Below are 128,465 nucleotides of genomic sequence, written 5' to 3' on the forward strand. Positions count from 1 at the left end.
AATTGATGCTACTAAGCAAATGGGATTTAATATTTTTCCAAACAAGTCGAATGGCGGCCAATTCCGATAATGTAAAGTTCACTTTTATAAATGTGGCTATAAACATAGGTAAACAGATATAAGTGACAGTCAATTGTAGCTATTGATTTTAGTTAGTATTATAAAATAAAAGTGCTGGAAATAAATTAATAGTGCTGGAAATTATCAATGACGTCTAAGTTCCACGTTACTCAACCATGCCGGACAATTTGCCCTATGCAGAAAAGAAAAAAAATATCCCAGAAGTCCGAAACTAGGCTTATTTTATAAGAAAACACAATTTTTTGACAACACCTAAGAAAGTTCAACGTTTTACGAAGTGCAGAGGAGCCGTATCAATTGTAATTGTAACGTATATTTGGAAAGTACGCTTAACCGGGGGGAATCTCTTCAAGCAGTCCCTATAGCTCGTGATTCATACGCCTCCGCCACTCTCCGCTTTTAGTTTGTGCTCCGCCAAATATCGTCCGCAACACCTTCCGCTGGAACATAGCGAGGGCGTGTATGTCCTTCGTGAGCAGCGTCACAGCTTCATGCCCATCAAGAACTACCGGCCTGATAAGGGTTTTGTAGGGGAACTGGGGGTAAAATGAACACCCTTAGCTATTGCGCCATTTTCTCCCCCAGGAACCAACCAAAAGCTGAACGGACTATATGAATTGAAAGCTGGATTCATATTGCACTTAGCAATATATAAAGATATTTGAAAAAGGACGATTTGTCATGAAAAATTCTTTTTTTCGAAAGCGTCACATTTGAGCCTAATTTTTTTCGTGTGGGTAAAATGAACATGCAGTGAGGGCAAAATGAACATGTCTTAGAAAACTACAGTTAACATGTAGTTTTGATAAATTAAACATTATTTTACATTATCATTGTTCTACATAAGCCGTAGATATTCAACAGGGCTGTTGGAATTAAAATGGGACTCCAAAAAGTTAACATGATGTATCTTCGCCACGTTCATACAATGCTTGACTTTTAGCTCGCAGGACTTTTCCGGTCGGACTCGGTCATTTTCCGTCATTTTTCGAGAGACTCGATCATTTTTGTTGCTTGAATTGCAATTATTTCGTAGCTGCTGATAAATGGAAAGTAAAACATCATGATGCACACTGTTCATTTTGCCCCCATAGTGAGGTGTTCATTTTACCCCCAAAACACCAATTGTTTTCAAGTGTTTATTATAAACAAACAGTTGATAAAAATATTTGCAATTTTCGACAGATCCGCAGGATAGTGATAAGCAAACAACACTAAATGATACCAATAGTCGAAATTTAATTTGTTTCGCCAAAATAGCTTATTTACTAATATTGTAAATTAACATCGGCGTCAAATTTCAGCAAATATTTTTTACTTTTTCAATTGTTTTCACATTGAAAAGCTTATGATCACCACATATTGTCTCAAACAGTTTGAAATACTTCTAGGAGAAGATACCTACTGATCTGGAACAGATTTTAATCGGTTTACTGGGTATTTGGCTGCCTGTTCATTTTACCCCCCCCCCTGTTCATTTTACCCACAGTTCCCCTACATTGTCAGCTTCGTACGACTGCGTATGCTTCTTGATCGTAGCGTTTTGCGAAGGGCAAAGTAGGCCCGATTTCCAACTTGAATGCGTCGCTGAATTTCCTTACTAGTGTTGATGTCAACTGGTCACCAGCTATTCCAAATACATGAATTCATCTACCACTTCTAGTTCGTCGCCGTCAACGTTTACCGTTTTTTTTCCTTTGAGCCTCTTCTATTAATGTATTTGGTCTTCGACGCATTTATTTTTAGCGAAATCCTCCGCTCCGCTAGACTCCGCTTTCAGTTGCGCGTAGATTGCCTCCGAAGTCGCAAAGTTGGCTGTTGAACAGCATGCATGATAAGCCGTCACCTTGTCTCAACCCTCGCCGCGTCTCCAAGGGACTAGAGAGTGTCTCCGAGATGCTCAAGAAACAACCAACTATGTACACAACTAACTTGGTGTAGTAGTAGTAGTAGTAGTAGTAGCCCAGTAGTTTCCAGCTGGGAAACAGCCCCAGGTAACCAATAAGCATTTCCAATGCAATTTAAAAGCAAGCCAATAAGCATTTAAGTTGCCTTAAATGCTACTTAAATACTATTTTGGCAAAATATGCGGCTACTTTACTGCTAGCCCTCTTATAGTGCTGACAATGCTTATTTGCAGCTAGTTACCAACAAGAAGAATTTAAATAGAATTGTGGATGCCAATTTACAACAGTTATGCAGTCAAAAAGCTGATAAACAACAACCTGCAGTATAAAACTCCAGGGATGCTAATAAACGACTGATTTACTGCTTATTTTAATGCTTATTGGTTACCTGGGGCCTTCAGTTGATGTTTTTCGAATTATTGGTCAAAAAGATACGTTCAGGGCATCAACTTCAAGTTCAATCGAAACGAATAGACCCATCTTAATGGAAAAAACGAACATAAGATCATGATTGACTTCTCATAAAAACAAGCAATGTAACGTTTAAACTTAAACTGCTGTAAGCGAGATATGAGCCGCTCCGAATTATAGTGGTCTATTGACCATTTTTGTCAAAAATGAGATTTTTGCATAAATCGCATCTTTTTGCATAAATGTACTATATAAACATTAAAAATTTCAAAATAGTTGGTTTCCGACCTGCTTTTTTCATGTTAAATTTTTGGTCCGGAACAGAATGACCATTCTTAGTGTTCTATGAGCATGGGACCATTACAGTGTTCTATGAGCATGGGACTTACTTGTGATAGAGATTGATAAAAAAAACTCCCATAATTTGGACATTTGGTGAAAGTTAATAAGCGTAAGTCGACTATTGTTTTTTAAAACAATATTCAAATCCAAAATACTAAAAATTACCAAAAGTAATGAACAACGATGTAAAAATCGACAGTATTCGTAGTGAGTGAACGGAGGATTGAGAAGCGAAGGTCTAATAAATCTCAAGTGGACACACCATCTCCGATTTCAATTAAATTTAATGTAATTACTCCTTTCGTCCTCACATTCAATTTTCCAAAGTTTTATCCGAAAGAATCAATCCCCCTAGTAGTGATGCTTGTCCATTTTCTTAATATGTTCAAAAAATAAAACTTTTTCGCGTTCAAATCCTTTTATTTAATTTTTTGCCAGCATTGTTTTTGTTAAACGCGAAAATCTCACAACATCCCCAATTTTATTGTTGGAGTTCGTCACCGTGAATTTTATATATCAATTTTGTTGATTTTTTCGGTGAAAATAAAAACTATGATGCTTTCAGCGGACGTTTCGACTTACTATCCTTCAGTCATTGACTACGCATTAAACATCTATTCTCACTGCGTCGTCCTCTAGGACGTATCAAGAAACATGTACGCCAAATTTGCTGAAGAACAGTCAAGGCTTTGCGGAGTTATGGTGCAACTCGTTTACTTTTATATACTTAAATATGTTAAAACCACACATATTCAAAGTTGATTTATTTGAGATAGACAAAAATCCACTCTCCAATTTTTTGATATTATACACAAAAAATCACGATCTTTCAAACGCAATCAACCGATTTTAATTCTGCTTGCACCTTTCTGAGATACTAACATTTAAAAACGACCTATTTTTATCATAAAAATTAATATAAGTGTAGAAGTAAAGTAGATAGCCAATTTCTTTTTCCACCACAAGTTGCGTCTCATTGAGCCTCAAAAGTCATCTGAGGAAGTGTTTTGCGAGAATTGCAAAATAAAAAAGTTATGGAGAAAAATCGCAAAATAGCAGGGTCACCCTAACTTGACTCAGGAAAATCGCTCTAATATGGAAACGGTTCAAGATAGAAGGATTTCGCCTTCTGCAATATTACTCAAAATACTTTAAGCTATAAAATTGCTGAAGTAAATATCGCTCTATCTTGTTTCGTTTTGAAGATAATTTTTGGATCTTGGTTAATTTAAGTGTCACCCTAAAATAGCTCATGCCAAAAAAAGCGGCATCCTAAATCAGGATTTTGTTGCTAAGACGTAAATCAACGACTACTGAGTAAACAATTTTTTCCACCTAATTTGGCTTTCTGGACCATAGTGCAGTGTGATCGATCTTCTCGGATTTTTACCAAATTTGGTCACAGTGTTCGTTCTGGGTCAAAAAGCAAAAATTACAAGCTTGGTGCCGATTAGACTCCCCCTCCTTCTAAACACCCCTCCTTCTCTATGCCCTGTTGTGAAAGCATGTATACAGTATGTAGTAAACATTTTCTGAGCAATGTTGCCAGCTTTTCAGTTTAAATTTTGGAATTTGGCAACACTGTCAAAAATTTTTTTAAGTGATTTTTACATAAAAATAATCTGGGACATACGATGGAATTGGAATTTTTGAGATCAAATTGTATTCATTTCGAGAAAAATAGAAATTTAGTTTTTAAATCGAATCAAAAAATATTTGGCAGCACTGATACTAAAAAAATACTATTTTTTAGAATTCATTGGGCAATTTTCTTTGAAAATGTGAAAATAGTGCCTTCTTAGATTTAATGCTTTCGGAGATATTAGCAAAAGAAAATAAACGGATTTGACGAAAACAACCCAATTTTGGTCATAAAAACTACAATAAGAGTGCAATAAAACTAACACTGGTATTTTGGAAAACCTTCACTCAGTTTGTTTACATTTTGCAGATTGGCCCTTTTGAAAAGTTGGTACCGAATTTTCTTTGATTATACAATTTTTCATGAATCGTGCAAAATGATAAGAAAGTAACTAGGAATGTGTTCACGTGACTGAGACCAATAGATTAAGTGAGTTAGTGGGATTTTTCTGGCCTTCTTACTTACTTACTTAGGTGGCTTGCCGTCCTAAGACAAAGCCTGTTGAACAAAATTTCTCCATGTAACTCGGTTGAGGGCTACCGCTCTCCAATTCCTCGGACACCGAGTACTTTCCGCCAGATCTCGCTCCACCTGGTCTAACCATCTTGCTCGCTGCGCTCCTGGTCGTCTTGTTCCTACCGGATTTGAGGCAAACACCATCTTTGCAGGGTAGTTGTCCGGCATTCTTGCAACATGCGCTGCCCATCGTATCCGTCCAGCTTTAGCTACCTTCTGGGTTTGCCATAGAGCTGTGCAAGTTCATGGTTCATCCTCCGCCTCCATACTCCGTTCTCCTGTACGCCGCCGAAGATCGTTCTTAGCACTCGTCGTTCGAAGACTCTGAGCACTCGCAGGTCCTCCTCGAGCATTGTCCATGTTTCATGCCCGCAGAAAACAACCGGTCTAATAAGCGTCTTGTACAGGGTGCACTTTGTACGGGGACTTAGTCTGCTCGACCGCAATTGCTTGTGGAGCCCATAGTAAGCACGACTTCCGCTGATAATACGCCTCCGAATCTCACGGCTGGTATCATTGTCCGCCGTTACCAGTGAGCCAAGGTAGACAAATTCATCGACTACCTCAAACTCATCGCCGTCGATCAATATACTACTGCTCAAGCGGTGTCGTTCGGCCTCGGTTCCGCTGGCCAGCATGTACTTTGTTTTAGACGTATTTACCTTTAACCCAATCTTTTCTGCTTCGCGCTTCAGTCTGGTGTACTGTTCAGCCACCGCCACAGATGTTCTGCCGATAATATCCATGTCATCGGCAAAGCAGACGAATTGACTAGATTTGTTGAATATCGTGCCCCGCGTGTTAATATCCACTCGGTTCATAACACCTTGTAGCGCTATGTTGAACAGCAGGCATGAAAGACCATTACCATGACGAAGCCCTCTGTGTGATTCGAATGAACTTGACAATCCACCCGAAATCCGAACACAGCACTGTGTACCATCCATCGTAGATTTAATCAGTTTGATGAGCTTCCTGGGGAAGCTGTTCTCGTCCATGATTTTCCATAGCTCTTTCCGGTCGATGGTATCATATGCGGCTTTGAAGTCAACGAATAAATTGATGCGAATAAATGGCCTTCTTAGAAGTACCATTAATAGATGGTAGATGAATTTTTACAGGCAGTTAACGTAGCTATAGAAAAAAAATTGAGTGTTGAAGTTAACTATTTCTCATAGCCTTGTAGTAGTGAGACAATTCTGTACTATTTTGATATTGTCTTAAAGCTGGTAGTCATTGGAATAACCTTCCCGAAGACCACAACTTTCTAGATAGTTAGCAGCGCGAGATACAGCCTGTATATGATTATTACATATACACTAGCATCACGTAGTGAGATAATTCTGCGCTATTTTCCATACCACCCTAAAGCTGGTAGTCATTTGAATAACCTTCCCGAAGACCGCAACGTTCTAGATAGTCAGTAGCGCAAGGTACAGCCTGTATAAGAATATTACATATACACTAGCGCCACGTAGTGAGACAGTTCTGCGCTATTTTGCATACCACCTTGAAGCTGGCAGTCATTTGAATAACCTTCCCGAAGACCGCAACTTGCTAGACGGTCAGCAGCGCAAGATACAGCCATTTACAAATCCCATGGAGATAGACCACTATGTTGCGGAACGTTTTGGGGATTACGGTGAAAATATATATGAAATCATAGCGGTCTATGTACATTGGTGTGAATAAATCGTATATTTTGACAAAAGTTGGGATTTTTACGTATTCTCATGTTGAATCACTTTATACACTATGCATTAAAACACTTGGTTTGGATAAAATAATTGTATATAATTTATTACAAAGTTTTTTACACAATTGCATCTCCTGCAAAATTAACTTTAATTCGGAACGGCTCATATATCGGCCGATTCCCGTTACCAAACCGACCATACCAAACGAAACACATATATCAATAAAATAAATGGCTGTGCAAAATAAACTTATGATAAATACAACACCTTTCATGGACGCTCCTGCTTACTAAACTCAATGATTATAAATTTGTGGAGTCACACAGTTATGTACTCACATATCACTGGAAGTGTGAAATATAAGGTGACTCCATTAATTCCTAAGCAATTGGAGACGCATGGTTATATCTCCAAGCTGTAATACCGTTAGTTAAAATTTTTTAGCCTGTATTCATAATTTTCTACAATGTTTGTCTTAATAAAGGCATAATTTTCTTAAATTTTGATTTCTATAGTAATAATATTTAGTCTATTAGAGGCATAGATAATAATACCCTCCGAAGCACATTTCAAATTTAAATAACTTCAATTTAGCACTGCAATGCAAGCAAAGCATAATTGAAATAATCGAGAGCTGACAAAACTCTAAAAGTACTGCAGATATAGTTTGGTTGTGGAATTCACTCGGGAACTCTTCTAACAAAAATTGCACAAACCACCGTTTCGTTATCATGCACACAAAAACTTGAACAGACAGACAACTATGAACAACAATTGTTGTCAGTAAGTGGAATGCAGCCCAGTCATATCAAAGAGCTGTCGAAAGCAGCGACCAACATGACTCTACGAGATTGAATATTTATACGGCACCTGTGCGCGGCAAAGCAAAACACGTAGTAATAACAATATAATACTAGCACTAGCTGTAGGTATGTGAGTTTTCCCGACAGATCTAATATGAGTTTAATATGGAATGTGGAAATTCCAGCATGTTGAAGACACACAATGGTGCATTTCGACGAGTAATTGATGTTGGTACGGAATACCACTTCAAGCAGATCACTTGCTTAGCGATTTTCCTGCGAAAGGGCAGTGTAAAACCACTTTATGGAGGATACCAATGGAGTTAATAGGTACTTTTCAAAACTCTCATTCAAATATGGGCTGAAGGGTCACATTATTTTATCAACTTCCGCACACGGGCATAGTGCATCGGCTTATAAAAAAAAATAATGTTTCAAATAATTCGGGATCTGCTATTAAAGTTTTTCAGAAATATTGGAGCAATATGGTTTGAAAAAAAAAATCATAAATGTTTCACGATGGTGGGAAACTCAAAAAAAATGCGAAGAAACTATTTTATCCCTCATGTAATTTTTTTAATGGAATATTACGCTGTAAAACATATTGGGACGAAATGGAACTATGAAATAATTGCTTTTGAGTATAAAATGCATATTCTTTACGGCGGAAAATTAAAACTATGATACTAAGAATAGAACTTGGGCAATGTTTCCACTGGTTTCCTCAACAGGTAGTGCACGTAGTTCATAACAAGCTGCATTTTAAATAATCGGTTATTACAGATTGTTATCGCTTTCATTACTCTCTAGTGCTTATACAAAAGGCCTGCTTTCTCACAACAAATTGAAAAGGTTTATCCGCGTTAAAGCACAAAGGTATGAACTCGGTTATTTCAAAACATAGGTACACGTATCTGTTTATGCCGACGAAGTTGTTTTGCTTTTCTTTATCTTCAGTTCAGAGGAAATTGAGTTTTTCCATAGTGATAAGATAAACTGTGAACTGTAAGCGCTGGAAACAAAGCAAGGACATCCAAAGGTCGTCTCGTGTTCTTTTCCCCAGGGGTTGGCCTCAAATGAAAAATAATACAATAATTGAAATGAAGCTTATGCAAATATTGTTCGCAATGATTAAATCATGCATTAAAATGGTGTGAATTATTTTCGAAATTGAATGGAGCGTTTTGACGTACGCATAAAATAATGGCCGAAAGATATTTCAACTATCCAGTTCCTGGAAAGGTGTTGATTTATTGATCCATTTTATGAAATGGCGAGTTCAATACTGTCGTTAAATGGTGAATGGAAGTTATGATTGCGCCACAAAACAAATAATTCACGCGAATCATCATCGATACAAAAGCTTGAAAACTTTGCAATAAAAAAATCATTTCTTCCATCACATGCATGAACTGCATACTCGTTAATCTCGATATTTTCCCTTATTTTCCATCTCGTTTAGGTTCGATTCCTAGTGCACCGGAAAACATTACCATTACGTTCCTCTCGCCGACCTCGGTTCGCGTTTCATGGCAGACCTCGATGGATCCACACACGATGCCAGTTGACAAATACGATGTTACCTATAAACCGACTGATGCCAGGTAATCCCCGAGCTTCCGAACGGAAACCGACAGTTCATACAGTGGCAGTGACGCTTTTTATCCCGTTCCGTTGTGCTGTCATGTTGCTATGTTATGTCTTGCATATTACCGTGTTTCAGTGTGTGTACTTAGTATTAACAGAACGTACTGTCTACTGAAAATATTGGGTACTGAGCACACCGCCTGACTAGCATGCTACTTTACATGGTAATTCAAAAACGATTAAGTATATTTCGCTAAAGTGCCTGAAAGCTGAAATTCTTGCCTTTTGGGCGAATTTGCATATTTATTATTTCATTTATAAACATTGCTTAGGTGATTTCTAATATCCTTTGAGGTAATTGCTATGACTTGCGGTAAAATAATTTTAGATGAAATTCTTTGAACTGAACTTTGCACGAATGGCCGTTTGGGTCACGCTTCGGTTGTTTGCATTTTTAATTGTTTTTTATCTTACTCCTGTTTAATTTTACTTTAATCAAATAATGCAGGTCATATAGTCGCTTATTGGTTTTACTCATTCAGTTTAAACTTGTTAAATAGATGACGCAATTTTCAAAACCTGTTTAATTAGAGGCAATAGCTTAATCTAGAATAAACTGGCAACTACCGAAAACGTAGTACATATTTCTGGTTCAAACATCATTATCAAATCTGGCGAAGGATACGACTCTGTTCTTAACAGTTTTTACTTTTACTACTGTAACTCAACTAGGTATTCAATGGCTATGGTGAGTTTTTCTCTTAGTGAAATCATGGCACTTTCACTGTAAAACTTATGCACAACGTTTCAATCTATTTTTCTTCAATTAGCATCAGACATCTGCAATGTTTATTAACAACGCCGTTACAACGTTAAAATTAAATTTAAAGCACTTTTTAAAGACGCGGCATAATTTATAATTTTATGGAGTAAATTTATATTATCGAATTCAGAGTTTTCCCTCATTTAGGTCCTGTGTTGATGATTGAAACTTAGTATCCAATCAGGGATCAGTTGCAAATTAGAGGATTACAACGCATATATAATTACGTTGCTTGTGAACCTAAGTTTTGAGTATTCTGTATGCTTTATTTTTGAACTTGAAAAATGAACCAAGAGCAAATATCCAGTGTTAAACCGTTTAATGTCAAAGTACTATTTGAAACAAAGACCCAATCCATCGCGATTAGTTTCCTTGATAACGGAGCCGTAATAGTACACGACCACAGTCAATATAACTTATCGATTTCTCATTAGTGATAAAATATGGTTCGATAAGCGAACAAAATGTCTATGCAAAATACATAACTCTGCTACCGGCAATATTCTGCCATATTGTCTTTATCATGCACATATAAACAGTAACTGTTTCAGTTCATTGTTTCTATACTGTACATTGCGCTTGAAATAGCATGTACTAGAAACAAAAGCTAACCATGGTAACAGTGTGCAAGCGCTACTAGCGCTGAACATCTGAAAGTAACGAATGAACAAGTGAAGCAATGTCAATTTAACCTAAGTAAAAAAGGAAAATAATACTTTTATGAGTAGTTAACCAATTTATTTTACATCATACAATCAAATTAAAATCCAATCAGATTGCAAAAAATAATGGCGTACATTTATAAGATCAACATGAATAATAAAAACTGCTCCTGGCAATAAATAATGAATGACATATAAACTATCCAATAAACCGCTATTTTCAATCAGAAAAATTAATGATAATTAGTACCATTGCATTAATAAATAATGTTGCATGTTACACAGGAATTTTACACAATTGGTGTTAATATGCAGGGGTTAGACAAAATGATCGGGACAGGCAAAACTTTGACGAAATTCAAACGACCATAACTTCTACAAAATAGAACACTTATAGATGAAACTAATTGCATTCGACGAGGAATTTTGTCTAGTTTTTTCTAAAATATTCAAAAATTTGCAGTAGTCAGTGGACACCGGAGATACGGACGGCTTTTCGTTCTCTTTTCACCAATTGACTGGAAATGAAACTTAGTTTCGGAATAATATATGAATAATAGTAAATTTCTACGTCAGAAAAAGATACAAGCGATGAAAAAAATCAGTTTTTGACACACCCCTGGCAACGCGGAATATCTTCGGTGTCCATTGACTACTGCGAATCTTGAAATGATTTGTAAAAATTAGAAAACTTCCGCGTCGAATGCAACTGGTTTCATCTTAAAATGTCTTATTTTATAGAAGCTATGGCCGTTTGGATTTCGTTAAAATTTTGCTTGTCCCGATCATTTTGTCTAACTCCCGTAAAAGCTATTAGTGTAAAATCTATCACTCTATCATTATATACCCTTTCACTTCCCCGACGCGAATGCACTATTACAATGGTGTAAAGTGTCGGTAATAAAATAACAACAACAACTCAATTCTGATTCATTTGACAGTACAGTCAAACTTCACTTAGCTACCAATGGTGTAGCAGCATTGTAGAACTATAAATACAAAAGATATTGAAAATGTTATTCAGCAAAATTGTAGATAATAACAAATTCAACAAATGTCCCATATATCCCATCCCACATTGGATGAGACGGGACTGTCATATGAATCGAAGTTAAGTCAAAATGATCAAACCATCCCACAGTGATCCAAACAGCGAAATACGTGCTCGTGTGATATTGCGCCGAAACGTGAAGTTTTTCGCATGTAGTGTCTTTAGGAACATTTCTTGGTATAATAAGCCCCTTCTTGTGAGAGAAATCTTTGGGTGATTAATTCCCTTAAAAGTAAGATACGGAATTTATTTTCTCGTATATTCGAGATACAGGTTTGTTACTCTCGGCAAAATTGTAGTAAATATTATTACAAATAACTTTGTCAAAGACACCATACTTGTATCTCTTAATGGAAATTATCTATGAAGCGTTATTCGTGGGCAAACCCTTTAAAACAGTTTTTAAACCCTGACTTATTCTGGTCAATTTTTACGTGTTCATAGTGTTCTAGAAAGTTGTGTATCTTGCTAAAATTAACGTTTCTGTAGAACATTAATATATGTTATTTTCTAAAGTTTCGGAGATTTTGAGCTTTTATGGTGAAAAATAGTACTTTTTTGAGCTTATATATTTCCGAAGGTGGCAGATCAAACACCTCCTACTTAAAAGTACCACAAAAAAACCTGTAAAAGCTAGTGTCAATTGTCTGTATCTGGTTGTATCCTCAAATGTTATAGTTATTTTAAAAATCCATCTCAGTCATGTTTACAGAACAATTAAACTGTACTTCGGATGCAATAAACGCCATTCTGTTTACGTTGACAATCTCTTTCAAACATGTTAAGTTACCAGCAATTTCTTCTCCTATTTTTGAGTCGAAAATGAATGAAGACTTAAAATGATTTGACGCAATTAATAAGAGAAAAGCTTCCCAATAACTAACTTATGCCTATTTTGTTCAATTCCTTCGATTGATGTCTTTTCAAAAGAACACACCCATAATGGGCTGGTACCGAATGGTCGAAACACAAATGGTAAAATCACGAATGGTTTTCTGCCATCTAAAACTCCCACATGCCAAATTTGGTTCCATTTGATTGATTAGTTCTCGAGATAAGAGGAAATTTGCATTTCATTTGTATGGAAGCTCACCCTCTTAAAGGGGAGATGGGCCATAACTCGCTTTCTAAAGAAGAGAGGGGTCTCAATTCACCATAAAAAAAAATCTTGCGTCCAAAACCACTTACATGTCAAATTTGGTTCCATTTGCTTGATTAGTTCTCGAGTTATGAGGAAATTTGTTTTTCATTTGTATAGGAGCCCCCACCCCTCTTAAAGTGGAGAAATCCATAGAAAATATACCATAGAAAATATTCTTGCCTACAAAAACACCCACATAATAAATTTGGTTCCATTTGCTTGATTAGTTCTAGAGTTATGAGAAAATTTGTATTTCGTTTGTATGAGAGCCCCCCTCTTAAAAAGGTAAGGGGTCCTAATTCATCATAGAAAAAATGGTTGCCTCCAAAAACACCCACATGCCAAATATGGTTCCATTTGCTTGATTAGTTCTCGAATTATGAGGAAATTTGTATTTTATTTGTGTAGAAGCACCCCCTCTTAAAGTTGGGAGGGGTCCTAATTCACCAAAGAAAATATTTTTGCCTCCAGAAACCTCCACATGCCAAATTTGGTTCTATTTGCTTGATTAGTTCTCGAGTTATGAGGAAATTTGAATTTCATTTGTATAGGAGCCCCCCCTCCTAAAGTGGGTAGGGGTCCCAATTCATCATAGAAAAAATTTTTGTCTCCAAAAACACCCACATGCCAAATTTGGTTCCATTTGCTTAATTACTTCTCGAGTTATGAGGAAATTTGTATTTCGTTTGTATAGGAGCCCCCCCTCTTAAAGTTGGGAGGGGCCCAAATTCACCATAGAAAATATTCTTGCCCTCGAAAACTTTCACATGCCAAATTTGGTTTCATTTGCTTGATTAGCTCTCGAGTTATGAGGAAATTTGTATTTCATTTGTATAGGACCCCCCCCCCTCCTAAAGTGAGGAGGGGTCCCAGTTCATCATAGGAAAAAAATTTGTCTCCAAAAACACCCACGTGTCAAATTTGGTTCCATTTGCTTGATTAGTTCTCGAGTTATGAGGAAAATTGTGTTTCTTTGGTACAGGAGCCCCCCCTCTTAAAGTGTGGAGGGGTCCTAATTTACTATAGAAAATATTCTTGCCCTCGAAAACCTTTACATGCCAAATTTGGTTCCATTTGCTTGATTAGTTCTCGAGTTATGAGGAAATTTGTATGGAAGCCCCCCTTTTAAAGAGGAGAGGAGTTATAATTCCCCTTATAAAGAGGGGAGGGGTCTCAATTTACCATAGAATAAATTCTTGTCACCGGAAACACCCACATGCCAAATTTTGTTCTATTTGCTTGATTAGTTGTCGAGTTAAGCAGAAATTTGTGTTTTATTTGTATGGGAGCCCCCCCTCTTAGTGAGGGGAGGGGTTTCTAACCATCACTAAAACCTTTCCTGGCCCCAAAAAACCTCTACATGCATATTTTCATGCCGATTGGTTCAGTAGTTTTCGATTCTATAAGGAACATACGGACAGACAGACAGACAGACAGACAGACAGACAGACAGACAGACAGACAGACAGAAATCCTTCTTTATAGGTATAGATAATTGTTGCAAGCAACAAAGAAAGACAGTATTTCCAGTTTTTTAACTCGATTTATTTAAGAAAGATGAGATGTGGCGAGTTAAAAAATCCCTTAAAGATAAGAATAGATTTTTCATTAAGTACAATTTTAACCATGGCATAGCATAATAATCGTTATAATTTCGCTTTAGGTGTATCAATAGTAGTTTGTATGATTTTTAGAAGCAAGTATAATACCATGCATGATGTTCCTAACCCTAATCTTAGTTTAGTTGGTAAGTAGCATGTATTTTTCTGTAAGAGTCTCAATTTTTGCTTATTTATGTTTAATGTTAATATATGTTTTAGCTGCATGCTTCGTGCTTCGTGCTTGTGGTTTCACTTACGTTTAGTGTTCGTTTGTAATTTTCTGTCGATCTGCCAATTTTAATCTGCACCAGGTGGTACGTGGTACTATCTATAGATGTAAGTTTTAGGTTAGAAATGATATCGGCAGCACGATCTTCAATAGTTACCTTCACAATAGTATAAGCTTAATTTTAAGAATAACTTTAGTTGAGCACTCAATTTATATCCTAATTTTAAGTAGTTTTAAGTAGACTGATTTATGAAATTAATTAGATTCATTTTATATATAATGAAATCGATTTACGTTATAGAATATGATAAATCAACCGCACTGATCCTCACCTAGCGTCCTATTCGGTCTATCGCTATTCACTTTCTGCTATCGACTATCGTCCTATGATCGATTCAGATCGTTTCCGATCGGCAGTAGTCGCTGGCAGTACTGTGTAGAAACAAAGCGTCGCTTCGATCGGCCTTTGCTGAATTGGTAGCGCCGAGGGAACTCGCAGAAGGTGGTTCCGTCACAGACAACGTGATAATAATGTTAAATGAATGTGTAGGTGAGATGACTCATCATCAAATGTTGTTTTGGAAAAATACGGAAGGAGCGAGCAATGTAAAATTGAACAAAATAAACTTAAGTTAGTTATTTGGAAGCCTTTCTCTCATTAATTGCGCCAAATAATTTTAAGTCTACATTCATTTTCGAATCGGAAATAGGCGAAAAAATTGTTGTTAACTTTTCTTGTTAGAAAGCGATTGTCAACGTAAACAAAATGGCGTTTATTGCATCCGAAGTACAGTTTAATTGTTCTGTAAACAACCTACTATGGTTGTTTGATCTGCCACCGTTTGCCACCTTGGGAAATATATAAGCTCAAAAAAGTACTATTTTTCACCATAAAAGCTCAAAATCTTCGAAACTTTAGAAAATAACATATCATAATGTTCAACAGAAACGTTGATTTTAGCAAGATAAACAACTTTCTAGAACACTATAAACACGTAGAAATTGACCAGAATAAGTCAGGGTTTAAAAACTGTTTTAAAGGGTTGGTCCACGAATAACGCTTCATAGATAATTTCCATGAAGAGATACAAGTATGGTGTCTTTGACAAAGTTGTTTGTATTAATATTTACTACAACTTTGCCGAGAGTACCAAACCTGTATCTCGAATATACGAAGGGGGGATTAAGGGAATTAATCACCCAAAGATTTCTCTCACAAGAAGGGGCTTGTTATACCAAGAAATGTTCCTAAACACACTACATGCAAAAAATTTTACGTTTCGGCGCAATATCACACGATCACGTATTTCGCTGTTTGGACCACAGTGCATCCCAAACAACCACAATTACTCTGTGGTTTTTTCATAAGGTGCTAACAATATTTTTAACAGCAAAGTTAACAGCACTTAACAAAGTTAAGTGCGCGACGTTAGGCATACGGACGATGGGTATACGGACGTTTGGCATACGGACATTAGGTATAATGCACTTAAGCCGTAACGGACGATAGGCATAATGGATGATAGGCATAATAAACGTTAAGTATAATTTACAAAATTTCGCTTTCGTACGAATACGCACTTGAGTCAATCATCGCTGCGTCACAACACAATGAGAACCGGGGCCACCTATATAACAGAAATTCATAACAAATAAGCCTCCCTCCGCAGAAATCACATCTGCATAACTTTATTAGCTTTCCTCTAGATTTACCGACTCTTTGTAGTTACACTTGTTAGTTTTCCCTAGCATTGATAACATAAGATCACCCCAGATAACATATGATCGTAATAGAAAGACCACATTAAGTCGTATGCATGTCAATTTCACATTGGAATTACCTAATTATTAGAGTATGTGAAAGCAAAGTGAACCATAAGTTGGTTTGCAGTCGTGTGTGTCCTCATGTACAACTCATGAATGTAAATTATTAAGCAGTATAGATGATTGTAATATTAAGTTATATCTTAATCATAAATTGAGGAGTATTGATTTGGGTTTTTTTAAATCCACTGTATAAAATGCAATATATAATTACCAATGATTAACAAAATTTTCGTACGTATACTCTACTTATCTATTCTTATGTGGTGTAAATATAACTTTAATGTTCAGATATCACTTCGTATTTCTCAGTAGCAACCTAGATATACAAACCAAATTGTTTGCTGGGACCGAGTAGGTACCAAATGGCCGAATAACAAATAGCCGAAATCCAAATGGCCGAACTGATGGAATAGTAATTGACCGTGTCATGAAAGCCGAAACACGAAAGGCAGAGCCCCTACTTGGCAGAATCTGACCGAAAGCTATTTTATAGAATATAATATTGATTAAAATAATGTTTTTCGGACAGAGTCGCCATCTGTTGCTTTTGGAGATGCAGAGACATCTTTGCAAGATGTTGATGCTGCAGGTAGGTAGGTGCTTCGGAAGGTAGAATTTACTTCGGATAAAACTCACAATACACAAAGTTTCACGTTCATAACATTACTGCAGACTGTTCTTAATTAGGTATTCGAATTTATAGAGACATTATAATTAACATTAGTTGATTATACATAATATGAATGACTTGCTAGATCTTCCAAGAGCCGGGGTGGCTCTTACCGTATCAAGAATTCTTTTCCATTGACTCGGTCCTGGGCTACTCGTCGCCAATTCCTTGCGCGTCTCGACAAACACAAGTCGGATTCAACCTGGTCGAGCCATCTGGCACGTTGTGCCCCTCTATTCTTAGTGTCAGTGAGGTTCTTGAAAAGAACAGATGACACTGCGCAGTCGTCCGGCATCCTTGTGACGCGGACGTCCCACTCCTACGTCCACGCGTCTTCGCCACTCTCCGCTATCCGTTTGTACTCCGGCAAAATAGTCCGCAATACCTTTCGTACAAATACGGCAAGTGCACGTATGTCTTCCGTAAGCAAACTTGCTGACGAACTCATCAACCACTTCCAGTTCATCGCCGTTAATAATTACTGTTCGTGGGAGGCAAACGTTGCCGTTAATAGTTACTGGTCGTGGGAGTCTCTGAAGCCTCTTCCTACCATATATTTAGTTTTCGAGGCATTGATTTGTAGCCCTATCCTCCTAGTTTCCGTTTTTAGTATGACGTAGATTGCCTCCGCCGTCCCAAGGTTTCTAGTAATGATGTCGAGGTCGTCTGCGAAGGCTAGGAGTTAACTGCTCTTGCTAAAGATCGTTCCTCTCGTTTCAATGCCCGTTCGCCGGATCATAGAAGATGTGATCGATATTTAATAACATTCAGGACTTTCTATCCCATTGCCGCAACCCTCTGCGCGATGCGAAAGGACTCGAGAGTGTCCCCGAAATGCGCACATAGCACATCCCCGCAACTTTGGTCAGCCGCGTCAGTTTGTCCGGAAACCCGTTCTCGTGTATTACCTACCATATCTGTTCGAGTTCAATTGTATCGTATGCTACTCTGAAATCCAAGAAATTATGAAGCGTGGGCACGTTGTAATCCAAAAGTTTCTGGAGGATTTGCCGGAGATTACTCTAATTTGATCCGTACTAGCACGGACCCCCATAAATCCGCCTGATACTGCCTACGAAATCTCTTGCTGTTAGGGATAGACAACGCAACAAAATCTCCTTGAGCAACCTGTAAGCGGCATCAACTAGCGTAATGCCGAGATAATTACAGCCAATCGCCTTTTCTGTATACGGGACAGACTACACCTTCCATCTACTCCTCCACCTCCTCCCAAATCCTTGAAATTATCCTCCCAAATCCTGGAATTAAAGCACTGAAGTGCCGTTACTAGCGGTTCTTAGCCATTCCTGTTGAGTTCTGCCATGAGTAGATCCTTTCCGACGGGTCTATTATTCTTCAGCTGACCGATTTCTCACCGGATCTCTTCGAGATCGGGAGCCGGCTCATTGTTGTCGTTTGTAGGCACTCCTAGGTTAACTTCCGTTGCATCTACTTCTGTTATATCGCCGTTGAGAAGCTCATTGAAAAACTGCTTACACCTATCGACCATTAGATCCCCTCCCTCGTCCCTACACATGTCAGATTCAGGTGCGTAGCCCTCACGCGTTTGGTTCACCTTTTCGTAAACTTGCGCATCTCCTTAGCCCGGATTAACTGTTCCAGCTCCTCACGATCCCTGTTCTTCTTCTGGCGCTTTTTCCTCCTCAGGATCGTGGTCATTTTCGTGCGATAGAGGTTTCCTCACCTAGTAGTGGGATAGTGGCCTCTTTGGCGGCCAACCGTATCACACTCCATCCGTTTTAGAAGATCGAAGCATCTAGCTTCCCAGAGGAAGGCAGATCTTCATCCAGTACGTGCGCGTAGTTTTCGGCAATTCACGGGTTGTCTAGTTGCAGAATGTTTAACTGAGGAGGGCGGCTTTGTCGCGAGGTATAAACCGTCGATAGTTTTGAGCGCACATGTACTGCTACTAGGTATTGGCCCGAGTCGATATCCGGACCCCGTAGGGAGAGTACGGTGATGATGTTCGAGAAAAACCGGTCGATGAGAATATGGTCGATTTGGTTCAAGGTTCGTTGGTCACGGGATCTCCAGGTAGCTTTGTGGATATCTTCGTGGGGAAAGAAAGTGCTTGTGATCATCGGAAAGCTGCAAAGTTGATGCATCGCTGGCCGTTATCGTTCGTGTCAGTGTGCAGACTATGGAACCCGATTACCGGTCTATACATTGCTTCACTGCCGACCTGGGCGTTCATATCTCAGATTACGATCTTGATGTCCGGTGGTGAGTAGCTGTCGTACATTGCCTGCAGCTGCACATCCTCTGGTTGATCGCTCTGGTAAAATTGGGCTTTGCCGCCACGGATCCTCTTCACCTTCCCACGTTTGTGACAGATCTCCTGCAGTGCCACGACCCACGATGCCGAGCTTTCGGTTCAAAAGATACAAAATTTACGAAGAAAGAACATTTTTGAGACCACCCTAACTCACAAAGGGGCACCCTAAGCACCAAATAAAACCCACGGGCTTAAAATTATCTTAAAAGGAATAAGTACCCATAATTTGAACAAAAACGAAGCATGTTTGTATGTCTCTGTGTCTCTTTTCATCCATGGAGTTGGAGCAATGTATGTACGTACATTTAGTATTATAGGGATGCAAATTGGTGTCCAAAACTGACTAGTTTTGACGTAGGACTACGTCTTTGTTTACTATACTGGGACTGGGTAGCACTTTGTAAAAACGAAAAATAGAAGTGTAACGTTTGAATAAAATATTTCAAACGCTAATAGCTACTATACTACTGAACGAAACATAACAGTTAATATGTCGTTGGATAGATAAAAATGTCCAGCAATTTTATAGTAACATATTAATAATAATTTTTTAAACGCCAAATAGTGAAAATGTGTGTAAAGTATTAAGGTCGAATTTTCCCATACATTTCCCTTGTGATCGCCTAGCTTCACAGGCACGGACGACAATTAGATACACCAAAGGATTTGGATCCAAATGATAACCTTTGAGACCACTTTGTAAGCCACACCCCTTTTTCAATCCAATTGGCAACATCGATGGCTATTGACGTCAACACCGACCCCGAAGACAAGCGGAATCAGCGGGCAATGGCCAACGTGAATTCTACACGATGCACTTTACGTTACATTTTGCATTATCCCCATCGCAGACATGTGAAATTGTTCGATAGCTTGCTCAATCAGTGTCGGACAATCATTTAAGCAGCAGCAGCCGATATGGTTTCCTCCACCACCTACACTAGCTTACAAGTAGCAGCGGCAGTGCCAGTGACTATAAAATGGTACACTTGGTTCGCCGCCTGCTCATTTATCGCACGATCGCACTGACGGACGGTCAGTATTTTAATAAAACTAATCATTTCTACTTTACAGTGATGTGGTATTTCCTATCACTCCTGTATTAGCGGGCAACCATCATCCTAGAGTCTAAAGGACCGAATAGCGACATCCATCTATATATTGGCAACAGTAATTACAGTACTGATTTTTAAGAAGTGCTATCAGCTCAAACTTAGTTCTTTTCAGGGCCACCAAACAATTTCAAACGGTTTTTTTTTCAAAACCACCATTGATTCAATGAAGAATTAAATCAGAATATTTCGCTCTTCTTTTACAAGTAAACACTCAAACAATGATACTCACAGATACTCAAATATGCATATGCCATAAATGCAGTTTGCATTAGTCTTTGATCTAATGATCAGACATAAAGTTATATTTCATCGATTAAAACATGTTATCAATGTACTGAGTATTATATGACACAGTCCTACGTCACCCTTTCGTACAACCCTTAGGGCTGTATACCTTGTAGTTTTTATTTATTATTTGATTTGAAGTATATATTCAGTGTTCATTTTAGACACAGGATAACTATAAATGTTAGATAGATTTTTAGGCTTAGATTTTTAAGCTTGGTTTATGTAATCAAACATCATTCTGTGTATAGATAAAATTCTACGATTTAGAAATTTACCATTAATTTCGGGGACTTAGCACAACTTTCGCCTAATCTTTTTACTCCGTTGTAAATCACTTTTTCTCGTAACTGCCGACGGGGTTATCTTTTTCGCATCCTTCAAGAGATTTCCGTTTTCCGATAAAATCGACCATTCCACTTTTGAGCAGCTTCAAACAGGCAGTACAGTAGGTATCGTAAACAAATGCTAGAGATTCGGCCAAAATAATGGAAAAGATGCCGCTAGCTAAACAGATACGTAGAAGTCGTTTTCAAATGCGCTCTTTCTTTTAATCCTCGCCGTTGTTGATTGTATCCGTTGTGTTGCCATATCAATATCTTTTCCCAGGTCTATTTTTGTTTTAATCTGTCGTAGGTCATCAGAATCGTGAACTTTTCACAATTTGAAAAATAACAGATTGAATTTGAAAAATGAAAGTGGACTGATATATAACTTGACCCACTCTCTACTTATAAATAGACATTTAAATACATTTTGTTAAGTAAACATATATCAGTTCTGCAGACTTGGAAGACAATCTCAGATGATGAGAATTCAAAACAAAAACTATTGGCGAATAAATTTATTTTTTGGTGGCATTTCGTTTTAAAATGAATCTAAATATGTTTATAAATGCAATGATATTGTCTTTAACAAAGTTTCCACTGTAATTTTTCAATACAATATATCACTTTGTTTGTTAGATTGAGAAAATTGAATTTGACAGTTCCACTGTCATGAAAAACACATATATTCCCTAATATCGAAGGAAGTGCCAATTACTAATTTCAAAATTTGCAATTAAGATTTCCCTACAGTCTTTTGATTTACCAATTATCAAATTTGTATACAAAGCTGAGTAACTTTCTCCATGCCTTTCGAAAAATGATTCCAAACATCCAACTTCAAAAGTCAAAGTATTTGCATGCTCTTATTTTCGTAGCAGAAAGGCAACAGAAATACTTAAATTTCTCATTATTTGCTTGAAATCTCATCACTTCTCAAGGAAGTGGGTTGAAATCTCATCACCCGCCAAGTCAAGTGAAAAACAAAGTGAAAAAGTTTTCTAATTCCTGAATTCATTTAAATTACGTTTATTTTTCACGCAAGATAGCACTTCTCTGTGCCGCTGGAAGTGGTTTTCTTTTTCACGCAGTCAAAAGTCAGTCACCGTGCTTCCATTTATTAGATTGTCGCGTCGTTCCTAAGGGGCGGTTGCTGTTGCCACTTGAGCTGTTCTACTGATAATGATTCTGAAGTGCAAATTGAGCAACATAATTATGTTGCAGTTTTTTTTTCTCCACATTGAAGAGCTAAAACTTGGCAAAATAGTCATCTTCCAATCGGCAAATGAATCTGACAATCATACTTTTACTATTTTTTATATTTTGAATCTTAAAGTTGACGAACATTTGAATAATTAAAAAACTAAAAGCATAATAATTATATTATGCACTTTTTATGCCGGAATGGTAGCAATTAACTATTGATATGATAAATTTTGAGACATTGTTCTTTGGCAAATTTTGTGAAAGTGTTTACCCACGGTACCTACGGTAATTCTTTCGATACTGTTCATAATTTAATTTCTACGAAAACGGTTTATCTTACAGTACACCATAATCCTAGACCTTGTATCTCTCCATACTCACTAAAACAAAATTAATTTCTCAACATTTCTGCAAAACAATCATCCAATCAATCAATCTAACCGGCAGAAAAAAAAACTTTCGTACCGCAGTTCCTTCTGTGGCTGGCTATGAATAGAACAACCGCAGGACCGAACCTGCTGCTGGCCGCAAAAGGCAATGAATGCACCGGCGGAAAGCACAAGGTGCAAAACCACGGATCATATTCGCGGTACTCAAAGAGAACAAATGTTTCTGTGGTTTTATGGAGCCCCAAATGACCGTCCTCACTGTGTACAGGAATAGCAAATTTATGTATGAAGCACATTCGGGCCCTTCAAACCACAGAAGTACTTTCATGGTCTCCAAACAGGTTATCGCAGGCTTGCAGAGTAAGCAGAATTTGCCAACGCCGGGCACCAATTGTGTGCCCCCATAAGTAAAAAAAAATTCAGTAACTTATCCAAGGTACTAAATAAGAAATAACTAACGCTAGCGTTATTTTTTTGCATTTCGCTTTTGAATCAGTTTAATCTTGATATCCATGCCCTTACTGGCTAGCGCCATGCAATGCCCAAAAAACGTACGACTTTATGTGTCTAACAGCATTGCTGAACTCATTTATTACGTTGCAAAGAACGCCCGACACGGCTTCGACACGAATTATTCATAGGGTAAGGGATGTTGATTTTTTCGCCGGCAACAACGATGCTAATGTGTGTGGTAGGTGTGTTGATGAATAGAGCTATATGCTGTACCATCGTTACTATTATGGCTCCCAATAAACATGTGGAAATATACGCTTCTTCAGTAAACTCCAACTTTTTTTTTTTTGATCAATGGTGATAACAAAATTTAAATCTAGTTTTCATTAGTCAGGCTATACTTGACTGACTGTTACTGTTTAATTAATATAAATTAAGTAAAAGTTGGCGAACATACAAAATATATGCAAATATGTATAGAAAAGTGTATTAGAATGCAATACTCTTGACTTGACGTATGTACATCATGAGCATTTCAGAAGCATCGCAAACGAACTTCTCCCCTATATTGCTTTGCAGTAAACGTTGCACGATAGGTGCCTTCGGCACTACAAAGGTTGTGTTATATTAAAATCATGGATATGTTTTCGTTGCCGCACACCTGTTGGATGAATTTATTTTCCAAAAAACATAAAAACTCTCATTCATCCTACCAAAAATAAAACCCAATTCAATTTGTGAAGGCCTGAATATGGATGATATTTTTTCGCTTCGTCGTTTTCACTCCATATCATGTTTCAAAACATTTATAATCACTTTTCTTTTCGTATATTACGTTTCCACAATTTGCGAGAACTGCAAAATATAATTATCTACCCTAGACCTAGCTTCGTGTTATTAATGAATTCGACATTATTACAAATATTTTAATGGTGGTACAATCCCAACCAACAAAAATAGCGATAGGAGAAAGCAATTAAATTGTAGATTTGCCCTATGGAGAAAGCATGCTAAGAACGCTCAAATACAATAAATGTAAAGCGATGTTGTTTCACATGGCTGTATATATTTTTTGAGTTTAATCTCAGTTCGTTAATGATCTCAGCATTGTAATGCAATTTTGCGTAGGCTCAATTAAATTTGATTGCTATTTCCAATCAATAACATTGGCTGGAATGAAGAATATTTTCATTGCACATTTTTAACAAAAAAAAAACAAGGGAGTTGACATTGAATTATCGACTTATTTGACATTTCGGTTGTACTTTCATTTAAAATATATAGCTACTGCTTGCTTCAGTCTTTCGATAGCAGAACTACAATTTTATATAATGCATAGCCGATGGAAAAGCGCTACTTTCAGAAACGTTCAATGCCATGTGAATGATTGTCGAAATGGTCTCGAATTTAATGGTTCCACGTCAACCCTAACATTCCAATCAATGGCTCTGCCACTGTGCAAACGACCGAAGGCATAAATCATAATCATGTCAGTCTAGCAGTAGCCCACTGATTGAATTTAATGCTTCACTAGCGCGCAAGCTTCTGTCAACAATATTGGATTTGCGTTCAAACACGGAAGCGTAATATATATCCAGATGATGCCCTTTCGATGATGGTTATTAAAAGCTTCAGCTCATTGTTGCTTTTGTGGTCTAGCATCGTCTTGTTGGTAGAAAAAATTGGGACGCTCATTCCACGATTATAGTTTTTACACTGAGGCGCATGAAGCAAACTATCGCAATTTCAAACAACTAACTTAAAGTAGACAGAGTAACTATACCCTATTGTACGTATAATTCCTTGATCTTGAGTATTTCGAATTTTCAGCACTTTTGTTCCACCGTAATCTGAGAGTGTCAAAAGTTAGTCATGGCTTACCATGACAAAAATAAAATATAACCTTTTTGAGTTAGTAGTTAGAGACATGGTTTCTCCATCAAAGTTTTTTTTTGTTAGAATATAGTCACTTTAATAGCTTGGGTCATTCGTGACTTCTGCGGGGTTGGGATTTGAACCCGGGTCCTCGGCGTGAATGCTAACCACTACGCCAAGACAGACCCCTTGCTACAAAGTTTTAAAAAAGGTAAAAATTTGCTAAAAAATAACATTTCTATCTCTATCCAGCACAGAACTATAGAGCATTTTCTTAAAAAATTCTTCTAAACTTAGTTTGTCATACTTAACTTTTGTTGGTTGTATTTTACAAAAACATATTGTTCTAGATAATCATCGAAGAACTCAAAACAGACGTTTTTGCAGAAGACAGCAAATCTCTAGGACATTTGCTTGTTAAGTTATTCAAGCTTTATTTGTTTCTAACGATAAAATGGGGCAAGTGCCTCTTGGATAAAATGAGGTAAGTGGATATATCAAGTCAGTGCTTTAGCTTGAAGCTTAGGTCAAGTACTACAAACTTGCAGCGGTGCTTCTGTCCCCATCCACCCATATAAGAGTACGGCAAGCAAATGTTTTATGTGTGATTTACGTTCACCATAGACTCAATACACGTTTAATTTTTTGTGTTAGTAGATAGAGACATGGTTTATTCAAGATGAAGCTCTGGTTAAATATATCCATCTGCCCCGTCTTGGTTGGTGGTCCTTAGCCTCTTAAAAGGCCGTTTTTCAACTACACCATCATGAACGTGCATTGTCCACACGAAGGTAGACCCGACGACGAGAAGGAAGCGTTCTATGCGCAGCTGGAGCCAACGTACGGCAGCTGCTCACCACGAGACAACAAGATCATTGGAGATATGAATGCCCAGGTCGGCAGGGAAGCAATGTATAGACCGGCGACTGAACCCCATAGCCTGCACACCGACACGAACGATAACGGCTAGCGATGCATTAACTTTGCAGCTTCCCGAGGCATGGTGATCAGAAGCACTTTCTTTCCCCGCAAAGATATCCACAAAGCCACCTGGAGATCCCGTGACCAACGAACCTTGAACCAAATCGACCATATTCTCATTGATGGCCGGTTTTTCTGGAACATCACTAACGTGCGTTTCCTACGGGGCGCGTATATCGACTAGGACCATTACCTAGTAGCAGCACATGTGCGCTCAAAACTATCGACGATTCATACCTCGCCAAAAAGCCGCCCTCCTTAGTTAAACATTCGGCAATTCGACAAACTGCCAGCTGCCGGAAAATACGCGCGCGTACTGGATGAAGCTCTGTCTTCCTCTGTGGAGAGTATGAAAAGATCGGTGCTTAATGAGACTGCAACCGCCAGTTGAGGAAACCTCGAGCGCACGAAATGATTGCTTTGACGCGGAATGCCAACAAGTGATACAGACGAAAAAAGAGCTTGGAAAAACTATCTAAGCAAATCCACGTGAAAGAGTTTGGCCAAGTATCGACGAGTGCGAAATGAGCTGACCGCGATCCTGAAAAGGAAAAAACGCCAGAAGGAGGACAGAGATGGTGAGGAGCTGGAACAACTATTCCGGGTCAATGACACGCGCAAGTTTTACGATAAAGTGAACCAAACTCGTAAGGGCTACACACCCCTAAACCTGACATGTGTAGGGACGAGGGAGGGGATCTAATCACACACGAGCGCGAGGTGGTCGAGAGGTGGAAACAGTTTTACGATGAGCACCTCAATAGGAGAAGGAGACGCAACGGAAGTTAACCTAGAAGTGCCTACAAACAACAACAGCGTACCGACTCCCGATCACGAAGAGATCCGGCGAGAAATTCGTCAACTGAAGAATAATAGAGCCGCCGGAAAGGACCGATTCCCCGCAGAGCTCTGCAAAACAGAACCGCTAGCGACGCCACTTCATTGGATAATCTCTAGGATTTGTGGAGAGGAGAAACTATCGAAGGAGTGGATGGAAGATGTAGTCTGTCCCACCTACATAAAGGGCAACTAGCTAGATTGCTGGAATAACCGTGACATCACGTTGGTCAACGCCACCTACAAGGTGCTCTCCCAGATTTTGTTCGTCTATCCCCAACCCCAATAGCAAGAAAATTCGTAGGGCAGTATCAAGCAGGCTTTATCGGGCCCGTGGTACTACGGATCAAATTTTTGCTCTATCATATTTTCGTGGATTGCAAAGCAGCATACGATACAGATGAACGCGAACAGTTATGGCAGATAATGCACGAGTACAGTTTTCCGGACAAACTGACGCGCCTGATCAAAGCTAGGAGCGAGTGAGATACGTTCGTGGTTCGGGGGCACTCTCGAGTCTTTTCGAATCACGCAGAGTTTACCGGCAAGAAGATCGACTGTCCAGTATGTTATTCAACATCGCTATTGAAGGTGTGACCCGGTGAACGGGCATCGAAATGAGAGGAACGGTCTTCATCAAGAGTAGCTAACTCCAAACCTTCGCAGACGACCTCGGCATCATTACTAGAAACCTTGGGACGGCGGAGGCAATCTACGCCACACTAAAAACAGAGGCTAGGAGGATAGGGTTACAAATCAATGGACACATTATATATATACAGTAGGAAGAGGCTACACAGAAAGCAACGTTTGCCTCCCACGGACAGTGATTGACGGCGATGAATTGGAAGTGGATGACGAGTTCGTATGTTTGGGATTTCTGATCACCGCCGACAATAATACGTGTAAGGAGATTCAACAACGCATTCAAGCTGGAAATCGAGCCTACTTTTCTCTCCGCATGACGCATCAAGGAGCATTCGCCGCCGCACAAAGCTGACGATGTATAAACCGCTAATCAGAACCGTAGTCCATTGACTCTACGCGTTAGAGACAGTAAGTTTGCTTACGTAAGACATACGTGTACTTGCCATATTTTGAAGGAAAGGTGTTGCGCTCTATTTTTTGCACAGTACAAACGGAGAGCGGAGAGTGGCGTAAGCGTATGAACCACGAGTTGCAACACTACTTGGAGAGATTCCCATCGAACACCTAACGAAAGTTGGGATACTACGGTAGGTCGGCCACGTCGCAGGGACCCCGGACGGCTATTCAGTGAAATCCGTTCTCTTCAAAAACCCGTTCGGTATCAGGTATAAAGGGGCCCAACGTGCTAGATGGCTCGACCAGGTTGAAGCCGACTTGCGTGTCTCGTAACGAGCAAGGAATTGGCGACGAGTAGCACAGGACCGGTCTCTTTTTGTGGTGGGATGGAAACATTCTCTACCAATAACGGGACGAAAGAACTCTCCGCGTCCGACCAGTGCATTTGTATGCCCGACGACGATCTTTATGTCATGACCTGGGCAATCTCCATTTTGAGAAGATCATACAACTCCTCTTTTACGTCATCGGGTTAAAATATGTTTACCTATAAACCTGGAATATCATAATAATTCAGAAAACTAAATCGAAAAACGGAAAAAGTGCAATATGAATTTTAACAAAATTAGCAAAGTCGATGCCTGGAAAAGGTTAGAATTAAAGGTAAGAATCAAATAAATATCTACGGAAAGTTAGCATAACATATACACCCAACAATTGAACTGCATTTCAGCTCAAATAATATCAACGCTGAATTGAAGCAATAACGAACATACTTCATTTGTGGTCAGTATGCTAATGCAAAAGCTAAAACCAAGGCTTTAGCACTAAAGTATATCATAGACATATTTCATTTTAAGTAGCAATAAAAGTATGCTCGTATCATAATATCTTATATTTTATTTTCACGTTTGTGCGATGATGTACGTTTCACGATTGATTTAAATATTAAAAAATAATTACGGGAAACGATGTGTTGTGGTGCTTATTACCCACACATACAAAATGTGCCAATAAATAATATCAAACCGTCTCGAAACTGTCATGTTTAGTTGATCGAGACCGTAATTGGTTCCCGGCCTAAAACGCGCAATATTATTTTATTGTCTGGCTAGATGAATATATCTGTATGAATACATATGCATGAAAGACCTCGAGTCATTCGGAGAACGTGGTTCAGGCTGTCTGAATCAGGCATAAACGTTTTTCAATATTTCTATTGTTGGGACTACTAGATATTAATTACAAATTCATTGCAACATTCCTCGCTGAATGTTATGAATTAAAAGCATGATTCACGGTGCAGACTAACCATTTTGACAAGCTTTTTGAGGTAGACTATAAACTGAGAAATATAAACCTAATTTTTTATTGTGATTATGAAGAAACAATGACAAAAAAAATTTATAAACTCAAAATTTTTCTAACCAGATTACATTCACATCCTTATAAAGTAAATAGGGCTCGGATTAAATTAAAATCTCTTGCTTTTCATGTGACTCAAGCGTACACTTGAAATAAGTGGCACTCTTGTGGAAATAAAAAATACATAAAATCAAAATAACTGTGCTCATCAAGCATAAACTCACTCCGAATATGAAGGGGCATACCGTTGGCATAGACTGTAACCCAACTTGAACAGCCGAAAAATAACCTCGTTAATATCTCTCAAAGGGGATACTCCGATTCCCCATTGCAAAAGGCAGCGCACCAACAAGAAAAAATATCCAGGTAACAAGACAGCGTTTTTACACATCGTATAATAATAATGACGAGAATGTCAACAAAGGCAAACTGAAATTCGTGCTCGTCGAGAGGAAGCAAACAACTAACTCGGTCGGAACCGGTATAGAACCGGGCAAAAATTCACCGGCAGGAAATTGGAAGAAACAACAACTTTCCACCGTTGTTTTCGCCTCGAACGATGTTGTTTAGCAGGATGCACCGATGAATGGTCGTGGGTTTGTTTGTGGCCTAAGTTGTAAATTGGATACACTCGATTTAGCGTACAAATTGATGTACTACCACTGCGGTACTACACAGCGGTTACCGAACCGGCCACCCATAGGTGCTAATCCAATTTGTAAGAGTTTGTTTTAAGCATCTTACTGCTGTCAGGAAAGTGCAACCCACTTTTACTATAGCGAAATTTCTTCCACAACGAAGGTGAAAACGGGGCTGTTTTAGATTTGTTTTTCCCTCCTAAGCTCGAAAGACTGTTTCCGATGTTTATAAATAAACTAAAAAGTAACCGTCATTTTAATCAATTTTCGTGCAGTATTCAATCAAATTTCTGAACTGAATTCTATAGTTTACATCCGAATAAAACAGCTGTCGTCATTTTGTTTCGGTATTTCACGCGAGAGCAGAAAACTAGCTAAGGACGAAAGTGTGAGCGTCAGAGTAGTTCAAACCGCATTGAGAAAGTATGGAGCACAGTGCACTTTCTAAGATTCCCCGAGATGTGGTGAAAACCTGATCCGGCTGATCCTACAATGGACAGAAAGATAAGGGGTTACTACAAACGGCATGGTAAATACTACATCACCACTGCCTTTCCATATTCACAAGGCACGGTTAAGATGGGCCCAAGGATGGGCCTGGTCAGCAATAATGACTTTCAGTCAAGGTTACAACTTTGACAGGACTGGTTTTATTCCCAAACATTGGTCCTCAAGCCGTTAGAGTAAGAATTGAGAGTCATTAGTATGCAACCTACGAAATATACCGTGTTTATGCTATGCTATGAATTAAAAAGTCTTGTTGGATCCGCTCTAATTTAAGTGACACTCAACATGGAAAGCTCTCCAATTTCACTTTCCGCTGAATGTTTTGTGTCAATGTACGTATCGTCAGTTTCGTCCCTTTCGTAATTAGCTATATCTTTATGATACACTTCAGTTCTCCTCATCCAACAAAATACGACAAGACACACATCTTCCATTAACTCTGAAGAACGTACGAGAGATTTAGTTAAAAAATTAGCTATTTTTGTAACAGGTCTCCAAAAATTTCATTCATTCTTAATAGGTGTTTTTGTTGGGTAAAACCTCCTATGCTTCAATTCCGCAACGAAACAACAAACTCAAATGTATTTCAATTAGCATCCTTCAGCTTTCATTTCGTCGCTGTAATCTTGTGATATTTTGTATACCAAAGGAAAGGGACCTGTTCACATAGCAATATATACTTAAGAAAACTTTTGCAACAACTTAATTACATTTTAACCTATCATTTATATCAAAGAAATTTTCTAGGGACGTAAATATGCAACTTTGACTGCATACAATCTGCTAGAGTGACACAATCCAGCAAAAAGACTCATGATACCCATTCACCTTTCGTTGAAGCATTCTAAGATTTCACCATGGTTTTGATCTCTTTTTACTTCCCTAAGGTACAGTTAATTATTTGTTAATTAACACTTCTATCGGTCAACTGCCGGGGGAGGCAACACTCTGTCTCTAATTAACTTCTTACGATGATTTACAATGTTCTCCGTGTGCGCCTACAGACTAGAAAGAAAACCTGCTACATAGAGCTACAAATCTTAGTTACAGCTGTCACATTTCACAAGAGCCATGTAGCCCTCGGCGAGTCAGTGCAGTAGAAATAAAGCAACGTCTTAAAAGCAACAGTATATAGACAAGTAAATACCCTCCCTTAAAGCGTTTAACAACCAATCGCGCTGTTGCAATTAGTTATCATGGTCGATTTATTTTCGAAATATAGGAATACAGTCGGGGATCAGAGTTCATACAGTCAGTCAATTCTAGTAAAACGGTTGTCCAATTGTCTATTCCCTGCATGCACCACGTCTTCAAGGAAAACCTGTATGATACGACACGGGAGAAAATATAAGTGCAGGGATTCGGTGGGAAAATTCTGCACTTGCTCGTGCTTTCCGAGGAACGACAACTATAGTTTTCATTAGAAGGGTTTTAAGACCAATTATACCACCAGTGCATTCGATACTAAAATCAATTTGTTTTCTTTTACTACCGGTTTTTGAGCCTGCCAAACTGGACATCGTACAATAAGTAAATTATCAACAAATTCCTATGCCTATGTTCTATGAAATATAAATAGATAGTACTTCAACCATGCTATACTTTGAACTACTTTTTAAATATAGATAATTCTAATATAGAATATTTGAATCACCCTAGCGTACACACTTCGGTTGCACTTACCTATATAAGTTGATAAACATGCTGGCACCGAAGCGCTGCCCGGCACCGTGACACATCATGGAAAAATACACAGGAAAAAATCGAAAGAAACCCAAGAGCAAATTCTCTTCTACGTTTATACTCACTGATGAGGCAGTCGGAAAGAGTATCCTAGTTTTAACAGTTACAGTGTAGCTCTAAATGTTCCGTATATCTAATGTCAGCTGTTATCAAAGTAAACAAAGTAGCGTCATTACGTCAAAAATTTAATTTTATTTATTTTTATAAGTATGGAAAAACCGGTTTAGATGAACTTTTAAAATTACTACAACTTTTGAGGATACAACCTGCTACAGACAACTGATATTTGATTTTGCAAGATGTTTGTTGTACTTGTATGTATAAGTTGTTTGATCTGCCACCATTTTCCACCTGGAAAAATATTTGAGCCGTCTAGCCGCATCACTGATTGTTTTAACTTAGTATAAGCCATGGGATGATTAAGTGGGGGATACCAGCAAACCAATCTTCTGGTTAACCGTAATTCTTCAAGCTGTCACCACTGAAAGTCACTATTATCAAGCTACACTTCTGATATTTTACATCTAAAATTGAGGCGCTGAAGCTAATTTTAATCAGCCCGAACGCATTTTAATCACTTTTTACTTTTAATTTTACTGACTTGTCCCAAATCATCACTTTTATAAGCTTGTGCCCATTTCACCAAATGACGCAAGTGCTCACATGTCTACTACAATGTGATATGTTGAAATTGAGTGCTTGACTTTTAGAAATGTGTACGATAGGAATCTCTCCGAGTAGTACCTGCAACTCGTGGTTCATAAACTTTCGCTACTTTCCGCTATCTGTCAAAAATATTCCATCATAAGAGTGTGATGAAACCTAAATTGTTACTAGGGAAGCTCGATTTCCAGCAAGAATACGTAATTGAATCTCCTTACTCGTATTATTGTCGGCTGTGACCAAAGATCCCAAATATATGAAATTATCACCCACTTTCCAGTTCATCGCCGTCCGCAGGAGGCGAACGTTGTCTTCTCTGGAGCCCGTTCCTTCCATATATTTGGTTTTCGACGTATTGATGGGTTACAAACCCAATCTTTCTAGCCTCCGTTTTTAGACTGGCGTAGATTGCTTTCGCCATCCCAAGCTAGTAATGATGTCGAGATCATTTGCGAAGGACTACTAGGAGTTGGCTACTCTTGCTGAATATCGCTCAGCTCATTTCGTGGCTCGCTCGCCGGATAACACTTTCAATAACGATGATGAATAACATACAGTACAGACCACCTGCTTTCGCAATATTCTGCGCGACTCGAAAATGCCCACGAAATACGCACGTACCTAACAGATCATTTGCTCCAGGATAGCTTTGATCAGCCGCGTCAGTTTGTCCGAAAAACTTTACTCGTGCATTATCCGTCATAGCTGTTCGCGCTCGATTGTATCGTATGCTGCCCTCAAAATCCATGAAAATATGATGCGTGCCCAAGCAACACTTCTAAAGCCACTTGGTTTTACTTGAATTTTACAAGGGTTTTATTGCGGTATTAATCATTACCTCTGGTTTTATTGTGGTATTGCGCAATACCAAGAGGACACGAGTCAAAACACACTTATAGTTTGCTGGAAAACCATATTGAAACTGTTAATAAAGCAAATTTATTGTGGTTGCTTATATTATCACGATAAAACTAGTTGGCTCGACCACGTGTCTTAATTATAAACTTACCATAAGTGTGGGGTAGCAATACAAGGCGCACCAATTAAATTGATTTTATCACGGTTTTGATTAGCGCACCAATTAAAATTGAAATCTGTTAGTTTTATAGAGCTTCTAAAACGATAACACCCTGCCCAAGCAGATTTATTGCTGCTATTATGAAGAATTACTAAAGTTCAACACCAAAATCATTGAGATTCACTAACTGAATATATTTATTTTGTTAAAATAACCAGTTTTCGAAAATTGCAAATTCTCAATGGGGCGTTGGTTTTATCCACCTATAATATCAATATGCACGATAAAATTTAATGCGCTCATGCTGCAAACGAACAAAGATTGCTCAAAATTTTATTAATTATTCTATGGGATATTTTATTATGGTCGCTATAACCCAAATCGAGTCGAATGATCTGACAGTAAAACTTTAACTTCTGCTTACGGATGTATTTTAAAGTTGACAAAGCTGTCTGTGTGTGTCAAGTGTGTCTGATTTAGCTTTTACCAGAGCGAAAAACGGAAAGATTTATTAAATTATAGCGGTAGCTGTCAAGCAGCGAAAGCTTAATCGGTTTTGTTGCTGCTTTCAGCAAAATGTAATACGACTACTTGAGCTTATAACCTGATTCTTATAGAGGTTATGAAAACATTCTGAGAAGTGGGCCACTTGGTTAATAGGCAGTTTTATAGATCAGAAAGATCTAGCGGAGCCTATAGTTTTATTAGCGGTTTTATAAAATTGGTCATAAAAACCACTATGGGAACAAAACAAAACTTAGAATTGTTACCTGGGGTAGGCACGTTGTACTCTCGACATTTCTGCAGCCGGAGAGTAGAAATTTGATCCGTAGTAGCACGGGCCCCATCAAGTCCACCTGATATTTTAGTTTTAGTTTAGTTTATTTATTTATAACACGTAACATAAGACAAAATGTCTTTTTTCCGTTACATTGATCTTAACAATAGAACAAGCGACACTGAATTTAAACTACGTACTCAATAAAACAATTTCTAGCAATTTAAGAGCTCTATACATTTCTTCTTGAAACCTATATGCGATTCTTCTAGGGTCATATCATTTGGCAAGGAATTCCAATGAACTAGTCCTCTAACAAAAAACGTTTTTCCATACTTTGATGTTCTAAATCGTGGTAATGTATATTTTCTAGAGCGTGTACTCCTTAGCGGTTGCAATTTTGTATATAATTATTCAGGTTGTTTACATTTTATTAGATTGTGCATGAATAAACAAGAGCGCATTTTACCAAAGTTTTTAAAAGGACAACCAATTAATCTGCTTTGAAGATGTGAAACACTTGCATATCGGTTACAGTTGAAGACGTATCGTGCGCATGCATTCAAAGCTACCCGTAGTCTATTTAGTGAGAATGCAGATGCTTCATCGACCAAGAAATCACATGATAAGAAGTAAGGAAGAATTAAGCTTTTGAAAAGTTTAATTTTTGTTTCAGTACCGAAAAGCGAAGAAGTTACATATAGTCTACGCAAACATGAATAGATTTTCCCACATTGTTGCTGGAGATATTTATCCCATTCCAGATTAGACTGAATTAACATTCCTAGGCTGGTTGCATTATCGACAAACTCTAGATTTACAAGGTTCAGTTGTAATACTGGTTTTAATGAATTTTGATGAGCATTATTTGTTAAAAACATAGCTTGAGTTTTTTGGGGATTCAATGTCAGCATATTTCTTTTAGACCAATCAAAAACTCTCTGCAGATCTCTGTTAATTTTGATGGAAGCATCAAGAGAACTTTTGTCGGCGCACTCAAAATAAAGCTGTACATCGTCAGCGAAAATGTGTATTTTGCAGTAGTGAAGCACACTTGGGAGATCGTTTATGTAGAGAGAGAAAAAGATTGGTCCAAGAATTGAACCTTGAGGCACTCCAGAGACAATTGGGATAAATTGGGAATATTCTCCATTATTGAAGACTGCTTGAGTGCGCTCACTCAAATAGGAGTTTACCAAATTTGCAGCGTGTCTTGAAAATCCAAACGATGACGTCAATTTATTGCACAGCATTTTATGCGACACTGTATCGAAGGCTTTGGAGAAGTCTAGAAGAACCAGCACAACAGGTCTACCATTATCGATTATTAAACCAATGTCATCTAGGACTTTCAGCATTGCAGTTTTTGTACTGTGTTTCTTACGATAACCAGACTGGTAGCAATTTAGCATATTATATCGTTCGATATAACTGCCAATGTGTGTTTTAATAATTTTTTCAAAAACTTTTGACAAAGCACACAAAATGCTTATGGGGCGCAGATTTTTCAGAGAATTTACATTGGATTTTTTCTTAATAGGGATTATCTTACTTCTTTTCCACTCTTTAGGAAATACGCTGGTAGTAACAATAGCGTTGAACAAATGCGTTACTGGTTTAATAATCAAAGGACAAATAGCTTTCAAAAATTTCAAAGGTAACGAATCAAGTCCCACTGCATTTGATTGAATGGAGTACATACAGTTTATAACATCAATTTCACAAATATGACCGAAGTAAAACAATTCACGATCGTATGTATTGTTATTAGCCTGTGGTTCTTCTACTGGACTTGTAGGTTGAGTAAAATTAGCAGAGAATGAAACATTGATTTCATCAGCAGTATAATCATTGGTAGCATTTGTTTTGGAAGATCCTACACCGAATGATTTAAGAGTTTTCCACAGTTCTTTTGGCGATTGCATAGGGTCCAAACGAGTCACGAAATAACTTTGTTTCGCTGTACGTACAAGTTTTGTAACTTTGTTACGTGCTGCTTTGAAAGCATTATTGTCGATAGAACTTTTACTGGTTTTCCATTTTTTGAAGAGTAAATCCCGGTCTACGATTGCTTTACTAATCGTATGATTGAACCAAGGATTTGCCTTCAGTTTGGGTGAGAAAGAGCGGATAGATATTGCTATTGGAAGTCTTCTAACAAAATTTGGGAGGACTTGTAGGCGGCGTTGATGACCGCAATGCCGCAGTAATTACAGCAATCGAAACGATCATCCATTTTGAAGATGGGACAAACTTCAGGCTTCTTCTCCACCCAAATCCTTCAAATTATCCAGTGAAGCAACGCTCTGGTAGAATTGGACCTTGCCGTCACGGATCTTCCACATCTTTCCGCCTCTTCAACGGATCTTCTACTGATCGAGCAGTTTCCTGTCACCTCCCACGAAATTCAGCGATCTGCAGTTCCAGGTATCGAGCATTAATTCCATGTCCTTATTTCGTCTTCATTATTCGTGCCGAATGTTCCGAGTTTTCTTGATTTGTCATAGTAGAAACCTTAGGTGCAGTGTCGGAACAAAACATTTCTTAATTCAGACAACCGATTCAAATCAGACGCTGCCGCGAGTCGCTCCTAGAGTACATCCGCGCACTTGGTAGATAAAACTTCAAGCCACCAAGAGCCGCCCCCGGTACTAGAACAGACGCTCAAGACTGATAAGGCTATTTCTCATTGCTAAACTCTCAGCGTTCGTATGAATGTCTCTTTCCCTGCTGCTATAGGACTTTAGTTTACTTCGGGTTGGTTACTCAGTCTCCACTAAGATTGCTCGTTTTTCGACTTGTAGCATGAGGGGGTAGGGATAAAAGTTGCTGCATAAGATTCTAAGCACCACTATGGGACTTATTTTGCGCATTATCCAGCCGTTCCCCACAATCTACTCTTGCGCTCTTTTATATTTATAGGTGTACGAAAATCGATCCACGGTAGCGATGTATGGATGTATCGTCTTGCAACTGTGTTTCAGTAGTTGAGATATCGTGGAAGAACTGTTTGAAGACTTAACATGTCCCTAATGATTATTAATTTTAAATCTAGCGATTGAAAAACAATCATTTCATACAAACCATTCGTAAAAAAAATTCTAACCGATTCATACAAAAATCTTCTTTAAAACAGGTAATTATTTTTTCTAATAAACGCTTTTTAAGCGGCTTATACTATTTTTACTATTTCCGGAATTTTTGGGGTTTTTCATATGGAGTTTGAAGTTTCTCGAATTTAAACGTTTTAACGCTGATTTTACTTAATTTTTATTATAGACTAGCTGACCCGACAAACTTCGTATTGCCACAAATTAAACTGTGTTGTACATAAATATCGTGAACCTCGGAAGACCTTCGTCACAATCTCGAGTTTTGCAAGTTTCTGAGGAGTTCATGGGTGGTTTAATATACAAATTTTCCTCACAGTAAAGTAGAAAACCACTCCCCCTATTGCTTAGCCTGATAAAATATAGCGGATAGCATTAAAATATTCGCCATGATTGTATAACATTTCACCGAATACCATTTTGCGGAACATCGCTTCTCGGTTGACCCCAACGCGGAATATAGAGTTTCGCGGAATACCATTTCACGAAAAATGTTATATCTTATGTACCATTTTTCGGAAAATCTTTTCGTGCAAAGTACCATTTCACAGGGGTGATCCTTGATCTAGGAAAACAAATAAACCTAGATAGCGGTGATCTCTGCAGAGGGGCTGCCCCCGCAGTGGCCGGCGCTTCCGACGGTGGATTGCCGGCAACACTCGCGGCTTGCGGCCGTCTCGCCCTGAATCATCCAGTGTTACTATTGATAGATTTTGATGGACTTGTTATTGACTAATGCTTTATGGAAGGGTATAAAATTTCTCAAGTTCGATTAGATTTTAAGTTACGCAAAAATTTCTGTTTTATTTGTATGAGAGTCCTTATCCCCCTACCGCAGGGCTGAAACAGGGCTGAAGCAGGCTTCTGTCGTGCTCTTCAAAATATCTCAATTCTCCACGTTTTACTGGCAAAACACAGAAGACGAATTCGATTTGAAGGTTACTAAGCAAATCGTTCCAGTCCATTTAATTGCCTATCGCATATTCTCTTTGGGACACGGAGCGAATAGTCTCGTGTCTCCAGTGTGCGAAGAAAATATTAGCTCTGCTTGTCGTTGTGCTTCTTCTGTACAAGATGAGTGGTCGTAAGAGAAAACAATCATCGGCATCGTTCGGAGGGAGAGGAAATGGTTGAACAGAAAACGAAAGCAACTTGATCGTTGTGAGAAGCAGATTGCTCTGCCTCTGTATGCATATGATGAGCAAAATGAAGCCTGGCTGAAGGGTCTAAAACCATCATAAAAAAATTCCAGCTCCAAAACCCCTCACATGCCAAATTTGGTTCCATTTGAAAGTTATGAAGAAATTTGTATTTTATTTGTATGGGAGCCCCCTCCTAAAAAGGGGAGAGGTCCTAATTCATCATAGAAAAAATTCTTGCCTCCAAAGCCTTCACATACCAAATTTGGTTCCATTTGCTTGATCAATTCTCGAGTTATGCAGAAATTTGTATTTCATGTGTATGGGAGCCCCCTTCTTAGTAGGGGAGAGGTCTCAAACCATCATAAGAACCTTCCCCGGCCCTAAAAACCCCTACATGCAAATTTTCACGCCGATCGGTTCAGTAGTTTTCTATTCTATAAGGAACATACGGGCAGACAGACAGTAATCCATTTTTATAGGTATAGATTTGTATGGGAGCCCCCCCTCATAGTGGGCGAGGGGTCTCTAACCATCATAAGAATCTTCCCCGGTCCTAAAAACCCCTACATGCAAATTTTCACGGCGATTACTTCAGTAGTTTTCGATTCTATAAGGAACATACGGACAGACAGACAGACAGACAGACAGAAATTTAGTTTTATAGGTATAGATTTTACGCATTATTTTTACGTGCATTTCAGAATTAACACGGTTTTAAACGTTTTTTTTTTTTTTTTTTTTTTTTTTTTCAATGTTTGCAGAGCGCATCTTTTGCGTAAAATGTTTGCGATTATACATATATAGTTTTTAAGATTTTCTGTTTCTGGTGATTGGGCGCAGCTGATTGCGACGCGAGAGATGTCAACAAATAAAACTCCTCAAACATGTGGTTCATAGAGAACGAACCCTCCCTGAGGAACATAAGGACTAGATTTCATTTCTAAAAACAACAATTTACATGCTCCCAGGTGCAATTATCTATCGCATACCACAATCTTTCGAATGGCGCTGTCTACAAGAAAAAACTTATGTACATGACAAGGACAAACCGAAGCCTACGGCAATGTATTCCGCCGTATGGAATCACTACGATGTTCGTCATTGCTTGCCGAACAACATGTCTCGGTTAGCTTCGCCGGTCTAGTTTCATTAGGACGAGTAACTTCCTGGCGAATGGATAGTTTTTCGTCAAATTAAATTAAACTTGAGCAACATTCAATAGCGAGGTGTCTCGGCGGCAGTGAATAAGTAATTTCTTAGTGTGTGGTCTGAGTTACAAAGCATTAAAAACTACTCACAACATCCACACCTCTGATGGTGGACAACTTACCGGACGGAAAAGCTCGAACTACCGTATTGTTTTCCCATTCCCATGTCGGTACAGAAAGCTTTATGGAAATGCATAGTGTCATCGTGAATGGTTTATATTATTCGTTTCAAGCACTTAAGTGTAGTCAGGATAGGAGTGAAGGAAGATGCTAATTGGAATATTAAATTAATCAGATTAAAGTTTCCCAAGGCGCATCATTATCATCAGTAGAGTCCTTCAGCAGAATAGTTATCAAGTGCCGAAGTGCAGTGCAGTAAAACGTATTTAAATGGAAGACGGCTTCGCAGGAGTTCAGTCAGAGAATTGACCTATGCTTTGTTGTTTTATGATGTCAAAGAAAGCACCTTTCGTGAGAAAATTTTATTGCATATGACGACGATTGTTGTGGCTGGAAGAGATGTGATTACGTAATTAAGAATTACTGGAAACGTGCTCTGAGGCCATTACGAAAATCCATTATAACGGAAATAGTGAAGCGTGGCTTGCAAGTGTGGAGTTGATTCGGTTAGAAATAAACTTTACGAAGAGTAGCGTGCCCATTGAAAAGTGTGTTAGCAATTGAAAGTGAGTTTATTCATCACATCTTTTCAGTGATAGTTCTTTTCTCAGTACTATTCTTAATACTACATAAAAAAACTCCAATTTAAAGATTTAAAACGTTGTTATGAAATATACCATTACCAACCCTAGTTGGGATGTTAATCCCCTTCAGTAACTTCCTAGGTGATGCTTTTAAATTTGTAGCCTTTAATGTGATTATATTCTCCAGATGTCAGAGCTCCGGAAAAAAGTAAATGACAATGCTAAACTAAACTCTGATGTCAAGAACCCGTAGATAATCAGTCAATCGTTTGAACAAGTGAGTTCATTTTTGTGGCTTCTATATAAAAATCGATTCCGTTCGATTAAGCGCCTCTCGTCAAGGTTATGTATAGTAAACAGTTTCCCATCCAGTGCTTTTGTTCTATTCTTACTTGGGCGCACGGGTGACGAGGCTTACTGGAACCAACTTTTCGATTGTTTTGCCGTACCTGCACCCTGCGATGGAGCTATTGCAGCTGCTTAAAGCTAAATATTTAATTATTTTCGTCCCTTTTCTGAGTAGGTAAATGTTAGTTATATGAACCAACTCGTCGGTTTATCGTATCGAAACGATCGAAAATTGAAAGAGGGAACCGATGCACTTTGCTTCCTAAATTGCTTCCAACGACCGTGGACTCATTTATATTACTGTATACAAACTTGATAATTTATGCATTAAACGTATCAAGAACGGGTTTTTGTTTAAGCTGCGTCCGTAGAAGAAATATGGTAATATATGCTGGCATATTAAAGAACAGTTCCACTCTCATATGTAAATAGGTCAGTAGAAAATACGGGTTATTAGGTTATATGGTTATATGCTAATTGAGAAAAACAAATTAAACCCTGTTTGATATTTTCAATTACAGACTATTATAATTAAACGCCCGAAACATATAATTAATCTAAATAATCATATAATGACTATTTTCGTTTGACATTTGAAAGGTTGATTTCAGAATCGAACATCAGCAGCGGTTAAACCCCCGACTGACAAAAAATGACTAAAATTGTTAAAAGTAATTAGAAACCATGATTAATTTGAAAAAAAAAAGTTATTCTAGATCGTTTTTTAATTTATTGCATATGCTAGAAATGCTCTTTTTGCCTTTCTACTATATAAATATATAGTATAAAGGTATAGAAATCACTTGGAAAACCGAAAATGGAAAGAAGGTCCTGCGGGCCGAATGTTATATACCATTCGACTCAGTTTCGAAAACTGAGCATTTTCTGTGTGTGTGTATGTATGTGTGTGTGTGTGTGTGTGTGTGTGTGTGTATGTAACGCTTTCAATCTCACTCACTTTTCTCGGAGATGGCTGGACCGATTTTAATGTTCTTAGCGTCAAATGAAAGGTCTAGGTGTCCCATTGGTCGCTATTGAATTTCCTACTGATCGGACTTTTAGTTCAAAAGTTATGTATAAAAATACGAAAAATATGGGACTTCATTATCTCATAGATCCCTTAACCGATTTGAACAAAATTGATTGCATATGAAAGAGGAGCCTTACAAACCCTTAACTTCCAAATTTCATGACGATTGGACTTGTAGTTTGAAAGTTACATAAAGAAATGTGAAAAAATAGTATTTAAAACCTATTTTTGTAACATTTAAGAATTAATTCAATAAAAAACATCACACATTTTATTATTATTTGAAAATTACTGCTGAGATCTATCAAACGAAACCGAGTTATTGAAAATCGGACGGTTCATTCAAAAGTTATTCAAACTTTAACACTTAAGTACCGTATATTAAACCGTTAAAACGTATGAAATCAAAACATATCAATCAAATGTTGATTGTATTCAATGTGTGCAATGTATGTATGTATGTATGTATGTATGTATGTATGTATGTATGTATGTATGTATGTATGTATGTATGTATGTATGTATGTATGTATGTATGTATGTATGTATGTATGTATGTATGTATGTATGTATGTATGTATGTATGTATGTATGTATGTATGTATGTATGTATGTATGTATGTATGTATGTATGTATGTATGTATGTATGTATGTATGTATGTATGTATGTATGTATGTATGTATGTATGTATGTATGTATGTATGTATGTGTGTGTGTGTATGTATGTATGTATGTATGTATGTATGTATGTATGTATGTATGTATGTATGTATGTATGTATGTATGTATGTATGTATGTATGTGATGACAATTTGCAATGAAATTCAAGAAAAGTGAGAAACATGTCAATGGTCTGAAGTTTTTGAAGCCTCTTAGTGGAATACGAACTCTGAAATAGTAGAAAAAAAAATTTTACCTACTAAACTGCCCATGGATGCATAGTTGACGTAAAAACCAAAATGACCAAAATGTACTTTTTCGGTCCTACGCACTCTTAACTATGTTGTTCACATGCCCAATACTCAAACAACATATGTTTGTTCGAAAATATTCGAGAAATTTAGGAAAATTGAGTTACTCTGCTATTGGTTTCACGTAATGCTAATGGTTGACGTAATTTCCTGCATAAACAATCAGCATAGTAACCTATTTGTTTTTGTAGCTTTACGCCAAGTTATGGGAATAATCGTTCAAAAAACAGTCTGTTTATTCACATAAACTGGCGTTCGCATTTTTTAAACACAATAAATGAGGAATGAATCATGAAATCCCATCAGTCCTCTTTTGATTAATAAACTCTACTAAATAGACAGATTATTCGTTTGAAAAAGTTTATAGCAAAGATTATATGGTTTTATTTCACGATAAAAATGCGTTTTCTCAACAATCATGGTGCTGGTCGTTACGTGGACTATGCATCCATGGGCAGTAAATTCCACTATTTAATATTTATTCGCGACAGATACGTATACGCTTTGAAATAAGACACTGATGAAGCCTGCACGTCGTAGGCGAACTACGTATCTGTCGCAAATAAATATTAAATAGTGGGATTCAATCGAAAAGTTTTTTCTTTTCTTTTTTAGATTTCAATAGTCATTTTCTTCACTTGCTGTCACTCACAATTGTACAAAAAAAGCAAAAAGCGGAAGCAGTTAATTTAAGTATATAAGTACATATAGTGGTGTATAGGATCAAAATACTAGTGAGTTGATTTTTCCAAATAAATTTATACAAATTTCATACAAATTTTGCGCATTAATAGATGCTCTTTTCAATCCATAGATACTAGAGCTTAGAAATGTTATATGAAAAATAGGAAGTAAACGTTGCACGGTAGTAACTTTGTAAGATTTGTTTTCGTTAATGACATTTTAAAGGACAGATGTCTTATGTCATGTATCATATTTTATTAATAAATCAAAAATGACAAACACTGGAAATCATATTGATCATATTTCTCATTCTCAAGCATGTTTATGGCGCAGTTTTTGCACTATTTTTCGACCTCATCTTGTTTTCCTAACCCTCTAACATTGTAAAAACGATGTGATCAAGTTAATGACTATCTTTTCATGAAAGTACATTCAAAAGAAGCTTAAGTTTTGATTTTCATGCAAAAATAGTTATCTGAAGGAGCGCCAGCTAAGAAAAAAGCGAAGTATAATAATAATTTTTCTGAACTCTTGTTTTTCAAAGATGCTAACTTTTGAACTCATGGTATTAATATCAAAATATCAAAAAAAATCTACCCCAAAAAACCACTAAAAAAACCACTCAAAAAAAATATCAAAAAATCTGCTATGAACACATATTTCATATTGTCAGTTCGAAACAAGTTTTGTATGTGGCTCTGAAACCCGAAAGTTAAGGCCAACCGATTATAAAACTAAATAAGGTGTTCATCAAATAACATAAATGACGCTTAATGTATTTACGCACCCAAGGAAAGAAAATATAATTATTCTACGCAATACGTTGTGAATTTTTCTGGCAAATAAGGATTTTGAGGAATACGGAACGGATATTTAAAAATATAGTAAAGTTAATCATAGATGTTCCTGAGAAATTATATAATGATTATTGTGGCAGTAGAAAGGCTAGGTCACGCCGCTAGGTGGATTAATTCGGGTTTTTGTTTAAAGAAGTTGATAGTGTGCAATAAAGCAGTGTCATCATGAAATATATTTTCCAGTTTTCGCAATGAACATGGGTAAGATTCTAATTTTGAAATTGAAATTAATAATAAATTTGCCGAAACTCATTTTTCGTAACATGCTTTTAATTGTAATGCAGAATGGTTCACTTTTTATGAAACTAAGGTTTCTCATTCTCATCACACCAAGTGCCCCATGGAAAGTTCTTGCCAATTATTCTTTGCATCATCAGCATTCAAACACCGCAATAATTATAATACGGTCAGTTTTCGGTCGTATACCGACAGAAGTATTTTGATACGATATGCCAGTGTTTGTCTGTAGCACCTTACCCTTGGGAAATCAGCAACGAATCCCTCTTCAAGCATTCCAATGTGGTCGTGATATCTCGTCAAAATTCTTCAGTGTGACTGCAACCAGTATGCTTAGTACAGTGAGATTCTAAGATTTTCAAATCAGTTTAAGATCATTCTAGGGATATCACGAATTTGATTTGATTACTTATAAAACAAATTAAATAAATAAACAATAACAGATAAATGTCAGTCTGCACAAAACGTATTTCAACTTTAAAAAGGTGCTTTCTTTGGAAGAGTCCAACTCCCAAGACGTTTCTTTCTCTTAAAGTGTTTTATGTATTATCGTTGTCGGGTCTACCTTCGTGTGAACAATACACGTTTATAATAGTGTAGTTCAAAAAACGGCCTTTTATCCACAACATACACATCCTCTCATTAATCGCCTTCCAGTCCATCACACGATCCTGCCTTCTGCACATCACTACAAACCCGAGCAAAGATTTAAAGCAAATTGAAAACAAAATTTGATATCTTGATGTAACGGATTTTGAATACTCGGTGTGATTTCATTTTGGTCGACTTAGCGGTTAAAATATCAAAATTGATTGCAAAAATTCTACGCCGTGAAATTAAATTGAATACTACTTTTGCTATCAAAAATATCAAAAGGAATACTAATCCCTAGACACAATCGCAGGCAAGACAGTTCTAACTCTTACAAAATGTTAAAATAAAACAAATTACCTTAAACTTACACGTCGACCGGTTTCAGGCATCATATGCCTATCTTCAGGACGAGAGCCGATGTCCAACCTACCAACTAATCTTGCTGTTACCAATATTAATTGGAAAGCAACATTAGTTGTCATTTTACTATCATATCATCATCATTTTGCTATCATCATATAATTTGAACCAACCATTTTACTAGAAAAAAATGTATGTGAAAATAGATTAATTTAAATATTGGAGGTTTATTTACATCATAAATAGAATCTGTCGACACATTTTCTTTCAATAAAAATGATAGCAAAGTCTGATACATCAAAAGTGCCATTTTGAGTTGGTAACAAAACATGTTTTCTAGTTGATATCAACAGCAGAATATGTAATAATTTTGATGTACTTTTGTTGTCAATCCTTGCCCGGGAAGCCCGTCACAGCTCGTTGATTGCTCCACCGTTCAGGTAAAAATTTAACGCTACTCTCTTGAAATCTGCTTTTCTCGACCTACTTTACCGGTGACAGTCCGTTATCGATGCTGCTCCGAACGAATTATAGTCCTCCAGTACTCTTGGTTGCGGACTACCGTTCTCCAATCACCTGAACCAGCTGAACGTTCATCGTCATTGACAGCGCATATCCTTGCGGGGCCTGCTTCGGAGTCTTCGTTTCTGCTTCCCTGCTAAAAGCAGTTTGGCGAGTTTTTTGTCGGGCATTCTGGTCACATACCCAACCCACTGCAGCCATTATATTTCCTTCACTATATCAGCATATTTGTATACTTTATACAGCTCGTGTTTCATGCATTTACGCCACACTCCATTTTCCATTTTGCCACCAAATATTGATTACAGAAATTTACGCTCAAAAATCCCGCACCCGACGATCAGCATCCATGATTTATATCTGAAAAGGGCCACCAGGAGAACTCGTGTTCTGTAGAGCGCCAGTTTTGTGCGAATTTGCAAACAACGGGACTTCAGCTGGCAGCTGGGCTTAGGTCCTTTTGAAAAGTTACGCAAGAATTCTACTTCTTTTCATCACGAAAGAACACAAAAATATGAAAATATAAATCAATTTTTATTCACTAGCAATCTTCAACATTTTGCTTTTAATTTCAGCATATGGTGCTTTATTTATACAACTATCAAGATGTGATGCAGTTGCGCCTGAAACTCTTCTATCGTGTTGACATAGCTAGTATTTGAGTGACAACCACTTGCTTCTGATGCTAATGTATATGTATGATTCAATGATACACTAGCGCCAGCAGCAAGCTGTTGTCACTGCAAAACTAGTTATCTTCAATGAGCTGGTATCTAGGCAATACCGACACGTTATCCATCGGTCTCTCTTTTGATCTGTTTTTGAAAAGCATCTAATTCCTGTGCAGGCTATTTCGGCTGATCGGATTTGAAAAACATAGACACCACTATAGAAAATAGGCCCAATTTACCCGCAGCGACTTCATCATTTCTCGCGACTATAACTCAAATTCAGTAGCATTTCATTAATACCAAAATACACGCCGATATTCAGTAAATATTATTCTATCAACTGGTATAAAATTTTTGTCTCGAATGAATATAGTTTCAAAGTAGTTCCTGAATATTGTTTAGGCTCCCGCTTGATGGGCTGAAAATACCCTCCCGTACCCTATTTAACACATAAAATAGCTGACCCGGACGTTTTACTTTTCTTCCGTCTCTTCTTTGTTCGAGGTCCAGCTACAAAAACACGAAATTTGTAAATGAAAATCAGACGTTTTTGAATAATTTAATCAATTGAAAAAAGGGAAAAAACCATGAATTGCTGATTTCAGTTATACCTTCTCAAGTTTTCACATGAACATTAGTTTGCCAAATTTATTATTGCAAAATCGGGTCAAAAGCTAACTTTCGAGGAACCGTTCAAAATCAAAAGGTTTTACAGAGAACAAACAAACAGATGATATAAATGTCGTACTAAAGTATCAACCACAACCACATCAATTATCATTATTGTCACAATCATCAGTTGTCGACTGAACAAAATATTCAGCGAATCCAAAGTGATTCACGTGGTAATACAGTGATTACCATATTGACACACCACAAAATAATGACTGTGACCAACATACAACGCAACTGCTAAAATTAAATTTTTAGTCAAACTAGGAGCATATGTGCAAGCAAACAAGCTAATAAATAGCATGTTTTGCATTGAACCTGTTCTGGCCACACTGGTGAGGCCCTCGCGCAACGAACTTATGTTGACAGGAGAAAATAAACAAAGTTGTGTCAGTGAGTTTTGGAAGAAAATAAACAGCGGATAGAAGATTGATTGAAAAGTGAAAGTCATCTTAGATAGTCGGAGTGTATAGAATTTATAGTTGAAAATAGTGGAAGTTTATAGAGTATAAAAGGCCGATAGTTGGAAAGAGTTCTCGAAAGTGAGTTGAAAGGTAGCACGAAGAAATAGCTGTTGTAGTGTCAAGAAAGTGTTTTGCGGGAAGAAAAATAGTTTGAGTACGAGTAGAGATACGAGTGTTCATACGGAAAAGCTAAAACGGAAAGGCAAAAACACAAACTACAAATATCGGAGCTGTGAGTAATTTATCACGATTTACAATAACATTGAAAACTAAAGCCGGGAAAATATTTATTAGGGTGGTTCAATTTACGGCACGATAAATAGCAAAAGAAGTTCGCATAAATCAAGGCAGATAGAAAACAATAATGTAAATAGGAAGTAAAAATAACGTTAAGACCAAAATAACACTAACGGTCAAAATACATCTTTTAGTTTTGATCGACGCTAAAAAGGCTCGAATTGCAAAGATCGTTTTTTATTCTGCGGCGTCACAACAAAATCAAAAATTATTTGATGTCAACGGAGATGCGTTCGTCGAGTTCAAATGAAGACCAGTGCCTGTTCTGCGGGAAAACGGAGGCTCAATCCACGGACATCGACTGGGTACAATGCTCTGCGTGTATGTTTTGGGCTCATTTTTCTTGTGCTGGTGTTGACCAGGAAATAGCCAAAACGGATTGGCATTGCCCGCAGTGTGTGCGGTCTGATGTACAGCAGTTGAGAGTTTCGGAACCTTCTACAAAAAGGCGGGCTAAGAAATCCGGCGCAAAAGGTGATGCGGGGTCTGATCAAGGAGCTGGGTCCGCCAAGGATCCGTCTGAGCAGCAGTCGGAAGAGGAACAGCTGATGAGAGAGACCTTTGCAAAGCAAATGGAGACACGGAAGGCACAGCTCGCCAGGAAGAAGGCGCTGTTGGAACTGCAAATGCAGCAAGAGTGGGAGATGCGTGAGCAGGAGCTCCAGTTCCAGCGTGAAATGGAAGAGTTGCAACTGGAACAGGAACGGAAAGTGCTAGGCACGGAAGGCACAGCTCGCCAGGAAGAAGGCGCTGTTGGAACTGCAAATGCAGCAAGAGTGGGAGATGCGTGAGCAGGAGCTCCAGTTCCAGCGTGAAATGGAAGAGTTGCAACTGGAACAGGAACGGAAAGTGCTAGACAAGCAGCTTGCCGCAGAAACGGAGTTCCTGCGTAAGAGAAATGCTATTCGAAGGGAGATAGACGATAGCATTCAGAGGGTGCACGCGCTGAAGGATGACGCGGCTGCTGTTGCGGGCACAGTCGGTGGTGTATCGGACGAGAAATCGAAGCAGAAGGTGACAACATGGCTGAAGGCGAAAGTAAATATCGAGTCAGTGGTAGGTAAAAGTCGGGGTGCAATTCCGAAATCAGGACTGCGGCGTAACCTAACGGAGGTTCCCCGGTCAGAAAAGCAAGGTACAGAAGGCAGCGAGGTAGATAGTGACGAGAGTACATGCGGTGCTGCATCGGAAAAGAATGCTAGAGGTAGTATTCATGGTAGCAGCCGTACTACGAGCCATGGGCCGGGGCGTAGCGTATGTCGGATCTCAAGGGATCAGTTGGCCGCTCGGAAGGCGGTGTCCCATAGTCTTCCTAAGTTCAGGGGGGAGCCCGAAGTTTGGACCCTGTTCATTAGCAGTTTTGAGTATACGACAGAAGCTTGCGGATTTTCGAATCTCGAGAATCTGAAGCGGTTACAGGACTGCTTGATGGGTGATGCGCTTGAAGCAGTTAGGAGTCGGTTGGTGATGCCGGATTCCGTTCCGGATGTGATTCAAGACCTTCGAAATCTGTTCGGTAAGCCGGAGAAGTTGCTTAAGACTTTGCTGGTGAAGGTTAGGAATGCACCATCACCAAGACCGGATCGTTTAGAAACTTTCTTCCAGTTTGGGATAACGGTCAAGCAGCTGTGCGATCATCTCGAGGCCGCCCGTCTACAAGATCATCTGACCAACCCGATGTTGGTGCAGGAGTTAGTTGATAAGCTGCCACCCTCTTACAAGCTCGATTGGGTGCGGTATAAGCGCAACAAAGTAGAGAGTCCGTTGCGAATGTTTACAAATTTCATGAACGAAATTGTGTCTGATGTGTCTGAGGTGGCGGAGTTTACCGGGTTGTCGATCAGCGAGTCTAGCTATTCTGGGAGAGGAAACCCAAAAAGTAGACAGTTTGTGCATGTTCACGAAGCGGAGCAAAGGTGGAATGATGGGTTTCGAAGCGAGTTGAACAGCAATGTGTGCTGGATCTGTGAGCGGTCGGGCCACCTTATGAAGTATTGTGATGAGTTTAGGAGAATGAACATTGCGGAGCGGCTGCACGAAGTCGAGACGCAGGGGTTATGCGAGCGCTGCCTCCAGAAACACGGTAACGGACGTTGCGCGTCCAATATGCGGTGCACGGTGCAAAATTGTCAGGGAAACCATCATCCTCTGTTACACCGAGTAGAAGAGTCGATTCAGCTGCAGAAGGCTGAGAATAGCGTGAATAACGGGGAGAGATGCTCGATAATCTTTCGCACGATGCAGGTTACGCTGTATGCGGGAAATCGACAGTTAAATACTGTGGCGTTTCTCGATGAAGGGTCCTCGGCAACTTTGGTGGACGATTCAGTGGCTAGCCTCCTGAGAGCGGAAGGTATGCTAGAGCCTCTAATCGTCACGTGGACCGGTAATATCAACCGCGTCGAAAATCATTCCAGGAAGGTGGAATTGATGATTTCAGCGAGAGGATCGAGGGAAAAGTTTCCGCTGTATAACACCAGAACCGTGTCGGAATCAGAGCTGCAAAAATTCAAAATCATGCAGCTGCCGAAGCAGAACGTACGCTTCGTGGATGTTGTGAAGCGCTACCAGCATTTGGCTGGAATTCCCGTAGAGGACGATCCACAAGCGTTGCCTACCATTCTCATCGGTTTAGACAATCTACATTTGTTCGCGCCGTTGGAGTCAAGAATCGGCAAACCTCGTGAGCCGATCGCAGTTCGGTCGGAACTTGGATGGTCAGTCTATGGTTCGGAGAAGCGAAAGCCGTATATTCACAGCCACTTGAATCTGCATTCGTTTCAAACTGTCAGCAATCAGGGGCTGCAGGCCACGATGCGGGATCAGTATGTATTGGAAGATGCAGCGGTTACTTCGTTCACTCCACCGGAACCAGTTCGTGAGCAGCGTGCTTGTGAAATCCTCGAAGCGACGACGAGAAGTGTAGGAAATCGTCTTGAAACGGGACTACTGAGGAGAGGAAATACACGCCGGTTTACCGATAGCTATCCGACGACCGTTCGAAGGATGAAAGCAGTTCGACGGAAGCTGGAAAAAGATCCAGCGTTGAACCAGGGGACCATGTGGTTGAGCGAAACTAAGTCTTTACGAGCCAGAGATTTGGTGGATGGGAATAACCAGAAATGCGGCGTTCGTGATGTCGTAGAGGAAACCATTGGGTCTGGTGATGGAAGGATACGACAGGCGTGGATACAATCGAAGAAACGACGTTGCAAGCGAGCGACACCATGACTAACCGTGATGGAGGTTTCGGAGGGTAACTCTGATCCGGATTGGACTTCCGGCGCAGGGTTACGGGCCGGGGAATGTTCTGGCCACACTGGTGAGGCCCTCGCGCAACGAACTTATGTTGACAGGAGAAAATAAACAAAGTTGTGTCAGTGAGTTTTGGAAGAAAATAAACAGCGGATAGAAGATTGATTGAAAAGTGAAAGTCATCTTAGATAGTCGGAGTGTATAGAATTTATAGTTGAAAATAGTTGAAGTTTATAGAGTATAAAAGGCCGATAGTTGGAAAGAGTTCTCGAAAGTGAGTTGAAAGGTAGCACGAAGAAATAGCTGTTGTAGTGTCAAGAAAGTGTTTTGCGGGAAGAAAAATAGTTTGAGTACGAGTAGAGATACGAGTGTTCATACGGAAAAGCTAAAACGGAAAGGCAAAAACACAAACTACAAATATCGGAGCTGTGAGTAATTTATCACGATTTACAATAACATTGAAAACTAAAGCCGGGAAAATATTTATTAGGGTGGTTCAATTTACGGCACGATAAATAGCAAAAGAAGTTCGCATAAATCAAGGCAGATAGAAAACAATAATGTAAGTAGGAAGTAAAAATAAGGTTAAGACCAAAATAACACTAACGGTCAAAATACATCTTTTAGTTTTGATCGACGCTAAAAAGGCTCGAATTGCAAAGATCGTTTTTTATTCTGCGGCGTCACAACAGAACCCATTAGCAAAGTGCTATTGTAGCGAACAACTAACCGGGTGGCAATAGTGTTCAACGAAATTATCAGTAAAGCGGTTATCATAACCACAACGAAACATCGAACAGAATCAAAACCGTTCTGTACCGGTACTCCGGTACAGTTGGCCAAACCAATAAATGTCGATAGTACAAAAGATAGTTTGTACCCACTATTGTGTTGTTATTACCAGCACACAACAAAACTCCCAAAACCAAATATTGTCTAACTACTAATATATCTAACTAATATATTCATTGGTAATTAAAAGACGGCATCGTTGTATAAAACGAAAGCACATCCATAAAAAAAACCTGGGGATATGTATAAAACATTAATTATCAATTGAAGAAACACCCAAATACACGTTTGAGAATGACCTCATTTCTTTTAAAAATAATACCTACTCGTTGAGGTCGCCTGAAAATTCGATTTTTATAATGTTGGACCAATTTTCCATTTATTTTGGGATAGAATCGGTTTATGCCGTATATAAAAACCTATGTAAGCTAATAGTACGGAACCTGCTCATCTGGAGCTCCAATTAAATAATGAACTATCCTCAAACATTTACATTAGGTACCATTGCATCAGCCATGTTAGTTGGATGGAAGACGTTCTAACTTATAGCATTATTCGCACTTGCACCGGGAATAATAGCTTATTTCAAACTACTCGTCTGATGACTTGTCAGCATCTATCACTTAGCTACGGAAGCGCAAATTCATCCAACATACAATCGCGTCAAGAGGATTGTCTACTTCAGCATCCAAGGCTAAGGACGTGCATGAACTTCACGACCGATACTCGCTCGCTCACCGTATCGAATTTGCTACCTGCCGACAATGGAACAAGCTGCATGGTTGAAGAATCTCCTACGAAGCTGTGCACATACTAGGCATTCCTAATCCGGGAACTAAAGTTGTGACTTTCTATTTGGACGGGCCGTCAGACAGCAGCAGTGCCGGGAGCATTGTTAAAGCTTCACGAAATTTAACTGTGGCACATTTACTGCATTCTCCAGCACAAAAGATGCTAGACGAGGAGAAGACTCGCTTTATGTCCAGAAGCATAACAACTGGATGATTTGCATCTTTTGTTCGTTGTGCTTTGGTTGGGTTTCTCTGGGTGGATGTATGATTAATTAGCAGCCATTGGCAGGGGGTTCGCTTCAGTGCGCCTAACTGCTATGAATGGTTTTACTGAGACGTTGATTGGTTTGCTAATTGAGGTCGAAATGATTTGTTCCCAACCAAAGGACTGACCGACCGACCCTTATACTAATGGAAGTGGGGTTAGAATATGCATTCAGAACCATCGGATCTTTCATCACTGTGGTGACAAATATGACAGCGTTCTTCTACGCCTTTATAGGTCTAGATTATCACTATTATTGAAAATTGCTGCAGTATTTTAATTAAATAATTTCCATAATGCCCTTAGGAACACATCATTTAGAAGTCAATTTGTAATGATTCAATCAAATTTCCTTCATTATTCAAGGCAATCATGCACAATGAATCCGTCACAAATAAATATCGTTCTAAGGCCGTAAAGTGACTTATGCATAAATGATATTCTGATGCGATAGGCTTTTACGGTTTATGCTTTCCGGTTTGTGTTTTTCCGGTTTTCGTCAGCTAGATAGCATTGACGAATCAATATAATTGGATTTCTATTTTTGACCCAAATGCGACTACGACGTTATTGTCATATTATTTGTTTTCTATTTTTGGAGTACCATTATCAACAGCAGTAAATTTATTTTCGAGGACTAATCAAATGGGACCGGCACCAGTTTAATGTAGGTCGTGGTCAACTTTGTCTATAAAATTGTTTGTTTATTTTTGTTTGTTTCTCCTAGGGAAGGTCACAATTTCAATCCATTATTTTAGACTTATGCAAGGATCCTTTCCATATTTTTATATTTCTATATGCATCATTTTGATAAGCAAGGTATAATGCTATAAACATTATGCTTCTTGAACAGTGCATTATCAAATAAATATACTATATACTTTATATAAATTTGATTCTAACTAAAGTTTTTTATGAGCGTCTTACTAGAATACGAAATATGAAACTTTTATTAAATTTATGCCGTGGACCTCCGCCAATTTGAACGATTTTTCATGCCAACTAAAGAGGTTAGTTTTTAATTTGAACAACTGGTAACTAAACTAAATATGCTGAAATTTGTATGAGCTGGCCACCCTCTTTGTTATTGTTTCGGTGGTCTGATTTAATTGGCAGTTGCAAGCAGCGAATATTTCATTCTCCGACCGGATTTCTAACAGAATCATTGGGAAAACGGAATGTGAAACAGATTAAATGCGCTAGATCAGTACAAACAAATAATGTTTATGTGCATTGTCGATTATGTTGATTATGACATTTGAACAATTTCAATTTGCACGACGTCGTAGTGGGATATTCTTGCTTTTTATACATACGTTATTATTTTCCAAGCAAAAACCATCCAAAATAGAGTCAAAATCGAAAGATTTTTTTTTGCCAATTTTCGGAAATTACACTATTTGTACTTCCACTTTTATTTCGTGCTAGAAACGTTTACACTCCATACGCTCTTTTTTTTCGAGTTCTTTAGGCGGTAAAACACATAGATAATTTTATATCTAATACTAAAAAATTTTACTCAAGTTTAACAATTTTTTTTAGTCCCCCGATTTTTAAAACCAATTTCGAATGTCGGAAGGGGGGGTCAAAAACTTTAAAAATAATGGCCTTATCTAAAATCGTTCATGTGATCTACAAAGTACAAATAGACTAACCTCGTGTTTTTGTCTTGTTCTTTAATGATATAATTAGTTTTTATAACGGTAGTTTTCTACAATTAACGTAGAGGATGGTAGAAAAATATCCAACAACAATCCAAAAAATAATTTAACCCGCCAGTGTTGGTAAAGTTTGAAGTACGTCGTAAACTTAATAAGGGGGTTTTGGAGTCTCGCTTTTGTCTCCGCTGTGGTTCAACGGTTCATTATTACCGGCGATCCAAAGGTCCTGGGAGGACGAGGCTCGATCCTGGTTTTATTGGGCTCCAATTATAGCTTGGTTTAATCCGTAGATCCCCCAGCTTGGATAAAAAGGAGCAAGACAATGTTGTCAGTTAGGTCAAGGTCATATAGCTGCTTCATCATTACAGTCCCAGACAACTTTTAGCTTGGTCTACTGTCAATCGCTTCAACTAATATCTCATCCATAAGGATGAGAAACAGTAGCGGTGATAAAATATAGCCATGTCTGACACCAGCAGTAACCAGACGCCGTTATGTAACACATTGCACGAAAACGCCTCGTACCTCAATGAAATGGACTAGCAAATCTGAAACTCTTCTACGCCTAATTGCGGCCAGATGTTCACGTGGAGTCTGCTGGAAGCTTTATCTAAGACGATCTAAGCTGCGGATTCAAACCCCTAGGGAGCTGTCGGGTGATAACGGGTGCGTCTACTCCGCAGGAAAGCTGCCCGTACAAGATGAAAGTCACCGTGAAAGGGTTATTCCCGCAACACGATCCAGAGAGTAGGTGGCCTCAGTCCCCTTACGGTCAAGCGAATGACACACTCATTCCGGTCACGAACGAGAAGCACAATCTGGTTGCCAGGGGTCTAAAAACGAAGAAACGGTCCTTATGCTTCATGCGAATTTCCAGACAAATGGAAGCCAGAGAAACCCCCAAGGGTACCTCATCGTACAGGCCGATTTGCCTACTTGACAGGCTAGTCAAGTTACTAGAGCGGATATTCCTAAGCAGGCTAGCGTCCGTTGTGGAAAATAATACCGGGCTTGCAAGGACGCAGCTTGGATTCCGTAAGGGGAAGTCCACTGTCGATGCCGTCAAAGCGCTACTCCGCGAGCCGGACGCAACTGTACGACACAGCTGATGAAGCGAAGAAGTACAAAATGACAGCGGGTGCTCCACAGGGATCGATCCTCAGTCCTATGCTCTGGAATGCCATGTACGATGGGCTGTTGAGGCTCGAGATGCACACTGGGATCGAGATCACAGGCTTCGTCGTCGATAGCGTCCTAACAGTGGTGGGCGAGTTTCTCGAAGAGGTGGAAATGCTGACATCGGACGTCATAAGCACAATAGAGGGATGGATGGCTGGTGTCAATCTACGATTGGCACGTCACAAGACGGAAGCGGTTATGATCAGCAACCGCAAGGCGGTTATCGTTATCGTAGGAGGACAAGTTCCCGTTATCGTAGGAGGACAAGTGATTGTCTCTAGACGTTATGTGAAATATCTGGGTGTAACGGCAGATAATATACTGAACTTCACCAGCGATGTCGATTAAGCTTGTGATAAGGCGTCAACAGCGGTTACTGCGCTGTCCAAGATTATGCCAAACGGCTATGGACCTAGCAGCAGTAAGAGACGTCTGATAGCCAGCGTCGCCATGGCGGTATTGAGGTATGGTGTACCGACATGGGCCCCGACTTTGGGTAGTAAGTTCAATTAGGCAAGTCTGAAAAAAAAATGTCAGTGCGCGTACCATATCGCTGGATGCAATCGGGGTCATTGAAGCCATGATTCCAATATGCATACTTCTAAATGAGGATATCGTGTGGCATAGGCAGAGGAACGTCGGGGGCGCTAGGGACAGAGTTGGGCTGGACTCTATCAGGCGGTGGCAGGCGGAATGGGACCACGCTGAACACGACCGGTGGATTCATAGGCTAGACATAGGCATAGGCATAGGCATAGGCTATTTTACCTCATTCAATTTTGATCAGATCATCCATGGATGCTTTAAGAAGTATCTACATCCGCGTGAGCGGGTATGGTCGCCCTTTTGCCCCGTTTGTTCGGTAGCCGAGGAAAGGCCGAAGCATGTGATGTTTCATTGTCCGCGTTTCGAAGCCGCTAGATGTGAGATGCTTGCGCTCGTTGCAGTAGACACCAACACCGACAACGTTGTGCAGATAATGTGCGCAGAGCAAAGAGCGTGGGGCGCCATCAATAGCGCGGTGACGGACGTGATGTCGGAATTGCAACGACTAGATTTAAAATCGCACTTTAGTTTAGATTATTTGAACGCTACAATATTGCTTTGATTGATTGGTGAATTGCCGAAAGATATTTTGGCCATTCTATGCGAAAAATATCTGACATTAGGGTAGATGCTCCAGTAATGGAGGGATTATGTCAGGGGAAAGTATTTGAAGACCATTAGAATGCTCAATTTACCAGTTTCCAATTGAACAATATAATAATATGGTGCGCCATAATGTTGGCTTTATATACATACCAAAATTAAACCATTCTGTTGGTTAATATGTCTAAAATATTACTTTTACTGGCATTAGTCTGTGCTCCTAAAGTAGTGGCAATGTTCCTATAATAGTGGAAAATTTGCCTATAATGGTGGAATTTTATTTACCGCCCTTAGTAACGCTTGCAGTGTGCATGGCAGCTGGTGGATAACAACGTAGGCTTGTCAAAAGGAATTTGTAATTTCTGCACCAACATCTTAAATTTTAACTATATACGTTAGATAAAACTATACATTTAACAATCGAAAATTGATATTCAATCGAAATCATTCTAAAATCCGCCAAAATTATGAAATGTTTCGAGTTTCCACTATTACTGGTACACCACTGGTAAATCTACCCTATTTGGCTTGTAAATACATAACTTCAGGGAAATATCAGAAAAAAAAATCCTGTCAACAGCGCAAATGACACATTCCAGCGTGTCCCGTTACGACGAGGACCCGACTTTCATTGACATTTTGCTCCCGCTAGCAAAAAATACGTTTGTGACTAAGTTTTAAAGTATGTCTGTTAAATGTACTTTCTAACATAGTATTTACTTTTAAATATAGATTGTTATTTAGGCAGATATAACAAGTTACATTTCATAACAGGACACCATCGCAGAAATACCGCTTTTTCAACCATGTTTTAATATGTGTACACTTCAATGTGCTAATTATTAAACGTTCTGTATGTTGATTGTGTTGAGAACTACGTTTTCTTTGTAGTTCAATAATAACTGGTACATATCAAGTATAATATGAGTTGAAATTTGCAGTGTTAAATACCGATTTCTTGCTGTACAAGTGCGTGGAATGTGTCAAATAAGCTTTTCTGTTGGTAGTGCGAAAACCATGCAACGCATACGCGTTACTTTGAAATATTTCACAAACATGTTACATTTTAGCTCGTTTCTTGCGCTTTTTCCGTCATAAATTGGTTCTAAATGAATATGGGAAAAAGGAAGGTCAGCAATTAGGTTTGTTTTAAATCTGTTATCAATTCTTTTTTAAGACCAATTGTGTTAAGCGGGGTACGCTGCTGAAAAGTAATGGGTAAAAAGATAGGACAAGAAATGCTCAAGAAATCGATTGCGTTTACGATTTCTTAAGCAGTACGCACTTCATAAGAAATATTATTTCACGTTCAGATAGCGCAGTTTTACATGCAGGTGAATTAAAACGTCACTTTTCCGTACGGAATAATATCCGGCGCAATTATTACCACAAGAAAAAATGACAGGTGGTTGCTTGCATTGGAGTTGTCAAAATTTCTTCGGTAAATAGCAAGATTTTTTCTTGAGTTGTTTTCTTTTCAGCAGCGTACCCCGCTTTACTTGGGCTGAAACGGTACTGTCAAATGAATCTAAATTGAGTCATCTGCAGAATTCCTCGACACGATTCCTATACAAGGAATCTATACAAGGAGACTGTGCGAATATTTTTGGTTCATCCGGAAGGTGAATGATGTGTCTCCTTCTATTTATTGACGATGGAGACACACGGTCTTTGGTAATATATGAACCAACGAGCGCAGTTATTATATCGATTCGTTATCAGTCGATTATATTTAGATGGAATGCTCTGATTTTTATTATAATACACTAAATCAGTCATATGATTGCTTTTCATATATTGTACCAAGTATTGGCAATTTTTTAACGAAAGCCCCTCTTTTCCAATAAAACAAACTAGGGTAGATGATCCAGTAGTTGTGGTAGTACCAGTAGTGGTGGATACTCGAAATATATCATAATTTTGGCGGATTTCAAGATAATTTCAGTTTTCTATTGTTAAATATTTATTTGTTAACAGTTTTATCTAAGGTACACAGTTAAAATTCAAGATGCTGTTGCAAAAATTACAAATTTCTTTTGAGCAGTCCAATAGAGTACAATTGCTTAAGAAATTCGAAACAATCCATAGCATTTTAACAAGCCTACGTTGTTATTCACATGCTGCCATGCTCATTGCAAGCGTTGCTAAGGCGGTAAACAACATTCCACTATTATAGGCAAATTTTCCACTATTATAGGAACATTACCACTACTTTAGGAGCACATACTAATGTCAGGAAAAGCAATATTTTAGATATATTAACCAGCAGAATGCTATAATTTTGGTATGTATTTAAAGCCAACACTATGGTGCACCATATTATCATATAGTTCAATTGAAAACTGATAAATTGAGCGTTTAAATTGTCTTTACACACTACCCCCCGACATAATCCCTCCATTACTGGAGCATCTACCCTATAACTGAATTGCTGCTTTATATATTTTTACCTTGGTTCACCTCTTACTATTTCAAAAGCCACGCAGAAAGCAATTATTTTTCCACATCTCCAAAAGGACTGCCGAATTAGGAATTTCTCGACAAATTTCCATATTTTCTTCTCTTACAAACATGGATAATCGCAATCTTAGACTAGGCAACATAATAATCCAGATCGTTATACCGAGGAAAGCCGACCTTTACACTCACATTTCAATGCGTGCGGAACAGATTTTATCGGTGACATATTTCGTTTCCCGTTCTTATTCAGTACATCTGTACTTTGTGACATTTCAGTGGTTTTCTGACAAAATAGATTGACACTTCAATCCTTTATTCGTCGTTCATTTGCTTTGTTGACCATTGGCTCTGGCTTGGTGTCCATTGGGTCACTTCTACCGCCACCCTCTTCCTTTCACATGACAGGCAGGCACTTTGCGAACAAAGTATGGCGATACTAACGATGCCAGACTGCCTAGCCATGCGTCTATATATTTTCAAGTTTAGTGTACAATATTTGCTAGTTCATGGATATGAATTCTTAATGCATTGTAGATTTAGTTAACAAACGCAAATTATTCTCTTTCAACGAGCATTACGATTTTGCGCCAATATCATGGACGAACGCCTTCATCCATAATATTGGCGCAAATTCGTAACACTTGTGGGGATTCTCAAACAAATGATAGACTTATGATGAAACCAAATAGGAAACCTACAATAGATATACGGAGTACTGTAGTTTTTGATAATAACATCATCCAAATCATCTGCTCAATGCATGTCTTATTGTTACCTTAGCATTTGAATTTCAATTATTCTAAGCTTTATAACAACGTTTTAATTTTGAAGCTAAGTTATTGAAAGCTTCCTCGTGAATGTTTCAAAATAGCAAATTTTTGTTGCAAATTTTCTTAACCAGTTTAGCATCGACTTTATCAAAGTTATACGTTAACTTCGCTTGTCTTGAAATTGAAAGCTGATGATTGACATAAACCTTGGTGAGCACCTGCTGCTGCGGCTGTTGCTAATTAAGCTTCTATTTTTGTGCCTGTTTCCAACCGTTTTACGTGGGTTATTAAATAGTCACAGCCCATAGTCGTCTGTCGTGGTAGTGTGTGGCATAGCAAGATAATTGATTAACTTTAAGTTACAGGGTTGTCGTAGTGGTGGCCGGAAACCGTGAGGCAGTTACCCTCGGAGGATTGTCACCCGACACTCAGTACCAGCTGACGGTAGCGGCCGTTTGGAACGGGAAAAAGTACCGCAGCAGGCCAATCGTATTCAGAACGCTGGGTAAGGTCCTTCTGATTTCGCTTCGGAGCAGCCTGGATTTAATTAAAATGTTACAAATCACATCATCCCGCAGAGCCTCCCAGGACGTCGTACCAGCAGGACTCCGGTGCGCTTGCTGGGAACAGCGGGCCACCGATATCGCCACATGCGGACACTGCACCGTCGTTGAGCGGGTTCGGCATCTTCAGCGATGAGTTCGGCAACATCTCAGTTAACTCCACCTCCCGAGAACTTCCAACGGTAAATTCTAAATTTCTAGTAGCAAAGCGTGGGAGTAAAATTTACGGTTTGATTTTAATTTGCAGATCCGTGGTGTAGAGATCGGAATCGTAGTGTTAGTGTTGATAGTATGGGCTGGTGCTATAGCGTTATTTTTTAATCGATGGGGTAAGATCCGAATGTTACTTCCATATCAACCAGACTACAAGCAGGAGCAGCTCAAAGTACCTGGAACAGGCGTCTGTGCCAATGGTAGCTGTAATGGACAGCATTCGCATCAGGTAGGCCAAAACTGCCTGAGCTTTTTATGCATTACATTGATATTTTAATCACTAGACCCCAACCATATTCTATTGAATCCCGTTCGTTATAAATGATTTTTTTATCGTTTAGTGTTCTATAATAAGCGAATTTGTGTTCCACTCAACTGTCCAAAGCATAACCAAAACACTTTATTGTCTAGATTTCCCCAACAAACAGACTTCACTTCTTCTGATGAGTTTTTTAACCGAAATTTAATAGTATACGAGATATGTTGCTCACTTTCACATGCTCTAATTGCACTACCCACTACAGTTGATAACACTAACTAGTCACTTCTAAATAATGTGTACGGTACTAGACGTTTATTTCACTGCACACACTGTCTCTCATTGGTGCGTTTTCTTTTCTTATTTTTCGGTTCAACATAACTACAAATGTAATCAAACAAAAAACAACTAATACAAAGCTCTCAACATAATTTTTGGTGTGCATATAATAACGAATCAATTTTATCTCTATGTATAATTTCATTTGGGAAATTCAATTGAAAATTCAACCCATCGTATAGCGAAGATGTTACAGACAGGCATTTACAATGTCTATTTTTGGTAAAATGTCACAACAGTGACATAAATTAAATTGTATAGATACAATCTAACTACACGATTAATTTTGGGAATTTTAGAAAATTGTTTAAATTCTATCAAAAAATATCTAACTTTCCATTCTTTCATCAAAATAACAAAACACTACATGAATATATATTTCAGCTATCAACTACCTTACATCAATTATATATATAACTTTTTTTTGTATAAACGCAAAACCCAAACCATAATCATTTTGATTTTCGTCTTGAAACGTTTCTAGAATATTCTAGTGTCATAAAAACTCACATAAATCTGCGTGATCCTAGAATTCTATATATCCTAGATTCTAGAATATTCTAGAAGCATGTCGAATTGTGTCTCTCCAGAACTTGCGCTTATCCATACCACGGAAAATTTCGACCTTTCAGTTCAATTGGTGGTAGAGGCCAAAATTATTATAAAACGCCAACGTATGTGCCAGTGACGGTGCGTTGTTTGAAGGGGTCCCTCAAAACATATTTGTGATCATCTTCACACCTCAAAAACGAACAAGCTGGAATCTTCAATTAAAATACATTTAATCAAAAGAATAATTTTCTCAGCTTTTTTCTTCTTGACTTGCACTTGTTTTCATTATCTCGTATCTAAATGAAGCAAAAGCAGCCGACTTTCATGCAAAAACTGAACCATTTTGTGATTATATCTTCACCAAAGAAAAGACAATCAGAAAAGAAAAACATTGGAGCCAAATTTCCTGTCCTGCAAGCTCTACGAAGCAGCACCCCACAGGAAACACCTTCACGCTATCTAAATAGTAGAACAAACAGAAATTCACTTTACCCATTGACTTTTCCGTTGTGTTAAGTGAAAACAATGAAATGGATGCGCATTTATTCTTTCACTCTTGAGTCGTCTTTCAAACGTCCCTTTTATGCGAAGCAATGCTTATCTACTTGTGAAAGCTAACTAAACACCATTCCTTTCTTGCTTTTCGCACCAAGAAACCGAACAACCTAAATTAAATGTTTGCCTCACACTTCCGTCAGATAGTATTGTAGACACTTGGGGAGAATAATAAAAGAGTTTTAACTTTTTAGCTGAGACGATTTTCCGGAAATTATGACATAATTGACGTCTCTTCTGGTGGATGTAAAGCGTTTAATTTCTTTTAGGGTGTTGTTTTCCTGTCTTGAGACAATGCAAAAGCTACGCGGAAAGGGAACTTTTAGCCGAAGCTCGAGTTTGGAGTTGGATAATTTTCATTGATATATTCTTACATTGATGAAGAATATCATAAAAGCATTGAAAGCATCTAAAGAAAGGTATCCGAAGTTTCAAATCAAAGTATTATCAATTTACAAACTGAGTACGAAAATGAACTGTTTTTAACTATTTTTCAAAAAGGGATTTGAAATAGGCAAATAATTTATGCTAACGGATATAAAAATCTATTATGTTTTCTTCTTGAGAAAATGTTATTACAGTTTTATATAGTTACGACTGAACGTCTTTGACTCAAGCCTCCTTACTACTCACTCGTTACAATGTTGCTCAACTGATATCGCATCGCAATTTGTCACGCTACGAATATCTATTGAACTTTTGCAGTATTTTAGTGCCTCCTATTCACTACATATGCAACATGTGAGATTTTAAACATAATCAGGATTCAATGATTCCGATTAAATTGTGCGAACATTACCGCAATTCCAAACCAGACGAATATCAGATAACATGCAGTAAACACACGTTTCTCAGTAATTCATGTTTGATGTGAAATTAATTTGATAAGCCGATCGAACAAAAAGGGAATCTTCCATGCGTGAATAATTTAATCCATGCATGAATAATGAAGTGTAATGCTGCCGGTTTGCTAATGGAAACAAGCTGAGAACAAGCAAAACTTACTCAATATTCTTTTGCAAAGCACTTACCGTGTGTTGTACTAAGCGAATGGAAACAGCAGGAAACGTCACTTAAAATGCTTTTCATGTTTCTCCATGGTTCGATTATGAATCGATATTATACTGTTCCACAATTTGGTGAAAACTGAATACCATGCAAGACAATGGAATAATTTGATCAAGAGCCCGTCCTGATTGTCTCAATAATGCAACACAACTTTAAAGTCATTTGCCCTAATTCGCGAAACTTGACCTTCAATCTGTAACGTGGATATGCGGTTTACTTACTATAATGTGTATTCCAGACAATAAATTCCTTCTACCAAATACCTACGGAGCGTCCTTCGCACTGTTCTCTTCTTTTAAATGCCCAACTTCAAAGAGTGAAATATTTCCAAATATGTTAGGAACACCTGCTGAGATAATCCTTATCAATATTAATCCTTGAATACATTGGCTATATTTACGACGTCAAAAATATTTGAATTTTGTAAGCGGAAAATGCTTGCATAGTTTGAATCCTTTGTGCATCCAAGACCGTAACTGTAGCTGTAAATATTTAAACATTGCAATAATAATAAGGCCATTACAAATAATTTATAAAGTTTTTGTCCTTCCGGTATTGGGCCACTGAAAGTGAGGGGCGTAAAAAAACGAAGAGATTTTTTTAATCGAGCAATAAAAAATTAGCATTTTTACTTTAAGTTTAAACGTGAATACCAAATCTATTCTTGGTTTAAATATATACATTATTATTTTCCATGCAAAAATCTACGAAAAAAGACAAAAACGAGAGAAATTTTTTTGGCCGATTTTTGAAAATTCCATTGTTTAAATTGTCATTTCTGTTTCATGCTAGAAGCATTAACTAAACTCGTAGCTCTATCTGCACCGGAAGTACCATTTCCGAACATTGTCTTGCTAACTTTAGCTAAAGCTAGCAGAGCATTGTTTTTTCCTATGAAACAATGGAGCATTAAATTCGTCGTTAGGAGCATTAATTAGCATTAATTGAGCATCAATTAACTGAATGGTGCAATTAATGTTCTGCTAACTTTGTACTGCCAGCTTTAGGGACATATGACACATTCTTCGCAATGGTGTACCCGATTTTTGAATCAATTTCGCGTCCCATCTAATCTATTTCGTTTTTTATTTTATGTTATTCACTTTTAACTATAAATATATAGTAAAAAGAGACTTCCAATCTTACAAATCTGTTATCCGATGGATTAATATTTCCACAGTTTGAAAGAAAGTTGAAAAAGTACGAAATTTACGTTCGTTCTTGCACCTACAACTTCTATAGAAAATTAATTAATCTATCCGAATTTATACACTTAAAGAAATCCGATTGCGATACCATGAATAAAATTGTGAAATTATATAGCTTGAAATTCTGTCAAATCATGATATAAGGCAGCACAAAAACATGAACAATAGTCTTGCGTTGTGTTGAACTGCAAGAAGTTCGTGACGTCATGATTATTATTCCTGATGTATTTTCATTAAACATAAGCTAAAAACCTGAAATCACGAGTCATTTGGCTCATTTTAGAGATTAAATTTTACTCGAGATATAACTATCGATAAGATATAACTATAAGTCTGAAAAAATCCGTGAGGTTACGTATGGTCATTTATGGTACTCTCTCTATATAAGGATTTAGATCGCCTATCAGGCAATGCCTTGGATTTAGAAGCTTATATTCAATTCATTGAATCTCGCAAGTAAGCTTCGATCTGGTCGAGTCATCTAGCACGTTGGGATTACTTTTGTTGTTACATATTTTTAGTGCCAGTGGATTCCTTGAAAAGAACAGATCTCACCACATTGTCATCCGGCATCCTCCCGACATGTCTGGCCCACCGCAGCCTTCAGGCAGTTCGTCTTACGAAAACTGCACACGATTTGCTTTCATCTACCATAGACAAACACAATTGTTTACAAAATTTTATGCATGTATTCATTATACCATGTACACGTGCTATCCAGCTTGCACAAAAAATTGCAAGTAGTTTGAATTAGAGCTCAAATTTCGATATTTTCACTCCCAGTAATCTGCTGCTAATGCTCTTCGTTATATTCAAATTGGATAGAAGTGGATAGGACTTTTATTTTTGAAAAATAATGATTTTTAGCTTTTAATTGAATGTAAATCGCATAAAAGTTAGTTATAATGCTGATTTTTCGTGACTATGTCGGGAAAGTAGACGAAGACCCACGTTAGACAAAGCCATCCAGCATCCTACTCCGCCAAAGATAGTCCGCAACAACTTTCGTTCAAAACTTTTCCATAATTACAGTTTTAAGTCTAAAGAGGGCCGCAAACCGGTGCTTCAAGTCCTAGCTCGAAAACTTTAATCTACCAACAGATTAAGATTGTGTTATGTACCATTATTCTAAATAAATAAATAAATAGATTCAGATACGCGAGTGTTAGTACATTTAGAATTTTTTCTTCCTCGTGAACCTTTCATATAACGTTCTAAAAGTGCTCTCTAGTGAATAGGGTTTATAAGACTAAAACTCCAACGGCAGTAAATTTAAATCTTCGATGTCGTAACTTTAAATAGGACAAAAAATGAAGACTAAAACTTTCCATTTCTTCGCTTCTACCCTTTGATTTGTGCCATAACCAGCACCTCCTATAACACATTCAATTTCGCATTCGTCTCTGAGATGTCAAATTGAAGCATACATAAGCCACTTAAGACATAGGAAAGTACCCTTCTTGTCCAGCATCCCGAACGTGACGTGCTTTACAATCCGGTAACGAATCATTGCTACTCGTTACTGTATTTTATCCGGTATCTCTTGTGGACCGGACACGCTGAGGCACACCATATCGATAGCTACCAACCCTGGGGCGACAAAAGATCGACAGTTTCAATCTCAATTGCTAACCTGCTTTCCGAAGCACACATCATCGTTCGACCACTGTGTCCTCTGGTCAGTCAGATGAAGCCAGTTGCCACCGGCACAGTTACACGGTTTAGATTCATTTCAGATAAAAACACTGAGTTCACCTACGAGCATGTGAATTTATGAGCCAATAACTGTAGAGTGCTACCACTTGGGAATCTAAGTGTGGTACATCATCCACGTTGAAACGAGATATAACACAGGACGAAACGAGAGAGATGTTTCTACCAAGAAGGATGCAGCTGTTTAAAATATTGCCTTTAAACTTCGGAATATTGTTTTCTCTGCTCTAGAATGAAATAAGGGTTTGCACTTACGGTATGTTTGAAATTGGGCTGTATGGGTACCAGCAGTATAATTTATGGGATAAAATTGTATTCATAACTGCAGGCAAATGGCTTTAATGAGACCATCAGGTACTTTTATTAATTCATAATGGGACACTTTGTGTACACTGAGAACATAATTTAGTATTTTTTAGAAAAAATATTCGTAAAAGTATATTCGAAACTGATAAAAAAATTACCATTCGTAAGTTTATTTTTTAACCGAAAATACTGTTATTACGAATAATCCGTATTTGGTACGAGCACAGATTCGTAGCACATTTTGCATAAATACGCATTTGACGCACGATCATTGTCTGGCATCGTTATTAATGAGATCGAGCTGCGAAGATTGTACGAAGAAGAAAATATATTTCTTTAGCTATGACTATGAGCAACTTAATATGCCGTCGTCGTGGTTCTGTGTTTTGCAGCATCGTTAACCGTTCTTACGGTTAATACAGCAAATGAGCTCAACTTCGATTCCCGATCATGACAGTTGTTTTGCCAAGGAAAAAAGAAATTTAGCTATTTTCCGATAGGTATCGGTAAAGGGATACCTCTATATAAGACAATTTATAATTTCAAAAAGTTGTCTTATAACGAACTTGTCTTACATCGAAACATGATTTTTGCAAAAAATTGCATTAGCGGTCGCCAATTTTGCTCTGTGTTATGAGTTTACGTTTTTTGAACGATTCACTATTTGTTTGAGCTATTAGTTTCTAACAATTCTTAGGGTTATTTTGAAATAATGGACATCTTCATGGCACCGATCTTGGAATGGAAAATTAGCTCTGGTATTGTTACTAGCTATGTCAAATAGATTTGTCATATATCGAGAAAAAAAATTGTCTTATATCGGATTGTCCTGTATCGAAGTTGTACTATATGTACCATGAGCTCTTATAACACTTGTATAATGAATGAAGCGTTTTTTTAAATACAATGAATCGAACGGATACACCTTCGTTTATATGGAAAAAACAATCAGGATTGATGTTACAAATCAACTTCGTAGTTAAAAACCACAAAGGAAAGGGTCGTTTTTGTACTATAAACCATGTTTATTCTTAGTGTACAGGGTCCGGCACACGAGATGTAACCAACTTCACGTTATCGCAATTGTTACACTGGAAGTATTTTGCCAAAAATAAACTTAAACAAATTGATAAGCGATTGAATTCAAACGTCATACTAACCATCTATAATATCGTGATAGAATAAACAAAACAGTTTCATTGTGCTGCACCGAAAATAGAGACTTTTTAAACGCCTAATTCAAAAACAGTGAAAATGGGTATGAGACTAAAATGCGAATTTGAACATAAAGGTTATCGTAAGAATCTAGTTATTATGCTGGAGGCGACGTGAATCACAAATATGCAGAACTTGAAGGTAAACCTCGTCCAATCAGCACGCAACCAGCCAACCGCGAGTGAAAAAAAGCTTGAACTTTGTTACTAACTACTAACGTCCACCGTGGCAAAAATTCCGAAACTGTTTCCTCCGAGATGACTATTTCCACCAATGACCTAGAATTCCTCCGGCATTGAAAAGTAAAACCGGCAAAAAATATCAACGATAATCTACCCAGCACCGCAGTGCATGCAGAAACCCGACTGGCTGGTTAGTCCCAGTACATGAACTTTGTGCAGCTGGAATTGGCTTCCGTGACACGAATCAGTTTATTCCAAGTTTGGCGTACTATGGAATCAAAGAGGCGTCAGTGCAAAAATACCACCTGCAATGAATAGCAAGTACCATAGAGGGAAAAGCCCCAATTTATATTATAATAACATACTACATTCTTGCTGTTTACCGTTCCTTGAGAGTATAGAGGTAGCTAGTACATTGAAAGAGGATATTAGAAATCTTGATTTACCAGCTACTAAAAATTAATCCAATAAGAAAGTTTACTCGGTTGTTAAGTAGAGACCGAAGACATAGTTTTTCTACCGATAGACAAAAAAAAATTGTAAAATCAGGGCTTAGAGAAAACCCGCGTAAAAATGGGCGTTACTGTAATTTTGCCTTGCATCGTCATGGTGGAAAACGATCTGAGATATCTGACTCACGTCGTACAGTATGGTATACATTGAATTCTTATGCTAGAGATCAAGCGCCACTTTCCTTCCGGAGCATTCACATTCCATGCGGAGCTAAGCTAGATTGAAACGATAAGCGGAGCCAACCTTTTCCAGTGAGTGCAAATGGAGCAATAATAATTTTGCTAGTTTCCAAATCCATAGGGTAATGCTTTTAGAATCACTTATTGCAGTTTGGAGGGTAAAAGTTTTATTCTGGTTATTCCACTAGCATTCATTTGCATTCCCAGTCATCCAATTTGGAGCTGAACGATTTAGATGGAGCTGATTGTTTTCGTTCCACGGCAAAGCGTAGCAAAGTGAAGATTTTGTTTGTTGCCAAATCGTTTATGCATTTGTACGTATCTAAGTTTGAATTGATAAGCTAAATGGAATTCGTGATGTTCTGTACAGATAAATAGTACATTTATACATTTCTGACAACCTCTGAAACGTAGAATGGTAGTTTCGAGTGTTCACTGTCAACTTAAATAACTTGTTGAAACCGCAGACAGTTTTCATATTCAGGCTCTCGCATTTTCGCTTGCGATGAACTTCTCCTTCTATTGTACTGTGAGGCTGACAAATCCAATGTTTGCGAAGCAATCATATCAACTTTGCAGAATTAGGGACCCAAAAAAGGTTTTACATTTCCCCACCGTAAAGGGATTTATTTTGAAAATATTTTTTTCATATATTCACAACCTCATAACGGACCTGTATGTTTGATGTATCGTCAATCAATTTAAAAAATTCTTTTTTAAATCTTACTCTCATGTTAGCCAAACAAAAAACTAAATCAATTTTAACGAACAATGCAATGATTCCCTTCATAAAATAACTCCAACTGCATATCATACTTCATAGAATTAATTTAATAATATTCTCTTGAAATAGCTCTAGCAGTACATGATGATTGTGAATATATTATATGTGCGTGACTTGAAGTTATATTTTTTAATGAATTTGATTTAAACTCCAGTACTGTGAACAGCATTCGTTTTGAGTTGAATACAAAATATATTTAATCGAATACAAAACTGAAATCCAAAAGCTAAAAATTCAAATCACGTATATAACGCTGCGGTGAACAGAAATAGAATTGTATTTGGATTTTGTTCAACTGTTAATTTATGGATAAAGGAAGGAAGGATGTATTACATCCTGTTTTCTAGCTACATGAGTTCCGTGTTTCCTCGCTGCGCTGAAAATATGTCCCACCATGTAATGCGGTTTCAAATTACAACGAGGAGAAATACGATAATGAACACAATACTGACAGTATTCTTATTTGGGTATTCATTTCGGATTGCGGTGGTGTGGCTTTTCTTGATTGCATTGCTACCAATTCAATCTGGCATTCCAACCATTTTAAACTTTTAACATATCTCTTGCATAGCAAATTCAAAAAAATAATCGTTTAAAATATAAAAATTCACGCTAGATCATACATAAATCAAATCGAATCGAATCCAGTACGCGCGAGTAGTTATCGGCAACTCGCAGGTTGTCAAATTGCCGAATGTTTAACCGAAGAAGGCGCGCTTTGTCACGAGGAATAATCCTGTGATAGTTTTGAGCGCTTATGACCTGCTACTAGGTGATGGTCCGAGTAGATATCCGCACCCCGTAATGAGAGAACCTTGGTGGTGTGCGAGAAAATCCGGCCATCAATGCAAATATCGTCAATTTAGTTCAATGTTCGTTGATCATGTGATCTCCAGGTGGTTTTGTGAATATCTTTGTGGGGAAAGAAAGTGCTTCTGATCACCAGACTTCGAGAAGCTACAAAGTTTATGCATGGCCGTTGTCGTTCATATCGGTGTGCTGGCTATGGTTATGATCTGCTGTCTATACATTGCTGACCTGCCGATCTGAGCGTTCATATCCCCGACGATCTTGATGTCGCGTGGTGGACAGCTGTCGTAGGTTTCCTCCTGCTGAGAACGATTCCTTCTCGTCGTCGGGTCTACCTTCGTGTGGAGTGTGGACAGTGCAGGTTTAGAAAGGTGTAATTGAACGGACTTTTATCTTCAACACACTTTTATCGGACTTTTATCCTCAACACACACATCCTCTCGTTGATCGCCTTCCAGACCATCAAGCAACTACGAAGCCCGTTCCCGGCTAGTCGCTCGACCGCTCTGGTAAAATCGGGCCTTGCCGCCATGGATCCTCCACGCCTTGTCGATTTCTTGCCGTGCCACGATGCCGAACTTTTAGGATTCTAACTGATAGGACCAAGCTGGACGAAGTGTTAACTGTAGTTTGATGGTGATCAGTCATAAAATCTAAGGTAAATTTCGAACGGTTTTGTCAAATTTCGGTAAACACGAAATCTCGCAATGCCTTAATCTTATAATCCTGAGACAACATAGTGATAACGACCTGCACTCTTCCTCCGATAATTTACCCCATTCAAACTCAGCACAGGTTGATCAGGATGCAACACAGAATGCAGGTCAAATCCTGAGGTACATCGCACTGGAATAAGGAAACTCAACACGGCTTTTATTTTCGCGGCAGAAATACACCATGAAGCTCTTCGCCAACTTGCAAACGATTATGATTGCTTCTGAGACTCACAGTGCTGGTGGAGGGGCAGATTTGTCACCACACGGAAAGAAATTTGATTCCGATGCCATGAATGAAATCATGAAATGCGAATTCCTGTCAAATCATGACTGAACTGCCATATCAGACAGCACAAAATCATGAATAATAGTTCATGATTTTGCGTTGTGTTGTACTGCAAGAAGCTCGTGATATCATGATTATTATTCATAGTGTATTTTCATAAATCATAAGCTAGAAACCTGGAATCATGAGTCATTTTGCTCGTTTTGGAGATCAAATTTCTATCCGTGCAATCATTGCTGTTTCAGCTGCTCGACAATTTGCAAAATTCAAACATGAATTGGTTGCGCAATCTAGCCGCTGTAAACTGCCAGTAATCTTTCTTGGTTGCGTTCCATGCTTTATCTTTTTCCACGCGGGAATGGGATTTTGCTGTACCATAATTTTTCGAAAAACTTACATAAAACCGCGTATTTGAATCGCCACTGTTACGACACGCTAGCAGGGAATAAGTGGAAATACCCATAATAAACGCGCCGGAATACATCTAACTGGATGAAAATAACCGATGACAACGTGATAATAAAACATCACAAGTGGTTCTTTTCAACTGTTGAATAACATATCTTGTACGTGCCGACGGGGCATCCGGTACAGTGGCAGCCTCACTGTCATGATCGGGCGGGCAGAAATACAAAGACGCACGGTTGATTAAGGCCGTGTTGCCAGCTCGATTCCAATTGCTGCAATACCTTTCAACGAGTAACCATAGCCAATCTCTTGATACTCAGCTTGCACTTCTCAGCGTTGAACATACATAACAGGAGTTGGCACGGTCTGATTCCTGAATCTATTGATAAAGCTTTATAAAAGCTTTTCATATTGTGACTAGTGAGACAGCTCTTGTCTCTCGATGTCGCAATAATACCCAGCGTATGTGGGCTCTGGTTCGGTTTTTTCTCTATCTTTATATGTCACTCGTTGGCATTCTAAGCTAAACCACGTGACTATTGTCAGCAGAGCCCAGTTTAATTACATGTTCATGTGAATATTTAAATTTCAAATAAGAATTACCCAAGAAACATTCATACGCTGAATAAACATTTTAGCAGCCATAATTATTCAGCGATAGCTGGATATGCATCGAATAAAATTTATGTAAACAACTGTACAATACTTATTCAGCCGAAATTGGAGAACTTATACAGCCTATTTTATTCGAGGCGGAAAAACACTTGTCAAGCCGTTATATCGCCTCTGAGCGCCTTGTCTCCAGCTTTGCGCAAATTGGTTTTTTAAAAAGCCGCAAAAGCCTCTATTAAGCTACATTACAGCTTCAAAGCAGCTATTAGCAAGCCCGAGCTTGACTTAGATGATTAAGAGCTGAAAAAAGGCTTTTATTTCTAATACTAAACCATAGTTCAGCCACAGGTTGAATAAATTCAGTTAAAAACGTTTGATCAGCCTGCAATTGTTACTTGGGTAGCTGCTTTCAAAGCTGCAATGGAGCTTAATAGAGGCTTTTGCGTGTTTTTAAATAACCAATTTGCGCAATGCTGTCAATTCTATTTTTAGAACGAGAAATAGTTTTGCAATGCTTTTTCAGTCGCTTAATCAACGTCTTATCAACCTTTATGCAGCCAAAAAATGATCTATTTTTAAATTTAAAAAAGAATAGAACGCGTCATATTTATTTTGCTATGGCGTCGTATGTTATTGTTTTAAATTTTGAATAACTTGAATTCGTATATGCAAGCTAATTAAAATTACATGTCGTCATCTTTCGGGAATTGAACCGCCATCTTCTGATCCATAAGCACTCATCGTATGATCCGCCCCATCTGCATCTGCAGAACAGACAGTGAAAATATCTTTACACTTGACACAGTCGATAATGTCGATAACTGACATATATTTTTGCTGCCAGTCTAATTGCGAAACTCTATGATCTGACAGTATGTGTGCTGTAAACCGAATGAAAGCTTGGTATTAGTTTGTAAAGCCAGGGTGTTAAAGCAGCTATAAAGTAGTTTGAAAGCTGTGAGCCTAATGAAAGCGTCTACTGGTTTGTAAAGTCACTTTAACACCTTTAAGCAACCGTAAAACGGTTTTACGTTTATGGCTGTTTAGAAGCGGATTGTTTAGCAGAAAAATCCGCTATTAAGCTTGTTTATCAGCTTTGGAGGAAAGCTGGTTTGGAAAAACTTAAAGTAGCTTAAACATCGCTTCGTCAAACACCATTTGAGTGCTTACTTTATGCAGCTTGGATCGCCTTAAACCAACTCATAAACAGCAATTGCTCTTGCTGTTTACGAGTTGGTTGAAGGCGATCCAGTGTACAAGATTTTTCGAAAACAGACACTGATGAAGCTTGCATGTCGTAGGCATGTCGTGTGCAGCCTGCATGTCGTATTTTTTGGCTGCATAAAGGTTGATGAGACGTTGATTAAGCGACTGAAAGATCATTGCAAAACTATTTCTTGTTCTAAAAATAGACTTGTCAGCATTGCCCAAATTGGTTATTTAAAAACACGCAAAAGCCTCTATTAAGCTCTATTGCAGCTTTGAAAGCAGCTACCCAAGTAACAATTTCAGGCTGATCAAACGCTTTTATAGTTGAATTTATTCAACCTGTGGCTGAACTATGGTTTAGTTTTAGAAATAAAAACCTTTTTTCAGCTCCTAAACATGTGAATTTGGTGATTTTTTCAACCTTCGGGCTTGCTAATAGCTGCTTTCGAAGCTGCAATGGAGCTTAATAGAGGCTTTTGCGCGTTTTAAATAACCAATTTGCGCAAAGCTGAAAACAAGTCGCACGGAGGTTATATAAAGGGCGATATAATCGCTTAACAAGTGTTTTTTCTGCCTCAAGTGAAATAGGCTGTATAAGTTCTCCAATTTCGGCTGAATAAGTATTGTAGAATTGTTTACATAAATTTTATTCGATGCATATTCAGCTATGGCTGAATAATAATGGCTGCTAAAATATTTAATCAGCGCATAAATGTTTCGTGGGAGGGCTGTTTATTAAGATGACAAATCATTTATTTAGCTAGTATAGCACAATTATTGAGAATATTGACGGGTTGTGGAGAGGTTGAAGATGCGCCTAATCTGCTTGTGACACTATTATGTGAAGCAGCTGATTTACAGCGCATTCGTTGGCTGCTTAATCATTTATAGAATACAGAGGCCTTTGCTTAAATTTATTCAGCGTCTACCACCTGTATTCAGAGTTAAATCAGCTGTGACCAAATCAGTAGCATTTTAATTCAGCTTCGGTGTTTGTTGGGTACTTACAAATATGTTGCCCAACGAAACATATTTTCACAATTATTGTCACGATACGGAGTAACCGAAATTGAAATGAAAAAACTGATTTGGTACCTACGTAACAAAGTCTTAGATTTCAAATGATATATACCATCGTTATTTTAAACAAAATGTTTATTTGAATTATCCTAAATAAGAAGCTAAGTTATTATTAGGTTGTCATACTGCAATCAAAGTTCATACTTGTTGCGTTGACATGGAATACATTTGCAAGCTATTTTATGTACATATGAAAAAAATATTGAGCATTCATTTTTTTAAAATTTAAATATTGAGCATTCATTTTTGTAAATTTTTGTAACGGAACCAGCACCAGTTTTCGCCACCATAGGAGTTTACAAGTGTTTTATTGATATTTTGAATTGAATACAATAATTCAAACAAATTTATGTACTGAACCAATATAATATGACTCCAAACCCTTAATGGTTATATAACTCAAATTGGCATCATTTTTAGTTTTTTTCCCCTGTTGGGTACATTCTCCACTGCGATCCGTAATTTGATCTATTGTGGCGGGCCCCTATTTACTGTAAGCCACGTCAAGGTGTTGTATCACTATTAATAGGAGTGATTTCCACTTGTTGACTAATGGCATTGTCCCAATAAGGTATAATACTACGAAAAAAGTTAATTGCCTTATTGGGAGAACTTGTCCACAGAACTGAGGGTTGTATTAAACCCTCCCCAAAGAATTTGCTCCTTCTATGGTAAACTGCTACGCAGTCATTTTTAGTTGGTGTCGTCATATTAAAATGATTTGACCGTGATCAACTTTTCGCTATTGACGAATTTCAGTGGAAAATTACTAAGCACATCGCGGGAACCCGTGATGTGGTTCTTTCTCAACGGGAATCCATTCTGTTTTCACAATTCAACTGAAAATTAATTTTTGTTTCTCAGAAAAAATATAAATATAAATGATTTTTTATACTAGAACGAAATACAAACGATGCTTCTGGGGGTGGCGAAAACTGGGAGCCTCAACAAGCATCACAAACTTTACATTTACAACGACTTTTTCAAATATTTGGGCTTAAGTTTTATGCTGAAAACGTAACAAAAATGTTTCTGTTTAATGTAGGCTAAGCAATTCTCACCGATATAGAACTATATGGCAATAAATCTCGGTTTTCTTGGTTGCTGTCTGAAAAAGTGGTGATTTCTGATGTCGTTACCCTATTAGGTTAAGAAACTAAAAGTTAAATTTAGTTTGCTCGATTTCCTATTCCATTGCAGGTTAAAATTTAATCCACCTAATAAAACCCTGACTGAGCCAATTAGTCTTCATTACAATAGACATTCAACATTAGATTTATTCAACCTATAACATGCTATGCTATAACACCTATAACAGCTATGTAAGGTTATCCCCATAACTTATATTCGCAGTTAGGTTCTTTGACAATCAAATGGTACGAATTACCATTCTAAATGTTCAAAACAACTAAAGAACGCATTGTTTTGATCGATTTTGAGCGAATTATTTCTGTGAATTAATTACCCTTTTCAATGGCATTTTTTGAACAAGTTTTACTACTATTTCTAAATTTTGTAGGATAAGTGCTACCGTCCAACGGGCTAACTTGCAACAGTTTTCAACTATGAGTGCAAGTAAAAACATTTGAGAACAATTAATTAATAGATCAGCTTTTTATTCATCTTGCGATATATTTGAAACAATTTTAATGAAACAGCAGCTTAAGTCCATCATCCATTAGTACAACTTTCTAGAGCCGATGTCTTTTGCGTATTCCCTAAAGCATTGTCGACATATGTTCAAGCCATATATACGAATCATTCCATGATTGTTGGAACAGGCTCGACAAAAACGTGAACCTTGCCTATATTTGCGTGGATGTGAATACCTCAGCAAAACCCATGTTGTCACTTCGAAACCTCTTACGCGAAATAAGAAGTTGTTAGGTCTAGGATAGAATAATTTCACATATTGAGGAATTCTTTGATGAAAAAAAGCAGTTAAATAGATCTCAGCTCACTTTGATTGATCGCGTCACCATTGATAGTCAACAAATTAAAATATTGGGGAATAACTACACAAAACACAACAAAAAAGTGTTGAAAAAAAAAGTTGCACTTTTTGCACAATGAGTGAGGAAATAATAAGCCTGGTGATCAATATTGTATAGTATTTAACAGCCGAGAGCCGGGGTGGCTTTTGCCGTATCAAGAATTCCTCTCCATTGTACTCGGTTCCCGAGTAAATGATTATAACAAACATATAACAAAAAAATATCTCAATTAGATAGAAATAACAGAATTTGTTACATTTTTGATCAGACAAAATAATGACGCTAGCAGCATTATTACAAGTTTTGTTCTTATATCAAAATTTGTTATAATTTTGTTACAGAGCAATTTCAGCTTGTTTCAGCTTGCAAACGGTTTGTCTCGACTATTTTTGATTGCAAGGAAGTTTTGCTAATACATTACAATCACACACCGAATCGTTTTCCATGAAATATATTTTTTCGTCAAGAGTAACTTTTAAAAAGAGCGCATTTAGAAATGAGATTATTTTTTTTGATAAAAATCAATCTCGAAAACTATTTATTTTATGAACATGACGTCAAAGGAAAAGTTGTAGTAAATTAAGTCTATTATCAGTAAACAATTACACTGAAAGAAAAAACTTTGCAAATACGCGATAAAAACCATAAATTGTGAATTATTTCAAAACATGTCTTTTTTTAAAGATTTTTTTAAGCGCTAATAATGATCTAAAATCTGGTAAAGAGCTCTTTCGGAATTTTTATAATCTTTGAAAATTGACAAGGTTTTGCAAAACTAAAATAAAATCAAATTCTACGCATAATATTGAACAAATTATGTCATATAAACTTTTTTCTTAAGTCGTTCTCAAATTATTGCAAATTTAAAATCTAAAAATGACGTATTAGGGTAATTCTACGCGAAGTATCCGAGATGAAATCGACCATCACGGATTTGAACCAAATTTTGTCAGATTGTTTGTTTTAGGTCAGAATGTAAAAATCCTAAATTTGGTGCTGGTTGGTCCTCTCCACGACTAATGCGAGCAACAACTAGCAACATGTCGCATTCTACATGTTGCAAAAAATGTTCTAATCTAAATGCACCTTAAGAAACGTACTCGATGCAGTAACACGCCGCTCCTGTCAAGTCACGCTTGGGGAACATCATGCTGTTTATTACTAGAAATTAAAGAACATATTGACAGAAGTCTTAGTTTAAATAACCTGAAGATTTATTTTTGAATGTCATTGTAGAATTTCATATATGAGAGAACCAGTTTTTTTAGTAAATGGCATGTAGTTGGAGAATGTCTCGTTTACTCACACTTATATTTTATTGCTAGATGCTTGGAACTGAACATAACTGAGCAAAACAACATATAAAATATGGATGGACGATAAAATAAAATCTTATCTTTTATATTCTCTGTTTATGTATGCTTACAAAGTTCAAAAGTAGATAAAAAAATTTCTATACCTTTACCAACAAAACAAAAAAATTGTCTAAATAGGTCGCATAATTACTGACAAATAGTTTCTTCTACACATCATTTATTTATTTATTTATTTACTTCTTAATTAGGCTTTCAACCGTACACATCATTTAAATAAATAAGTTCATGGTTCTTTTTAATCTTATCTGTGGTTGAATCCTGCTAAAATGAGCAGAAAAGTCTAAAGACTCGAAAATTGAAACCTAGGAGTGATTGCATTATTTTCTTATATGTCGGTGGTAAATCAGACCGGACCAAGCCTCAAAATTTAAAAAACTACGTTAACGACAGCAAACGATTGAGAATTTGCTAAGCTACATTTTACTCTAATCAGATTACATAAATGTTGCACATAGCCAAAGATATGAACTGATTTCGAATGATTGATAGCTTTAAACCACACAGCAGCAGCAAACTTTTAACGCGTTTTTCTCGAAATCAGAGTTTTGTCAGTTGACGAAACGAACCAAGTGACACGAACCAAGTGACAAAACTCTTCGAGAAAAACGCGTTCAAAGTTTGTTGCTCTGTATATGGTTAATACCTATTAATCGTTCGAAATCATTTGATAACTATGGCTGTTTGCAACATTTATGATAGTCTGATTAAAGTAAAATGCAGCTTAGAAAATTGTGGATCGCTAGCTGTCATTAACTCATTTTTTTGAATTTGCGACTTGGTCCAGTCTGATTTAACACCGCACATATTTGATGGCAATTCGTGCAACATTCTTAAAGTGGCGCAACACTGATAAAACGGATTCGATTTCTTCGTCTTCTTGATATCGGCTTTGGATTGAACGCTTTATATCTATTTATAAACATCTCGAAGCAAAAACTGACAACCCCGAATGAGCTATCGGCTAAATCATATAAGCATCTAATCTACCTTCGTTCAAGAGTAGTTCGGCACAGAGGTTAAGACTGTTGCATTCTGTGCGATTTGTCGTGAGCTCAATCCTGGTCAAGGCCGGAACGATTTTTGAAAATGTCTGAAAGTTTTTTTCTGTGCTATTTGTGAATGTTCCTGATAAATAGTTGTACTATTTTTAGCAATTTAGCCGAAATAAAATGTCGATATAGCAGATAAAGGCAAAGAAGTTTTTGTTATATTTTAACAAAATTATAACAAAACCTGTTACAAGTATCATAACCAATTTTGATATAATTTTGATCCAAACATAACAAATTTTATTACATTTTTGCTACTGCTGCTTAGAAGTTCTGATAGAATTTTTGATATTTTAACTACTAACGAGACCAAAATTATAGCAAATCATGTTAGAAATACCGTCATAACAGAATATCATGAATTGTTATAATTTTGTTATGTTTGTCTGATCGGGTTCTGAGCTACTCGTCGCCAATTCATGGCGCATCTCGACACACGCAGGTCGACTTCAACCTGGTCGAGCTATCTAGCACGTTGGAGCCCTCTATTCCTGGTTCCAGAGGGGTTCTTGAAGAGAACGGATTTCACTGCACAGTCGTCCGGCATCCTTACGACGAGGTCGGCCCACTGTAGTCTCCCTTCTTTCGCCTGGTGTACGATGGGAATTTCTCCAAGCGGTGCCTGTAGCTCGTGATTCATACACCTCCGCCACTCCCCGCTTTCCTTTTGTACTCCGCCAAAAATAGTCCGTAACACCTTTCGTTCAAATACGGCTAGCGCACGTATGTCCTCCGTAAGCAAAGTTACTATCTCAAGTCTGTAGAGGACTACCGGTCTGATTAACGCTTTGTACATCGTCAGTTTTGTACGGCGGTGCATGCTCCTGTATTATACGTACTTCACCCACTATTAGCATCACCAAGCATGAATCATAAATCAAAAACAAATGATTAAACCTCTTCACTCACTGCGGAATGAATGAGCACCGGCACATTTCCCGCTGACACAGCTCGGATGGTGCTCTGACAAATCGAACAGAGATTGGAAGAGGTCGAGTTACATACACAGTTCAGAACATGCACATGAATATTATATAATTAATTAGAACGTCTCCTGCTCTCTCGGTAGTCTGTCTCATTTCAACCTAAGAAAGCAAATGTAAATTCAGAATATATAATATACAATTCGAATATAAATAGCAGAACCTTTTCCTAAATAAATCAATTCTTTGCTGCCTTTAGACCAGGGTAATTCCGGTGCTACCGTCGGTAGCAAACCCCAGGGTCCCATGGACCTCTGGACTGTCGCATAATCGACTTGGCGCTAGCCGGTAAAAGGAAAGTAAGTTCGGAATCGAAGGTATCAAAATCTTTGCGTAAATAGTGACAGTTCGGAATCGAAGGCATCGAAGTTCTTTGCGTAAATAGTGATATCCAATACTCCCAGATCGAGGCATCTTGCGGAGGCTCGTTTTCCAACTTGAATGCGTCATTGGATCTCCTTACTCGTATTATTGTCGGCGGTGACCAGAGACCCCAAGTAGACGAACTCATCGACCACTTCCAGTTCATCACCATCCATAGTCACTGTCTGTGGGATGCAAACGTTGCTTTCTCTGGAGCCTCTTCCTACCATATATTTGGTTTTCGACGCATTGATTTGGTAACCCTATCCTCGTAGCCTCCGTTTTTAGTTTAGCGAATATTGCCTCCGCCGTCCCAAGGTTTCTAGTAATGATGTCGAGGTCGTCTGCGAAGGCTGGGAGTAGGCTACTCTTGCTGAAGATCGTTCCTCTCGTTTCGATGGCCGCTCGCCGGATCACACCTTGAATAGCGATATTGAATAACATACAGATTAATTGTTCCAGCTCCTCACGATCTCGATCCTCCTTCCGGTGCTTTTTCTTCTTCAGAATCGTGGTCAAATCATTCCGCGCACGTCGATACTTGGCCGAACTCTCTCCCTCTCTCTCTCTATCTCTCTCTCTCTCTCTCTCTCTCTCTCTCTCTCTCTCTCTCTCTCTCTCGTGGATATCTTTAGATAATTTTTCCAAGCACTTTTTTGCCTCTCTATCGCTTGTTGGCATTCCCTGTCAAACCAATCATTTCGTGCACTCGAGCACCGCGGTTGCGGCCTCATTGAGGGCCGAGCATATCATACTCCATTTGTTTTCGAGGGTCGAAGCATCTAGCTCCACAGAGGAAGGCAGAGCTTCATCCAGTACGCGTGCGTAGTTTTCGGCAACTGGCGGGTTGTTTAGCTGCCGAATGTTTAACCGAGGAGGGCGGCTTTGTCGCGCGGTATAAACCATCGATGGTTTTGAGCGCACGTGTACTGCTACTAGGTAATGGTCCGAGTCGATATCCGCACCCCGTAGGGAGCGTACGTTGGTGATGTTCGAGAAAAACCTGCCCTCGATGAAAATATATATGGTTCGAAGTCACGCATAAAAATCATACGTTACGTTTGTGATTTATACGCCCCGTAATGGAAATTATGATTTAAGTTTTTTCGTTATTCATGCGTTAATATTCTGATCGATAGAGCTCTCTCATTGAAGGACCATTCACATATTACGTAAAAGACATTTGGGTGAGCGGGGGTTGTGTAATAACGCAATACACGTCGTAAATCCACTATACAAAATCACATTACCAAGGGGAGCAGGGGGGTTAGAAAATCATCTGTATCTAGGTTACGTAACATATTAATGTTCATTACGCTACGACTGATCGTAACTAGACGCTATCATAATGATGGCCTTTCTCTCTCAGAGCTGATATTTTCTTTTTGGCCTCTTCTATGGTCTTTTACAGAATATCCCTTAGAAAAACTGGCATATTTCCCGTTCACCGGAGATACCTTCCACTCTCCAGCTGTGCTTTTAGTGCTCTTTTTGCTTGATGCAAAAATAAATGATAACTTGCTCGTGAAGTTAATGAAACACAGCTTTTTATATTTACCAGCTGTTGCAAGTTACCCCGTTTAAGTACTAATTTTACGAATAATGTGGTATTTAGTAAGATAACCAAACTAGTCATCATAAATCATTAGGACAACAATAAGTCTGTTGGTAAATAAATAAAACATAAATCAATTATATCCTAAAGAAACAAATATTATACACTTAGTAATGACAATGACAATGATTTTCACACCATGTTTTATGATTTTTTAAAAATCACTGAAACAGTAAAAAATCGACATAACAGCATCTTCTTGATCTGTTATGAAAAAATAAGTGACTGATATAGATTAAATATTGAAGCTACATTTCAAAAAATGGTACAAGTTCGACCGATAAATGTTGCTGCAAGTTACTTCGTAGTTGCAAGTTACCCCATTTGACGGTACTAAATATTCTTCTTCAAGATGCTATTCAGCAAAATTATATATCATCATTCATTAGTGATTGGTATACTATTTATTTACGAGGGAATGTATTTTATTAAGAATTGTTGCCAATAAAATTTGATTATTTTATTCTTATTAAGCTGTCGTTAATCATCGCCGTCGTTTTACAATATCTATCTAAGCTCTTTGCTTTTTATGAAATTAAACTTTTGGATGGAACCTTTCTGAGCAATCTGAAAGCAAAACATTTGCTGCAATCTCGACGCTAAAAATAAATTCAGGCTCCGGGGTGAGAAAAAAATGAGAAAAGAAAATAATCCACGCTGAGCACGTAATGATGAAAGCAATTACACTGCATCACACAAACAAATACCAAAAAACACACACCTATTCTCCCATACACAGTTGTCCGAGCTTTTTCAAACAATGTATATATTTTAAAATGAACACCGCAACGGCAAAAGGACCTTCATTTCCCACCCACCAAGTAATATATCAGAGAGATATTCTACAACGCTGTTTAACCCACCCCCACAGTGTTTGCCGCGGTGTGACAGTTGCAGCTTGCTGGACCGATGCTTTCAGTGTCCCATTCTCTCTCGACACCACGGATCACGCGAGTGCGGGTGCCAATTTGCTTTGCTGCATCGAGCGGACGTGGACAGCTAGCATTCAGGGCATGATCCTTCGCATGGTAGGCTTCAATCGAATTCGCAACCGACGACAATGACCACTCTATCGCAAGAGCAAGAATTGCAAGAGCACACTTCCGCACTAAGCCAGAAGAAGTCATTGTTACAACGCCAGCGTTCGGATCAAGAACCGCTCCAGCCAAACCATTATCAAGACGGAACTTCGCCTGTAAAAACCTCTCCGTACCGCCGGCAATCGCTTTCATTACAACAGCAGCAACAAAAACAACGTCCTCTACTCTTGCCACATCCGACTAGCTTCGGCCATCGACATCACCATCCGAGGCATCATCATCACCATCATTCGCATCCTCGTCTCTCGCAGAGACATCGACAGAAGCTATTTTCACGCAACCGAGGCTACCGGTCTGTCTGCACCGGCAGTGAATACCACCAGGCCAAACATCCAGCCTGCGCCAATCGCAGCAAATGCACAAAGGATCACGAGGAAGACGTTAAAACCTGTGTAAGTTTTCTTTTTTCTGAACAAGTAACATGAAAACAACTGCACAACACATCATTTGTCGACACACAAAATTATACACAATTCACCCTGTCATGCAATTTCGTGTTCGTATTCTGTGTAGTCCTGATGTAAATAATGCGTAAACGGCAGTGATTTAAAAACGTGCCAACGTAACAATATCAAACGGATTTATTTCTGGGATTCAAGCCGAGTTTTTTAATATTGGAAGTTTTTTAAAATTGTTAGCCAAAAATAAATCTTCGAAGTACACCTGTCAATGAACAAAAAGATGTGCATTATTATACTGTAATTGTATTGCGAAACACCCGTACACACTGTGAATCGTACTTTGCACTTTCGTAGTTTGGTAATCAAGCTTAATTTATTGAATTGTATATATTTGTTTTACTAAACTGTCATTGTTTATGATGTAAAACTCGATGACAACATTTCAACAAAGATTTACGGCTGCTAACTCACTTGATCGATAGGTAAGTGTCAGCTGATTATTACAACATTCCAAAGGATAGGAATGAATTGTACAAATATTGATACTTTCGTATGGTACCACAGATAGAAACAATTCCTTAAATATGAACATTGAAATTAAGAAGAGTTTTAACTAGTTATGCACGGTGTTTTCATGAACGCCTTCAAGGATTAATGCTCTTCCGCTACTAAAAGTAGCATAATAGTTTGAATTTCCAGCATAACTAATTATATTGTTAGTCGTGACGTTTGAATTTAGTTTCGTAAGCCAAGTAAACTGCAAAACAGGCCCAAAGTAAATAAACCCACAAACCAATTGTCATTTGAATTACTCTAAATGTAGTGCATAGTTATACAGATTTTATACAAACTGTAAATTATTCGCCCAATTATAACTTGCTACGCTAGCGTAAATCCCAGGTTCAATTACTGCTTTGAAGAAAGTGCAAATCATTATTTTGTATAATGACGAAAGAAAATTTGAATTATTTGATTAAGACGCTCTTTCTAAGATCTTCATAACGTTTATTTAAATTTATCATTAGTATTTCATTCAATAATCGTTGCAATTTATCATAAATTAGGGATTCAAACAATCCAGTTCGATCCGTATTTATTATCACCTTCCAATTAACATGCGCTAGTCAGGATCTGGTCCGAGCTAGATCTAAACAACCCAGAATTTCCTCACTCAATCGCCAATAGGTACGGTATCCAGTCAAGCTCTAGCGACCAATCAACGCGTAAGCCGGGAGCTCGACCCCCAATCAGGTCGAAAAGCGAGCGACGACTCGTTGTTTGTTTTCCGACGCCCTGTAAAAGCAACGAAATGATAATCATGTCTGAAAATTTATTCAAGTCACACAACTTCCACGGAAGCACAAACAAGCAGACGCGCAACTTCGGTGATATTTATTTTGACTCGATCCAAACAGGCTATCCAACTGTGCTGTAAAATTCTAACCGTGACGATAATTTCCGCTTCCCTGACAGAATGTTCAGGTTGACCTGTGACAGTGAGATGTCAGCTACAAATATGGGATGGTTTTGTTTGTAATTTAGTTGTTGCCCGTCACACGCAATTTAGCCATTTGTTGTGTTGATTTAGCTCGATTCCTGTAGCCTTCTTCTTCCAACTTCTCCTATGGAGTCAGGCAGTTCACATATTATGCGAACCACCGCCAATGTATTGTCGTCATTTACCAGTTATTATTTCAAATACGGTGGTATAAAAATATATAACCTATCAAAGCTTGTGTAATGAATTTTTTTTGCCGTAAAGTACAGTTAATCCCCATCAAGCGCCGGATGAACCGGAACATAACAAGGAGAAAGTTCGCTAAATTTATAATCTTATAAACAGTTCTTTCATCTACATTTCGTGGTATGGAGCCCTGTGCTCGTATCCACTTGCCGGTGTCCAGTTAGGAATCTCGTGATTCAGCGTAGTTCACTATGAATTAAGTTAAGTAGTTAGCTACTGCAGAATTTGGATAGATAACCTATTTGATTTGTCTACAGCCCTGTATTTGATTTCTACGCGGTGCTATTTGTAGCTTTTCCCAAGTCAGTAATTCACAGGGGCCCGAAATGCGTCTAAAATGAAGTATATGCTTAGAGGTGCATCTAAAATGAAGTATATTGGTAGAGTAAGGAGGGGTAAATGTGCGATGCGGGTAAAAGTGCGATTCAATAATTTATCGGTGCAGATTCCGAGTAAATCTTCTACATTGGCTTGGATGGGTGACAACTTTGACAGCTTGAATCTACGGAAACTTTGGTTGCTTACGAAGCATAGTTGCTGAGTTATGTGCAAATGTTATTTTAGGGCGGTTTTGATGTAATTTTTCGTTATATGGCAAATACGATATCAACAGGAGGATATTACTCACAGGAGCATATCACTCACATATCTGTTTTGAAAATACGGCGAAAATAATTTTCAAAATATATTTCGCTTTTCCGTAATTTAATCTAACCCCGTCAAGCGCCTAGCGGGGTAAAAGTTCGATTCACGGACGGGGCAAAAGTGCGATTCATGGACGAGGCAAACATGTATAGCTAACTATGTAAAGCTTTAGGCACTATATTACAGATACTAGAAATGAAATATTTGCAGAAAACTGTGTGCTCTACAGACGTTGGCCGAAGAAAAACAATGTGTTTCCGCTGATGAAACAAAAAACAAACGTTTGGAAAAGTTTCGATCTAACGGAGGCTGCAATACACCAGCGCAAAATAGAAAAAGTGCAAATTGAGAATATTCTTTACCGAAACATAACGCAGATTGAAGATAATATGGTTTTGTTAGCTACTGCTGGGCTAATTTCATGGATTCTAGCTTCGAACTTTTGCCCTGCGGTATTCGAACTTTTGCCCCGCTAGTGGGGTAAAAGTGCGAATCTGCACTTGATCAGAAGAAAGTAGAATTTATTTTGCAAAACACTATTACCGCAGATAATTTATAGTTGAATGTGAAGACATTGAGTTACTGCATCACTATAAAATATATTATTTTGTTGTCCTTCTTTATATCTCACGAAAATTGATGACAACTTCAAACATCGCACTTATGCCCCGCCCTACCCAAGTAGCACTTGTAACTAATCATAAAAATAAAAAAAATACAAAAAGGTTGCACAGCAGTTACATTTAGGATACTTGTAACGAGTTAGGTTACATAAAATTAAAAATAGTTACTTTTTAGTTTTCTAGTGACAAAAATCTCAAAAAGTTACCAGGTAGTTACCAAATGACCAAATTGAAACCTTTTTTTCGAACTATCATCAACTTGCTGGTCGCAAAACAGTTAATTTTCCGTTACGAGCAGTTACGACGTCAAAAAAAGTCGGCTAGTAACATTTCCGCAACCACTTGTTCACTGTTCCTTGCAAACACAACGGAGCAAAAACTAGATCTCAAGAATTTTACTAATGGTATAGATAAACAATTGGCACACGGGTTGTAAAATGCGTTGATGGTACTTGAAATCTTCTCCGTACAAACATTGGTATTAAGTAAACAAATTTTGATTATTCTCAAACGTCAAAACGATCAAGTTACATCGAAACGAAACCGGCAATGGAAATAGGTTACAGTGTAACTTAGAAATGACGACATAAGAAATTAGTGACCACAACAGATTCAATATTGGTTACCGTAACCGATAGCGTAACCAGGTCGAAGGCTAAGGTTACGTTCAACTAGAATGTAACTGAAATGTAACCTTCTATGATTAACACTGCTGGTAAACTGTTTTATTCAAAGTGAAACTATTCTTTGATATTAAATTAACACTTTCTTTTCACAACAATCACTAAAAAACACCTTTTCCCGATATCTATGAACAATATCTGCTTAAAATCATTTCATGCAATATTTGCCGAAAACGATACAAAACTTCAAGGACGATGGTGTAGTAGTTAAGACCAAAGGCAAAATGGCTATGAATTTTACTACCTAACTGATAGCGAAAACAATTTGTTTTTTAATGAGTTCTAGGTGAATGCTCCACTAATTCATTATTGCTAAGAATAAATTTAAAAAATCAGAAAATTAAAATTTTTATATTTGTTCATATTTATTTTACAAAAAATCAAGTTTTCAAAGAAGTAAGTAACGAAAAGCTAGATTAAATAAGAGCGCGTGAATTTTTCAAAGCTAGAATCATGCATTTCACCATAAATTTGAAACTGCATTAAAATTTGTGTTGAAATAACAAGCGAAATTTATACACTCTCCTATATTCAACATTTAAATTTACTACTTGACGTTGACAGCCATAGATTGAAATAATAAACTTGCTACATTGTTTTCGCTTTGCAAGAAAAGTTTCATGATAACTAATTTGCCACCAATTGAAAGTCAATTTACAGTTTATGTGTAACTTCAATATTAACCATTTTGTAACTATACATGCTACATATTGGTTATTGAGTAACTGTTAATGTAACCATATTTAGTTACATAAGTTGCCCTATTTCGGTTACACAACTGTTATATTTTAGGTTACTGTAACCGAAGTTTTACATTTAAATTTGTCGCATATCAGCCGCTGCGACTCAATTGTGACAACGTGTGCTACTTGGGTACTCTATATGAAGTATATCGAGTGGGGCAGGATCTCTTTGAAAATACTGCGGTAATCGATGAAAGTGAGTTTAAAGTAGTCAACAAGCTCGTATATCTCGGCCAATGGCAACCGCGGACAACAGTCATAGATTAGAAGATGTATTGTCAGCGAAACTCATGTCTAATATGGACTCCACATTCAGCCTCCGTACAATGTACATCTTGTACAAAACGCTAATTGGACCGGTCCTTCTGAAATGTGAACTCTAATCGAAAAGAACCTACAAAAAAAGAACTCGATGCTTTCGAAAAGCGGGTGCTAGCAGGTTTTGGCAGCGTGCAAGAGAACAGTATATGAAAACGAAGAATGAACCACGAGCTCGCGCGTTTCTACGGCGAACTCAGTATTTATAAAATGACCAAAACTGAACGGGTGCATTGGGCCGGGTATGGTGCTAGAATACCGGACAACTATCGTGCAACAATGGCTTTCGCATCGAATTCGGCAGGCATAAGACGAAAATGGGCGCAGCGACTAAGATGACATGGCCAGGTGGTGCAAAATCTGTCGAGAAGTGGGTGCCCGCGGAACTAGAGACAAGCGGCTATGATCCAAGTTAGATGGAGAACTGGTGGTAGAAATACAATTATTCGTTGAAGCTAAATACTTATGTGTTATACTTAATAAAAAAAACCTAGAACGAGGGTCGGTCTACAATGCCAACAATGCAGAAGTGCAGCGAATTCCGATTCCCCACGCAACACCTATTCATTGATTTTAAAGCCGCATATGATAGTGTAAACCGACAGGAGCTATAGAAAATTCTGGACGAAAACGGTTTTCCGGGTAAGCTTACTAGACTTATCATGGCTACGATGGATGGGATCCAGTGCTGTGTGAATTTTCGGACCCATTCAAAGCTCACAGGGGACTTCGACAAGAAGATGGACTTTCCTCTCTGCTATTCAACATTGCGCTTGAAGGTGTTATAAGACGAGCAGCGATAGAAATGCGGGGCTGTCAATTTATCTGCTTTCCCGACGACGTGAATGCTGTCGGCAGAACATTTGAGGCGGTGGATGATCAGTTCTGTACACCAGACTTAAAGATAAATACGTCTAAATTCTTAAATTCTAAAACGAAGTATATGCTGGCGGGCGGGGCCTTGTGCGACAGAGCCCGCTTGGGTAGTACCATGGTAATCGATAGAGGTGAGTTTGAGGTAATTGACGAGTTCGTATACCTCGGCTCACTGGCAACAGAGGACAACAATTCCATCCTTGAGATTAAAAACCGTATTATCAGCTGAAGTCGGGCCTCCTGTGGACCCCACAATCACTTGCGGTCGAACAATCTGAGCCTTCGCACAAAGTGCATATTGTGCTTAAACCAGTTGTCCGCTACGGGCATGCAACGTGGACACTGCTAGAAGAGGACCTGCGAGCACTCGGAGTTTTCAAACGGTGGGTGCTAAGAACACTCTATGGCGGCGTGCAAGAGAATGGTGTATCGAGGCGAAGAATGGCGAATCACAAACTCGCGTGTCTGTACGGCGAATCTAGTATTCAGAAAGTGGTTAAAGCTGGACGTTGGGTAGGACATGTTGGACAACTATCCTGCAAAATGGTTTTCGCATCGAATCCGGTAGGAACAAGACGAAGAGGGGAACAGCGAGCGAGGTGGTAAGACCAGCGGGAGCGAAATCTGACAAGTACTGGGTGCCCGCGGAACTGGAGACCAGCTGCCAGGGACCGAATTAAATGGAGGAATTACGTTACGCAGTCCTTGTCATAAGACATAATGCCAACTAAGTACGTAAAATTGAAGTTAATTTATGCTTTGTTCATGTGATGGCCTAAGAAAAAAGAGAAATCAAACCAGGAAAAGCTAGATAAACTACAGGCCTTTTTATTCGGGAATAAATGTGTTTTGTAAAGAACGAATATTGGAAGAACTGGGAAAAATGATATGCAAACTGTGAAAAATAAGTAGCTGTCTAGGTAGGACTTGAACCCATAACTCAGTTGTCAGAAACTGACCGGTGCACAGTGGTCTGATTGCTCGGAATCGTGAACTTTTTTAATAACTCTTTTCATAGTGTTTTTTTTTTTAATTTGGCGTCTTCGGAAAAATTTCTGTATATCAATAGACGCAACGACTGGTGGTTAGTATTAGTTCGGAACTCCAACACAGGTGGCGCTGTATAATTTAACTTTCACGATTGGGGGGCTCCGTAGCCGCAAGGTTATCGTGTCTGCTTAGACAAGCGAGTGGTCGTGGGTTCGAATCTTAGTAGAATCAAGCCATTCCTTGTCAAGTGACTTTAGTATGGGTTCATTCTCAGGCCCCTCATTTACCCATCCTTCATGCTCAATTCTATATTTACCCTCTGAAGCCTCTTGACAGTGCAAATGTCCCTCCTATAGTTAAGTGTACTGGTCAGAGATACGAATGTGTCCTCGCCAGGGACAGTACTGGCAGTGAGGAATAAGTGGGTAAAGTAGATCAAGCTTTGAAGGAAGGGTAAACCCCAATACACACAAGCACGCATAAAATTTAATAAGCATATCGCTCCATTCAATAGCGATTCGAGCAAAAAGAAATGCAGTGCAGGTCATACAGCAAACACCCGGGCGATATCACAATAGATCAACTATACTGGTCGCAGTGATGAGTCCACACATGGAAAAAACACTTCTTGGAAATGCAAATTAAACGATGAAGATACTTAAAGAGACAAATGACTTAGCATGTTTTAAGATAAGCTTTGAATATACTTTCGGATACTTTCGGATACTTTCGAATACGGATATGCCAATTTTGCACATCAAATACGATTTATTAGCATGTATATCTGTACGTAATGTTGATTTTTATCTTTTTTATACATATGAAAATGCTAGCTGGGTTGAGAGTTGCACAAATACAAGTACAAATTAACTTGACCACTATAAGTCAATATCAAAAATGATACAAAGTTGTGAAGCTACAGACCCTTGCGTGTGGATCAATAACAGTTATGTAAGATCCAATTTTCAGTTGTAATGGATTCTTTCAAGCAAATTTACTCGATGTATCCTCCTTTTTTATTAATGACCATCTCAAGATAACGCCGAAAGCTAGAACACGCCTTGCGAACAAAGTTCTTCGACATCGATTGCCATGTGCGATTTGTGCTTCAATATACACCCTGATCGAGTAATCCAACGGGTCAGAAATATCCATATCCATATGGATATATTATAATATATCCAGGGGTCACAAATGTTTCGACCAAAACTTCGCGCTGTCATTGGGTCCTATTTGACGTGTGATATGGTACTCCATCCTTTTGTAAGACATTATTGATCCTCACAGAAATTGGCCTCACCCAGGGAAACACTTGGTTCCTCAAAATAGCGATACACACATCAGTATTGATTTTAACAGCAGTACCAATGACAATAGGCAACATTTTCAAACCGTTGGACGATGACACCAGGTTTGGAACTTAAACTTCACTTTCGGAACATCCTCAAATTTCTTTGGTGAAATGAACTGATCTGTGCGGCTGTTGGATACAGCATCGATGTTGAACAGCTTTCGTCGGAGAACAGGATTAGCTTTTTTTTCTTCTTCAAAGCAATCTCTTCGAACGAGTCGCTCGTAGTTCCTTTACCCGCCCCGTAATCAAGTTGCATGTCACAATAGCTCTGGAAGATGCATGTTAGTTTTCTTTGACGATTCTTCGCATGAATTTTTTAGAAACTTTGGCTTTCTTGGCATGTTTTCTTGTGAAAAGTACCGGGTGACAAGCAATCTTTGCACGAACAGATTTGATCACGTTTGGCGTACGTGCAAACCGCGGAGCTCCACTTTCCGGCTTCCACTGATTTCTGTAGAGATTTTTTGATGCAATAAACTGTGGCTGAGTAAGATCCTGCCGCCTTGGCAATCTCCTTCGGCATCTCAAAATCGCTTCTTTGACGATATATTCAGCAGTTTGCAATAAAACAATTTCGATGTTCTGATGCTGCACTTGAAAGTAAACGTAAACGAAAGTAAACACACAATGAACTGAAATAAGTCAATAGTTACACAAATTAACCCAATATTAAAGTTTTAAAGTTTGAAGATTTAAGCATTTTTTCCTGCCACACCCTAACAGAATACAGTACTGTATACAGTACAGACTAAGTTCGAGGAACCACTCGAATTGCTGGATGTATGTCAAATGTAAATTAACATGCACATAGATTAAGGATGAAACATACCACAATAAGTCTAAACACTGGTCCCTGTGGTTTTATCTTCCATAAAAAATATGTAGATTTTTCCAATGACTAATCTTTCCCTGCAAAGATAAATCCTAACTTACATGGTTTATCACTATTCTCTTCAGATATAAAATATTTCACATATTGTAAGGAAGCTCATGTTTTCGTAAAACTTTTCTTTCAATTTTAGCTTTTTTCTTTTTTCTCACGAGGTATAGCACTCGGCTTACTTTTTCTGTTAGGGAAGCGTTAAGCATTTATTCTTCCCCAACAGTTTAATTTTAACCTAAATTTATAAACTTTTCAAAATATTTTTCATTTGCCGCAGAACACCGCTTCTGAAATCAAAAGTCGTAAAATCACATAAAAGCATGCAAAAAATACACTTCGAAGATATTGTAACGTGTCTTTTATACTCCTTTACTAGCAGTAGCCCGCGTGCATCACCTCGCATCTAATTGAGTACGAATCATTGGTACTAAACCAAATTTTTCATAACTTCGGCGATAAAACACTTTTTTGCTATTATAATCTAAATTAACTATAACGGAGATAACCGAAATATATGACCAAAACTCATTAATGTACCTCTAGCGCTAGATGCAACTGCGTTACTGATACTTGTCTTGACTGATAAAGTTACAGACGAAATAAGATGCAAATAGTATTAAATTATATGTAAGAAACATTTTTCTATAAAACGGTATTACCTAATTCTATTTCAAAAAGCCACTAAACAAATGTAACAAAGCAAATCGTAAATAAATCATATTTTTATGCAAAATTTTTTACACATTCAAATAAGCAGTCGTTTTGCAATGATAAAAACTTAAAATTTTTGACTTCACTGACCCTAACCGGTACTAACACATCCTTTCCAATTGTCATTTTTTGATCAATTCATAGTTTTTCAAACCAAACTTTGTAAAAACCAAATTAACTTTGACCAGATGGAAATTAATTTATCCAAAACATACTACCTAATCACTTTGATCCATTAGGTAATTTTCCCCTATGTCGCTCGCAATACCGCAACTCCTAGCAAAACATGTTTTGATAATGGCAATTCACGATTGTTTGCGCCATTAATTTCTCTTGAATTAGTAAACAAACCATACTCTACATTTATATCAGACAGTCCAACAATGTTGTTATATTGTTTCCTTCCTGCTGCTGCACCCGGACCGAAAGGTCCTCTTCCCACGAAAGGTGAACTATAGAGATGAGATATAATACAAACACCCACCATCATCCAAGCGAAACGAAAAATGTACGTACACCGAATCCAAAGCAGAAGGAGTATGATTCAACTAACTGCTACTTGCTGCAATGAAATTGGCTCGGTGGATATTTATACAGACTTGCTGTTGCTGCAGGTATGTTCTGCAGACCAGCAGCGAAATGCAAGATAACCAACAGTAAACAATGAGCTGCTGTTGGAACAATATGCTATAGGTTTGCTACATAGCTTATATGTTAATATCCGTAATTCTGTATTTTCTCAGTATAAAATATTCTGTTTCAAATTTTGTAACCTCTAAGGTAGTCGCAATGTATTGTTCGTCTATTATCAAATAATTTTCATGTGACACCATACTCACCATACTCAGTTGTCATTTATCCAAATAAACAATTCTAAAGTTTGTTTTGGTCTCGTGAGCAAAACGAAGCCTTTCAGTTCGAGGAAAAGACTTCGAGTTCGAGGAAATTTTAAGGCTTATTTGGATGCAAGAATCGAAATGTTTTGTTTTGAACAACACTAGTCTTTCGTATCTATTTAAAAAACCATTTTGGTTCATTCGTAGACAACAAAATGTTGCATGTTAAAATATTCGAAGTTCATGACACCTTTTGTACTACTGTAAACAGAAGCATAAAATAAGATTATTCAATTATGAAGTCTGCCTCTGACCATACAAGTTATAATATGCAAAAAAAAATTCTTGTAATTTCTATCATTGATTGTTTTACGGTTATTTGCTATCAATCGAAAAATATCTATACTTTGGAAGAAAAATAAAATTTTCTTCTAACGGCGAATCTCACACCATTATTTCATATTCTATCTTTATTCATACCTTCATATTTTCACAGTTTAAGGGATTTATCGTTCGGAAAGAAAAAGAATGCTCCGGTCGATTGAGCAGAGGAACTGGTGCTATCGTTCTGGTCCAGGATCTAAGTGCGTTAACGAAAAAAAATCGTTGCCGGTACATACGAAGCGGGAATTCTTTAAATATATTTTTCATGAAACGGGCACCGCACCAAGCTTGCAACAAATGGTAACGTACTGTCTACTGGGAAATTTATTAGTTTTCAACACATGAAGTAAATTGATTGTGTTGATGTCTTACTTTTTCTTTGGAATTCAACGTCGTGAGTTATTTGCTTTTTGGTTTATTCCCATTGGTGGTCATATCTGTTCTTCGAAATAATTACAATCATTTTAGTGGAGAAAAAAATTAATCTACAGTTTCACAAAAGAATCTGCAAATAAATGTAGTTATTCTTCTACAAAGAACACATCCCACAAAAAATATCCTTCTCTCTTTGACTGAATACCGCTTTTAACATTGAAATTTTTTTACTTTTCACCAATTTCAAAAGGAGTATTCAAAACGAAAATTTAAAGAAGTTTTTAGAAAGTAAATATCTTTTTGAACACCTAGCAATATTTAAAAGTTTAACAGTTTTCCCTTATTCTGATATATTTACAATCCAAAGATGGAATGGATTAAAATAACGAAACAAATTTTACGAAAGCAATATAGTTTCCAGGGACATCGCTTCGTGTCATATAACAAAGAAAACAACCATAATGCTTTGTGCTACTGTTTGTCATTTGAGTAGGTACATTTATGGAATATATGATCGTTTATCAAACCGCACATTTCCATGACTGATTATTTCCGGTAACAGCAAGCGGTTTCTTGGCCCTGGAAAACCAGTCATAACCAGCCGTAACCCTTTCACAAACCTTTCACATGCAAAGTTTCCGGTGGCTGCATGTGTTATTGTTGTACAAATGATTTGAATTTCCCAACATTGCCGCCTAGGTTGATGTCCTGTTTGTGTCAATCCAACAAAAAGACAACCGGATCGGTACAGAGGTTGGCGGAAAATGACAAACGTATAGAATGAAGGTGACTCAGCTTGATTGAGAATCGATTTTATACCCCCTAGCTACTGGTACCTTACTATTCTATCAATATTAGTAAGCATATGTACTACATTATTCATGCTTCTGCTACTCAACAAGTAACAAGGATTTGACGGGAATGGTTCCATTTTCCTTTCTGTCTCCTCAGCGTAAACTGAAGTGGAGCCCTGCTCCTTCGTCATTGACCCCGACGACAGCGGCGACGGTGAAGGCAGAGAAGAGAATGAAATATCAGATTTTCGTTTCATCCCGCAATTTAAGTAGCATAATTTAAGGGTCCGGGCAGTCTAAAAATGTATTTGAATGAAACCTACCATAAATTACAATTACGCAAATTCATGGTTGATGCCAAAAATAATGGTCTCTTAAAAGATTTAGTTAATTAATTTAGTTCCCATTACCAACAACATGAAATTTGGAGCCTGGTTGCAAGTTCATAAACTGAAATTGAATCTCTCTATTGTCTTAATCCTAACGTGCTTTATAATGGAAACTGTCTCTACTCCAACCTCTACAAAAAATAAAGAAATAAAGGTTTGATACTTGAACGAGTTGAAGAACTTTTGCTCAAATTAACGATCTGAATGATTTGACATTGAATTGAAATTCGTAAACAGACAGGTCTCCTAGTAGGTTACCTCAAGATGTAACTTTGGTCTAAAAACTAAGAATTGTATGTTCGAATCTAGGCTGGTGGCGACTGTTTGAATCATAACACTAGCCCCGCAAGCGTCCTGTTTCCTGTACAGTAAGAGCTGGCTGAAAAATCTGTCGAGTAAAAGTCAGAAACTCAGGTTCCGAACAGTATACGTCATATCCATCATGATGAAGCATTTCAGCGTTGTGTCACACAAAGTAAGTCCTTAGTAGATATCTACTAACAACAATAAAAGGTGGTTGGAATATTCCCGAAATATGAGATTAAATTAGAAAAATACGAACGTTATACACTCAAGTCGCTTTTTACGCGAAGGATACGTCCCGCGTACATCAAAACCGCGTAAATTATGAAATTTGCGTAAATTCCGAAATTCGCGTAAAAAAACCGCGTAAAAAAAAACCGCGTAAATTCCAAAATTCGCGTAAAAAAACCAAAATTTCGCGTAAAAAAACTTTGTGGATTTCAACACTACGCGAAAAAGTAAACGTTTTGAGCACATCCGCATAAATTACGAAAATCGCGTAAAAAAACCGCGTAAATTCCGAAATTCGCGTAAAAAAAACCGCGTAAATTCCGAAATTCGCGTAAAAATAGTCGCGTAAAAAGCGACGTCAGTGTACTTATTTACGGACGGTATTTCCTGACGAAAACAATTTTAATATTCGTCTACAACTATCACTAGAACAATTAAAATCGAAAAGACTGCACACATGAGTAAGCAAGCAATGCTAATTTTGGCCGTACTCAATTCGTCAAGAATCCGGGCGAAAAATTCTATGCCTAGAAGCAAATCCTTAGATTCTTCGGAAACCCTAAATATAAAGCCCAAATTTTGATTGGCTGTTGATATAACATACGACTAGTGTTCCTGAGCTCGTATATCAAAACATAGGGCTCGTAGCAAGGGGCACTCCCAAGTCTTTAATTACATATACTCTTTCCAGTACTTCAGTGATGATGCGGTAATTTCGTATGATAGATCGTTTCTTGCGACTAAAAGAGATGACCGAACACTTGCGTGCGGTAATGGAAAGCTCATTCTTTCAACGCAAACAGGTCGATTAGCTTTTACAGTTTACAGCAATCTTCAAAAGATTTGACCAGCACAAAAGATTTCAAATCATCACAAGCGCAAATGGCGTTAAAAAATAAGACAAACAATAGGATGAAAACGCGGATACTTCCTTTTGGAGCTCCAGAATGGCTACAAAATTCACTATAGGAACTCTCCACTCCACTTGGCATTGGGCTTCTCGTAGCCAATTCCTTGAGCGTGTCAACATTTGCAAGTCAGCTTCGATCTGGTCGATCCACCTAGCATGTTAAGCCAATCTATTCCTGGTACTGCACTGGTGAAATCCTTGAAAGAAATATATTCAACACTGTCGTCCGGGTATTCTCGTGGCATAACCGGCCCTTCGTATCCTCCCTATTTTCACCAAATATACGATGAATATCTCTCCAAAGAGTGCCTGCAGCCATGCGCCGTATTCCGTTTGAACTCCGTCAAAAATAGTCCGTGACACCTTTTGTTCGCCCGCCTACCACCAAAGACTTATAAACATGAACGTGAAACGCTGGCAATGGCTCTAGACTGGGTTATTTTCAAGACTTGGGAGGAGGGACAATTACCGGATGAATTATCGCAATTATCGTAACATATCACTGGCAAACGCCGCCTACAAGATGCTCTCCCAGATCCTATTATGTCGGTTGTCACCGATAGCACAAGGTTTCGTAGGAAATTATCAAGTGGACTTCATGGGAGCTCGCGCCACTACGCACCAGATTTTTACCATCCCACAGATCTTATAGAAATGTTGGGGTACATCATACCCTCGCATCACATCTTTATCGACTTCAAAGCTGCATACGATACTGTCGATCAAGGCCAGTTATGTCAGATAATGCACAAATATGGTTTCCCGGACAAACTGACGTGAATAATCAAAGCTACATTGAATCGAGTGATGTGTTTCGTGCGTATTTTGGGGACATACTCGAATCCCTTCAAGACGCGGCAAGGGTTGAGTCAATGTGACGACTTATCGTGCATGCAAATCAACTCTATTCAATTGACGGGTAGACCAGACGAGCAGGCACGATTTTCAGCAAAATTAGCCAACTCCTAGACTTCGCAGATGAGATTGATATCATAGCTAGGAACTTTGCTACGACGAAAGCAATTTACGCCAGACTGAGCGGAGCCCAGGGGGATTGGGCTAAAAACAAACGCCTCGAATACCACATACATGAAAAGAAGAGGCTCAACGGAGACAAACGAGAACCTCCCACGGAAACTAACGTTAGAGGTGACGAACTAGAACTGATAGGTGAGTTCGTGTAGTTGAGATTCTCCATCATACAAAGCTGGCAAAGTACAAAACCCTTATTTGACGGACAGTTCTTTATGAACTAAAAGCTGCGACGCTGCTGATGGAGCATTCGACCAGATTAAAAGCGACTTGCGATTTTTGAAACGCCTAGGAAATATGAGACGACTGCTTGAAGCAATACGAGCCACTCTAGCTCTACGCTTTGTATATCGGCAGCTTCGCGTGGCATTGTATGTTTCTTGATCGAAATATCTTCCGAAGACTAAAGACACATCACTCTTTCTCTAGTCACTTTTTTTTTTTTTTTTTTTTTATTTTAATTAGCCCTCCGCTCACCCCCACACCAAAAAGCTCACACAGAGAGCCCCCTGGTAATGGACACATTCAAATTAAATTAATAAAAATAATAATTAGAGAGAGAGGACCAGTTGCTACATATAATACAAGCCCCAGTGGAATTATATTCCTTTTAAGGGGCTTGTTTGTTTGAAATTACACTATAGTTTTGATCAGCTGCGTCAATTTATCCGCAAATTCGTACTCGCATATTATCTGTCGTAGCCAGAGATGAAAAATTAGTGATTTTGATCAAATCTGTGAGTTATCACAACACGCACATTGTCCAGCGAATTCCCTAGCTATTATGGGTATACCACGTTATAACATACTCTGTAGTAATATTTTTAAAACGATGGTTCTACAATTGATGAAGGGACGGTAAGGGAAAGTAATGAAAAAGGATTTTTTTGGGAATGGAGAGGGAAAGAGTGGAAAGAAAGGGGGGGTGGTAATAGGTAGCTACGCTTAACAAGTTGTCTTTGTGACTCCTACCTTTTGACAACTTGTTAAGCGTAGCTACCTATTACCCCCTTTTCTTTCCACTCTTTCCCTCTCCATTCCCAAAAAAAATCCTTCTTCATTACTTTCTCTTACCGTCCCTTCATCAATTGTAGAACCATCGTTTCAAAAATATCAATATATGCCTGACCGCATTTCAAGGTCAAAAGACTAAAACACGAGTTTGGTCAATACCCTGTAGTACCCAGATAATTACAACAGACGGGACAAACCATCCCTTCCATGCATTCCTTCAGTAGTTTCTGCTTCTCTCCTGGAAATTTTCCAATTAAGTGCCCTTACTAATAGTTTCTCGCCATACCTATAAATTTCTGCAGGGAGTTGGTCCTTTCCTGTGACCTCCTCCTTATTTAAATCGGGATCCGGGACGCTACTATTGTTTGTGGGCACTTTTTGTTTAATTTCCGTTTCGCCTCCTTCTATTGTTTCGCCACTAGGAAGCACTCACGCAGGGATCATATACTTTGGATGTTTGCGAAAAACCGAGCATCGAGGAGAATGTGGTCGATTTGGTTTCTTGTTCGTTGGTTGTTGGTGAGTTGATCTCTGAGTGGCATGTTGAATGTCTTTGCGTGGAAAGTAGGCACTCCTGATTACCAGATCTCGGGAAACTAGAAAATTGATGCAGCACACGCCACCATCATAATTGTTCGAGTCGTTGATCGCCTTCTAGTCCATGATCAAGCATTCTGTCCAACATTACAGGGTCCGTGCCCAGCTCGTTGGAGTCTCCTGGTAAAACTGCCAACGATTCCTGTTACCTAGCTATCCGAGTACCGCCAACTACGGAATTCTACGATCGGCATTAAAAAAGCTTAAATTACATATCCTAATTAATTATGCGTTCTCTTTGAACCATACATATCTTTTTGTATTAATTTTAGAAAATGTTTAGTCTGGAAAAGCTAAAGCAGGATATATAATAAAAATTAAATGTTCATATAGTGTTGAAAGTATGAAAAACTGAAAAATTAGTTCAGCGTACAACCCTGAAACAGGCAACATAACAAAAACGTCCAACGCTCTGTCCAGATATATTACAAAATTCTAAGAGAGTATGTGAATAACTTACAGACAAAATCTGAAGCCGATCATTTTGTCCTAGATGACCTTTGTTCTAAAGGTAAAAATGGGTAGAATTCGCAGAATAATTTTCGTCGCTAACATACTAAATCCTTGGTTTTGAAGGATAACTCTTGAACGGTTGATGGTAATATTACAAGATCAGTGCCAAAACATAAAGAAATCTGTTCTGAATACATTTTAATATTTAATTCAAATGTCATATATGGCTCTAAGGATCTATAAGCAAAGGTAACGTACAATCAAAATTAAAGTCGTCAATACCCTGTTTATTCGTGAATTCCTCTAAGTCGCTCGAAAATAATTTAAACTCATCTTAGATTCATTTACCTTTCTAAAATAACCTAAAATCTCCACGGAAATTAAAATGCATACCACCGGAAATTAGCCAATAGCTTCGACACCCGTAAACACACAAGAAGAGATTGTTTAGTTTTTATAGGTGTTAATATTGGAACAGGAACACGATAATATACGTTAAAACCTTAACACCAACTTTCGATCGCCACAGTAACCGTATGCAAATCATCGCAAGCAATAGCAATACACAATTCAGCTTTCGTTTGTGCAATACAAAACCACAGCGAAACATAAACTCTATACTTTAAGTACCCCATAAAACATCCACTTGGTGGTAATTTATTGGTTTTCCCACTGTTTGGCAGGCAAGTGCAAACAAATGGTTACTGGCTGTATAGGTTGGCTAGGTTCAGTCAGAGCTAGTATGCTGCTGAACTGCATGACGATACATGCCAAGAGCGATAATAAAAAGTTTTGCTTCTACCTTACAGTCGCTTTAAATGATTTAGATATTGGATAAAATAACATGATATTTCCATTGCAAAATGCTGGAGTGTTAAATAGTCACAACTCCATAAAACATTTCAAATTATTCTAATTTGCCAAACTTTTGAGGTGAATTTGATGTTAAAAGCACCTTGTCCAATGCCAATGTTGTTATGCCCAACTGTAGAAAATTTATTGCAATTATTTTTATATAAAAACGAAAAATTAGTTTATAAATCTTGTTTTTCACCGTAACTGAATGTTTAGAAGCAAAGCAAGGATACGATAGCACAAACGATTTAAAGTTTCCCCTTGAATCGATGTTACGGAAATGGTAGCATGGACTGGATAGCATAATGGAAAACATCAACTTGATACCTCACGTATAGCTAAAATCTACCAGGTCCACTAAACCGATGATTTAAACAAGAGTGTTATGAGTAAATATGGAGAAATAGACCAGGAAAAAGTCATTATCGTTAACTTTCTTGTTTTTGGCTCCTGCTAAAGGGATAATCAAGTTAATAGTCAATTAGAAACCCTACTTCGAGAGCATGCCAGAGTTCTCTTTGATGTTTCACTCACCTAGCTAACCAATATGAGCTGCATTATTGCTACTAAGAGGGTCCGCATAGTAAATGAATTTCAAAGTCAACCAACCAAAGAAAATTGCACGTATTGTATGTTGCTGTTACTACCGGTTATTGCGACAATAAATTTTTCCTAATTGTTGGACTGTTAAAAAGCAGTTAACTGCATCTTAGGAAAGCAGTACTATTTTTATTCCTGTGCGTAATTTGATTAAGTTTACACCTTTACTTTTACCGGCTAAGGAGCACTTCCAAGAGCTGCCACGTGTCTTTAATTGTTCCGCAAATCTTTTCTACAATTTGGATCGTAAAAAACCTCTTCGTGGCAGCAGATTTCACGTAGTTTTCTTGAAACAACTGCCACATAAAAGTATTCAACACTCTGCATATGCTGCATCAGTGACGTTTCCATCCAAAATATGAAGACCAAACCCAAATAGATAAAACCTAAACCTAAACCACTTTATTTTCTTCTCCATGTGTATATTTTCATCTTCTCCTCATACGTATAGACAGACTACATATCTTTCGGAGTTTTCCAACCAAGAAAAATATAATGATTGCAAACTACTGTAATATCAATAACCATCCTCATAAAGTTCCTGTAGCACCATCTGTCATCATACGGCGTTCAATAACTCTCAATTATGGCAACCAACTGCAAGTTACAAAATAAAACGAGATGAATCATCGATTTTGAGCGCACATGGACGATGAACAACAATCTTCCGGTCATTGTGTACAAGAACAGCACGGCACATTCGGTCGAACGCAACGGGCTTCACACGTTAGAAAACAAAAACATTCTTCAATCGATATACGATTCGCAAATAACGATAAAAATGGTACGGCAGAGTGGGGAGCAATTAGTTTTTTTGGTGTGAATGAATAAAGAAAATTTTTCAATTTGTCCAACTAGTACTAGCTTAACAAAATGTTGAAATTCAATGTGTTTTCATAATATTTATCATGAAAGCAAACAGGAATGAAAATGGGGTTTTATTAATGTAATCTGTGATAAAAAATAGGTATAAATACCTAACAGTATTGAAGCGGAAAAGTTTAAAATGTTTTGAAGTTTGAATCAGAACGAATCTTCAATTATGTATGAAGATGAGGTATCGTCATCTCACATTCTAAAAAATATATGCATGGATTTTTTATGTGACAAGTTCCAGCGAAACTATAAGACATGAACGAGCAAACATTTTCACTTTAGTTCGTACTTGACTTGCCAAGTAATAAAAACGGACGTGCAACCGAATTCCCCACTGTCCCCTACCGTCAACAAAGCAAAAAAGAGGCAGATGGGGCGTACGGGTGTGAACTAAGTTGCTTTTACGATGAAGCTTGTCAGATTGGGTACATACACAGATTTATTGGTTACCTTTTTCGCATACACCTCGAGCTCGAGCTGACAGGAAAGTGAGAATGAATTCTGCCGTAACGGTACTGGTATAGTGCTTTTCAATGTTTTGAAGGGTTTTGATAGTAATTTGGAAAGCAATTTCGGTGTATCGGTCAATCGATCTCACGGTGATGCGATCGGCTGCCAGGCATGTTCACAATAGTGTAATAGATAGCTGTAAAAATACAGTAATGACATATCAGATTCCAGCATATAAAGTTGTGTCATATTCAGTATCCCAAGCTTTAATTTGAAAAAATAAATATTTTTAAAATTTAATATTTCAATAAAGCGAGGGCTGACTCTGTTATCTGCAAAACGCTAAATATATTTATTCTTTTTGGTAAACTGTACTTTAGTTGCAAAATCGGAATTTCAATGATCGATAGAGTATCAAGTTTAGTACAGTTACACCTCGATATACGGCAACCACGATTTAAAATAACTTCGATATAACGTAACTCGGCATGACGCAAGAAAATTGAATTAATCCCACTTGAGGTGTGACCGCACGTTTCCACTGGTCAAAAACTATTACTATTTTTTAAATTTTTAAATATAAAGGGTGTCCCACATCAAATTGCATCACGGAAAAAACACGGTAGAAAATTACCTAGTTGACCGATCCTTTTCAAACTTTCAGGCAATAAAATATAACCCATTAGTAAGCTTTTGGCATATTTCATTCACCTTCAATACTATAACCGTATGCTTGCACCTTACGCTTAACTCCACTCATAAAGCTCTGTACAACATCTGGCTGCAGCTTCTGTTGTATGGAAAACCTCTTTTTCTTCAAGTTTTCCTCAGATTTGATCTCCTTGGGATGCTTCCGTAGTGCTTGCTTCATAACAGCCCAGCATTTTTCGATGGGCCTCAGCTCCGGTGCGTTGGAGGGGGTTCATGTCCTTGGCTTCATACTACTCCAGAACATCCTTTTATTAGTGACACAAAGTTAGATCCGGCCAGAAGATCGGCCCTACGATCATGTTGCTTCAACAGAGAAAACAGACGCTTCTGTAGACACTGCTTGACGTAGATCTGAACGTTTACAGTCCCGGTAGTCACGAACGGCGTGCTCCGTTTGCCACATGAGCAGATTGCTTGCCAAATCATATATTTCTTGGCAAACTTTGAAAGTTTCTGCTTCCTTAGTCCCTCCGAACTCCGAACTCAAACTTGTGCTGAGCGGTGAAGAACAGTAGCCCCGAAAGCTGCCGGAAGCCCGCCTGGGACTCATCCATGATGAGAGAATGAGGCCTGTGACTTTCCCACCGTATTTTATCGTTCATCACGATTTGGAGCCTTCTGCACTTTGTACGTATGCAGTTCCCCCCGGTCATTAGCTTTCTACAGATACAGGCTTTGTACAGATTCTACTTTTTGGCCACATCCTCGACCGGAGCAACACACGCTCACCGTTAACTGCACGATTCCGAGTTATTTCCGATGTCCCGATGAGAGGATGGATGGAAAAAGATTTTCCAGGTGATTGCGAACAACCAATTTGCGAAGCTGCTTTACGGGCGACGCCATTTTTTCCAATTTTCGAAAGACTGACAGCGATAAAAATACGGTGTAAATAATGCACTCGAAACTACTTCTACCCAAATTTTCAAGAGAAAATTGGGGTAATTTGCTACAGCGTTTTTTCCATGATGCAATATGATGGTGGGCACTCTTGATGATATGATAGTATACAGGGCTTAGACAAAAAGATCGGGACAGGCAAAACGGCCATAACTTCTATAAAATAACACATTTTAGATGAAACTAATTGCATTCGACGGGGAATTTTTTGTAATATTTGTAAAATATTTCAAGATTCGCAGTACTTAATGGACACCGGAGATATTCCGGGTTGTCCAGGGGTATGTCACAAACTGATTTTTTTCATCGCTTGTATCTTTTTCTGTCATCGAAATTTATTAATATTCACATTTTATCCCAAAACTAAACTTCATTTCCAGTCAATTGGTGAAAACTTACTTACTTACTTATGTGTCCATGTCCGCCGGTCCGGCAGAACAAAGGAATGAAATCAGAGATCTCCACTGCTGACGGTTACCCTCCATGGCTTTTACCTGTCGCCAGGACAGGTTCTCGTCTACAGCCCGGATGTCGTTGGCTAAGCTCCGTCTCCATGAGCCTCTGGGTCTGCCTCTTCTACGCTGTCCTTGTGGATTCCAGTCGAGTGCTGCTCTGCAAACCTCGTTCGCTCCTTTCCTCAAGGTGTGTCCGATCCACTTCCACCTACGCTCACGAATTTCTGTGGCTATCGGCCGTTGATGACACCGACGATGGAGTTCCTCATTGGATATCCAATTATCAGGCCAACAGGCACGAATAATATATCGCAGGCACCGGTTAATGAATACCTGCAGTTTTTGCGTTGTCTCCGCTGAGACGCACCACGTTTTGCAGGCATACAGCAGTACGGATTTAACGTTTGAACTAAAGATTCGGGTTTTCGTACGTAGAGTGATCTGGTTTGAGCGCCAAATGTTTCGCAGACCTGCAAAGGCACCCCTGGCCTTCCTGATCCGTGTGGCTATATCAGTCTTGGTACCACCATCGGGCGTTGTTTGGCTACCAAGATATTGAAAGACGGCTACCTGCTCAACTTGTTGTCCCGCTACTGTAAAGTTGGTGGAATTGTCAGTGTTCACTACCATAGACTTAGTTTTCGCTACATTGACTGTGAGACCTGCTGCCTGGGAGCTCTCGGAGAGGTCGTCTAACTTGCTCTGCATATCGTTTCGGCGTTGTGCCAGCAAGACAATGTCGTCGGCTAGGTCGAGGTAATTTAGCAGCTCCATCGTTAGAGGATTCCAAGGCAATCCTCGATTTGGTCTACTGTCAATTGCTCCAACTAATATCTCATACATAACGATGAGAAACAGAAGCGGTGATAAAATGCAGCCCTGTCTCACGCCAGCAGTAACCCTTATGGGGTCGGACAAGACGCCGTCGTGCAAAACCTTGCACGAGAACGCCTCGTACTGAGCCTCGATGAGATGGACTAGCTTATCTGGAACTCCTCTACGCCTAAGTGCGCCCCAGATGTTTTCGTGATTGAGTCGGTCGAACGCCTTTTCGAAGTCAACGAACACCAGCAGAAGTGGGTCCTGGAATTCGTTGATCTGCTCCAATATAATGCGGAGCGTTATGATATGGTCTACACATGATCGGCCAGCACGGAATCCTGCTTGCTGCCGCCGGAGAGTAGCGTCGATCTTCTCCTGGATCCGGTTGAGGATTACCTTACAGAGTACTTTGAGAGTAATACAGAGCAACGTGATGCCACGCCAGTTACCGCATTCCGTTAGGTCTCCTTTCTTAGGGACTTTGACCAATATGCCCTGCATCCAGTCCACCGGAAAAGTTGCGGTTTCCCAAATATTGCTGAAAAGCTGATGCATCATCTGGGCTGACAAAGATGGGTCAGCTTTGAGCATTTCGGCTGAAATACGATCTATCCCTGGCGCTCTGTTGGATTTCATACTCTTGATGGCTGGTACAACTTCATCCAGCGATGGCGCCTCCGATTTCACGCGATTGATTCGACGAACCGTAGGCGTCATACGCTGCTGGCTTTGTTGGTCTCTGACATTTGAAACTCAGAAGAGTTGTTCAAAACGTTCAGTCCATTGCTTAAACTGTTCTGTACGGTCAGTCAATAGCTGACCAGCTCTGTCCTTTAGCGCCATCTTTGTATTCATCCTGGCACCACTAAGGCGGCGAGAAATATAGTACAACAAACGGAGATCACCATTGGCGGCTGCGGTTTCTCCTTGTTCGGCTATGGAGTTAGTCCAGGCTCTCTTGTCCCGCCTACAAGCACGTTTAACAGCCCTCTCCAGTTCGGCGTATCGTTGACGGGCAGCTGTCTTAGCCGATCTGGTCCGCGCTCGCTCAATGCCGGCTTTCGCCTCTCTCCGCTCGTCGATCTTCCTCCAAGTTTCATCCGAAATCCACTCCCTCCGCCCACTGCGCGCTTTGCCGAGGGTTTCATCACTGGTCGTGATGAAGGCGTTCTTGATGCCGGTCCATTGCTCTTCGACGGTACCACCAGATGGCAACTCCGAGGCTCGAGATTCAAGTTGTTCAACAAAGGCCCTTTTCACCTCAGGATTCTCCAATCGGCGGACGTCGTAGCGGCACCCAACTTTCTCCTCCCGTCGTTGGACACGTGCGACGCGCAGACGTATCTCAGCGATAACAAGATGATGGTCGGATGCAATGTCAGCGCTGCGTTTGTTGCGTACATCAAGAAGGCTCCTTCTCCATTTCCGGCTGATGCAGATGTGGTCGATTTGGGTTTCTGTTCGGCCGTCGCGGGAAACCCACGTGACTTTATGTACTGGTCTATGGGGGAAGAGCGATCCACCAATGACCATGTCGTTATTACCACAGAATTCTGTAAACAGCTTCCCGTTTTCGCTCATCTCTCCTAGGCCATGGCGTCCCATGACGCGTTCAAGGTCCGCGTTGTTTGAGCCAATCTTCGCGTTGAAGTCGCCCATGTGAATTTGGATGTCCCCCTTCAGGATTTTCTCAACCACGCTGTTCAGCTGGCTGTAAAAGCTCTCTTTCTCCTGCAGGTCGGCAGCATCTGTTGGCGCATAGCACTGGATTGCCGTAAGGTTCCTAACCCGTGTTCTAAATCTGGCAACGATTATTCGCTCATTTATTGGTTCCCACTTCATCAGGGCCGCATGTGCCCCTGGGCTCAGTAGGAATCCAACTCCTCTTTCTCGAGTAGCATTTTCACCTCGTATGCCAGAGTAGAGCAAGACTTGCCCGGATGATGTCCTGTGTTCGCCAATACCCGGCCAGCGGACCTCGCTCAGCCCCAGGATTTCAAGCTTCAGGCGGCTAGCTTCCCTTGCAAGTTGAGCCAGCTTGCCCTGCTGGGCAAGGGTCAGTATATTCCATGTTCCGATTCGTGTCCGTGTTTTCATGCTAAAGGTCGTTGCCAATAATCCGGAGAGATTTCTTCTTTCATTTTCATTAACTTTTTGTGTGTTCTGGTACAGTAGGCTGTTAACCTAAGGTCCTTATCCCGCTGATGGGGCTGCCATCTTAATGTGGGCGGGAGCCACTGTGCCCCCTTTCCTGTTAGCATACGACAACCGAAGTTGCGTACCCCAGCCGGCACCTCGTGGAGGTAGGAATAGGAGTTAATGAACAGAGGTTATGGAATGCACATGTTCACCCTTTGCCAGCCATTGGTGAAAAGACAACGAAAATCCGTCGAGTAACAACCGAGATATGACCATTTCGATGAAATTAGTTCTGGAAATGTTGCCAGTAATGTCCTACCTTTATGGCCATTTTAAAACATGTCCGAAACCATACCAATATGGATATCAAGCTTCAAAAATTATCGAGGGTTGAAAATCCTGATGTTTCACACCAATATTGATATGGTTTCTAATATTTAAAGAGAGATTTGGGAGCATTGGTGGAGGTGGATCAGCATGAATCAGCAAGGAGGTACTCGACTGGAGTTCTCAGTATCTGAGCAGAAGAGGTGTCCCCAGAGGCTCACGGTATGCACTGGCGATACAAACTGTTAATGGGAAACTCTTCCAGCGGCAGATGGATCAATGAGAAGTTACCGTGGATAGTGATGAAAACTGATTTTATTCCTTTGTTCTACCCAAAGGTGGACAGAGATGCATAAGCAGACCACGAGATGGCATTTTCAGCATTAGGATAATACTTTTAATTAATATATTTGTATATTTGATAGAATTGGCAACAGTTTCCCCCCAAGATATGGAGAACAGAGGGTAGGCCCGAAATAGAAGTAGGCTGAAGAACTAGTGCCGTAACAAGTACCGTAAACGCATCTAATTCTGCGCATGGTGCCTAATTTTGCGCACCCCACATTTTAGCCATAACTTGCAAATTCCTGCAAATTATTATCTTAAATAATACATCTAAGAAAATATGTGTACTTAGAGCTTTTCATTTGAGAATGCTATGAATTTAATGAAAATATGCAGTGCGCATAATTAGAAACATTGCGCAGAATTAGGTACGTTTACGGTAATTAAGTTTTTTCCACAGATCTCATCCAACATCCAATGATTAGAGAAAGCATTTTCCGGATTGCGTGCAATAGTTAACCTGCAACATAAACACCTTTACATTTAAACCAAATGGTCCTTTTCAGGACCACCATATCTTACAAGAATTCTATATCGTAGTGTCCTGTAATATTCAAGGTTATAATTAAAATCCCTTATCGTTCTTAGTCGTGTCGTCCATGTCATCGGTCCATGGTCCATAACCATGTCGTCGTGTTTAGAACACAGTCCATCGATCTTTTTTAACTTGCTCTGCCGGGTCCCCTTAAAATTTTTGAACAATCGCACAAAACGTCTTCCATGTTGATATCAGTACCAATAATATTTATGATATTTAATTTATGCAAGTAAGATTCAACTGAGAAAAACCTATTAGGTGAAGTCTAGTGTAACCAATGCATTGTGCACTTTTTACTTTCGATACTCTAAAAGTACGAAATATAATTTTATCTTCCCAGGATACACTTTGTTCGGAATCCGGACTACAGTTGCCTCTGACTTCTTCTACATTGAAGTCTACAGTCTCAGCCTAGCTCTCTCGAGTACAGGTCCAAAATATTTCAACATTATCGTAAATAGTTAACTTCACACATGCAGTACACACATTTGCTATTTGACATACTTTGCGACGTAAAATGTCAACCTGAAAGGGATCAGTGATAGGGTCCATTGTTCTAAAACTGTCAACCAAGGCAGCCCATTTCGTACGTATTATCAAGTTTTATCAAAATTTTGCTGACATCACAATTTAACCTAATTATTTTGCAACAAAAATTTGCATTTTACGGTTCATTTTTCTGATGCATATATTGCATGCTTGCTAGAAAAAATCGTAAAAACCAGTACCTTGATACCAGTTGTTGCCTAAAAAATGAGAAGTGAAGCATGAGCTCTCAGTCATCTTACCTCACTTTTAGAAAGGGCGAGGTTATTTTACTATTCTCTTGGTCATTTAGGTGACTGTTATATACAGTTGATAGTTACAATCATAGTTGTGCCTAGGTCATTGTGGGAATAGCAAAAAGAGTCTCACTTTCTAAATATACCTTGCAATTTATTATAGATAGTTTTATTTTCAAATTTTGTCTCAACTAGCTTCACTTAAAGGTGTTCACCCGTGTAACAATCGATATTCTAGTAAATTTCTGAGTGGATAACAAATAAACTATTCTAGACATGTAAAAATTGTTCAAAAACATGGTCAGGTAACACATAAAAGCTAAAAGTTTGTATCATAAATATGTCGATTATCTAAGCGACATACCAAGACAAAATTCTATCAAATCATTATAAAAGTCTATCAAATAGGAAGATATCACAGTAATGAGCATGTATAAAAATAATATCCATCTAGCTTACTCGGTATTAATATCGCAAGTAAAAAAAATGCGGAATACAGAAACCATCCGCGCAATATTAAAAAAAAATCACTGCAGCTCATAGTCTGGAATTTTAAAAAAGACTATATTCTCGTTTTTTGGACCGAAAAACATTGTTACTCGGGTGAGTTCATTAAAACCGCTTTTTAATAATCCTAAATTTATTTAAATTTTTAAAATACTATTTTTTTAAATAGCTTTTTAGCATTCTGCAGGTTTAACATGGTTAATAGAAACCTAATGGAAAATCTCACTAATAATATATTTAAGCCTACATGCGTGTTCTAAATATAATCAAAGTATACTCTGCAGAATGGATAGCCATTCCATATGTACCTAATGCCATTAGCTTAAACCTTACACGCTCTGTATAAAAATACCGCAGATAGTTAGTATAATTACTTACTAAATTTTCAATGTTACCACTTATCATGTGGAGTAAAATATTTACTTTTATTATCTATCATCCATAGTATAAATAAGTTAGTTACAAGAGCACAGAGCACTTACATATTAAACACATTGCGATGCATCAACTATGTTATTCATGAAAAAAAGATGCTGCCATTTACTAGCCAAATAGTGGAAATTGATTGTAATTCCTATGCCATGAATAGCTTGTCAGTAGAGTCAGTAGGACACTAGCAGTAGCTTCTCTCGTCTCTATTCGCAAACAGTTGTCTGTGAAATCTGTCGAACAATAGACAAAGTCTTTAAAAGTACGTAAATTTAGAGCTTTGCTTTCATGCCAATACAAATCGATACAACCATAACGTCAGTACAAGTTCTGTTATTTTGTTCAATTTTATCAAAAGAGTGTAAATATTTCTACTTTTTATTCCATTTCAATTAGGTACCTAGATACAATTATTACTTTAATGATACATCATTTAATCCATCGTACCTTACACTAATTACGAACATTTTCATCTCTGTTAAGAAACGAGGCACAACTTTCCAAGTCTTACTGCACGTACTTACTGAACTGTTTATTTCCACTACCTGCTTTTATATTTGCCATCTTCTAAACTTTCACGACACTGCAGTGCAGGAAAAAACGTTTATTTTAATCATGAAACATTGTTTTTATTTTCCGCTTTTTCCCCCGTTGAACACAAACGATGGATGCTCACTATCCACTTCCGGCTCTGCGTCCGTCAATCATCGCTACTGCCGCCGACGTCTCTCAGCAGCCTTATCATCCCTGGCCGGAGGAACCCTCGTCGGTTATATCGGAACGTTGCACGAGAGCCCGAATCAACTCGGCAATTTTTGTATCCTCCGAAGGAAGAGGATTCGACTCGATCGAGTTCATCCGCCGGTATGGGTCACAATCTGTTCTCTGTCGGAAAGCACGGAGTGCCGAAAACGTGTCCGCCTCGGAGCGACAGGTGAGTACACAGCGAAATGGTTTTTCAGCGAAACATCAGCAGCTCTTGGATGCTGAACTGGGCATAAGAGTTTCAGTGCAGTTTAATTTTTTCCTGCTTTTAAATCATCTTTCAGAGGATTATTCCCTGTCAGGTAGGGTTGTTTGACGTGTCAGAGGCAGTCGGTCAAGCCTTGGCTTGTTTTTTCCGGTTGGTTCGCTATAATCAACTTCAAATCTGTACTGTCGAATGTTTTTTTTATTTGGCTTTTTTAAAAAGCAAAGAAAACTGCAAATGTAATCGGATTATTACTTTGTGAATTTTTTAAGTTTTTGACCGTTTGCCTATTTTATTCAATGAGGTTAACCATGCGTCTCCATCATTTACCAAATGAGGGGACGCATGGTCATTGTTCAATAAATAACTGCGGATTGTGGAAATTAAAAAAAAGTCCTAATAAACACGAAAACTGCACAAAAAAGTGTAATCTCTTCCTGATTTAGGATAAAAAAAACTTCAAGTTGATCATTGTTACCATACGATTATATTTTAACTGCTTTAACTAATCTACCCTTAATGTGTTCTAAAAATATCAAGTTTATATTATTATGTAGAAAATCTCTACAGCTAATAAAACGATCCTGTTCACAGAACTGTTTCTTTTGAAAGCAAAACGCAACATTCTATGTGCATTCTACCTATACGATAGATGCAAATCTGTCTGCATTGCCACACTATATAAACTGTACTAACATATGGCTGTCTTTTCCAGCGCCGCTTTTCCGAGTATCCCGAATGGGAATCGGAGGAGAGCAAGCAGAACTGTAAAGTGAACGGGAACAACAACTACGGCAACAGTAGCGCTGGCGGCAAAAATCCACATCAGGACTCAATCGAATTGGTCGAGTGCCACCGGGAACCGAGCTCTGCATCGAATGTCACCGGCACTAGCAATGCGGTGAAATGTAGCGGCGTGCCCGGTAGCATCGATAGCAACACGAACGCCATCGTCAGTAGAACAACGCCAAAGCCACTGAACCTGCCGACGCTGTCAGTGTCCGGACCGTCACCACCACACGAGGAAGAATTTTTGTAAAGTACCATTTTCTATAAGACTTGTAGTGTATATACGGTTTACTGATTACCAAAGAATCTCATTAACCTAGCACTTAATAGACGTTAGTACAGAAGTACGTGTGCTAAAACATGCTCATCACAAGTTTAGTGTTAGAAAAAAAGCATTAGAAGAGAGCGAAGTAGAATCATCGTGCCGGAAAATATGTTTATTCTCCAAACATGCTTTTCGTATTCATATCACATTGTTTGTTTGCTTTTGTTTGGAAAAAATAGCTTTTTTGCATTTACTGTGTGCGTCGACTAGAACAGTTTCTGTCGCTACCTACGATTCTTTAATATTAGTTTATTTGGGCGATATCTTGCTGATGCGATAAAATCCTGTATCTGCACTTGGATAAGCCAAAACCAAGCAAGATAAATGCACGCTCAGAACTGTTTTCAAAGAGCTCTTTTGGGAGCATTGGTTTCATACAGCACTTTGATTTATTTGGTTTCCGGAGCAAAGGGTTCAACAATGAAAGTGCTATAAAATACGACTTGGTAACACTATTGTTTTCGTTAAAAAAAATCACAGCAGCAGTAACCGCTTGATTTATACGTCCACCTTTCCGTACCTATCCACCCATAATTCAATTCCCAGCAGTGCACTTTGTTCTCCACACGGTAAGGATTGTTGTTGGTTCAGAGCGTTTCAAATAAACTTAATTCTTGTGATCGACTTGGTCTCAAATGAGCACAAGCACAATATAAATGACATTAACTAATGTAGTCTGTTTCATAATAAAATACAGTTTTTGTCTGGTTCAAACGAAATACGGAACGGAACTTTTGCTACAAGCAAGATATTGTATACTATTGCTAGAGAGATAAATGGACTGTGGGTAAATTTTCAGTTTGGAAATCATTTAAATTTAATTTTGAAACTATCTAATGAGGGACTTTTAAACTAAACATTCTTTTGAATCATACTTTTGGATTATTTTTAACGTTAAACTCTCAAATCTTAGAAACTCATTTTCGATTTACGTTGTTGTATTTGGTATATTTTTGATATATGACTAAACCATATACCGTTCTGATTCAAACTTCGAACACTTAAGCTTTGCTGAAACTTTCTTCAAAGAGAAATGTTCGAAAACATCTTTATTCTACTCCTGAGGATACTGAGGATAAAACGTTAATTTACATTGGAAAACACTAAAAAACTGCTGTTCGGTTTTGATTCAAACTTCGAACGCTTGGATGGTCGACATTCAAAGCTCGAATATTTCAGTCTCAGACATCGAACACTTGTATTACTTTGAAAAGTATTAATGTTTTTAGTGTCATTGAACTTAAATAAGTGAAATTTCATCCTTTTTCTAAACACTGTCTTTTTAAATCCACCTAACAGTATGATTTAAATTTTTGACACAATAATTAGTTTCATTCCGTACTTCTGCAGTCATTTGCTAATATTTTCAAACTCCATGTACCACATCTAAAGCAAGTTAACTTTGTATAGCTTTACAATGCACGTAATTCATGTTCCCGAAGGAAAATCCCGGAAAACCGGATATTATTACTGGGTGTTCGAAGTTTGAATCACACCTCAAAACGTGATTCAAACTTCGAACACTTTTTATTTATCTAATATCTTTGAAATAATGCATGAAATATTGTATTTTAACTATGCTTTAGTACGTATATATCTTGCACTTACCTAATAATCACGAAGTGGGAAGGTAAATGCTCTGAAATCGGTAAAATAATGCAAACGAAAAAACAGCTACTTTTGCAGCAAACGCTAAGAGTATGCGAACGAAGTTAAAATCTGAGTTCTCACTTTTTTCCAGCGCCTGCTGATTTCTTACAAGCAGTCCTACAGTTCAATGTCATACCTCACCGGATAGAGGACATTCTAACGAACACGGTGGTGTACAATAAGCATAATATTTTATCATATTAGCAATACTACGAGCATTTTATTCTGTAGTGTTCGAGGTTTGAGACTGTTCTATGTTTGAATCAGAACGGTATATGAATCGTGAAGATAAACAAGAAACTGGTAATTTCATATTTATTAGTTTGTCGTCTGTCATTTGTGCTACTTCAATATATTTGTCTCAATTTCATACCCGCTTTATTCTATTTTGGCATGTTTCTCATCATTGCCAAACAAATACTTAAAGAAAAAAAATCAAGCGCTCTGTATATATTCAACGCATTACAATCCTTTAAAGAATAATCCTTAAATCCTTCGCACACCATTTTGGAGTCACCAATCTGCCGTTCGCAATAGCAACGCCGACGTCATGCATAAGCCATCTAGAATCTCGTACCAAGAAAAGGGAAAACACATTCTGGAAACCCAATGTGTGATACGTAAATGAAAAGGATCAAATGGCAATGTCGACACGAAACCACACCGGATATTCTTTTGATGCGCAACCGAACCCAACAAAATGCCATGCCTATCAAGAAAAAAAACTGTTAGCATGAGGAAATAGACGAACCACCAATGTGAGGTTTCTCTTTAATCTACCATATCCCTGCGAAAAAAAAACAATTTCGATAACATCCTTCGCAAACGTTTCCAGTGATGTGTCAAACCGCGTCTACTTAAGATGTCTAGCCTGATAAGCTGTTTTATTTAGCTGGCTATAGTTTTTGCAGTCGACTTTAGACACCGTGTTATCGTGATATTGACAGTGTAAAAGATTTGATCCAACTCCTATTGTCGCTACATGTTGTTCAAAACATGTATTTCTATGGCAAGTAAACCATTTAAATTTCTTTTATTGAAATTCAAATAATTTGGCATTTTTACTTACGTTAATTAATACTACTTATTTTATTTTCTTTCATTAACAATACACAAGTTACTGGCAATTGGCTTGTCATAAAAAATGTTTCTTCCTTAAGACATTCCATTGCTCGCAGCGGGAAATAGATTACATCTGTTCACAGGAATAAAGGTTTTCCAGAAACAGATATTTCGAATCCAAGTATCAGCACTCTTCTGGAGACAGAATTGCAGCGACAGCATGATAAAAGTAATACTCTGTTATGTTCATAAGCTACAATGTACTCCCTTGTGCTTCCCTTTCAGACCAAATGTAAAACACCATTGATTCTCTATGCTTGATTCAGCTGATTTACTATCATTCTGTGTCATTTACTGCGTAGAAAAAATGGGCCGCAAATAACGCTACCTGAAAAATTTCATGCCGGAAATAGAAAATTAAAACATAATATCCAAACAAATGAATTTCATTTTCCTTCTCCTATCATTGCGATAACATCAAATTTTTGAGATAAAAACCAAGTGGACTAGATTAGACTAGTATTAGAACTTGTACGAATTGAATTAAAACCCCCAATTGCTCGACACAGAAAAACTTCTCACTGACCTAGTTTATTTTGTACTATCGTACTAGAGTCGACAAATTCAAAAGGAGAAAGTTAATCCCCTCTGCTTAAGTGCAGCTCAATTTAAATCAACTCACAAAAGCTCGATTCAATGGATCTCTCTTATCTTACAAAGTGCCATGCGAAATCCAGAAGACGATAAGAGATTTGTACAACCTCTTGTCGTTCGCTCTTTGGCCTTCCGTATGAATCCGTTTGTAGTAAAACCAGCCAATATATCTGGCTTTACAGCATAATTAGCATAGAATTTAATTAAGCGGTTAATTTGTCACTTTTGCTCTAATGCCACTACATCGCAAATGAAAATGCTCTTGTTGGAATGAGTACGCCACTATAACTTGGTCCTTAACGTTAGTTCCGGCGACACCGTATCATAAGCACATGACCGGAAAATAAATTCCCTCTTCTGAATACGCTTCGCTCTAGAGTGAGACATACTCGTATATGAAGGATTAAAACACTACCCACCTGGAGGCTTATATGATACACGCATGCTAGCAGAGAGCATACAGTCACCAGGACGCATTCTAGCGATGATAGAAGATAATTTGTCCGAGTTTGTCCCGCAAGTACGGTACCGCTACCGTGGTGTCAGGATTTCCGAGCAAACTGCGAGTCACGATGATAGCAGCAACACGTGCCATGATGCATTAGATAAGGATATCACCTCGAAACAATTTTAGCATAGATATAGTTACTTTTTTTGTTTTGTTAATCCATCTGAAAGTAAAAAGACATGTAGAGATTATTAATATAAACATGACCTACAATTATAGCTGCGTGCAGCACTCAACAAGATTACCTTAAGTTGAAAATCATCACACGATGATCAAATAATGTGTACTTAAATTCAAATTAAGTGTCTCCGATATACTTCGAATCTGAACTTCATCAGTCATTAATCGGTGAAGTGGGTTTGAATTCAATTTGGCAGCGTATTGCATTGAATTTCGCAGTTGCTGGTAATGGGAATTAATATCATGAATGCATACTTACTGAAATACTGCACGCGTTTAGGTTCAAGTTATCAACAGCCTGGGAAAAAGAAAGTTAAAGCGAAGACCTTTGGACCTTTGCTGCAGCCCATTTGCAGCGACTATTCAAAGTAGACGAATACGTCGACCACATCAAAGGTATCTTCATCTACTATCACTGCAGTTCCAACACACGGAGGATTTCTACGCACTCTTCCATATTCCTCCTTTGGCAGAGTTTATAACTATCTATATTAGCATATAACCATCTTCCACGGCTCTACGGTTAACACGGTTACCTGTACGGTCGATGTTGTCCGCAAAGCCTAAGAACATAGAAGATTTCATGGTGCTTCCGCTTCTCTACACGCAGGACCTTCAAATAGCACCTTTTAATGCAATGCTGAACAACAAATTGGACAACCCCGTTACCTTACTTCAACCCATCCAACATCACAAACGAGCGTGAAAATGGATCTTATTCTGAGGCAAAACTTTGAACCATCAAGAATGGCACGTATCAGCCTAATCAGTGTTGCTGGAAAACGATATTCAAGTATAATCCACCGTAGCTCGTTGTGCTTCACTGAATCGTACGCCGCCTTGAAAACTATGAGCGCTATGAAAGCTATGAAAATTTGTTCTACACTTTGAAGCTTGAAATGTCTGCTACCAATTGCTTAGAGCACAAAAAAATTTACGGTACTAGTTGTACGATCCTCGTTGTCATCGTCAGTAGCATAGACCTCGTGCTGTTTCAACTGGTCGGCTGTATTCAACTCAATCTTGGGTTACTCGTCGCCTATTTTACTAGCATTGCAGAAGGGGCAAATCGCAACACCAAGTTGAGCCATCTCGGGCTCCAATTGTCCTGGGTGCCGGTGGGGTTGTTAAACAGGACCCTTTTTATTATGATTGTCCGGTCCGCCGTAGCTTATCGTATGCTTCACCAGATGTCCGATGGTAATCTCCCAAAGTTGTGTCTTCTGCTCTTGATGCATATATACGCAAATCTTGTTTTACGTCCACTATTATGGGACGTAAGAACAATCGGTCGTAAAAAGGGTGGACGTTAATTCAAATTTTAGACGTAAAACGAGACGACATTAATTAAAATTCCGTACGTAAAAATATTGACGTAATAGGAAATCACCTAAAATAAATGGACGTAAAAAGAGATTTTAGTGCACCTCCGCCGCTCTCCGCTTCCAGCTTTTGCTTCGTCAAATATCGTTCTCAAGGATGGGTATGTCCTCCGTGAGTATCGTAAATCCATAAAAACTACCGGTCTAAAAGGGCTGTGTACTTTGTTAGCATCGTACGGTGGCTGTCGTTTGCTAGTGGATGGAAGCATTTTGCGAAGGGCAAAGTAGACTCGATTTTCTGCTTAAATCCGCCGCAAGATCTCCTTATTTGTCTTAACCGCGGCCACCAGCGATCCCAACGATTACCGTCCACGAAAAGTGCACGTTCGTCTCTTTGAGCCTCCACCAACCATGTGTTTGATCTGTGACGCAATTTACTTTTAGCCGAATCCTGCTAGCCTCCGCTTTCAGTCTAGCGCATATGGCCTCCGCCGTTGCGAAATTTCGGCCTTCAATAACAAAGTTACGTAACTATGAAAGCATGCGCAGTTTAATATACAAATTTTCAATTTTTCCTCACAGTAAAGCAGGAAACAACTCTCCCATTGCTTAGCCAGATAAAATAAAACAGACAGCATTTAAATATTCGCCGTGATAGTATAAGATTTCGCGGAATACCAATTCTCGGTTGACTATAACGCGGAATATAGTGTTTCGCGTAATACCATATCGCGAAAAACTTTTACGCGGAATGTACCATTTCACGGAAAACCTTTTCGCGGAAAGTACCATTTCGTAAAGGTGATCCTGTCCTTACTCGCTGTCGCTCATTCGGACCCAAATGAAGGAAAGTAATAGAGGTCAGTAGACCTAGGAAAACAAATAAACCTATACAGAGGTGACAGAGGCGAGGGGGCTGCCCCCTGCATTGGTCGGAACTTCCGACGGCGGGTCGCTGGCAACAGTCGCGAGTCGCGACCTGCGGCCGTCTTGTCCTGAATCATCTAGTGTTCCTACAGTAACCTATAGCTCTTGGTGGTCTTGTTTGTAGACTAATGCTTCATGAAAGAGTCTAAAACTCTCGAGTTCGATTAGTTGTTGAGTTACGCAAAAATTTCTGCTTTATTTCTATGATAATTCTCCCCCACCTATCACAGGAGTCTCAAGCCATCATAAAATAAATTCATACCTTCAAAAAACCCCACATACCAAATTTGGTTCCATTTGCTTGATTAATTCTCGAGTTATGAGAAAATTTGTATTTCATTTGTATGAGAGTTCCCCTACTAGAGGGGGAAGGGTCTCAGTACACCATTGATAAAATCCTGCTTCCAAAAATCCCCAAATGCTTGATTAGTTCTCGAGTTATGCAGAAATTTGTGTTTCATTTGTATGGGTGACCCTCTCTTAGGGGGAGGGGAGTCTAACTATTATAAGAACCTTCCCAGGCCCCAAAGCCCCTGCATGCAAATTTCCACGCCGATCGGTTCAGTAGTTTCCGAGTCTATAAGGAACATACGGATAGACAGACAGACAGCAATCCATTTTTACAGGTATAGATTGAAATGGCAACATCTTGAGTAAACAAATTGCTTTTATGAAGAATACCAGAGTTCAGCACTGAAAACATTTATTATAAAAACTAAAACATCGAATGGAGTTTGATAAATTTCCCATGGAAGGTAATTATGTTAGCTTACTTGCAAAAAAATTCTACGCCCTTGCGAGCAGCCTTCCGGCAATTAATTGCAACATTCGCCATGGCGGACGAAAACAAACGAGTAGGCATGTATATGAGTTCTTTCTTTATCAATTCTTTATTTATCAATTCCTTATCAGTTTTCACGACAAAATTGCTGGAGTAGATCTTACGCTTCAGGTTTGCCCAGAAATTCTTGATGGGACGCAACTGGGGGACGTTGGGCGAGCTCGCCCACTTCGATATTCAGTCACTTCATCTGCTCCACTCCAACGATCGCTTCGAGTAGTGAGCCGACGCCAGATTCGGCGAGAACACCGCGTCTTCGCCCTTATGGTATATCTTGATGAACGACGCAACTTCCGGCTGGCACTTTGTAGTATAAATTTCTCCGTTCACGGCCAGTCCTTGCCAGGCCAGGCTTTGACATCCCCTTCTCACTGATTATGCTTTCCAAAAATGTATAAAAAACTTAAAATTGCATGGAAAATTATTGAGTTATTCATTATAGTATGTGTACACCTAGCCAAAAAACGTTTTTTTGGAATAACTTGAAATTTTGGGGTTTTTAGGATGATGTCATATGTGTTTTTATGATATACTAGGTGTGACTAACAACGTACACTAGGTCACTTGCAAAGTATATTAAAAAAAAATTTGTTGTCACACCGTGCAGCATCATCAGTTGATTTATCTAATATAGTTATTTTGCGCTGCTAGGATTTACCTCTCTTTGATTTGATGTAACGGTAAGAAGTACAGTAGGGTTAATTAATTAATTAGGGACGATAGTGCATGACATGTTTTGGACATTTGCGGTCAAATCAAAGATCCCTCTTTTACTACCAATGATATAGCAGCCTTATAATATTACTGCTGATATCTAACTCTACAAATGCCCCATACACCACGTTTTCTAATTCTGTTTGGCTAAGGTGGAGTCAACTTCGAAGATCAAAAATCAACTCGAAGATCAACTTCGAAGCAAAAAAAGCGTACCAAGCCTGATCACCCTACTAAAGCTGTGCGAGATTTCGCGAAATTTCGTTTTTATCAAAGTTTAACGAAATAGTACGATATTTACGTTAGATTTTTTGGTAAATCACCATTAAACTACCGTTTAATCTATGGTAAATTTCGTTTGATTTCGTTTAACTTCGGTAAAGATGAAATTTCGCGAGATCTCGCACAGCCTTACATCCTACTGATACTGAAAACTGATTGCGCCATGCTTACTACCATAATGCGTTTATTTTATAAACTCAATCAAATGCCATTTCTCTTTAGTCCGATTGTTCAATCGAATCGCTTTGTACTGTTTCAATGGATATCGCATTAAATCCTATCCCCTGGGCTGGGCTGACGAGATAGATTTTTCAGGGTTGCACCAACAGCCATAAAAACGATCCACCAGCAGTCGATACTAAATCCAAGGATATTCCAGCGAGAAAAGTGCTCTGTCTGTCTGCCCTTGGAATTTATTCCTCGTGTAAACGGTGTGCTTACGAAGCACTATCGTCTGAAGTCAATGATGGGGCCCAGTCAATGAAGACGCCGGCCGTGCCGTGCCTTGAATTATGGTGGCTTTCTCTCGCTTAGTATCGGTAAACTTGAAATGTGAAAAAAAGTATCGAATACTTAAGTGTGTTGTCTTGCTAGAAACTGTAGATGGCTACCGCTGGTTTTTTTTATCCACAAACAAAGTGCCGGCTCTTATAAAAATGGAGAAATACCTACCACCCGATTTTGCACATTGTGTTTCCTCATACTACGTGTTAGCGAAGGGTAAATGCTTCAACTGTATCCTAATTATGTTGGCATTCTTCTAATTTCATTGATTTATTATGAGAGCCAAATTTGATTTGGCCTTTTTGCCTCTATTTTCTCTTTTGACTACAGCGCCTCAGCCGAACAGAATACAATAAGTGGTGTACAGGACAATTGTAGATAAAATTATTATCTGAAATGTTGTTAAAGAAAGTTACGTTTTATCTTTGGTATTTTTTGCGTTGTGGCGTTGCTACCCCGTTGGTAGCAAAAAGAGTACTCTTTTAGCTACCAACAACGTTGTAGCTCTTTCGATTAAAGCAAAAAATGAGATCTTCCCGCAGAGAACGCCTAGTTACAACAAAATTTAACAGATTCACAACAGTAAACAAGGTATATCCATTAAACAAAAAGCGATATAAACTAAAAATTATTGACTGATTCCTAACCTTTCTGAAACCACCGCCACTACCCTACTAGCACGGTTGTTACAAAGTTGTTGTGATAACCGAAATATGACTAATTTCAATCGTAATTTGGTTGCTACAACTAAATCAACCTAAAGTGTTCTACTTGGGTACTGACACGAGGTCTTCAAATATTGGAACTTTTGCGCTTATTTGGTTGAAAATGGCTAAAATATAATAATTACACTTTTGATACTTCGAAATAGTGAACCTTTCGTTCACCAAGGAGCCTAACAGTTTAATAAAAAGTTGAATTTTGAGCAGACCTTGAGATCTATGTCATGTCATATTTCATAAATTTGCCATGAAACAACTAACAAATGGCCCGGTTCCGTAAAGAAGAAGAACAGGGCTTTCAAATGAAATAAAAAATTGTTTTGGCGGCCATCTTGGATTTGATCGCCATATTGGATTTTATAAAAAAAATCGCCGTTTTCACCATAAGCCCCCCAACCGATTTTTATTTTATGACCAGCATTGGAAAGCTGAGAAAAAATGCTACAAGAAACATTCATAAAATTATGTGTGCAATGGCATTAATTGAATAAAACAACCTGTTGTTTGTAGCAAGGTTCACAATTTTCATATAATTATTGTGATATTTGCCAGTAATTGCTTACAAAAATCTATGCATACCTATATTCCTTGAGTAGTGTGCAAGAGCTATCCAACTCCCAAAAAAGAGTGGAAGTAGTTTAAATACCAGATCAACATTTCATGTACTTAGTCCGTGTGATTAGCGGATTCTCTTCGTCCTATTTTTTTTAAAGCAGATAGGGAAACCGAGAAGACTTTTATTTTTTTATAGTGCAAAATAGTTATTTTCTTCCGTTATCTTTTCGTCGATAACGAAGAGGTATTCCATAAATATTGATGCTAAGTAATTGTTTGAATGTAATTTGCATCAAAATTGGTTTTAGTGATGCTTTTTCGTTTCTCTGTCGGGAAAGTAGACGAAGACCCGTCATAGACGAAGTCTCGCCATAGACGAACCCATCCAGAACCCTAATATAGGCATGTGCTTATTCAGAGGGGAACCACCAAGTATTTATGCAAGGTGAAAACTTTATTAACCCATTATGACCCGGGGTACACTGAAATCACGTATCAATTTTTATACGCTAGGATAATAACAAAGTAATGGAGGAAAATAAATATGCACGTACTTTTACTCTGAATTAATTATTTAAATTCATATGATTAATTTTATTCCAAAATCAACCTCGCAGCCAGTTGTTAGAGTACATGATTCCGATCCCATTGACTCTATCAGCCTCTCCCAGCCTAAATTCGAACATACGAGGACTGGCTTGCTAGACCAGCATCGTTGTTCAAAAGCCCAATGGAGTATCCGCTCAGCATTTCATGCGTATGAATATTACATTAACAACCATCAGTGAGCAAGAACGCTATTTTAAACAAACGACATATATCTATCGGGTACTGTATTTTGATTTTCTACTTATTCTAATGATCTTTAGAACTTTTTCTTGCCTGGACAATGCGACAAAAAATTACGCTGCCATTTTATTAAAAACAACAATTCCCACAACCGTAAATCTCTGCAGTAATATGTACCAAATTTCCTATTCCAAATATTCCCTGAAGGTCTTATAAACGACTACTACATTAATTTACTACATTTTTAGGGATAAATAAACCAAATAATGTCACAAGATCCACGGCAATGGTATAGTAGCAACAGAAATACATTCTTATTTTTATGTTGATTTTATTAGAGAAATTGCACGATTAAATACAGTAGACAGCTTTATGTTTGCTTTATAAGTGATAGCGAAGTACACTACTAGCGTTAAAATATTCCATCTAACAACACAACAAAATTGTAACACCAACAATTCTGCTATAGTGTAATTCCACGTTGAATGGGAATGGGAATCACCTGATTTTGCTCTGATTTCAATGATACTGATTAAATATGCTATCTGTCACCAACAACTTTATTTTTTTCCACAAAACCAGGATTGATTTGCCTTTGGCTGTTATTTTGTTAATTTGACCTTTCACCATTTTACCTTTTGCATATCAATTTTCCCAGATCATTCAATTTTCCTTCTTCACAAAAATGCCGTTTCTCCTCCCACAAGAAAATAAAAAGAGCTTGACCAGTATGAGACAAAAAAAGTAATATTTAAAAAAAAATATGCATAGTGTTCAGCAGTAACTTTTTTTGCAAATTGTTGTACCACAAAATAATAATTATCATTGTGGATTTTGTTAAACTTTGATATTGAGTAAGGTTATTAACGAATTATTGTTCTGCAATTTTTCTTATTGTGAATAGACTAACAATGTTATATTATTGTGAATAGACTAACAGTTTTCCACAAACCTTTTTTTGAAATAAAATCATTGATTTTAGGAATGCGCTAAAAACAAAATTGATTTTGTAAAAATATGAAGTTTCGGGTGACAGCCAGCATATCCACTATTCTATCAATCCAAGAAAAGTCAGAGCAAAATTGGATGCTTTTTGGTCGAATCTGCTTGAAATTGCACTGTAGACTATCAACCGGCACTAATCAGTATTCTTTCTTTTTCTTTCTTTTCAATTCGCCCGACTGTCGAAACGAAACGGCCATCGAAACAAGTAGGTTATAATCTCGGTAGTGCATTACACCACCGTTAGCTAGTCGAGATTCGTACACGTAGTCCTCCTCTTCCGGTACGTTGACGCAATGCTTGAGATGTGGTGTAACGAGTTTCTAAACACACAAAACCCCACGTGGCATCATTTAGAAATTAAGATAGAAACACTGAGAAAGCACTTTATAGACAAAACACAAAAAGAAGCAACAACACGCTAGCAACCTTGTACAGAAGAACAGTATTCACGGACGAATACAGATCGAAAAATGAGCTTTAACAATGCCGGATTTAAAATAGCATACATAGTTTCTTTTGTAAAAAATATTCATCGACGTGACAAAAATGAATGTATTTTTTCTAATCTATAACTTTGAGTATGTTGTAAATAGTGATGTGATTATATGTTTCAATTTTAAAGACAGCATATCCCTTACGACAAAAAATAGATTCTAAAATGAAATGTGTCAGAGTCATATTTATTTACTACAGAAAAGTCAGACAATTTCTTATGATAATTAAAAAAAAAATAGAATAAACATTATAATCTTTCTCCAGCTTGATGGCTAATATTTTGTGATGCCAATCTTTACTTTTAATGTTTCGATATGTTCCCACAAATGCATCACACTATAGCTTAAGCATAGTACGACTTCGAATCAAACCATTAGTATCATGAACAAGATCATATAAATCCATGAAATTTTCTTTAAGCATGGCATTTACTTAAGGGCTCAAAAAAGGGCATTTTTAAGAATTTTTGTTCTAATTTATTTAAAAAATGTCACCTCTGTTATGATATAGCTTTGTGTTGTATTTTTTATATTTTTCACTGCCATAGCAGATCTTCAAGAAAAATTCTTAAACAGTTGTGTTACAGTAAGCATGATATCTCTAGGCTGATCATTTGAAAAAAGAATGACACATTACGCCGTGACGTTACAACGTTTCTTTGCATAGCATTTGTGTTTCAGTTGGAAAAATCGTTAAGAAACCCCCGAATATTATGATATATTCTGAAAGAGCATAAAATTTCCTATTAAAGGAGGGCAAATTAATAGCATTTGCTTTACCAAGATTGTTTTGGAAAGCAAACCTGTAGCGTGACGTTACAACGCGCCAGAAATTCGTCTTTTGGTTCTTCTGTTAACCTTTACGTCCCCGACATCAAAAATGATGGAACTTGCAGTTACACTTCTGGCTCTATCTCCACTTATTTTCAATCAATTTTTATCCAACTAGTCTTAAAAGAACCACAATAGGTTGGCCTTTAATGAAAAAATAAGAGATATTCCAGATCGCAGTTGGATTTTTTTGACGTCATAAGTAGCATGAGAAATAAAACTAGAAATCTGCTTGACAGAGTGCGCAAAAGTTATCCATTTAATTTGTGGTCAATAAAGAATGAATCTAAAATTATCCTGTAGAGCGCAAGTTCATGTCCCACACTTCGGAACATCCGGTATCGGTTCAACCGGAACTGAAAATTGGCCGTTTTGAATTCTCTTCAGTAATATGTCAAATGGGGTATCAAATCAAAGAATTTTTCAACGTGCGTTCTTCCGTGCACTTTTGGATTGTTAGACCAGTCTTGTACCTCGAGGCCAACTGGTAGGATGATTGTTTTAACTTCACAATTGTAAAAATTGAAATTGAATCAATATTCAATATCCAGCAAATTTGAGATACTTTGTTATATATAATTTTGATAGACATCATGTTTCGATCAAGTTTCCAATAAACTCGAAAATGGCACAAATTAATCCAATAATTCAAAATTGACACAAAGGCGCGGATAAAACGGTAATTAACAATTTAGCTTAATGATACCGATAAGGATACTGATTGTTCTGTCGATAGTTATATCCACCTTAATTGGCCTCGATTCCGTAGGGTTCCTGATTAATCCAAAGGTAATCAGCTGAAAGATTGTCAATTATAATATTTCACTAATCGGCCACATTTTCAATTATATTGTCCTGTTGTCCAGGTTGTGAATAACGTCATATTTTATTTCAATGTTCGCATTTGTTCGTGATGATGCATACATATAATTCTAGCCTGTATCGCGTGTGTTAATGGCACATCATAAATATGCTTTTCTAAGTTGGTGACATTGTGAGAGACATCTGTGACTAATTCCATGTCAAAGCATGTATTAGTTTTTGATTTACGCTTCGTCTGTTATCATGCTATAAGCAGCTTCCGAAGAATTTGTTTAGCTATATTTATGCAGAGCAAAGAACATTAAATTTTGTTAACGAAATGACACTTTGGGGACACGGACATTTAGAATGTTTCCGAAAGATAGGTATAACTAGTTCATAAAAAGTTGAAAAGGTAAACAACCTTCAGGTTGCCTATCAATTTCTATCGATGAACAACACAACAAAAACATTTTGAACGAGTTTATATGCCTGAAATGTATTCAAATATGACTGATGCAAAAAAAATCCTCAAAAATGAGACACTCGTTGTTCGTGATA

At 38.2% G+C, this 128,465-nt stretch overlaps 1 protein-coding gene across 1 annotated transcript; it reads left to right on the forward strand.

Moving 5' to 3' along the window:
* The first annotated feature begins 8,669 nt into the window (after positions 1-8,669).
* On the forward strand, positions 8,670-113,988 carry LOC128736107 (uncharacterized). The gene is made up of 7 exons (XM_053830587.1): positions 8,670-8,697; positions 8,862-9,003; positions 61,064-61,209; positions 61,283-61,449; positions 61,515-61,709; positions 112,716-112,913; positions 113,665-113,988. The coding sequence occupies exons 1-7, from the start codon at positions 8,670-8,672 to the stop codon at positions 113,986-113,988; spliced, it is 1,200 nt and encodes a 399-aa protein (XP_053686562.1).
* Positions 113,989-128,465: the final 14,477 nt, after the last annotated feature.

This window comes from Sabethes cyaneus, chromosome 2 (assembly GCF_943734655.1).
Source record: "Sabethes cyaneus chromosome 2, idSabCyanKW18_F2, whole genome shotgun sequence".
NCBI lineage: Eukaryota > Metazoa > Arthropoda > Insecta > Diptera > Culicidae > Sabethes > Sabethes cyaneus.

What these genes read in the sequence shown, in the direction of transcription:
- LOC128736107 (XM_053830587.1), top strand. Translation starts at nt 8,670, where the DNA reads ATGGCGAGTTCAATACTGTCGTTAAATG. An exon ending in TTCAATACTGTCGTTAAATG is followed by an intron (nt 8,698 to 8,861) that starts GTGAATGGAAGT and finishes CATCTCGTTTAG; the next exon opens with GTTCGATTCCTAGTGCACCG. An exon ending in ATGGACAGCATTCGCATCAG is followed by an intron (nt 61,710 to 112,715) that starts GTAGGCCAAAAC and finishes GTCTCTCAGCAG; the next exon opens with CCTTATCATCCCTGGCCGGA.